The sequence below is a fragment of the Bos javanicus genome, chromosome 14 (genome assembly GCF_032452875.1).
Source record: "Bos javanicus breed banteng chromosome 14, ARS-OSU_banteng_1.0, whole genome shotgun sequence".
NCBI classification, from domain to species: Eukaryota; Metazoa; Chordata; class Mammalia; order Artiodactyla; family Bovidae; genus Bos; species Bos javanicus.
In genome coordinates this window covers 21,594,411-21,738,589 of record NC_083881.1, presented here as the reverse complement: position 1 = coordinate 21,738,589, position 144,179 = coordinate 21,594,411, and the positions used below count along the sequence as shown (strand labels likewise).

Sequence of the window (144,179 nt, the reverse complement as noted above, 5' to 3'; positions counted from 1 at the left end):
TATACTCAGACATTGTTCCCCTAATCTATGTAAATGAAACTATTTGTATGGTCGTCTGCCCTTCTTCTGCCCTTCCCTGGTGGCTCAGACGGTAAAGCCTCTGTCTACAATGTGGGAGACCTGGGTTCGATCCCTGGGTCGGGAAGATCCCCTGGAGAAGGAAATGGCAATCCACTCCAGTACTATTGCTTGGAAAATCCCGTGGACAGAGGAGCCTGGTAGGCTACACTCCATGGGGTCGCAAAGAGTTGGACACGACTGAGCGACTTCCCTCACTTCACTGCCCTTCTTCAAGATTCAAGTTAATCATTTTATGGCCCAGGATAGACCATTTGGTGCCAAGATTATCCCAAAATGCATCTTATGGGTGAGGGGCCTGGTGCCATTCTGAATTTTAAGATATTCCTTTCTTTCATTAACAGACTGCTAGTGACTATATAACATCCAGCTGAAGACTAGCAGGGGGGTACTCTTCTGCCCCCTTCTGATGCCTATGTCAGAAGCTTTCTCTATCCCTTTATACTTTAAGAAAACTTTATTACACAAAAGCTCTGAGCGATCAAGCCTTGTCTCTGGCCCCGGATTGAATTCATCTCCTCCGGGGGCCAAGAATCCTGGTGTCTTTGCGTGATTCAACAACAACCTTTCACTTACAAACTTAGTGTGAACAGACATGGCCTTGAGATGATGTTAGTCAATTTTAAATGTTTCTCACAAAAAGCATTCCATGATCAGTAATCTTACAGACAGCCTTGAAAATTTTCCACTGTGAACCAAATTCCAGTAACTTCTTTCCCTGTAGTTAGGTGGTTTCATACTTTTGTTTCAAAAGTATAATTGTGATTGGCTAGATTTCTAAAATCAAACACACACAAGCACACACACAACTTTTCTTTATCATTTCTACTTTAAGTTTGACGTTTACTATAACATTTAATTTCCTTTGTCCTTTGAATGGTAGCTTGGGAAGCATTAAAGTTGCTGCAAATATGTCTTAATAATCTTGTCTTTTTCTACTGTGTTATTCAAAAATTCTAACTTCATAGGTCAAGTTAATCTGTTTGTTTGTTTGTTTTTGCACTTTTTCCTTATTTAACAATATAGCTAAATTCTCCAAAATTTTGCAATAAAGAACTATGTATGTATGTGTATTAAACCACTAAGGCCTATATGCTGGTGTATTGCATCTTTCCCAAACACATTTCTATAGGATTAGAGTATATGGAGGTGCCTGAGTTACTACACAGAGGGGCCAAGGCCATGACAGAACTTATTACTAACATTTCCCAAGGGAAGGGGGCTCAGGGGAAGGTGTAGCCAGAGTGTGTTGTGGTGCCAGAAAGTAATAAAGTATACACATACACTCACAGTGACTGGGGTGTGTCAGTGTGACACGGAGTACCCTGGAAGAGCTCCGAATGGTCACAGCTGGAACTATCTAAACAACATAGTATTGGATAAAACCTTAAAATATAAAGTAAATACCCATGAGTCTATACTCTATGTGGGCAAATATCCAAGACTCTATATCCATGAATATATTCATAAATCAGCGACTGAATTTTTTAATGAAGAAGAATGCACAAATCTGCACTGGAGCAACTGTGAGGAAATACCCGACGTCCAAGGGCAGAGAAGCCCCAGCAAGAGGGTAGGTGCTGGAGTGGTGGCTACGCAGTGCTGGAGTGGCTGTGAGGAGATACCCCACGTCGAAGGGCCTTTGACCTTCGAGAAAGAGAGGGGCAAAGCAAGAGAAGCCCTAGCAAGATGGTAGGAGGGGCAAAATTGTGCTTAGAATCGAACTCCGTACCTGCCAGAGACACTCAGAGGGCTCAAACAAACCTTGTGCACACCAGGACCCAGAGACCCCAGAGAGACTGAGACAGAACTGTGTTTGAGTGTCTCCTGCAGAGGTACGGGTCAGCAGTGGACTGCTGCAGGGGCAGGGGCTCTGGATGAAGCAGACCTGGGTATGGCATAAGCCCTCTTGGAGTAAGTTGCCATTAACCCCACCATAGAGCCACCAGAACTTACACAGGACTGGAGAAACAGACACTTGAGGGCACAAACAGAACCTTGTGTGTAGGACCCAGGATAAAGGAACAGGTACCCCACAAGAGACTGACCCAGACTTGCCTGTGAGTGTCCAGCAGTCTCCAGCAGAGGCATGGGTTGGCAGTGGCCTGCTGCAGGGTTGGGGACACTGAGTGTAGCAGTGCCTGCATGGGACCTTTTGAAGGAGGTCGCCATTATCTTCATTACCTCCACCATAGTTTGGTCCCAGGTAAATAACAGGTGGGGAATACAGCCCCACCCATCAACACAAAATTGGATTAAAGATTTACTGAGCATGGCCCTGCCCATTAGAACAAGACCCAGTTTCCCCCTCAATCAGTCTCTCCCATCAAGAAGCTTCCATAAGCCTCTTATCCTTCTCCATCAGAGGGCAGACAGACTGAAAACCACAATCACAGAAAACTAACCAATCTGATCACATGAACCACAGCCTTGTCAATCTCAATGAAACTATGAGCCATGTGGTGTAGCGACACCCAAGACAGACGTGTCATGGTGGAGAATTCTGACAAAATGTTGTCCACTGGAGAAGGGAATGGCAAACCACTTGATAATCCCATGAACCGTATGAAAAGGCGAAAAGATAGAACACTGAAAGATGAACTCCCCAATTTGGTAGGTGCCCAATATGCTACTGGAGATCAGTGGAGAAATAACTCCAGAAAGAATGAAAAGATGGAGCCAAAGCAAAAACAACATCCAGTTGTGGATGTGACTGGTGATGGAAGTAAGGTCTGATGCTGTAAAGAGCAATATTGCATAGGAACCTGGAATGTTAGGTCCATGAATCAGGAGAAATTGGAAGTGGTCAGACAGGATATGGCAAGAGTGAACATCGACATTTTAGGAATCAGTAAACTAAAATGGACTGGAATGGGTGAAATTAACTCAGATGACCATTTTATCTACCACTGTGGGCAAGAATTCCTTAGAAGTGGAGTAGCCATCATAGTCAACAAAAGAGTACAAAATGCAGTACTTGGATGCAGTCTCAAAAACGACAAAATGATCTGTTTGTTTCCAAGCCAAACCATTCAATATCACAGCAATCCAAGTTTATACCTGACCAGTAATGCTGAAGGAGCTGAAGTTGAACAGTTCTCTGAAGACCTACAAGACTCTCTAGAACTAACACCCAAAACAGACGTCCTTTTCATTATAGGGGACTGGAATGCAAAAGTAGGAAGTCAAGAAACATCTGGAGTAACAGGCAAATTTGGCCTTGGAGTACAGAATGAAGCAGGGCAAAGTCTAATAGAGTTTTGCCAAGAGAACACATTGGTCATAGCAAACACTCTCTTTCAACAACACAAGAGAAGACTCTACACATGGACATCACCAGATGGTCAATACCAAAGTCAGATTGATTATATTCTTTGCAGCCAAAGATGGGGAAGCTCTATACAGTCAGCAGAAACAAGACCGGGAGCAGACTGTGGCTCAGATCATGAACTCCTCATTGCCAAATTCAGACTTAAATTGAAGAAAATAGGGAAAACCACTAGACCATTCAGGTATGACCTAAATCAAATCCCTTATAATTATACAATGGTAGTGACAAATAGATTGAAGGGATTAAATCTGATAGAGTGCCTGAAGAACTCTGGAGGCTTGTGACATTGTACAGGAGGCAGGGATCAAGACCATCCCCAAGGGATACTCTGATGCCTTCTGATGCCTATGTCAGAAGCTTTCTCCATCTTTTTTATACTTTAATAAAACTTTATTACACAAAGCTCTGAGCGATCAAGCCTCGTCTCTGGCCCTGGATTGAATTCTTCTCCTCTAGAGGCCAAGAATCCCGGCGTCTTTGCGTGGTTCAGCAACAACCTTTCATCCTGCGGGCTTGTCTGGGATTCTTGAGGACAAGATGGGAGCTAACAATTCCAGCCTCACTTCTTTGAACTGTATCCTGAACAACTGGGATAGATTTGATCCCCAGGGTTTAAAGAAGACACACCTGGTCTTCCTATGTGATACTGCATGGCTACGGTATCCATTGGAGGATGGCGAATGGTGGCCGGTTGGAGGGTCTCTTAAGTATAATACTGTTTTACAATTAGACTGGTTCTGTAGAAAACAAGGGAAATGGGTAGAAGTAGCATATGTGTTGCCCTTTTTCTCTCTGTGAAATATGCCAGACTTACATCCTAAAGGTATAGATTTGGGTGTAACTCTTTCAGCTCCCTCCTGTCCTCCTACTTTGCTAGATGAGATGGAGGACAGGAGACAAAGAGATAAAGAAAAGCAGATTTTTCCAATCTATCCCTGGGATCATATGCGCAGAGCAGCCAGAGAGACTGAGGAACAGCCACACAAGCTGTTGCCTCTTCATGAAGCACCCTCCGGGAGAAATAATCAGTCTATGAGAGTTAATAAGCCTTTTTCTTTTCAACAAATACAAAGAATCAAGGAGGATCTGGGAGACTATTTAGAGGACCCAGAAAAATACATTAGAGCTTTAAAGGTGTTTACTCTGCTTTATGACCTTACTTGGAAGGATGTGATGTATATCTTGGGGCAAACGCTGACTCCCAACTTAAAAACTCAAGTTTGGGGAAAAGTGGTTGCTTATGGAGATGAATGGTTTGGTAATAAATCAGCAGGGAAGACGGAGGACGAGATAACCGCCCTCCCCACTGGGAATCGGGAGGTCCCAATTACAGAACCAGACTGGGACTACAACACAGCTAAAGGAAGATAGGATCAGAATCATTTTGTCAGATGTATTCTTTTTTTTTCTTCCCCCCATCCTGAACCCTACTCCCACCTCCCTCCCCATACCATCCCTCTGGGTCATCCCAGTGCACCAGCCCCGAATATCCTGTATCATGCTTTGAACCTGGACTGGTGATTCATTTCACATATGATAATATACATATTTCATTGCCATTCTCCCAAATCATCCCACCCTCGCCCTCTCCCACAGAGTCCAAAAGACATATGTATGTTATATACATCTGTGTCTCTTTTGCTGTCTCGCATACAGGGTTATCGTTACCATCTTTCTGTATTGATGTTTTTCTTTCTGGCTTACTTCACTCTGTATAATAGGCTTCAGTTTCATCCACCTCATTAGAACTGATTCAAATGTATTCTTTTTAATGGCTGAGTAATACTCCACTGTGTCTATGTACCACAGCTTTCTTGTCCATTCGTCTGCTGATGGACATCTAGGTTGCTTCCATATCAGATGTATTCTTGAAGGACTCAGGCAGGCGCGTTCTACGCCTCTAAACTATGGCAAACTGGCAAACACAGAACAGGAGGAGAAGGAAGCTCCAGGTAAATTCCTAGATAGACTGCGAGAAGCCCTTTGCAGATTCACTGAGATTGATCCTGAAAGTGAAGAGGGAAAAGGGATCTTAAAGGATAGATTTCTCACTCAGTCGGCTCCAGATATGCTCCGTAAGCTATTAAAATGGGCATATGGACCAAATCAGTCTTTAGATACTCTGTTACAACTGGCTCAAACAATCTATTATAGTAGGGAATATGAGAAAAAGAAAGAAAGGCAGAAAAAGACAAAGGAACAGGCGGAAGCCCTCGCAGTGGCTATGAGAACCGTTCTTAAACAGCCTGAGAAAAATGCCCACAGGGACCCAGATGAAAAGGGATGGGGTTGCTATTACTGTGGAAAGGAGGGGCATTTCAAGCGGAATTGCCCTCAGGCATCTAAGCCACCCCCGGCTCCATGTCGGGTCTGCAAAGGACCACTCTGGAAGAGAGACTGCCCCCAGGGGCATAGGTTTCAGGGGTCGGACTCAAGACAATCAGGACTGAAGGTGCCTGGGGGTCCCCACACAAGCTCCTGTCCTAATTTCACCTGAGGAACCCTGGGTATCAATAACTGTGGGGGGCCAATCCGTTGATTTCCTTTTAGATACTGGGGCAACTTACTCTGTGCTTACTGAAACCCCTGGCCCACTTTCTTCCTGATCCACAGTGGCCACAGGACTGGAAAAGGTCAGTTTTCATTCCAATCCCAAAGAAAGGCATTTTCAAAGAATGCTCAAACTACTGACTGCACTGTTGCACTCATCTCAGACACTAGTAAAGTAATGCTCAAAATTCTCCAAGCCAGGCTTCAGCAATACGTGAACCGTGAACTTCCAGATGTTCAAGGTGGATTTAGAAAAAGCAGAAGAACCAGAGATCAAATTGCCAACATCCATTAGACCATTGAAAAAGCAAGAGAGTTTCAGAAAAACACCTACTTCCGCTTTATTGACTATGCCAAAGCCTTTGATTGTGTGGACCACACAAATTGGAAAATTCTGAAAGAGATGGGAATACCAGACCACCTGACCTGCCTCTTGAGAAACCTATATGCAGGTCAGGAAGCAACAGTTAGAACTGGACATGGAACAACAGCCTAGTTCCAAATTGGGAAAAGAGTATGTCAAGGCTGCATATTGTCACCCTGCTTATTTAACTTATATGGAGAGTACATCATGAGAAATGCTGGGCTGGAAGAAGCACAAGCTGGAATCAAGATTGCCAGGAGAAATATCAATAACCTCAGATATGCAGATGACACCACTCATGGCAGAAAGTGAAGAACTAAAGAGCCTCTTGATAAAAGTGAAAGAGAAGAGTGGAAAAGTCATCTTAAAACTCAACATTCAGAAAACTAAGATCATGGCATCTGGTCCCATCACTTCATGGCAAACAGATGGGAAAACAATAGAAACAGTGACAGACTTTATTTTTGGGGGCTCCAAAATCACTGCAGATGGTGACTGCAGCCATGAAATTAAAAGATGCTTGCTCCTTAAAAGAAAAATTATGACCAACCTAGACAGCATATTAAAAAGCAGAGACAATACTTTTCCAACAAAGGTCCATCTAGTCAAAGCTATGGTTTTTCTAATAGTCATGTATGTATGTGAGAGTTGGGCTATAAAGAAAGCTGAGAGCCAAAGAATTGATGCTTTTGAACTGTGGTGTTGAAGAAGACCTGAGCGTTGTCCCTTGGACTGCAGGGAGATCCAACCAGAAGAAATCAGTCCTGAATATTCATTGGAAGGATTGATGCTAAATTTCACCTGATGTGAAGAACTGACTCATTTGAAACGACCCTGATGCTGGCAAAGATTGAAGGCGGGAGGAGAAGGAGATGACAGAGGGTGAGACGGCTGGATGGCATCACCGACTCAAAGGACGTGAGTTTGTGTAAACTCTGGGAGTTGGTGATGGACGGGGAGGCCTGGCGTGCTGCAGTCCATGGGGTCACAAAGATTCAGACATGACTGAGCTGTACTTCAGGGGATCTGAGCAATTCCATCTCAGTCAGTCAATCCAGGTGAGCCCTGGCGGTGGTGAGTTGTGTTGGTGGTGTGTATCCTGGTTACAGATGATAAGAACAAACTGTACCTTGTCAGTCCTCGCAAAACATAGAATTCCACTTGAATGAAAAGAAAAACATGGGACACATCTCACCTGAGGGGCATTCTATGAAATACCTGTCCACTGCTCCTTGAAATTGTCAAGACTACCAAAAACAAAGACATGAGAGAAACTCAACAGAGACATGACAGCCAAATGTATGGAGATACGATCTCCTGGGGGCTTCCCAGGTGGCTCAGTGGTAAAGAATTTGCCTGCTAATGCAGGAGATGCAGGTTCAATCCCTGAATCAGGAAGATCCCCTGGAGAAGGAAATGGCAACCCACTGCAGTATTCTTGAATGGACAAGAACACCATGGACCGAGAAGCCTGGTGGGCTATAGTCCATGGGGTCACAAAGAGTTGGACATGAATCAGCGACCAAACAACACACAAAGGTTATTTTGACTGGGTCCATTCACACATCACCGGCAGAGATAAATGATGAACTGAGAGGTTCAGACAGAAGGAAGTGTTTTATCTTTGACAAATTCTTTTCTGATACTCAACACTTTGTCAGGATCTCCCCTTCCAGTTGAGGACGTGTGGGGCTCTGCATTCCCCAGGAGACTGGAGGGTACCAGTCTTCCCCATCCACCAGCAGCAGAACAACACACAGGTCCTTCGGAAGGTGGCATTTCAGCTCTGCAAACACAAGAGAAAATGATATTTTTAGAATGATTGTGTGTATGCTGCAAACAAAGTTAAAAGATCAAGAAAATGATTGCACTTCTCTGCAGGAGTTGTTGTGCATATCTGCACCCTGGTTTCTGTGTCACCACCTAGCCCTGCTGGAGAGACCAGCGCTATGACTAGTCATAATAATTTTGGTGGTTGTTCCATCAATTTAAGAGTACATGGTGAAAATAAAGCATTGACAGATCATGAATCATTTATGTTCCACCTTTTCCTAAACAGATTTGATGGAGCAGCCAGTTAATGTGTGCCCCTAAGCATATGCCTTATTTTGTGCTAATGTTAGTTTTGAGCCACACAGATCATGACACACAGTCGTTATTCAGCTAACTACTGTAGCAAGAATTTGGCTTGGGGTTGCTGCTAAGGTCTGCCTGCTAAGTTTAGACATCACAGGGTCAGAAAGCAGCATCTCTTCCCTAAATTGTTCTTAGATCATTAACTGCTTCCACATTCAAAAAACTTAAAATCTCCAGCCACTCCACAACTCCTAGTTTTATTGCTATTAAAAATCAGAAATTCAACTGAATAAATTTGAAGACCTAATTGGTTATTCTAAATGACTCATGAGTCAGGCACCATCTCACCCAGCTTTAAGGCACTCTGAAAGTGTGTGTTTGTTGTTCAATCCTGCCCAATTCTGTGAGACACCATAGATTGTAACCTGCCAGCCTCCTCTGTTCATGGGATTCTCCAGGCAAGAATACTGGAGTGGGTAGCTATTTCCTTCTCCAGAGGATCTTCCCCATTCAGGAATTGAACCCATTTCTCCTGCAGTGCAGGAAGATTTTTAACTGTCTGAGCTACTGGGGAAGCTGAGGCACACTGAGGGGTTGTACAAAAGGGGAGGATTTTATAAATAGGAGGAGTGTCGGGCAAGAAGGTGTTAGTAAAAGAAAAGAAAGGATAGGGTGGGCCAGTTTATTTTGGGAGGAGGGAACAGCAGAGTCTTTGTCATGTAGACTGTCTTTCTGGTGAACCAGGAAATTTCACATGGACTGTTACAGAGGTCTGGGAGGGATTGAAATTGAAATCAAATGTCTGTTTGCTGTCCTGGGCAAGTGAGTCTAGTGCTTATTACTTCTTCTAAACAGTTAAGTGTAGATTTCCTCATTATGTCCACCATCTATGGAGGGTTCTGGGGATTAGATAGCAATCTTAATAAAGTTCTTAGCACAGTGCCAAGCATACAGCAAAGGCTCCATTCTTATTAACTGTTGTTGTTATGATTACTTGAACACTTTGACTCATAATCTGCCTTTCCTTCCCAACTCCTGCCAGCATTATGGTGGTTCTGAAATAGGAGGGAAAGGGGCAGGGCACAACCTTTGAAAGAATGACATAGCCTGAGGATGAAACATAAACTGATTAGAATCATATGAGTCAAAAATGGCAGACAAATCAAATTCTGAGACTAGACCTTGATCCTCCATCAGCAAGCTAAATGACATACCTAGAGGTGCCATAACATTTCCAAGGCACTGTCCAAAGACCAAAAAGTGGGTGGTGGCCCAATTCCAGGAAATCTCCACGCTTAGTCGCTCAATTGTATCCGATTCTTTGTGACCCCATGGACTGCAGCCCTCCAGGCTCCTCTGTCCATGGAATATTCCAGGCAAGAATACTGGAGTGGGTTGCCATTCCCTCCTCCAGGGGATCTTCTCAACCCAGGGATCAAACCCAAGTCTCCCATGCTGCAGGTAGATTCTTTACCGACTGAGCCACCAGGGGAACCCTTACCCCAAATAGTAAAATAACCCTCCCACTCATTAGCATATGAAATAACCCAGCCCATAAAAACTTCCCAGTGTGTATTTCAGGGCTGCTCTTCAGACAGGTATAGGAGTTCTTGTTGGTGGAGCAGAATAATGGAATCCATAAACATGCAGACACTCATGGTAGTAATTGAATAAAGAGGACGACAGAGAATGAGATGGTTGGATGGCATCACTGACTCAAAGGACATGACTTTGAGTAAACTCCAGGAGTTGCTGATGGACAGGGAGGCCTGGTGTGCTGCAGTCCATGGGGTTGCAAAGAGTCAGACACAACTGAGTGACTGAACTGAACTGAAAGAGGAGGAAAGTACAAAGCTCCCAGCCTAGACACTAAGAGGGGGTAAAGAGTCCCCCCAAGGTGGGACTTACAGCAGTTTTTTTATCCTTCCTGAGACCACCTTAGGGGTTCCCTGGTGGCTCAGATAGTAAAGCCTCTGCCTGCAATGCGGGAGACCCAGGTTCGATCCCTGGGTCGGGAAGATCCCTGGAGAAGGAAATGGCAACCCACTCCAGTATTCTTGCCTGGAGAATCCCATGGACAGAGGAGCCTGGTAGACTACAGTTCATGGGGGTGGCAAAGAGTCAGACACGACTGAGCTACTTCACTTTCACTTTCTTCAGTTCAGTTCAGTTCAGTCACTCAGTCCTGTCCGACTCTTTGCGACCCCATGAATCACAGCATGCCAGGCCTCCCTGTCTATCACCAATTCCCGGAGTTCACTCAAACGCATGTCCATCGAGTCAGTGATGCCATCCAGCCATCTCATCCTCTGTCGTCCCCTTCTCTTCCTGCCCCCAATCCCTCCCAGCATCAGGGTCTTTTCCAATGAGTCAACTCTTTGCATGAGGTGGTCAAAGTATTGGAGTTTCAGCCTCAGCATCAGTCCTTCCAATGAACACCCAGGGCTGATCTCCTTTACAATGGACTGGTTAGACCTCCTTGCAGTCCAAGGGACTCTCAAGAGTCTTCTCCAACACCACAGTTCAAAAGCATCAATTCTTTGGCACTCAGCTTTCTTCACAGTCCAACTCTCACATCTATACATGACCACTGGAAAAACCATAGTCTTGACTAGACAGACCTTTGTTGGCAAAGTAATGTCTCTGCTTTTCAGTATGCTATCTAGGTTGGTCATAAGTTTCCTTCCAAGGAGTAAGCATCTTTTAATTTCATGGCTGCAGTCACCATCTGCAGTGATTTTGGAGCCCCAAAAAATAAAGTCTGACACTGTTTCCACTGTTTCCCCATCTATTTCCCATGAAGTGGTGGGACCAGATGCCATGATCTTTGTTTTCTGAATGTTGAGCTTTAAGCCAACTTTTTCACTTTCCACTTTAACTTTCATCAAGAGGCTTTTGAGTTCCTCTTCACTTTTTGCCATAAGGGTGGTGTCATCTGCATAGCTGAGGTTATTGATATTTCTCCAGGCAATCTTGATTCCAATTTGTGTTTCTTCCAGTCCAGCGTTTCTCATGATGTACTCTGCATATAAGTTAAATAAACAGGGTGACAATATACAGCCTTGACTAACTCCTTTTCCTATTTGGAATCAGTCTGTTGTTCCATGTCCAGTTCTAACTGTTGCTTCCTGACCTGCATACAAATTTCTCAAGAGGCAGATCAGGTGGTCTGGTATTCCCATCTCATATCTGTCTAAATAAACCTGCTTTCACTTTACCAGGGCTGGCTCTTGAATTATTTACTTTAGAAGCCATGGACCCCACTTGGCAGCCCACCCCATCTGAGGGGCTCGCCTGACACCCGGGGCCTGATCCTCCACTCACACTCTACTCTTTCCTGCAACAACATGGAGTTCTTCCATGTTGCGAATTTTCAGTGTTCTCCTTCTAATCCAAGCTCTCTCTGAGGATCAGAACTGAGGTGTGATCTTCCTGAAGTATTAGTCTGATTATGCCATCAGCCAAATTAAAACAATACCTGATCTGGTAGGAACCAGGCTGCGTGGCAGGAGGTGAGCAGTGGGTGTAATTGTTGACTAAAAATGATGTACAACTTGAAAGTTGAGACTGAAGTTTTATTTGCGGCAAAATGAGGACTGTACTCAGGGAGGCAGCACCTAAGATAGCTCTGAGAGATGGCTCCAAAGAGGTAGTGTGGAAAGGTCAATGTATAAGGTTTTGGTGAAGAGGGAGTTCAATGTGTGGGGGTGTGTAATTTCCTAGGTTCTGTCTCGTCACAACAAAAAGTTGAAGTGACAGACCAGCATTACAGCCTTCAGACAGACCAGTGTTAACAGCTCTGACGACCACTGTTACAGCTCTGTGTTACAGCTCAGTTTTATTTAGAAAGTAAAGGAAAATACATCCTCGAGGTGTGAGGGCAAGCCGACCCAAAAGACACAAAGAGAAGAGAGGCCCTGGGCTCAATTTTGGCTCCTCTTTTTATATGTTTTTTCTCCTCCCCCTGGGCCTGCCCTATGTAAATTGGGCTAGTCAGGAGTGCTGTTTGCTTTACCTGAGGTCCTCACTCCAGTCCTTAGACCTTCCTTTGTTCTATTTTCATTGACTTTTCCCTTCCTTGTCTTTTAGCCACCGCCATTCTGGACTCCTTTTTCCTATTCTAACTACCTATCAAATGTAATCAAGCTTCCTTTACAAGAAGCCTTCTCTTAGTCATGAGGATCTGATGTCACCATGAACAGATTTAGTGCTTTTCTAGATATGAGGAGATGCAGGGATTGAGATCATAAAATCTGTTCCTAAAAATATCCAGCCATCTAAAGACCTGTTTTGATGCTTTTGAACTGCGGTGTTGGAGAAGACTCTTCAGAGTCCCATGGACTGCGAGGAGATCCAACCAGTCCATTCTAAAGGAGATCAGTCCTGGGTGTTCTTTGGAAGGACTGATGCTAAAGCTGAAACTCCAGTACTTTGGCCACCTCATGCAAAGAGTTGATTCATTGGGGGCAGAAGGAGAAGGGGACGACAGAGGATGAGATGGCTGGATGGCATCACTGACTCGATGGATGTGAGTCTGAGTGAACTCCGGGAGTTAGTGATGGACAGGGAAGCCTGGCATGCTGTGATTCATGGGGTCGCAAAGAGACACGACTGAGCGACTGAACTGAACTGAAAGACCTGTCCCATCAGATTCCCTGGAGCACAGAGCACCTCACTTTACCCTGAACTCCTTCAGGGGGTGTTAAAGGTCAACAGCTGCAGCAGCACAGGGTTCAGTCTCCACAGAGGCAGATGGCAAATGCCCTTGTTGTCACGGTTGTTTAGTAGTTGGCAAATGCTCTTGGCAAGTGCCAATTCGTAGTTGACAAAATCAAACACTCCCCTCCCCCATCCCTGAGAAAATTGTCTTCCATGAAACTGGTCTCTGGTGCCAAAAAAGGGTTGGGAACCAATAAGTTAAAAAACCTTCAAGGGTTCACCTAATAAAATTCAGCATCTTTAGCTTGTCATGAGTAAATTCACAATCTTGATTTAATGTACTTCTTCTTTAATCTCAACCCACAGATACTATACCCTCGAAACCCAAACTTCAAGGATACCTTACTCTTTCTGTCTTTCCAGCCTGGGCAGTTTCAGATTATGGTTCTTAGTTTGGAGCATGGGAAGGGGAGGGGCCCTTCTTCCTTCTAGGCCAGAAGCTCCTGCTCACCTTTCATTTGCATAGAGGATACTTTTGCTTTCCAGACCCTTCTCTGACTCTCATTTCCCTTCCCTTTGTGTCACCTGAAGGTCAGTGTCCCTCTGTGAAGTCCCGCTGTCCAGCTCAGTTTCTGGATCAAGGCACTGATCACAAAACTGAGGTGAAATTGCACCCGAGGGCTTTCTTCTCACTCCTTTTCAGAAATCTTAAGTCCTTTAAGGACAAGACTTAGTCTGATAGGAATTTTTTTTTTTTAACTTTCTTGTACTTAGTGCTGCCTGGAACACAGGAGGGGTCCAACAACTGCTAACTGAACCAGTGACTCAATCTCATCATCTCTTCCAGCCTGAAAGTTGAAACTCTGCCACAAAGATTCACAGCCTCCTCACCTCCAGGGATAATTCTACTTTTCAGCTCTTCAAGGACAGAGGTAATTCCTACCTGAAGACTAAAAGTCTCCTCAGTCTTTTTTTAAATTTAAATTAGATGGTTAGGGGAGGGGCATAAGTATAAATACCCCAGGAGATTTCAGAGATTATCTGTGAATTGACATTAACCTTTCCACAATATCTGCTTTCTTCTGCCTGTACTGGTCAACCAGGAGAAGGTGAGTGAGACCAAGTTTTTAAATTGTAAATAACATGGTTTTTCTAATTGCTTTTTAAAAATATATACTTCAAGTACTAAACAAAAAGCACTGATTTTTTTTTGCCAGCTTAAATAGTGAAAATACTTGTTTTATGAACATTTAGTTTGCCAGTAAGACAGATGAATTTGAAAAAAAAAAAAAGCAAATACTTTACAAACATTCTACCTTGTAGATTCTATTGAACTGTGAATTAGATAATTTTTAAACAAAACTATTCTTTGAGTGAAACTTCTTGATCAAAGCCTACTCAAACCAAAAACATTTTCAAAATAAAATTCTTCAGTCTTTGAACAAACCTGGAAGTAAAGCAAAGTGAAAATTTGCTAATTAGAGAGGAACAGCTTTTAGCGGAAATGTGCTAAGGTATGTATGCATGCAGTTGAGAAATGTAAGATTTTTGACAATTGAAAGACATTATCTGTGATAAGAACACATACTTTAAAAATTTCCTGTTTGTCTTGGTTATGCAATTTCTTAGCCTTGGCAATTTGTCTGTCTGGGTAAACGTAACATAAACAGGCATGTCTGATTTGGAAACTTCTGTGAAAGTCAATACTTAAGAGAGTTCTACAAGAAACGATTATTCCAGAAGAATAACTGTTGTGAGTTAGATCTCTAATTTGTCAAAAACAGTAATCTTAGAATTATTCTTAGCTTATTAACTGTTCCCCAAAGGGCTTCTGGCCTTCCCAGGTGGCTCAGAGGTAAAGAATCTGCCTGCAATGCAGGAGACATGGGTTTGATGCCTGGGTCAGAAAGATCCCCTGGAGGAGGAAATGGCAACTCACTCCACTATTTTTGCCTGGAGAATCCCATGGGTAGAGGAGCCTGGTGGGCTACAGTCCATGGGGTCCCAAAGAGTCTGAGTAAGCGACTGAGCATACATGCACATTGTGATGTCTTACCGCTGTTAATCTCATATATTATATATATATATTTTTTTCATCTCAGATGTAGTATTTCTCACATCTAGCAATTTAACTTGGTTCTTTCTACAATTTACATTTCTTTTCTGCAGTCTTCTTGAGCATATTAAGTATATTTTTAACAGTTGTTTTAATGTCTTATCTACTGACTATGTCATTTCTGCATCTGCATCTTTGTTTTCTTCCTATTGGTACTGAGACAACATGTTTTATTGCTTAATTGTTTGTCTGGTAATTCATGATCAGACACCAGTGCTGTCAATTATGTGCTATTGGATGTTCGAATTTTTAAAAATTTCTTTAAATATGTTTGGGTTTCAGTTCTAAAATGCAGTTAAATTGTTTGAAATCCATTTGATCTTTTTGAGGCTTATAGCTCTATCAGTGTAAGTAGCTAAATAGTCTGTTTAATCTGACTTCAATTATAACCAAATACCTTTAAAAAAAAAAGTGGGTTTGAGAGCAAATCCAATTCCCTTTATTCAGTCATGGCCAGATGTAGAAATTCATGCAATATCTTTTTTGATAGCAGTTCCATGAGAACACTTAAGTTCACTTGTCAACTTTCAAGTACGTAATACTGTTAACTGTAGTCACCATGCTCTCCGTTAGATGCTCTACATGCATCTACATTAGTTAGAGATGCAACTTATCCATCTTATAACTAAGACTTTGTACCCTCTGACCAACCTCTCCCTATTTCCTCCACCCAGGAGCCACTGGCTACCACCACTGTTTCTATGAGTTCAGTTATTTTCTTTTGGTTTTGCCATGCCACGTGGCTTCTGGGATCTTAGTTCCCCCACCTGGGATGGAATTCAAGCCCTAGGCAGTGAAAGCATTGAGTCCTAAACATTGGATGAGGAAATTTCCTACAGTGTCTTTTAAAATTCTTTCCACATGCATGTGTGCTAAGTCGCTTCAGTTGTGTCCAACTCTATATGACCCAATGGACCGTAGCCCTCCAGGCTCCTCTGTCCATGGGATTCTCCAGGCAAGAATACCGGAGTGGGTTGCCATTCCCTCCTCCAGGGGATCTTCCCAACCCAGGGATCAAACCCCCGTCTCCTGTGTCTCCTGCATCTGCAGGCAGGTTCTTTAGCACTGGAGCCTCCGCACGCACAACCACGTAGCAAGTCAAATGAAATAAAGTCACATTCTTAGAATGAACTTCATGGTAAAGATTATTTGTGACTGAAAACTGCACACATTTTTGTTTATAATTTTGTTGCCCCCTAACTTACAAACTCTAGAGGGGCAATTCACAAATAATTCAAAGGATGAGGTCAAGCCTTCAACCCCAGCAAGAAGGGCTCTTGGGTGAAAGTACTGGTGCAGGTAGTGGTTGCTTGCCTGCTCAGTTGCGTCCGACTCTCTGTGACCCCATGAACTGTATGCAGCCTGCAGGCACCTCTGTCCTTGGGATTTCCCAGGCGAGAATACCAGAGTGGGTTGCCATTAGGCTGCTGATAAGCGGAACTGCACTTAACAGGAATGGCTAATGGCTTCTGCAGGGCAGGTTTGCTGCATGCTGAACTAGCTCAGCACAGACCTAACTGTAGCTGAAAGCAAGCCTGAAACACAGCTTAGCCTCACTTATCCTGTAAAATAAGAGAAATCAGACTGAAATGTCTTTGGTAGGGTTTCTCAACTTGAGATCCTTGCTTCTTTATTGGTAAACACTGAATTTTGTGCATTTTTCTGGGTCAGAGTGTCTGTAGCTATAAACAAATTCTGGAAGGAGGGAATGATTTCTTAAAATGGTAAAATCTAGAGTTTTTAACAGGAACTCTATCTCTGTAGATACAGGGTGTCCCACCCGACCAGAAAATTGAAAGTTTTTTACCTAAACTTCAACCTGCATTTAGGTCTTTATCCTTCATCTGCCTATTTTGAATAATAAATACTGAATTAATTTTGTTGTTGCTTAGTATTCAAATAAAACCATGTGATTGATATTAACTCAACATTTAAAAACATTTAAAGGTTTCTAGCTTATAGTGTGGAGAAGGCAATGGCACCCCACTCCAGTACTTTTGCCTGGAAAATCCCATGGATGGAGGAGCCTGGTAGGCTGCGGTCCATGGGGTTGCTAAGAGTCGGACACGACTGAGCGACTTCACTTTCACTTTTCACTTTCATGCATTGGAGAAGGAAATGGCAACCCACTCCAGTGTTCTTGCCTGGAGAATCCCAGGGACGGGGGAGCCTGGTGGGCTGACGTCTATGGGGTTGCACAGAGTCAGACACGACTGACTAAAGTGATTTAGCAGCAGCAGCAGCAGCAGCAGCAGCAGCAGCAGCTTATAGTGACCCCTGGTGTTGTTTTGAAAAACATGCAGCTTGCTATTCTTATCTCATCTTTAAGACCATCCACTGATGTTAGCTGGGGCTTCCCAGGTGGCTCAGTGCTAAAGAATCTGCCTGCCTGAAGAGACATAGATTAGATTCCTGGGTCAGGAAGATCCAGAGTATGGCAAGAGGAGGGTATGGCAACCCACTCCGGTATTCTTGTCTGGAGAATTCCTTGGACAGAGGAGCCTGGTGGACTACGGTACATGGGGTCGCACAGAGTTGGACATGAATGAAGCAACTTAGTATGCACATGCACACACATTTTGGAGACATACATAGCTCTAGTTCATGCACTTTAAACTATTGGGTAGTCTTCAGTTGTATAACTTGAGTATACTGCTACTTACTTATCTGCATCCCCACTAGTGGGCAATTATGCTTTTTCCGTATCACTTTATCCTTGTCAGAGTGTCTGTTGTTGTTTAGTCGCTTAGTCATGTCAGAGTGCCCAGTCCCTGATAAATGTTTGCTGAGTGAATGAATAAACTAAATGAATCATCCATGAGTAACAAGGAAGCTTATTGTGAAGCATGTTAGACTTCTGGTATGGACTGTAGTTGAGAATCGCTACTAGAAATTGCAGTGTCAAAAGGATGCCCAGGAAGCGCCAAGCCCAGCCCCTTGCGTTGTTTTCATGATCTTAGAGGCAGATAGACAGGGTTGGGAAAGAATAGCCTTTTACTGCTTTCAAGCTCTGTATAATATAGTTTTTCAGTTTTCATAATTGGCATTAATATCCTCAATTATCTCTCAGCTGAAGAAACAGTACATCTCAAGGATGATCTTTCTACTTTTGAATTCAAAAAGCACTCTGTTAGCCACCTTTCGAATTGTAGGGACACACCCAGCTGGCTGGCTACAGGCCATCACAACCTGAGTGTGGCCTATATTTACTGAGTCAAGAATAAATCTGCCTAGGCTGCTTTGTTGTTACAAGGAGACCAGTTATTTAATGCTCAAGTTTGAGTTCAGATACTCTGATTCCTCAGTTGGTTTTCATATTGTGACAGAGGGCAGCTTCCATGTAAGAACTTGACAACACTGACTATGCAGTGATGGCAAAGTTTTGGCATAGGACATTCATTATTTAATATTTGGGGATGATGCATTTTGTGGCTGGGACAAAGCAATGCTGAAATGTGGTTGACTGAAACCATGATTAGAAATTTCTGATTTTTGGCAAAATGCCACAATACTTTCTCCTGGTATCCAGCTTCTACATCCTCACCCTAAAGGTTTTCAATTGCAGACAAGAGAGAACATTTTATGAATGTGTTTAAAGACAATAGGTTTGTTTCTCTCCTGTCCTATATTTTAGACATGGACCTTATCTTAATGACTCTATCTCCTTTTATTATTTACCTTTCAAAATAAAATTGTACACCAAGGCTTTGCTGATAGAAGCATTTCTGGACAATTTTTCTTTGAGCTGAGCTCATGTTGACTAGGCAAGCTACAAAGCTACAAATTTAATACATTATCATTTCTTCTTTTGGCCACACTGCAAGGCATGCAAGATCTTAGTTCCCTGACCAGACATCAAACCTGTGCCCCTGCATTGGAAACGCAGAGTTTTGACAGCTGGACCAGGGACGTCCCTAAAAAGTTTCCTTTTAAAGAATATGCATCTACTAATAATTCCCTTTATCTTGAGACCGTTGTCTTGCCATGGCTTGTACTAGTGTCCTGGAAAGGTATTCTTATCAAGAACTAACAAAAGTTTAAAAGTTAACTAATTATATAAATAGTATGCTATTACATTGGTTTTGAGAGAGCAATAATCAGCCCAAGACTGAGATAGCAAAAATGTGCCAATACAAATTTTTCATGCTATTTAGAATTTTAAACAGAATTTGAGGAAAAACAGCCACTTAAGCCTACACCTATATATAAAGCACTCAGTGTGATACCTCATACATGCTTATTCCATTTTATCAGCTCCCTTTTTCTGAAATCAGGGGTGTATCTATTAAAAACATTTTTTTTACGAATTATTTTTTATTTTGAATTATAATGGATGTACAATTTTACATTGTTACATGTGTACAGCATGGTGACTCACAACATACTTCATTTATAGTTATTATGAAATATTGGCTATATTCCTTCTATTGTACAATATATCCTTGTAGTTTATTTTATATGTAGTAATTTGTGCCTTTTATTTCCCTACCCCTATCCTGTCCCTCCTCCCTTCCAGCTCCTCCTGGTAACAACTAGTCACTACATCTGTGTCTGCTGCTTCTTTATTATATTCACTAGTTTGTTGTATTTTTGATTCCGCATATAAGTGATATCATACAGTATTTGTCTTTCCCTGTCTGAATTATTTCACTTAGCCTGATACCTGAGTCTTGTTGCTACAAATGGCAAAATTTCATTCTTTTTAATGGCTGGGTAGTCTTCTGTATACCATATAGTCTTCTCTATACCATATATCTATATACCACGTCTTTGTCCCTTCATCTATTGGTGTATGTTTAGGTTGCTTCTGTACCTTGGCAATTATAAATAATGCTGTTATGGACATGCGGGTGCATATATCTTTTTGAATTCGGGTCTTTTTTTTGCAGGGGTTATGTACCCCGGAGTGGAATTGCTGGGTCATATAATGCTTCTGTTTTTAGTTTTTTGAGACACCTCCATACGGTTTTCCAAAGTGGCTGCATCATTTTAAGATCCCCACCAGCAACATATTAAGAGTTCCAAATTTCTCCATACCCTTGTTATTATTTTTGATTTTAGCCATTCTAACTGATGTGAACTGGTATCTTGTTGCAATTTTGATTTGCATTTCCCTAATAACTAATGAAATTGAACATATATTCACATGCTTATTGGATAAGTGAGTATTTTTGTTCAAATGTACATTCAAATCTCAGCCTACTTACAACACTGGGTTCTTTTTTATTGAGTTATAGGAGTTCACTATACAGTCTGGGTATTTGTTCTTATGTTCTCACCTTCTGTGTAATCTTTTCCATTTATGATAGTGTCCTTTGAAGCAGTTTTTAATTTTGATGAGGTCCAATTTATCTAATTTGTATGAATTGCCTGGTATTACACCTAAGAAAGAGCTTCCTTGGTGGCTCAGTGACAAAGAATTCAAGTGCAATGCAGGAGACACAGAAGATGTGGGTTTGATCCCTGGGTTGGGAAGATCCCCTGGAGAAGGAAATGACAACCCACTCCAGTATTTTTGCCTGGGAAGTCCCATGGACAGAAGAGTCTGGTGGCATATGGTCCATGGGGTCTCAAAGAGTTGGACACGACTGAAACGGCATACGTAAGAAACCGCTGCCTAATGCAAGGTCACAAAGATTTTCTCCTATGCATTCTCCTAAGAGTTTTACCTTCTAGCTCTTCCAGAAGCTGGAAGTCCAAAGACTTAGCTGTAAGTCTTTGATCCAGTTTGAGCTATTTAAGTGGTATGAGGTGGTAGCCCAGCTTCATCTTTTCAATGTAGATACCCAGTTGTTTCAACACCATTGGTTAAGAAGGCTATTCTTTCTCCATTGAAGCATCTTGATGCCCTTCTTGAAAATCAATTAACTTTAACACTTCATTTCTGGACTCTCAATTCCTTTCCTTTAATCAGTATAATATAGTCAGTACCACACTGTCTTTTCTTTTTTTAAATAAATATTTGGTCATTGTCCCAAAGTTGGTGGTTGTTCAGTCACTCAGTCATGTCTGACTCTGTGTCCCCATGGACTGCAGCATGCCAGGCTTCCCTGTCCTCCCAGTTTGCTGAAATGCATGTCCACTGAGTCAGCAATGCCATCCAAGCACTTCATTCTCTGTTGTCCCCTTCCCCTTCCTTCAATCCTTCCCAGCATCGGGATCTTTTCCAATGAGTCGGCTCTTCACATCAGGTGGCCAAAGTATTGGAGCTTCAGCTTCAGCATCAGTCCTTCCAGTGAATATTCAGGGTTGATTTCCTTTAGGATTGACTGGTTTGATCTCCTTGCTATCCAAGAGACTCAAGAGTCTTCTCCAATACCACAATTCAAAAGCATCAATTCATCAGGGCTCAGCCTTTTTTTAATTGTCCAACTCTCACATCCATACATGACTACTGGAAAAACCACAGCTTTGACTAGATGGGCCTTTGCAGGCAAAGTAGTGTCTCTGCTTTTTAATATGCTGTCTACATTTGTCATTGCTTTTCTTTCAAGGATTAAGCACCTTTTAATTTCATGGCTGCAGTCACCATCCACAGTGATTTTGGAGCCCAAGAAGATAAAGTCTGTCACTGTTTCCATTGTTTCCCCATCATTTGCCATGATGTGATGGGACTGGATGCCATGATCTTAGTTTCTTGAATGTTAAGTTTTAAGCCAGTTTTTCCCCTCTCCTCTTTCAACTTCATCAAAACCTCTTTGCTTCTGCCAAACTTGGTATTGTTGCTGTTGTTGTTTAATTGCTAAGTTGTGGCTGGCTCTTTTGCAACCCCACGGACTGTAGCCTGTGAGGCTCCTCTGTCCATGGGATTTTCCTGGCAAGAATACTGGAGTGGGTTGCTTTTTCCTTCCCCATACACTGTCTGGATTACTGTAGCCTTGTGCTAAGTTTTGAATTTGGGAAGTGCAAATGCTCCACATTTGTTCTTTTTCAAGATTGTTTTGGCTATTCTGGTCCCTTGGATTTCCATATGAATTTTATGATGAACTTGCCAGTTTCTGCAAAAAAAACCAAAAAACGAAAAAACCTACCTAGGATCTTTGGAGGGCTTATGTTGAATCTGTAGATCAGTTTGGAAAGCATTGCTATCTTAGTAAGTCTTCCAGTTCATGCACAGGGAATGTCTTTAATTTCTTTCAACATTTGTAATTTTCAGTGTACAAGTCCTACAATTCTTTGGCTACGCTTACTCCTAGTATGGGCTTTTAAGATGGATGCTGTTAAAGGAGTTGTTTTCATTTCTTAAATTTTCACATTTTAAATTTATCGCTACATTACAGATCTCTAATAAACATGCTTTAAGTAAACACCACTGAAGCAGACTCATGAAGTAGGAAATCACTTGGTGTGGACTTTTGCTGTTAATTATTTATTTTTTGAATCTGTACTATCTGCTCTGTTGAAGGCATCCATTCCATAACTTTTTTAAAAGGTTGCATGAACTTCCTTTCAGGAAACCTGTGATTCTCAGTTTATTCCTTGATGATGTTGGACATTTTTCAAAAAGATAATCTCCTTGAAATAGGAGTGTTTTGGGGAGACTTGTATAGAAAGAAGAAAAGCATTTCACAAAAAGATCTCTGTTGGGTAGGTTTCTAGAAATTTAGGGGCAAAAAGGAATGAAGGGGGAAAGAGGAAAAGATAAAAAGCCTGTAATATGAATGTGATAAAAAAGATGTAAAACTACAAAAATTTTGAAATTCTTTTATGTTTTAAATGTAGCTAAATGTGTGTACTGACATACATACTAACACTTCATTAATTTCAAGAACTGATGGAGTTTCATTTTTCAAAAAAAGTATTTTGAGTGGCCAATAATTGTTCTGGGACCACACAAATTGTCTGAGTCGTAGTGTATTTTACCTGCTTTTTTTTTCTTTTCTGGCCATGCCTCCTGGCTTGTGGGATCTTAGTTCCTCTGACCTAAGATTGAAACCAGGTGCTCAGCAGCGAAAATGCAGAGCCTCAATCACTGGACCGCTAGGGTAGTCCCTCCATGGTACTTTTTATCCTAACCTAGAGAATGATGTGAGGTAGCTACAACAGTTACCATTTCAACAGGAGGAATTTGAAATCATAGATTTTCCAAATCCAAATGAGACCTCTGGTTTTCCTAAATGCTAACAACTTATGGTCTAGTTACATATAAGTATACATATTTTTAAAAATTAGGGCACATTTGAGAATAACAAATGATTTCAAATAAATTCCTTTAAAAGTACAAAGATATATAAAGTTGTGAATGGATTAGGACTTATCTGATAAATTCACCTTGAGAGAGAGGATAGCAGTACAGATGAAAAGGAGAAGGAAGATTTAGGAGGACGGTAAGATCTGCAAAGATTTAGTCCTTTGTTTCACAAGGCCATCATCTGTATTAGAATTCCCTTGCTGCTGTTTAGTTGCTAAGTCATGTCCGACTCTCTGCCACCCCCACAGACTATAGCCCGCCAGGCTCCTCTATCCATGGGATTCTTCAGGCAAGAATACTGGAGTGGGTTGCCATTTCTTTCTCCAGGGTATCTTCCCAACCCAGGGATTGAATTCACGTCTCCTTCTCGGCAGGAGATTCTTTACCACTGAGCAGAATTCCCTTTACAACGTGTTAAGAGTCCTGGGCCGTCAATGGTATATATCCAGTGTACTTGACACACTAAAAAGTGGATAAATTTCCAATAGTCCATTCTTCTATACAATGAAATTGATTTAAGTAACAATCATGCACTAATGGCCAAAAAATAAAGACTGAAAATTTTTATTGAAAAGTCACATAATCAAAGCAGTCAAAACTAAGTTAAAAGTAGCATAAACATTACAGAAACAAAATGGGAAACAATCTCTCTATAGTTTTTGTATCTACCTAAGAGTTTTAATTCTAATCTTTTGTTAAGAGATCAACATGAGATTTCATGTAAATAATTGTCTAGCAATTAATAAATCAATTTTAATAAACCTGAAAGAGCCAAATTTACCTTCATACTAAATCATACTGCTGATGTAATGCTTTATTACTTTAATCGTAAGTGGAACAATAAGCAATTAAGGATAAATTCGTTTTAAAAGATGCTTTAAATTCTGTAAAATGTTCTGCATATGCACTGAATTTGGCATGTGTCAAGTGGTCTCACAGAAGGACTGACAGATGACCGAGTCAAGAGCCATGAGCCCCTCACTGGAAGGGGCCGAGTGCCTGGAGGGGGAACCAACAGGAGGCGTGGATAGCTCTGCAGATGAAGGAAGGCAAGGAAGGGTGGAGGAATTCTTTCCCACAACTTCCTTGTGATGTAGGAGGTGAGATTATTGACCAAGAAAGAGGGATTGGAAAGAGGTGGGGCTTAGGGATTTAAGAGCAATACAATCTGATAGAGGGTTGAGAGCTGACTAGGGAAACAGCACAGTAGACTGAGGCAGGACTAGACACCAGTAAGACACCCAGTTCAGTGCATCTCTTAATAAACCACATTAAAAAGGATGCCTGGTGGTTCAGTGATAAATAACCTGCTTGCCAACACAGGAGACACAGGTTCGATCCCTGAGTGAGGAAGATGCCCAAAAGACAGAAAAGGCAATCCACCCCAGTATACTTGCCTGGAGAACCCCATGGACAGAGGAGCCTGGTGGCTACAGTCCATGGGGTTGCAAAAGAGTCAGGCATGGCTTAGCAACTACACATCTGGGAGGTATTCTGCCTGCATGGCGGCAGGGAGGGCTTACTGAAAGAAATGGAGGAGTGGAAGAAGTAGTTTCTGCTTCCAGACATCCCAGTTCTACTTTTTGACATTTTAAGCACATTTTCAAAATAATGAGACAGGAACTTGACATGAAAGATGACTGTTTTGTCTCGATCTACTGGTGTAAATCTGTTGGAAAATGAAGCGTGCTGCATTTTGTGTTGCAGCACTAGAAACAGTGTTGCTCACCAGCTCGTCAAGCTCATTAGCTTTGAAGACACTCATAACTATCACCATTATCATTAATAATATGTGTGAATAACAACAGGCCAGCTGAGTAGGGCAGCTGTAAGGTCTGTAAATAGTACCGGACTAATTAACTTGATAATCACGTGCCAGCAGCCTCTAAGTAGCACATGACCACACGTTACACACTAAACTAGCTATGATCTTCAAGACAAAGTCTAAGGCTTTTAAAAGGAGTTGACTTTTAAAAATGGGAAATTATGATTCATACTGGGAGTAAAGTCATGTCAGTCGTGGTTGCTGGCTGTTTGAACATAATCTTAAGAAGTTTGAGAAATATCTAATGCAGATGGGGAATGAAATCCCCAACCAGGTAGAGTTAACAAAATCAAGCCGTGTACTGTGATCTTCCCGATAATGTGATGCATTTTTGGTTAAAAGATGTCATAAACTTGTCACTAGAGTGATTTTTGAACGGTCCCCCATCCAAATTTTTTACATATTTAAGGGCAGAGGGCAGAAGTTTTCCACAGTACCTTACCTAGTCAACTTTCAACTTGAATAATTCATTACTTTCAACATTTTACTAAGTGCCAAGCTCTCTACAAAGTTCTAGGAGTTTAGAAACGAGTCATTCATAGTTCCTTAACGGTTTTAGATTTAGATGGGGAGATGACAGTTTACTTGTGTAACATGAAGCAGAGGTGGTGGAAGGGAGAGCAGTCACTATCTAGAAGCTGGAGGCTGGCTGAGGTGCCAGTTCTGCTTCGAAGGATGACTTTGAAAGATGAACAAGATCGAAGAACGTTTCTGGATGATGAAACTCATACCAGGCATGTGTAGAGGTGAGAAGTGCCAGAAGATAACCTAGAGGTGTGCTGGTACCTAGGAGATTCTTAGGCTGAGAAGTTGTATCTAACACACAAAACAAAATCAGCGAAGGTCATTTATAGGCAGGTAAGAGATAGGATCAGAATGGTCTGAGATAAAGTATTTAACAAAAGATGAGTTGGGAGGTAAGCTGAGCAATAAACTGAAAAACGTTTTGGGTGCTGTTAACAAATGTGAATGTCCAGCAGGCACTGGGCAAATAGCTTTATTAGAGAAGGATTTCCATTTTGGCAGGTCAGACAGATACTAAAAGGTACTGGGTTGGCCAAAAAGTTTGTTTGGGTTTTTCTGTAAGATGTCATGGAAAAACCTGAATGAACATTTGGCCAACCCAACAGAAGGATCTAGGTGAACTCTGGGCATGTCAGGGAAGGACTCCTGAGAAGGTGACACTCAAGTTGAGACCTGGTGGGGGAAAAAAGCTTTAACAACGGGACTGACCTGAAGTACTTAGGGTGTTTTAATAGTAGCCTCTTAAGGATTCCTAAAAAGAAACACTATCTTTTGCCCGCATGGGAAATTTACAGAAGGACCTAAAATGTTTATTAATGAAATAATGTTATGAGGACAAGATTCAGTTTCTTCTCTGCTCCTCCAGTGTCTCATGTTTTTACCATTTGTATCTGTATTATAATTACTTTTAAGAATTTGGAAGAGGCCTAAATAACAGATTTAAGAGCAAAGAGGGAGACACTACAGAGGGCAGCAGGGAGAGAAAAAGATTTAAAAACATAAAGGAGCATTGGTTTAGAAAGTTCAAATTAAGTCTCAGCATTGTCCATTTAATACAGTAACTTGGGGGCTGGTCCTTGGATTTTTTGTTTGTTCTTGTTTTCATTTATTAAAGAAGGGAGAGTGCACAGGGTTGTCAATATCCTTGGCTTTAAGGGAAATATAACTTGCTGAGACTTATTATAGACACATGAAGTATCAGGAAACTGCAGTAGTGTTTTCTCTGTTGTTATTGTTCAGTTGCTAAGTCATGTCCAACTTTTTGTGACCCCAGGGACTGTAGCATGCCAGGCTTCCCTGTCCTTCACCATATACCAGAGTTTGCTCAAACTCATGTCCATCAAGTCAGTGATGCCCTCCAACCATCTCATCCTCTGTCATGCCCTTCTCCTCTTGCCCTCTATCTTTCCCAGGATCAGGGTCTTTCTCTAGATATGTGCATATGTCAAAAAACTAATCTTGATACATTTTCACTTATCACTAGGAAAGAATACTGGACATATAAGTTCCTACTATTTACACTCTGGAAAAGGCGAAGATGAGGACTGAATTAGTTTTATTCTCCTTCCCACCCCAAAGAAAGAAGTCAGACAACAAACATTTAAAACATTTTATTCACTAGATTTGTCACCGGCATATTCCAGTCATGCTTTTACACACTAAGGTGTATTTAATTTGTAATGAATGATGAGTGTCACTGATGTCTAAGAGGAAGGTCAAGTACCAATATATTCTTTAAAGGCCTAAGACTGTGCTTTGCTTACCAATTTTCTGGCTGAATTCTTTCTTACCGCTTACTCTCTTTGTGCCTATTACTATGCTGTGCCTGATAGAATTAGCTCCTTTCTTCAGTCTTTCCACCTTCCCCCAAGGCATAACAACAATTTAGCCTCTTAGTTTTCAGTTCCCTGCTGTACAGCGTTGGCGTGGTGTAATAAGACTCCACTTAAAAAAAAAAGTAAAATGACTTGCTTCTGTGGGATCTGTAGGAGTGTTAAAACAAACAAACAAAAAATAAATAAAGTCGTACCCTGTAGGTCCTTCTCCACCTTTCGGATACCGGGTCAGTGAGACGGAAATTGAAAATTCGTAACGCTAACCAGCCGTTTAGTGCTTATCAGTTCCCAACATGACAAGTAAAGGTTCGAAGACTGCTTCCCAGTAGCGTGTGTTCGGCTTGGCAGCCGTTGAAAAGGGTGTTAATACCCATTTTTACGCAAACACAACTTAATACTTAAAAGTTGCGGCTTCATGCCATTGCCTATGATTGGTCACCTTCACAGAATCAAGAGCTCTCGCGGGGATTGCTACAGAATTCAGGGTAGAGCTGAAAGAGGTGGGTGCGGCGCTTTCGACCTCTTCCACCCGACCCACCCTTAGCTCCCTTCTTCCCCGTTCCTCGTCTGAGAGCGCCGCCCGCACTGTGGGACCCGGCATGGGACAGCCCTCCCGGCGCCCAGTCCCCTCACAGGCCCTGGTCCGGTCTCAAACGAGGTCGCGGTCCCTCGGCTGCCCTCCACCTCGACAGGTCGAGCTCTTTCGCCCAGGCTAACTCAGGATTCGGCGGGTAGGCGGGCGCAGGGCCACTCGCTGTAGTGGAGAAGGTCAGGCTCACCTTGAGGCACTCGAGCCGGACGGCAGCCAGCACCGTCCCAGACTGCCCGGCGGAGTCTCCGAGGTCACCAGAGGACTCCCAGGTCACCAGCCCCGGCAGCCGCAGCCGCAGGTGGCGGGGCAGTTGGAACCGGCCCTACCCGGAAGCACGCCGACTTCCGGCAGCCCTCTGACTTCCGGGCCTGCGCGGAGGTGCGCTGAGCGCGCCCGCCCCTCCCCCGCCCGCTTCCCGGCGTGCCCCGCGGAGGAAGGGCCGGAGTCGACAATAACAAACCCGTGGCGGCCGTGTCCGCGGCCCTACCGATCCCGGCGCTGCCTCTGGTTCCGTCGCCCGGCCCCTCGGCTCTGACCGGCCGCGGCTCGCCCTTCCCCGGCCCCTGACGCAGAGCCGAGGGGCCTGCCCGTCCCCGTGCCTGGAGGTGGCTGCCTCGGCGGCGCCGGCGGTTGTGTCGGTTGGCGGCGCGGATGGGCGGTTGGTAGCCGCCGCCGAGGACAAGGCGGCGGCGGAAGATGGTGCCGGGGGCCGCGGGCCCTGCTGCTGCCGCCGGCGGAGGAGGAGGCGCTGCCCGGTAAGCGCGGCGTCGGGCCCCTCGGGCGCGGGTCCCCGGGCGGGAGGCGGAGGCGGGCGGCTGCGCTGGGCCTGTGCGGCCCGGACTCTAAGGTGCCCCCCGACTTCCCAGTGCACCCCCGACCTCCCGGTGCTCCCACCCGGCGTCGGGAGCGCCGGGGTCCGAGACGCACCTTCGCCGCCGGCCTCTCCTGCCGCCGCCCGGTCGGGCCCCGAGGTGTCAGACGGCGAGCCGGCCGGGGCGAGGGTCGCAGACGCGGCTCTGTCCGGACCCCGGAGCTCGAGGCTCCCCGAGGGCAGCGTCCGGATAAAGTTACTCCTGGGAATGACTCAGCCTCCGCCGGCTCGCGGGTGGGTGCGGGCCGGGGCGTGTGTGCGGATTTCACAACTTCCCCGGCCGGAGCCGGGCGGCGCATCTCCGCGGGCTCCCGGCTGGACGCGCCGCGGCGCCGGGGGTTGTTTGGTAACCTGGTCCCCGCACCGTGCTCCTGCCGTGTGGTCACAGCGCGGGGCCTGCGGGCCGGGGCGGGCCGAGGTGCTCGCGGTGGATACGGAGGCTGAGAAACCTCAAGCCGGAGAGGGGAGGCCCGATGGGGGCCGCAGGAGGACCGGCCTGCTTTGCTAGCCGCCGTATTGTACGGTTTCTCGGTTGTCTTGTGTGGGTGGTGCTTGTGTGTGTGTGGTTTCTTCGCAGGGTGGGGAGGTTAGCAGCTTAGGAGGGGTACTCAATTTGAGGTAGACAGCCTGTGTGATGAGTGTCGTTGGTGCGTTTCCATGTTTGATAGACACAGGGTTCTTCCAGGTCCGGTGTTTCTGTGGAAAGACGCAAGGGGCCGTCGAGGAAGGCGGCTGATTGGATCTGTCAGCAGGCCCTGCTGGGGATCTGAAGATGGTTTTCTCCTTTCTGTTTTTAATGTTTTAACAACAGAATATGGTCTGAATGAGCATATTTTCTCAACATTTGTGTTTAACATTGTGTCTAAAATCTAGAGTTTTATAAAACAGGGTGCTTTATGTTGATAAACGGTTGTGTTGGTAAATGCCTGGTGATGGAAATCAGATATGGACTCAGACACGGTTTTCAAAAGAGTAATTTAATTTCGTCTGTTTGGAATGCTTTATGTTTGTCACAGTTAGGATTGTTTCTGGCCTGATTCTTGTGTGGAGATGTTGGATGATAGGAGAGGAGGACCGCGTTTTTCTGGCCCATGCTGAACACACACACGGTCAGAATAGAGGGCAGGTTTACTTCCAACAAATGAAACTCATTGAAGGGGCAGAGGGCACAAGACCTTTGTATTTTGGGGAGGAAAAACAAACAAAAAACCCCACACTTTTGAACCTAAATTTTTATTATGTAAGCTTGTTCATTTCAGTCAGAAGCTTGAGAGGAGCTCTTATTGGGCCTCTGATTTTGAGACTGTCTTTAAACTCTCCTGCATTCAGCAAATGTTTGAACACCTGCTTTATGCTTTACTTTGCAGATGTGTGTAACTTTTCAAAAAAAAAGCAGTGGGTAGTAAAATGTTCTCATCCAGATAGTACTGTTTGGTAACCCCAGTAAGCTTTTTGTATTCAGAAAACACTGGCTCAGGCACCTCCAGTGAAAGTCTAGCAGCCCCCTTCCACACTCACTCCCTCAGATGGTTGTTACTTCCTTACGGAGGTAGACCATGGAGCCAGGCTCTGCAGGGAGTACAGGAATGTGTACCATGTTGTTTTTGCCCAGTAAGAGAAGGGAGATTGAAGTCCTGTATACAGTCAACTACTATTTAAGCATTGTCTGAAATCTGAAGGAAAGACCCAAGAGAAGTGAGGAAGCTGACTATTTCTGACCATCTCGGAATAGAAGGAAACTGCAGCAGCTTTGAGGTCCTTGGCATATATAGGGGAAAAGATCACTAAAAGGTGGGTGGACAGGAGTGAGGGGAGAGCAGTAGGAAGAGGTGGTGTCCTGGAGGCTCAACAGATACTTAGAGGAGAGTAGCGTCCTGTAAACTGCCATGTTCAAAGGCACAGTGATTTGTTCAGTAAACCTGGTGAATCTGGGAAGCAGTTTGGATTGAGAGTCATTCATTTTTTCATGAAATGTTAAACCCTAGCAAGACCCAGTTTTAACTCTAGCAATGAGCAGTGAACAAGGGTAACTTTATATGTAAGCTTTGTATGATGTTGTAGAAAGTGGCGGTGACACACTGGTAATTTTAAGGAAGATCAGTTGCAAGTTCACACTACGTTGAGATGTGCTGAAATAGACACAGTGCTGGAGGAGCAGATTGTGGAGTGCTGGGTTGAAGATCCATACTTGCTATACATGTCATGATTACACTGCTGTGGTTCTTCCATTATTGTGGTCCTGAGCAACCTGTAACCTGGGCTTCTTGTGCAGGGCCCTGGGAGGTTGGCCTTTCTCTATCCCTCAGTGAAGCTGCTGTTCTCTTAAGTGACTCTTTGCAGGCACAGTGCTTGAGTACCTCTATACACTCCTTCTTCCAGCTATTTATTGGCTGCCCTGAGGGTTATGGGATTTTCCTCCAATTTTGCTCTCTGTTGAATTCTCCTTTAAAATTTTTTTATTTTAATGTTTTTTTGGTCCTCCCATGCAGCCTGTGGGGTCTTAGTTCCCTGGAAGACCAGGGATGGAACCCTTGCTCCCTGCAGTGGAAGTGTGGATTCTTAACTACTGGATCACCAGGGAAGTCCCTAAATTCTCACTTTATTGGCTTTTAATTGTGCTTAGAGATGGACATAAACGTGACTGGTTTAGGACTACCTAGGTTATATTTTTCTTTTGTATGCTTCACATAATTGGCTAGTAATCATCAGAATACTGAAATATTAGTCAATCAGTGCAGTTAATATTTCCATGACTGTGTTCTTAACCATTATACTGCAAATTCCAGCAGTGCACATCCTTTTTTGATATTGCTGTGTATTTACATGCTATGAAAGATTAGAAAATCTTGTTGTAGATACTATTGTGTGAGATGTTAGACTTTAAACAAGCAGAATTCACATTTACATTTAAGGACAGTGTCATACCTTGTTTTGTCACTAAGTCGTGACCGACGCCTGCAACCCTGTGGGCTGTAGCCCACCAGGATCTTCTGTCCATATAATTCTCCAGGCAAGAATACTGGAGTGGGTAGCCATGCCTCCTCCGGGAGATCTTGCCGACACAGGGATCAAACCTGGGTCTCCTCCATTGGCAGGCAGATTCTTTACCACTGAGACACCTGGGAAGCTCATATTTGCGATTGTTTTAAAAACTATCTTGCGCAGCCCTGATGTAGCATCTTTTAACAGTTATTCTGAGAATCTATCAGATGACATGCAAATTTTTTAAAAACTTTATTTTTTAAATTGAAAGACAGTTGCTTTACAGAATTTTGTTTTCTGTCAAACATCAACATGAATCAGCCATAGGACATGCAAATTTTCAAATTGCATTAAGGATAAAGTAATAATAATCTTTATTGGGACACATATTTTAGACTGTGTATGTAAAGTCATGTGTTTTACACAGCTTTTATGAATGTCAGGACACCACAGTGTGGAATACGTTTATATGTACTGATATGGAGAGACTCCCATGTTATTATGCTATTCATCTCAAAACAGATTGCATGTATGCATGCTGTTATCTCATTTTTGAGAAACTACTTTGTCCAGGTGTACTTCCTGTATCTGGAGGAAGACCCCAAAGGCCCAGCTCTATCCACACTGTCAGGGGTCTCCCTCTCGCTCCATTCCTGTCCTGCTGTCCTCCCATCAGGTCTGTTTACAGACACCCTGGATCTTTCTGGAAAGGCTCTCTGGGGAGTGTCAGGAAGATGCCTGACCTACTCTTCTTTCCTTCTTTTTTCTTTTCTTGGCAGAGAAAGAGGAGGATCAGATGGGAATAAATCTGATCTGGAGAGGCTGAAGCCCAGTTTCAGTCCTGGATGACCTGGACACTCCCATTTGTGGTGAACACCACTAGTTTCATTGATGCAGCACCCGTGGCCCTCAGGTTCAGTTGCTGAGTTACAGTTTGCAAAATTGCAAATCAGACAGAAGTTTTCCTACTCCTTGTTCTTTCTCTGAAGCTCTTCGTCCGCCTTGTCCAGCATCATCCACATTTCATGTGGCCTGCTAGACCTGAGAGCAACTCGAGGGTCTTTGGACTCCCAACACCTGGCATAGAAGTATTAGTTGCTTAGTTATGTCCAACTCTTTGCGACCTCATGGACTTTAACCCGCCAGGCTCCTCTGTCCATGGGATTCTCCAAGTAAGAATACTGGAGTGGGTAGCCGTTCCCTTCTCCAGGGGATCTTCCCAACCAGGGATCAAACCTGAGTCTTCTGCCTTGCACGCAGATTCTTTTTTACCATCTGAGCCAAAAGGTGTTCAGTAAACGTAGGGTGAATAATGACCAGCAGTGTGCCATTTGGGAGGTCAGTTGTTGTCTGGGGCTTTCCCTTTGTCTCCCCGTGTAAGGAAGCTGCTTCTGAGTTTTGAATGGATCAGACAGGATGACAGTAAGCTAGAGTGACAAACCTGACTGTTGTGGTGGTAAGGCCTCAAAGAACAAATTGCAGATATCCAGTAATAAATGATAGACACTTGTGAATATGGGAGATGCTTTCTTGTTTTTACAAGCATTAAAGTACAATTGTAACACCTGTATCTCTGGGAGTAAATGCATTGGAATCAGTGTTTTTAAAAATACCCCCTCATTTATAGCTTACTGTATCCCAGGACCCAGGAGGAACAGATGTCCTTTCACGATGTGAGATTGTTCTCCCCAAATGAGATCCTTCATATGACTTGACAGCTCCAGAGAGCTCTGTAAGTTCAGAGTCAGAGAGAGAAGGCCGAGGGCCATCTGTGACCAGGGGCGACTTCTAAAAGGGCTGATGGACCCAGAAGGGCTTTCTGACCACGCTTGAATGAGTAACTGTCAAATGAGCAGAAATGGCAAGTATGGGAAGACTGTATAAAGTGAGAGGATGGGTTTCATGTAGGGAAATAGCTGGAGATACTTTTGGAAAGGCAAACGGGTTGATTATTAAGTTCTGAAATGTTGGTAAAGTTATGGTTGTCACCATTTTTAGAGTTGTTATTATATTCCTTGCACCGTGTGGTAATGTGAGATGCATTATTGCTGTCCTTCTCTGCAGAGGTATTATTTCAGTTCTTGATGTGCAGAGGTCATCTGAGTCTCCGTGGGAGAGTCGCATTCAAATACAGGTGACTCGCCATTTCAGTGCTCATCTAGCCTTAAGCCAGAGTTGGTGGTTTCTCTTTAAAGGGGCTGGCAGACGATGGAGTTCAAGGCGACTGTGTACCGAGTGGGTCCTGTCCTGAGGTCAGCGGGGCAGTGGCTGTGAAGAAACAGATGACAGGTTTGTGGCCTGCGGTGGCCACAGTGAGGCTCCAGGGGGGCGGAGCGTCTGGTGCTTGTAAGTGGTGGGCGTGTTCAGGAAGGGCTGGAGCAGGATAGAGGAGAGTTTCCAGTCTCTAAAATAAGGATTATGTCATTGGAAAATCAGGGGTTGGATTATATAGGAAAAAAGGGATAGGATGCAGACAGAAATAACTGACGTCTTGGGTAGCAACAGAGCGATAGTTTTGTTCACAGAGGAAGTTAGGGAACAGTTTTAAAGGGAAAGTACCAAATTGAAGTGTAGACCTGCTGAGTTTGAGAGACAGTGTGATTTCTGGTTGGAGATAAGTGCAGTGGCTGAGCACCAGTCCTGAGCTGAGGGCAGAGATCTGGGAGGGTTCATGTGGCGGTCATCTTGCCTTTGGTTGGCATAGCCCTTCTCTGCATGTGTACATTCTCTGTGTTCTCACAGCCCTGTGACTTGGGAAGTCTCCTGCTTTGTTGTATCAGAATAATTTAGGTTAGTTGAGGTCCATCAGTCACACAGTCAGTAGTAGGGACAGGACTTGAATATAGGTCTTCTGACGCAGGATCCACCTTCTTTTCACAGTGCTCTCCTCCCTCTTATGTGTGTATCTAGGGAAGTGTGTGGAGTGAGGGGGTAGTTCTTACTGGGAGCCTGATGGGGGCCAGCCTAGGACCAGCAGGTGAGGAGCCTTGTCCATCCCTTAGCTGCACCAGCTGAGATGGTGGGTTTTCAGGTCCTTTATTTCTTTGTAACTGTGTGATGTTCTTTTTTTCTTTTTCACAAATGGAAACAAGTATTTTTAACCCCCAATTGTAATTTTTAAAGAGACCGAAGTCCAGCATCCAGAGAGAGCCTTTTTAAAAAAATTGACGTTACATTGTTCCAGACTTTTTAATGCTTGTGTCTTCGTATACATCCCTCAGTATTAGTTAATAAACTAAAACCCACAAATAGAATCACATGGTACATTCTGTAGCTGAATGACGATAAATACGTCACTTATCTATATGTATGGATTTAATGAACATTTTAAACACATTTAAAACACAATAAAACGTGGGTGGGCCACACATCCCCACCAGGAGGAGGTAAGACTGTCCCTCCTGACCCCAGAGAGGACCCCCAGAGCCCTGCACCTGGAGCACTCCAGACTCCCTGCCATGCAAATCTTCCTTTGTCTGCTTTTACCTTTAACGTGTATCCTTTCACTATAATAAAACGGTAATCCAAAGTACAGCACTTTCCTGAACTCTGTGAGCTTAGGTGACGCCTCAATTTGTAGTCCGCTGGTCTGAAGTCAGGGTGATCCTGGGCACCACCAGACTTGTGGCTGGGATCCCAGGTGGAGAGTGGTCTTGTGGAGCTTGGTGCCTCTAAATCTGGGTTTGACTGAAACCACTGCACACTCGTATGTGGAGTGCATTTTGGGCGTCAGTAATGCTGTTTATGAAGTATCTGTAATAATGTGGAGAGACAGTTATTAGTGGACAAGTAATTGATGAGTCAGGATGTACTGGATGATGCTCTAGTACGAAATCCTCACGTAGAGTTTTTGTGATTGTTCAGTTTTTCTCTCACACCACAAGCCCTCCAGGGTGGGCAGGAGTCTGCACTGACATTACTCACCCAGGACCGGCTCTGCCACTTGGGAGCTCCTGACGGTCAGCTATCACTTCAGTCTGCTGGCTTCTTGCCCTTCATTCATTAAAAGATTTGGTTCTGATCTGCAGTGGGACAGGAACACGTCTCAGTGTTAGTGTAGAGCCATTGGGGTGCATTTGGAAAGTAACTGCGTGCCCCATAATCAGTAGTGGGGTGATTGTAGGTGAAGTGGAGCCTTACTTATCCTTGGTGGAGATGACAACGTTGAAAACCTTAGAGATTTTCCTTTGGGAACAAGCCGAGAAATCCTGTGGTCAGTGTTACTCATGTGACTTCTCCGCAGTCTTCACAGGCATATGGGATAATTCTTCGCTAGTGTGGGATTATTCATTCATTTTATTGAGAAAGTATTTTAGAGCTGGTTTCCAGGAATGCAGTATGCTTGCTTTAAAGAAGCTTGTTATTCAGGAGAGGTGAGAACTGTGTGCAGAAACATCCCAGTAGCTGCAGCAGAGAAGCACACGTGGATATAAAGTCAGCACAGCGAATGGCAGGATTGTGTGATTAACTCCATGAAAGAGAATGTGTGTGTGTGTGTGTGTGTGTTGGAGCGGCGGGGGCGGGGGGGGTTGCAGTAGATCATGGTGGGTGATGATCACAGTGGGCAGAGGAAGGAGGGTCCAGGCTGGGGAAGAGCCTCAGAGACTTGAAGTAGCTCATTTTGTTCAGAGAGCTAAGCCGTATGGTGTTAGGGAGTGAAACCTGGGGAGGGCAGGAGAGGAAGAAGCCGTACAGTGTCTGCCGTTTTACTGCACTGTCTGGGCTTGGATCCTGTGATATTACTGAAGCCCTGATTTCTTAGTTTCCTTATCTGTGAGGTGAGAATGATGATAGTATCCCTCTTAAAGGGTTCTGTGTGTGTGTGAGTATTAGTTGCTCAATCATGTCTGACTCTTTGCAACCCCATGGACTGTAGCCCATCAGGCTCCTCTCTCCATGGGATTCTCCAGGCAAGAATACTGGAGCAGGCTACCATACCCTGTCTCCAGGGGAATCTTCCTGACCCAGGGATCGAACCCAGGTCTCCTGCATTAACGGGCAGATTCTTTACCATCTGAGCCGCCGGGGAAGCTCAGCTTAAAGGATTCATGTGAGGATCAAATGAAACATTTCATTTAGTGAAGCGTTTATTAGAACAGTGACCTAGAGCATAGTAAATACTTATGAATGGTGGCTGCTGCTATGAAGGTCATCCTGATGGTGGTTGGTGTTCAGGAGCGGAACCATCTTACACACACACCACCACCCCCATCCTCCCTGAGGACAGTGGGAGAATGCTGAGGGAGGTGAGGGGTCGAGGATGCAGGGAGCAGGTTGAGAGACTGTGGAGATCAGAGACAAGTGAGGGTTTGATGAACACAGGAGCCTCAGGAGTCAAAGTCGGTGGTCAGTAGGCAATAAGAATACTATTAACTGGATTGTTACTGCTGTTAACCTACCTGTGAGGAAGACAGAGGGGTCTGTAAGACAGCAAGTGAGAGAGGGGGTTTGTTGGTTCCATCAGTAAAGAGAGGTTTTAGGTTTTAGGTGGCGGAGCAGATGGGGGTTGGGTTATATAGAGAACGCCTAGGGAGGCATGCCGGCAGGTTTGGTCATCAGCAGTGGTGCCACGGGAGGTGGTGGGGTCCCAGCCAGACACTGGGGAGGAGGCCCAGGAGGAGGAGGAGCAGCCGCCCAGCAAGGGTGCTTCCTATCTGTCCAGCGATTTGATGGTCTCTACTCACTGTGTTCCCGCGGTGCCCCTGCGATGCTGGTACTGTATGTGAGAAGTACACAGTCCTAGCTGTTGGAAACACACAGACATATTATTTCACATTTGCTGGGTGCTCTGTCTCAGTAGACTCGGTGATGGTCTCTGGCAGGAGTGGAGTCTTGTCTGAGGTTCAGCAGGAATTGCCATGCTTGTCAAGAACCAGCTCCTTGCAGGTTCTTGAACGGAGGCTTCTTGCTGGCTCTGGCTTCCATTTCTTGCCACGTGGGCCTCTCCATATGACAGCATGTCCTGTGAAGCTGGTGGGCGGGAACAGTCACCCGGCAAGGTAGAGGTTAAGTTGAGGAAGTGCTATCGTGTAAATGACCTCCTGTTACCCTGGCTGAGTTTCAGTGGTTCTGACAGATCCCAGGCCCTGCCCATGTCCAAGGGGCTGGCTTTGAGGCTTGGGGCTATGATACCCTTTTATTCCTGTTTTACAGAAGAAACTGTAAGTATTAAATATACAAGTAATGGGGACCATTGTGTATTAAAGACAAAAGGGACTGTAGGCTTCGACAGTGTTGGGGAGCTCTCTGGGGACTTTGATATCTTTTTAATGGGATGGTCTAGGTTAAGGTCATGTGCTTGTGGTTCAGTGAAGAAGAGTAGAGACCAGTCTTTTGGAAGAGCATGCTGTTGTTATTGTTGAATTATTTCTCTCTATAATCAGAAATTTTTCTTTTCTAGTTTAACCAGTAATGCCATTCAGTTGCCAATATCAAGCAAAGCAAACATAAGCCACTTGTAATCTGCTTCTTAAGAACAGTGGTAGTCCTTTTTAACAGTGCCTGCCGGTGAGTCACAGTTCCTGCCTTTATAACGGAGTTTTGATGTAATGCATTTAAAATAGTGATTTTGGAAACGTTAATTTTAAAGCCCTGCTTCCTTTCTTTTCCCTTCTTCCCTCATAATTCTACTCTAAGCTCATGTGGAAAGAGCATAAAGAAAGATAGCTACTAGTTTCTGAAAATTTAGTTTTTGTCATCTTTCATCACTTACATTGATCTTGGGGGTTTTTACCTCTGGTTGTTAAAAAATAAAATACTAGCTCTTGACATCTGCCCCTTTATTCATAGATGAGGAAGCTTTATTTATATGTAGGATTTTGACTTGGATAATTGGGTAATGGCAGAGTTGTTTTAAATATTCAGATATCCTATGCACTTTCTGCTGTTCCACAAAGTGATGAGCTCTTACGGCCAGAGTTTCTTGTGTGGAGTGTTTCTAGCTCAGCGTGGAGGTGGAACTTGGATTAACCAAGTCTGTCCCTCCTGTTGCAAGTGGTGGCTCTTAATTGCTGTTAGTAAGTTTAAAACTATTTTTTTGTTGTTGCTGTTGTTCCAAGGAAAAAGTGGGGGGAAGTTTTGGAGTTAGAAAAATGTTTGACGACATTTTTAATTTTTATTCTTAATGTTGTGTGGTACATGAGAACAGTGTGAAATATACACCTAACTGTTCTAACTCCTGGCCTCTTTCTTCCTGAAATCAATTATTTTTTTTTCATGATAGAAGTTATACTTCTCATTAGCCTCATTACTGTTCATTATTATTTTTTAAGCACCAGGTTTACTGAATTGTCCAGTTAGCCATGTTAGACATCAAATCCTGTTATTTTTTTGTTGCTTGTGTATTATAACTGTGCTCTGTCTTATGGGAACATAACCACATTTATACATGTGTTTGTAAATTGATGACTTCTCTTGTCTGTTTCTTTCAGTAACCGTATCAGAGTGTGAGGTGTAAGCTTACAGAATCCAGGAAACCATCATGAAGTTGTATGTATTTCTGGTGAACACTGGAACCACCCTGACATTTGACACTGAACTTACAGTGCAAACGTGAGCTGTGTTTTCCTTGATTCTCATCAGTTTTGCATTTTGTACATGTAGAAAGGTGAAGATTTTATTTTGAGAATACTGTTCCTTTGTTAAATAAGAGTGGCAATATGGAAAGTCTTAAATCATTGTTCACATGTACAATTGTCATCTTCCTCTAAAATGTTAACATTAAAATTTGTTAAGTTGTGCTTTGTTGTTTGTGTGACTATTTTCACAGTAAACAAACTGATTTCAAACCAAAGCAGTCTAATAGTTTTCATAGCTGATTGTCCTCCTGAATTTCACAGTGCACTGCTGAGGGTATTGTTGCTAGCTGTATAAACCAGCATATTCCAGTCCTATGGTTTTTCATCATTGTTTTTATTATTTTAATGAATAAAGCCAGTAGTGTTTGTTTTGTTAATGATAGAGTAAAATTGGGGATAAACCTTATCTTTTTTAATGGATGAAATTACTTTTTGAGAGTTCTGTTTTTTATAAAATATGATTTGACTTGTAATTGAATGGTTTTTTGACAGATGAGAAAATGGGAGTTTTCACATGGTATCCACTTAATGTGTTTTATGTAACTGGATATATATTAAAATCTCTATCACATGAGGATTTTAACAAATGCTAGTATAAGCAGCTTTGCTACTTATGTAAAGATCACAGAAATAAATATTTCTGCTGGCTGCACTTCATAGGTTCAGTGTTAGATGTGACACGGGTGGTTTACTAACCTTGTAGTTATGTATGATTGGCTTGTTGATTGTGGAATCCAGTTGCAGAAACAATAAGCTTATATATTTTACTACCGTTTGGGGGGAAACTTTTTAATTGAAGTTCATTTGTCAGATATTTTTACACAGAGTGACTTTGATAATGAGAAAGGCCATCCTCAGGCAAATGTAAATAACGGATTTTGCCCCCCTCCCTCTCTGAAGTGTGGCTGACCTGAAGCATGCGATCCACAGCAAGTACAAGATCGCCATTCAGCACCAGGTGCTGGTGGTCAACGGGGGCGAGTGCATGGCTGCCGACCGCAGGGTGTGCACCTACAGCGCTGGGACGGTAGGTGCCCGACCTCCTCCATGCGGGCGGGCTCCAGCTCTCTGGCAGCTGGGAACTGGGGTCTGACTCCTACAGAGGGCAGTGTGCATATTCTGTGTCTGTAACAGTTTACTTCGGTTCTTCTTTTTGTTTTTTACTTCTCTAGGACACAAATCCAATTTTTCTTTTTAACAAGGAAATGATCTTGTCTGAGCGTCTACCTGCTATTCCTAAAACTACCTTTTCAACAGAAAATGACATGGAAATAAAAGTTGAAGAGTCCCTTATGATGCCTGCCGTTTTTCACACTGTTGCTTCAAGGACACAACTTGCAGTGGTAATTGTAATATTATTTATACTTAGTACAGTTTAAAATTTAAAACTGGTGTATTTAACAAAACAATGATTGGTAATGTTTTTGTGGACAATTAGGCAACAGCAAGTGATCTAAAAAACTGATTACTTGTAAAAGCATTCAAATCTAAATAGCATAGCAGTCTAAATTATAGAAGAAGCATGCCCAAAACATGAAAAATAGCAAACTTTTTAAAAAGATACTTTTGTGATGACTCTGTCTGATTTATAATTTCAGGTGCACACTTTGTTAGTCATTCTACAGTTCCAGGACCTTAGCGCAGAACAACTATCTGAAACATGTTTTTACCATCTTTCTTAGAGGATGATATGCAGATGATAATTTTAGAACATTGCTTGGATCAGTGAAGTTCCTGTGTTCAGGTAGACAGACACAGGCAGGGAGCTTAAGGAGCTCTTAGAGTGTGGTTCTTTCTTGTATCCATGGTCAGGTCCTGGAGGAGAACCCAGTTTCTTCCTGATACATACTCGTATTGCTGCTTGCAAACCCTATGGGTTGTTTCCCAGTCATTTGGTTTTGTTTTTGTTTATTTGTGTTTGTTTTTGACTTGCTAGTACTTTGCTGTAATACTAGCTGTAAGCTATCAGCAGGGGGACACATTTTGCTTTCAGACATAAAAAAGGTCTTAGAATCAACCCAAAGTATTTACCTTTTATGAAGATAAACTAGTAAAATATTAAACTACTAATAAGTATGAATACTTGCTTTCTAAAATATATTTCTTAGCAGTCTGTTTTAATGCAGTACATGCATTTGTGAAACTGGCTCATTCACATGAGATGCAACATAAAAAAGAGAACCTCATCTCTCATCTTTATGAAATATGTTTAATAAACATAAAAGGGTCTGGAAATGATTTTTAGAAGGCACCATTATTTTTAAAAAGGCAAATCTGTCAACTGAATTTATTTACTAAAGTTCTTTAGATATGTTTTCTGATTATTGGTCTACAAATAAATAAAGATAGGTTATACAGTTGCATGCCATTTAAAAACATCCATTTTAGGTGATTGCATATTTGGTAAATTTGAGAGAATTTAATAAAAATCCATCAGCAGGAATTGTAAGGTTGATTGGAGTATGTGATAAAAATGTGTAGACATTATTCATATTTCCCTTATTGGTTCTCCTTTAGAATAGAAATGGGAAATATATTGCATTTTCAATAACAGTATCAACAAAAGCCTATACAATTCTAGAACATAAAACATTATAAACAAATGGAAAGATGTTCTTGATCATATTCTAATCACAGTGTTCACTAGCTTAATTAGTTAATTGCTGTGATGAAGCATTTTTGCTTCTGGGGAATGAGAGTTTGGGGGGTTTTATTTGTTTTGCTTGGAAAGATCACTGTCCAGGTATAGGTAAGAAAATAAGGAGAAATAAGAATGGGAAGTGGAGGGAAGAAAGTACCTCAGGTTGTAGCATTCCCCCAAAAGCTGCTATACGAAACCAAGACTGTGACCTGCGGCTCAGACTGTCCACTGCATCAGCAATTAGAGACTTGTGTTTTGGGCCATTCTGTGGGATCTTAGTTGGTTACCCAGGGATGGAACCTGGGCTCCCAACAGTGAGAGCCTATACTCCTCATCCCCGGACCGCCAGGCTCTGTCTTCTAACCATCCAGAGCGCCATCTCCAGAGTCACATTTCCCAGTTACTTGTGTGACCTTAGACTTTTGTCTTTACTGTTAGTAAAATTAATAATAGAGTTTTGTTTATTAACATACATATTTGAAAATGCATGTATCACAATTAGATATTCATTGTCATCGTATTTTCACAAAGTGAACAGATTTTAAAATATGGCATCAGCCACAGCCGTCCCTTGTGTTCCCTTGCTTTCAGTCCCCATTTTTCTCTTCCGTGAAGTTGATCAGTGTCCTGACTCCTTTTGTGACTGACCTGAGTCAGTGCAATGTTCCTGAGACTCGGTTGTGTAGTTGCAGGTTTGTATTAACTGCCATGTAGTATTCCCTTGTGTGAATTCACAGTTTTATTTTTGATGGTTATTGTTGCCTGACTCTGCACGGATCTCCAGCCCCTTATCCTCCCCCAGGTGTGAGTTCCTCCTTATTACCATGGCAGCAGGCAGGAGCCATAACCTGGAACAGTCCAGAACAGTGCTCCCTTTGACATGAGTTCAGAGCACATTCATGCATGCACTTAAGTACACATGTGCAGACGTGTGCATAGGCATTACCTTCTCTTACCATTTATTTCTTCTTTTCCAACATAGGAAATGTATGAAGTTGCCAAGAAACTCTGCTCTTTCTGTGAAGGTCTGGTCCATGATGAACATCTTCAGCACCAAGGCTGGGCTGCAATTATGGCCAATCTGGAAGATTGCTCAAATTCCTACCAAAAGCTGCTTTTCAAATTTGAAAGTATTTATTCAAATTATCTGCAATCCGTAGAAGACATCAAATTAAAACTTACTCAGTATGTTTGCCATTAAAATGGATAATAACATGTTTGTTTAAAATACCTTTGCCGTTCATCAGTACTTTTAGTAATGGTCACTTCATTTCTAGTAGGCCACATATTTATTATAATTGAGGTTTATTTTTTTGAGACTTTTATAATGACTTTCATGGAGTGTAAAATTTGTAAAACTATGGTTAGTTTTATCTTCCACATATTATATAGATTTACCACATTTTGTTTTCTTGTATTTTCTTTATGTAAAAGACTCTATACTTTGAAATTATTTATAAACCCAAGAATCTTTGTTTCTTGCCTTGCTACCAATAAAGTGAGGCAAAATGCAAATGAAAAGTTTTCAAATGGTAGTCAAAGAAAATTTTTTTTTTAATATTGCCATATGATATAGGCTTGCTAAGATGGAAAAGAGCCATTGTGTTCTAGTTTTCATTTAGATTCTTTTTTTTTTTTAGTTCTTTGCATGTAAGCATCTGATACCCATTGGTTCTTTTTTAAAAGGGCTACAATGAATGTAAAAAATATGGCAATAATTCTGCACAAATGTGGCCCTTTGTTGTGTGTGTACATGTATGCTTTCAGTGTCTTGTATTCATTTTTTGTTTGTTTTTTCTTAAATTTTTTATTAGAGTTGGAGGGAAGTAGCACGTTCTTTTTTGAAATCAAGTGGGCCTTATTAATTCAGGTTTCTGTATTCTGAATATTTAGGAACATTTTGGTTTTGAGATGACAGTGGGACACATCCTGGGAAGGAAGAGAGTGATTAAGACTGGGAAGAGCTTTTAAAAGTTTTTGTAATAACCTTTCCCAGTAAAACTGTTCAGGGGTACAAGGCAGGAGCTAGTCATCTCGCATGTTAATGTAGGAGCATGAATGATTTTATATATATTTTTATAGACGTTAAATTGTCAAGATTTCATCTTTCCTTCATGTTTTTTGACAACATATATCTATCTGCCTGTCTGTGTATTTTCAGGGTGTGATAAACCCAAGAGTTAACCTTAATCTCTAATAAAACTGTTAATTTTATCCTCTGCTTTCATTATATCTAAAATCTTTGATTAGCTTAGAGACAAAACATTAAACTTTAAGAGACTGCTATGGTAAATCTTTTTTATAAGTTTGAATTTTTTATACCTTTAGTTAAAAACTGAGTGTCCATATGTATAGTGTGGACTTGGTACCTTTACTTTAGAGGGTCTCAGTGTGTAAAGGTACTCTCCTCTCTGCTTTCTTTAACGGACACCTCGTGGACTGCTCAGATGCATGTAGCCTAAGAGAGAGGGGGTGAGATTTTGTGATAACCTCTTCCTTTCAAAATGCTAACCTCTAACTTGAGCAGTCCGTGATTTACTGACAGGTCTTTTGTACTTTAAGTTTAGGAACTGCGGTTTCAGTCATGGCCAAGATTCCACTGTTGGAGTGCCTCACCAGACACAGTTACAGGGAATGTCTGGGGAGAGTGGATTCCTTGCCTGAACGCGAAGGCTCAGAAAAGTCTGAGACAAAGACCTCCACTGAACTGGTGCTCTCTCCTGATACGCCTGCAGCAACGAGCAAACCCTCGTTCACCTCATTTCACATGTCCGTGGAGCACGTAGCCTCAGACGCCGCAGATGCTGAAAGTGGAAAAGATGTGAGGGAGCCTTGTCCAAGCCCTGCCCAGCAGGACGCAGCTGCAATAGAGGCTAAAGAGGGGGACCTGCCTTTCTTTAATGTTTCTCTGTTGGACTGGATCAACGTGCAGGACAGGCCTAATGATGTCGAGTCCTTGGTCAGGAAGTGCTTTGATTCCATGAGCAGGGTGAGGAGTCTTAGTCTGATCTTTCTTGTGTCACTGTGTTGTTTTCGCCAATTGAAGTTACATTGCCTACACTAAGTATTTCCTGTACAGTAATGGGAGAAAGGGTGCCTTGAGCCTTGGAGTGAAACTTTATAACCACGTGTAGGAAGGACCTTGGACAAACCAAATCATTTAACGGGTAATGTAACCATACTTAGGAAACTGACAGCAAATTTGGGAAGATTACTAGAGGTAATACAGGTAAAATCTCTATGCAGGGCTGAGCCTTGAAGTGTCCATTCCAATGGGGATGGTTTGGGTGGTGGTGGTGGTACTTAGAATTTTTTTCTTCATGGTCCTGTAGTATCACTTGGACTTTTTAATAGCTCCTGTAATTTGTCTCTGCAGCTATGCTGTAGATATAATTTTGCTTATATCTTTAACAGTTAAATTGTTTTACTCTGAAAATGATTTACATTCAGTGAAGTACACAAGTCTTGAGTGGTTAGGAACCAGCTTCCAGAGGAGGACAACATTGAACCTTTCTGCCTCCCAGAAAACCCTGTGGGCCTCTTTCTAATCGGGTCCCCACCCTGCCTTCGCAACTGGCCTCTGATGTTTGAAAGAAGTGATTTTAGATTCACCTGAGATAAAAGTCAGAACTTAGACATTGTTTTTTAGTCGTATTTTGTAATCATAGTGACTTGTGCTTAGGGTTATGCTCTCCCCAAGTACACTTATAAAAGCTTTTAAACTTGGGGCATAAATCTGGAATAAAGCTCTTCAGACCTGATCAGTAAGTGGTAGAAAATCTTGGCTGCCTGAGAGGAAGTTGGTGGGGCACGTGTGTCAATGAGACAGACCAGATGAAACAGTGTGAAGGTGAACTTCTCAGTTGGTTGGACAGAGGCTTGGTCTGTGGTTGGCTGTTGGGAGAAAGGCCACACGGGTCTGGGTGCCTGGAAACAGCAGCGTTCTGTTCTTGCTGAAGGCGGAGTGCAGTCTGAGTCGCCATTCTCTCAGTACCCGCATCCTTGATGACATCCTGTGGGCGTGGCTTTCATTTTGGCCGTTCATTATTTGTTGTCAAAGAAATCTTCAGTTAAGACATTTGCCTGGGTAGAGAAGTGTGGAATATATTATGCAAAGATTACTGCCAGAAATGAATGAAAGCTAGTGTTCTCTTCAAACTATTGACGTTTTAATAGCCTGAAAATTATGTTTATGGAAAATCAGTCATGTGCTTGTGATAGAGTGAGTGAAGTGTCATTTTTTGTAGTTTTACATCATTCAGAGAACAGGCCTCTAGGCCATGGGGAACCTCTTTTTAAAGGGCTTACAGATGGCTGTGTGTTTGCATGTTTGAATGAAATCTAGCAAAGCCTCAAGTTTTATTCACTTTATATGACAAGGGAGAAGAAACAGTAGTCCTTGTCTGGCTTGATGAAAATTCATATTCATTTACACCTACAGAATTGAGTGAGTCTCAAGACACTTTTCCATGTTCGTCTGTATAGTTGTGTTGTTCTCTCAGTGAGTTAGGAAATACAGGAACATCATAACAGCATATGGTCCGGAGTTTTTTTCTTCCTTAAGTCACTGCTGTTTTGTGTGTCGTAATTTTGCCCAAGATGAAATCTGTTTTAGTCATCTTCTATAGCCTTTTGTCACCCTAATAATTTATAGCTAGTCAGTACTTTGGAAATTGTGCACTGGACTCACCATGAAAATAGAAAATGTTCACATATGCACACATTTTAGTTAGCTGTCATACAAGGCAGGTGCCTCCCGTGTTTGGCTTTTGACGTCTGCATGATCTTAGAAGTGCAGCTGAATTCTCGGTAACTGTGGAATAGTTCATTTTTAATTGCTTACATGTGTTGTCAGCGTGCTGAACACTGTACCAAAAATAAATAATTTATGGTCCCTCAGCTGGTAGTGTTCTGGGAAGATGTGTTTGACGGGACTGCTCACAGTAAGCAGAGGTGTGCTTCAGTAGCTGGTAGGTCAGTCAGCATGAACAGAGACCTAGCTGGAGAAACTCAGGATTCATTCATCTGCAGTTCTGTGTCTCTGGGCAGAAGGAAGTTGTTTAGGAACTTGAGCAGAGGACAGCTCTAATGAGCCAGTGATCGTGGCTGATGTCCACGTGGAGATGGTAGCAGACAGGCAGAAACATGAACTGGACACTGGTGGGAAGATAAAGGGTTGAAAAGGTTGGGAGTTAACTTATTCTGGTTACAGCCACTGCTGAAACCCTGTGAGAAGCAGTAGAAATGTGCCACAGCACAGAACCCCCTGGGATCGCCTGTTTATGGAGGAGGCAGAAGAGGAGCAGGGTCCCGGAGAAGGTGGTCTCCAGTGGGCCACGTGTGAGCCCTGAGAGCAGCCAGTGCAGGGCCGTCTACATGGAAGACACCAGTGTGCAGTGTTATTCCAAGGCGAGAGGAGCAGATGGAGAGAAGTGTTTGGGTTCCTTCAATTACATAAATTCCAGGAAACTTGCAGAATTAAAGTCCAGCAACAGGGGAGATTACACAGCAAGAAAGTATAGGTGATGAAACAGATTGCTGGAGGAGTACAACCTGAAAATAAAGATATTGCCAAGGGGAGGGAGGTTTGAAGATGTTGATATGTTTTAGGGGGGAGGTTGGATTGATTAGACAGGAAATGACCAAAGAATATGTTTTTGTTACTAATTTTGCCCTACTGCATAAGATCTTGAAAATAGCATTTTCGGTGGGCTGTTGAGAATTGAATGAATTGTGGCTTGAGTTGAAAGGTGTATGCCTGGAACTAGATTGCTTAAGTATCCCAACATAATCAGTAATAATTGTGGTTTTATAACATTGTAATTACCCTGTTCTTAACCTTATGAAAATATAATCTTGATTTCTCATGTTTCTACTTTTCTATAATTTTTACTATCACTGTTTTTTTTTTTTTTTTTGAAGTTGTAGATCAAAATAGTGTGAAATGTATTTTAAGCTCTTGGCTGAAAATTTCATTCATACATATTTCCATGTCACTCAGCTTGATCCCCGGATCATTCGACCCTTTATGGCCGAATGCCGTCAGACTATTGCCAATCTCGATAATCAGAACATGAAAGCCATCAAGGGCCTGGAGGACCGGCTGTACGCCCTGGACCAGATGATTGCCAGCTGCGGCCGACTGGTCAATGAGCAGAAAGAACTCGCTCAGGTGCTTACTGCAGACCTCTCTCGGGAAAGGGGATTTGTGGTTTCTAGACTAGTCTTTTATATGCACTGTTCGTTTGCTGTGCCCTGTGTTTCCACGTCACCCGTGAGTAGTGTTAACTGTGGTATTACTGGTTCTGGTAGGACAGGAGGAGGCCGGTTCCTCATGTTCAGAGGTTTGAGCTAAGGCTGCACTGGGCGGTAGGGAGCCCTGCACATGCCCACAGCCCCTGTCCGTGATCCCTGAGCACCTCCTGCTCCCGCCTCAGGAAAATGGGGAGCCTTAGGAGGTCTAGTTCAATGCCGTGTTCCAAGAAATCAGGTAAAGAATCCTCCTGCAATGTGGGAGATCGATCCCTGCGTTGGAAAGATCCCCTGGAGAAGGGAAAGGCTACTCACTCCAGTATTCTGGCCTGGAGAATTCCATGGACTGTATAGTCCATGGGGGTCGCAAAGAGTTGGACACGATGGAGCTACTTTCATTTCCAAGAACTCTGGTACCAGATTAGATTTATAACCATGAGAAGGTGGTGGGATTGTGGAGAGTGACTGACCTGGAAGTTTTCTCCATGTGGTGATGTTCTGTAAGTTTTCAACATGTTTGAAATATTTATAATGTTTTTATAGTTTACAGACTGAATTCATCTTGTAACTACCAGATTCTCTTTTCCTTTCCTTTAATTTTGGATCCAGCCTCCTTAACTGATTTCTCCATCTTGTGTTTGCACTGAGTGGGTCCCCACCCGACGGCACCCCCACCCTGTGCGGTGCTGAGTATTGATAGATGTTATACTGGCCATCCTTGGTTAATTCCTGATCTGTGGGAAATGGTTGACATTTCACCATTACAATGTTTGTAGTAGGTTGGTTTTTTTTTTTTTCCCCTTGTTTTATTAGAAAGTCTTATAAGGTTAAGGAAGGTACAATCTATTTCTAATCTTGACCATCCTTGGATTCTTGGAATACATCATAATATAGTCTTTTTAATGTATTAGCAGTCTTCCCTTTAAATGACACATTTATCTTTGATATATTAAAGTCTATCATACATTAAAAATGGGCTTCCCTGGTGGCTCAGCTAGTACAGAATCTGTCTGTAATGTGGAAGACCTGGGTTAGATCCCTGGGTTGGGAGTATCCCCTGGAGAAGGGAAAGGCTACCCACTGCAGTATTCTGGCCTGGAGAATCCCCATGGAGCTTGACAGGCTACAGTCCATGGGGTCTCAGAGTCAGATATGACTGAGCAACTTACACTACTTTTCTACAGTAAAGTATTCTTTAGTGTTTTCTAGCTTGTGGTAAATTCAGGTTTTGTCACTGGAAAATCCTTTGTTTCTCAAGGATATTTTCTCTTGATAGGGAATTCTAGGCTGTTAGTAATTCACTTGTAGCCGTTTGCCTTTGGTTTGGGTTTTAGCAGTTTGTGACGTGGCGAGTTGTGGCTTTCTTTGTATTTCTCCTGCGTTGAGCTTGCACTCCATGGATTGTGGATTGATGCAGTATTTTCCTTGGATTCAGTAAAAAGCATTGAAAACCTCTTAAGATTTTATCAAAGGAGATTAAAGCAGTAAGTTTGTTTTTTTTTTTAACTAAATTACAGAAAAAGCATCATGCAACATATTGGAAGAAAAATAACATATAACATTATTATTATTAAAATTGTCTTATTTTCAGATATTGAACCGTCTTGACTTTAACAAATCATTTAAACCTAAATTTACCTTCATGATGTTTAGAAAAACATCAAATAGTAAAGAGAGAGAACTACAGAAAGAAGCTACGTGTGCTATCCTAGCCTGAGCCGTACAAATGCGATTGTGTACGGCGGCAGGTGTGATAGTAACATGGATGTGCATACCCCAAAACTTCCTTAGCATGTTAACTTTTCAGTAAATAGAGCAAGAAGAAAGCTGTCACTATACTGACTCATCAAGATGTCTTTAGACTTATTTTTTTTAATTGTTTGCTGTTGGATTTGACACGTGTGTCTGAATTAATCTACAGCCTAAGCACAATCCTTACCTAACAAAAAGATGCAAGGCTCCCTTGTGGAAATAAATAAGGATAGCTGAGAAAAGAGTCTAATCATTATTTTTCCTACAAAATAATACTGTGGAAATCATTGTTCTGAAGACATGCACACAGGTCAGTGGAATAAGGTACAACAGCCCAGGATTACTGGAGTGGGGAATGGCTTTTCAGTGAGTGATGTAGTCAACATCAAAGATTGTTACTTTATTGGGAGAAGTGTATACTGTTGAGTATCACTGATTAGATTAAATCTATTGTAAAGTCAGTGGCCCTGTGTGACTTCCTTGCACTCTGACTGCACAGCGGCCTAGCAGGGGTTTACAGTCACACAGGTTCTGGTTCTCATCTGCCTGCTGTGTCCTTGGACAGGTTACTTTATCTTCCTGGATCTCTCTCTTTTTTTTTTTAAAGCATGAAAATTGAACAGAATTAGATAAGCATAAATTTCTTAAAAACTGAATCTTTTGCTATGGACCCATCTACTACATTCGGAAAAGTAGGAGATTTTAAAATCTTATTTGAGAGGAGAACAGTTTGTGTCTAATATGAAGCTGTTCCTCTTAAACGAATGTTCATGTTTTTAATGAAAGTTTATATCCTTTAAAATGTTTTCTCTCAAAGGGATTTTTAGCTAATCAGATGAGAGCTGAAAACTTGAAGGATGCATCTGTGCTACCTGATTTGTGTCTGAGTCATGCAAATCAGTTGATGATTATGTTGCAAAACCATAGAAAGCTGTTGGACATTAAACAGAAGTGCACCACTGCCAAACAGGAGCTCGCAAATAACCTTCATGTCAGACTCAAGTAAGTCGTTCTCAGGCAGCTGGTTTGGGGTGTTGAGAGTTGATGCTTTGTATTTCTCCCAAGTGATGGTGTGATTTTATTACCATACTGACTCTTTGTCAGTTGACGACCATGGGCATGGATGGTTTTTCAGAGTCTCTGCATCTCGATTTCATTCTGCAGGTGGTGTTGCTTTGTGATGCTCCACGCAGATCAGGATGGAGAGAAGTTGCAGGCTTTGCTCCGCCTGGTTATCGAGCTCTTAGAAAGAGTCAAGATCGTAGAAGCTCTGAGCACAGTTCCTCAGATGTACTGCTTAGCTGTTGTTGAGGTTGTCAGGAGAAAAATGTTCATAAAACACTACAGGGAGGTACGCAGGCTGAGCTGTGTTTACTGTGTCTGGGCCTCAGTGAGTTGGTGCTGATGCTAATACGTGCTCTCCTTTCCTCAGTGGGCCGGTGCTTTAGTCAAGGACGGAAAGCAATTGTATGAGGCTGAGAAGTCAAAAAGGGAATCCTTTGGGAAATTATTTAGTAAGTGTTCTTTATTAATAACTTAACATTTTTTAAGAAAAAGTGCTGGTTTTATTTTGTAGTTATGAGTACATCATGCAGCTGAAGTTGTAGAGTAACTGCATGTTAATCTCTTTACACAGGGAAGTCTTTTCTAAGAAATCGTCTGTTCAGGGGATTGGACTCCTGGCCCCCATCCTTTTGTGTACGTATTTATTTTCTAACTTGACTAAGTCCTGTGTGTTCAGACCTTTATTTCAGAAGTGGAGATACTTATCAGAAACAGATTTTTAATCAAAATTACGGTGTTTTTGACTCTAAGATTAATTCATAGTTTTTGGTCCGGAGTTTTTTCTGCTCAGAACGGTGACGTCGTAGGACACTGTTGAGATGGGTGGGAACGGAGTCTCTTCCCCTCACTGGATCTGTCTCCCTCCTCCTCTCCTTCCCGCCCTCCCCTCCCCCTCCTCCTTCTCTTTCTTTCATTCATGTTGGACAATCCCCAATCAGGTCATCTTCATCGAAGCCATGAAATACAAGGTCCCTGTATTTCTAAACCAGAATGGGACCACTAGTTTTATTATATGAAAAAAAACCAAAAAATGATTCCGTGGTCAAATAAGTTTTAGAAGTGCTGTCTGTTTGTTTTCTCCTCACACACGTTTTCTCTTCACACACGCTGTTTCACGGTCACACGTGTTTCGTGCTACAGGATTCCTTAGGGCTATAGACGTTGTGTTTTTGTGTGTCTGCAAACAGGCAGGGTTTCCTACACACACGCCTTTACTGGGGAACCCTGCATAAGTCATGACTAAGGCCATGGCCTTGTCTTAAAAGCTGCATTTCTCAGCAATAATAAAAAGAATGGTAGGTGATGTTTGTTTTTTTTTTAAGAAGCTGCAATTGACTAAGATTTCATACTTTGGAAAATGTAATGAAAAGTTGGAGTCAAGGGTATGGAAGGAAGTTTTATGTTAGAAAGAAAGTCTTTGCTGCCTTAAAACAGCACCACACACCAGTGGTGACAAAAGTAGATGGAGGGCCAGGGTGGGCCTCGGACTGTGCTGACCGAGCAGTCGGGCACGTGGAAATTTGGGACCAGCCTGTGTGGTAGCGAGACAGATGGGTTCCTTTAATGTAGGTTGGGAACAGCAGTGTTCCTGTGAAAAGATGCTGAGAGCAGAGAAGAGAGGGAGCAAGCCCGGCATCCCTGTTGTTTCAGACTCGGGAGATGGTCTTCTCATTGAGCAGTCCTTCATTTGTAGTTGATTATCTTACTCTGTTTCTATGGGATGAGTAGATCACTTGAAGCATTTTTAATTACTTATTGTATTGAATTATATAGTAAGAAATACAGTATTTATAACAAGAAATATAGTAAGTATAGTCAATATATAGTAAGAAATCATATACAAAATTATCCTGTATATTTTTTGGTAATTTTTTTTTTTATATATAGACACAGAAGCCTCGAAAGTTTGACTGTGAACTTCCAGATATTTCATTAAAAGATTTACAGTTTCTGCAATCATTTTGTCCTTCTGAAGTTCAGCCATTCCTCAGGTAAATGCCTGTAGTTCCCACTTTGGGATGTTCTTGCTGCCCTGGGTGGTGGGAAGAGCACCAGTGCTTGCAGGGTACTCCAGAACAGGAGGATTTCATGATAGTCTGGTTCTTCCATGGCTGCTTTGGGAAGCTTGCGGGGAATATAAAAATGATTAGAAAATAAAGATCAGAAAATGAAGATGATAAAGTAGAAGAAAAGTAATGCCTTACATGAAATTAGTTTTTTCTGATAGTAATCTGTGTTGTTGCATGGTATGTGTTAGTCTTCTTCAGCTTGTTTGGTATTGATTGATAGAGAATCATTTTGGGCACAGATTACAATGTTTGGTTGTAGTTATCCCTTTCTCATTAAGAAATTAGAAGTCTAATTTGGTTGCGCTCTGTTTCAGGGTTCCCTTACTTTGTGACTTTGAACCTCTCCACCAGCATGTACTTGCTCTGCATAATTTGGTAAAAGCAGCACAAAGTTTGGATGAAATGTCACAGACCATTACAGACCTGCTGAGTGAACAAAAGGCAAATCCAGTTCTTTGCAGTGGTTCGCCCCGTTAGCATGCATGCCTGTGGTGTTGCAGCTCGGTCAGCCTGTCCCTCTCTCTTCCAGGCCTCTGCGAGTCAGACGTCCCCGCAGTCGGCTTCCTCGCCCCGGCTGGAAAGCGCGACAGGAATCACAACCACTACCTCACCCAGGACACCGCCTCCACTCGCCGTGCAGGATCCCCTGTGTCCTGCAGTCTGCCCCTTAGAGGAGCTGTCACCAGACAGCATTGATGCCCACACGTTCGACTTTGAGACTATCCCCCATCCAAATATAGAGCATACTCTCCACCAGGCCTCCTTAGACTTGGATTCACTAGCAGAAAGTCCTGAGTCGGACTTTATGTCTGCGGTGAACGAGTTTGTCATAGAGGAGCAGCTATCGTCTCCAAACCCCATCAGTGACCCGCAGAGCCCAGAGATGATGGTGGAGTCCCTCTACTCCTCTGTCATCAACGCCATTGACAGCAGGCGGATGCAGGACACCAGTGCCCCTGGTCAGGAGGACCCGGGCGACCGCGCGTCCCTCAGTGTCCAGCTGGGGAGGTGCCGCGCGTCCGCCCACGACTCGCACCTCAGCATTCAGACCCTGAAGGAGGACTTCTGCCACTTCCGGACGTTCGTGCAGAAGGAACAGTGCGACTTTGCCAATTCCTTGCAGTGTACAGCAGTAGAAATAAGAAGCATTATCGACAAAGTAAAGCACTCTTTGGAAATAACACTATATGAAAAACATCAAAAAGAACTAGAGTCTTTAAAAAGCGAGTACGAGGGCAGGCTCGCTACCCTGGTGAAGGAGAGTGAAGAGAACAAGAGCAAGATCACCAAGCTGCGGGGGGACCTGGTATGCCTGGAGGAGGTGCTGCAGAATAAGGATAATGAGTTTGCTCTGGTCAAGCATGAGAAGGAAGCTGTCATCTGCCTGCAGAAAGAGAAGGACCAGAAGCTGCTCGAGATGGAGTGCACAGTGCACGCCCAGCACTGTGAGATGGAAGCACTTCGGCAGTCGCGTGAGGTTGCCCTGGAGGACTTGAGGAAGCTCCACATGGAGAATGACGAGAAGCTCCAGCTACTGCGGGCAGAGCTCCAGCGCCTGGAGCAGAGTCATCTGAAGGAGCTGGAGGACACACTGCAGGTCCGTCACACACAGGAGTTGGAGAAGGCCATGAACGAGCACAGGCTCTGCTTGGAGAAACTAGAGATGGAAAACCAGCAGAGGATCGAGCAGATCCAAGATTCTCATGCTGCAGTCATCCAGGAGAAGGAGCAGCAGCTCCAGGAGTTAAAGCTCAAGGTTTCAGATTTGTCGGACATGAGATGTAAGTTAGAGGTGGAGCTGGCTCTGAAGGAAGCAGAAACTGATGAGATAAAAATGTTGCTGGAAGAAAGCAGAACCCAGGAGAAGAAGACCTTGCAGTCTCTCTTCGAAAAAGAGACTGAACAGTTGAGAGCAGAGATCAGTAAACTAAACCAAAAGATTCACGACAATAATGAAAATTATCAGGTGGGCTTGGCAGAGCTGAGAACTTTAATGACAGTTGAAAAAGATCAGTGCATTTCCGAGTTAATTAGTAGACACGAAGAAGAATCTGATAGGCTTACAACTGATTTAAACAAAATGACATCATTGTATCAGCAAGCATTTGAAATAGAAAAAGGCCTGAAAGAAGAATTAGCTGAACTGCAGAGTAAATTGGACTCAGAATTGAGTGCTCTTGAAAAACAAAAAGATGAGAAAATCTCCCAGCAAGAGGATATGTACAAAGCTATTATCCAGAAGCTAGAGAAAGACAAAGAGGAATTTGTCATGAGACAGGAACAGGACCGAGAACAGCTAGTTCAGAGGCTTAATTGTGAAAAAGAAGCTGCTATTGAGACTGCCAGAAAAGAAATGCACTTGGAAAGAGAAGCTGTTGAGAAAGAGTTGTTAGAGAAAGTTAAACATCTTGAGAGTCAATTAGCAAAAAGGTAAGAAAGAACTTCAGTCTGTAATCATAAAATTAAAGTCTGGTGATTCAAATTTTAATTGTGTTTGTAATCACAGTACCTTAATTTCCTCATTTACCTCAGGTAAAAGTAACCATTGAGATATTTGTGAAGTAAAAATGTCCTTTTTAAAATAGTCCATGTTACTTAAAAACATTTGAAAGAAATAACAGACTGTAAATCCACTGGGATGGCCTCTAAAAATGGATTCGTATTTTGGATTTCAAGACAAATAAGTTTTGAAAATTTCAAATGTTTTCAGGATCGTTTTCCCCCTTTTTTAACATATAAATTTCCTTTCGGTTTATTTGTAGTTTGTTCCCTGAATTCTTCATTTGAAAGTTACTGATTTTCATTCTTTTAAAATCATGTACAATGTATAAAAGAGCAGCAGTTAGTAACGTTTAGGACTCCAGCTTCCTGGTTGTTATTTTCTGATATTACAATCTCAGTTATTTCCTCTGTGATTCAAAAGATAATGTTAAATTCTGGGTTTTATACAGTGGTGGGTTTTTTTGCTTTTTTATTATTGTTGTTGTCTGATGTTACTGCCTTTGATCGGAGAAAATGGACTTTGGTATTCCTACTTATTAAAATTTATTGAGGGGGTTTGTGGCCTAATAAACAATTTCTAGAGCATCATTAGTTGGTTCTATCATTAATTCTTCCAAGAGAGTATCTGTATAGGTGTATGTGCTTTATGTAATTTAACCTCCAGCTGCTGCTTATCACTTTTACCCAGCCTCTTGTGATTGACTATCTGCTGTATACTGTTCATAACCTGGCGCACAATTGAACCTCCAAGTCTGTTTTGAAAACAGAATGTTTTCTGGAGGGATTGGAGGCTCTTAGAGGAACTGGACCTCTGAGTGTCCTTAGAGCCTGGGGGATGCAGAGGTCGAGGCAGTCACTGCAGAAGGCCAGGTAGGCCGGCGGCACCAGGGTCCTCCAGGGGCCAGTGATGGGTATGGTGCACAGTGTTCGGTCAGAGATTGTGGTCCTTGCGGGGTCCTGCCCAGACATTGCACCCCCTCTCATCCTACCCCTTCTCATCGTGCTTTGGAGCCCTCTGAGAATCCTCTGGACACCGGGCCCTCCTGCAGCATCCTTCCTGCAGGCTCGCCGTGGCTGCCGTGGGGGAATGGAAGCCCCTCCGTACCTGCCCAGTGCTGTCAGGACTCGTGTGGACCACACCTTGTGTCCACTGTGTCACCTGAGTGTCCTAGCTCCAGGAGTGAGGCTGTGTCCACTCTATGGTAACTGAGGAGACCATGGCAGGGGTCAAGTCTCCACAGACCAGGTACAAAAGCCTAAAGCGAGGTTCCCTGCTTCAGAATCCGAAGGGCCTTAACCATGGTTCTCCCGTAGGACTTGCCAAAGCTCCATTCAGTGTCCATTTTGGTAGAGCAGCTGCATGGGTTCACGGTGGGGGGTGGGGGTGGGGTAGGGTAGGCGGGGAGTGCTCCCACAGCAGGGGCTGCACAGGTATTCGGTGGAGTAGCTGGAGCAGCAACTCAGATATGCTCTGTCCTGCCTCTGGGTCTCAGAAATCCTGACCCTCACCTTGGACAGGCTGTCCCGTGTGCCTGAACTGCTGTACACTTAGAAATCTTGTTGTACTGACAGACAAGCTGTGGGTTATCATGGCTCATGCCCCTGATAGCTCACCCACTGTGTCTTGCCCTGATAGCTCAAGTAGTTGCTAATTCCTTTTTTTTTTTTTTAATTTTAAAAATAAATTTATTTTTGGTCATGCCAGCACATGTGAGATCTTAGTTCTCTAATCAAGGATCAAACCTATGCTCCCTACTTTGGAAGCATGGCGTTTTAACCACTGGATTGCCAGGGACTTACTTTGTTTTTAACTTTAAAAAATGTATTTCATTGACACAAGTATAATCTGAAGCCCCATGGCTCAGACCGTAAAGGATCTGCCTACAGTAACGGGAAGATCCCCTGGAGAAGGGATTGGCTACCCACTCTAGTATTCTTGCCTGGAGAATTCCATGGATAGAGGAGCCTGGCAGGCTGCAGTCCATGGAGTCACAAAGAGTCGGACACAGTTAGCATTTTAATAGTTGATGTACATTGTTATCCTAATTTCTGCTGTGTGGCAAAGTGATGCAGTTAAACATATGTATATTCTTCTCCATTAAGGCATTTCCCAGGATATTGAATAGAGTTCCCTGTACAACAGGACCTTATTGCTTCTTCATCTTGTATATTACAGTAGTCCAGTTAGACTTTTGTGACCTGCTGCCCCCTCGCCTGTAACCTCATTCTCTTCCCTCTGCCCTGCCTACTTGCCTGGAACTTGGCTTTTTGTTTTCCCCACAGTAGTTGGCTTACCCTGTAACTGTAGGGGGTACTTCTTCAAGGCGTGTCACTTAAACCTGCACAAAGTAGACTTTAGGCAGACAGTATGAAGAGTTGCTCACATGTAAGCCCTGCGTTCGGCTTATTTTATCCTAAGTCCGTTTTCTTAGTGAGCAAAGTCCCTGGCTTCATCCTGGTTCCTCAGTGACCTTGAAATGACACTGCCTGTGATTTTTAATCCCCCCCTCCCCAGCCCCAAAGGAGAAACATTGAAAAACATTGAAGTGTCCTTTTAAATTGAATAAATGTACATTTAAAACCCTTCACTGACTTGGTTGCTCAGATAGTGTGGGAATGTTTACAGTCTTTCTCCTGAGCTGGGGATATTTTAACACCTTGGATGAGATTATCTACTTCTTGACAAGCATTCGGATGTAGAGGATTGTGAGGTTGAAAGCAGATAAAATAAGCAGCAGCCTGGGCTTGTGCTTTCTCGTTGACCTCGCCTCTCAGCCCCTCAGCACCCCTTGGAGGTGAGCAGGTTCTGAGAGAAGTGAACCTGAATTTAGGCGTATGTCAGTTTGCTGTGTACACATTTACGTTTCACTTTAGTTTAAGGTTACCTATTCATTAGCTAACAAAATGAACCAAAGCCTGTTTAAAAAATGAAAGCTCTTCAACAGATGTGTTCTGCAGGTGTATTTTTAATTCAACTCTCAGTCCTGTGTCTGGCAGTTACAGGAAAGGTAAAACTAGAATTTGAAGCTGAGCTCTTGAAGTATATTGATTTTTATATTGACAGTGTTGCCTTTTGCTGTAGAAACTGATTATCCTGAATATCGGATTATAACCACTCAACCCCACTGCTGGGAGGATGTGGTCTGTATTAGGCTTTTCCCTGGCACTTGTTTCTCTTTTGCTGGTGGATAAAAAGCGAGAGTTGACATAGAAAGATCTTTTAACACCAGTTAACTACTGTTAGGTTAAAGGAAGATGTTTAGCATTTCTGGTGTCATCTAATTATGATATTTGGTATACTTGTGATTATATCTGTAATACTGGGGGGAAAATGTAATACTGTATTTAATTTTTAAAGTCATGCCATGGAATCTGCCAGAGAAGATTCTTCAAGCCTAGTTGCTGAACTTCAAGAAAAGCTCCAGGAAGAAAAAGCTAAGTTTCTAGAACAACTTGAAGAGCAGGAGAAAAGGAAGAATGAGGAGATGCAGAATGTTCGAACATCTTTGATCGCTGAGCAGCAGGTGTGTGGGTTCCCGGACTGAGAAGGTTAACAAGTGTGTCTGTGTAGCTGAGGTTTTTGCTGTTTTAAGTGTGACTTTTCCTACATTGATCCTGGTAGTATTTGCTATGTATCTTCATATTTAAAAGCATGTTCTTTTAAACAGTCATTATTTCACATGAGTACTTCAAAAAGAAAACAGTCCTAGTTTAGAAATGAAGAAATGTAAATTCTGTTCCTGACTTCCTAGCTTCCTCCCTGATCTTGTCAAAATCATTTAATGTCTTCACATCACATTAATTTTTGCAAATGAAAGTGTTGATACTACTACATGGGTAACATTTGAGTTTCTTTTCTCTAAGCTGTGAAATTTTCTTCTAATTTATGTGCTGTTAATTCTTATCCATGTGATGAGCTGGCATTTTTATTTAAAAGTAAATGTCACCTTGTGTATGATACTTTTCTTCTCCATGTTGAGACGTACCACCAGAAATAGATGCAGTGTGTTTTTTGTGTCTGCCACTGCGCTGTGTGTACAGATCATGTGAGTGGTTCTTGTTCTGTTGTTCCAGACCAATTTTAACACTGTTTTAACGAGAGAGAAAATGAGGAAAGAAAACATAATCAATGATCTCAGTGATAAGCTCAAGAGCACAATGCAGCAGCAGGAGCGGGACAAAGGTGAGCGGGCCTCAGGAGTGCGGCACCTTTGGCTCTGACCGATGCGCGCCATGGCTAACTCTGTCCCAACCCCGGCTGCAGATTTGATCGAGTCTCTGTCTGAGGACCGCGCGCGTCTGCTGGAGGAGAAGAAGCGACTGGAGGAGGAAGTCAGCCGGCTGCGGGGCGGCGCCTTCGTGCCCTCCCCGGGCGTGGCTGCAGCCCCGGAGTTGTATGGGGCCTGTGCACCCGAGCCCCCGGTGGAGGCCCTGGACACCTTTGCCGAGGGGAGGCCAGACTCAGCCATGGAGACCAGCACGATGTCTGTCCAGTGAGTGCTCCATCCTCCTGTTCAGAATGGCCAGCCAGCACTGAGGGTGGGAGGGCTGGGCAGCCCCGGTGGTGACCGCAGCCCACGGACCTGAGAGCTGGACCCGGTGGATTGTTTATAGCACAGTGAGTGTTAACATCACTGGTTATCTGTGGGAGCCCATATGGGCGTGTTTCATGAGGTGCCTTGGTGTCCCTGCAGCGTCCACGGGTAGCCAGGAAGGGCTGCTGGACTGGTGTCTGCAGGGGTTCCAGGGTTGAGCCCATGGCCTCGGGGAGCAGGGGTTACCAGAGGCTCAGGTGTGTTCATGGGGCTGAGGCCGTGGTAGATGGAGTGGTCACTTACACATAAAATCTGAAATGAAAGTCATACAGGTAGAAGTGGAGAGGAAGAGCGTGGTTTCCCCAGGACTGTGGGCGCAGGGAGGAGGTAGTCATGTGAGGTGAGGGGGGTGTGGATTAGCGGTGCACAGTACACGTGTCTCAGACCACCTCATTGTGCATTCTAAGTATGTTACAGTTTTATTTGTCAATATGGCTAAAGTAAGTCATTTTCTCTTAGAGAAAACGTCCACGTGCTCTCTGAAGAAAGACAGCGGATAATGCTGTTGGAACGAGTAAGTGCATTTTGTCTGTGTTGAAGCATAGTGGGTAAAGGCCTTCACTCTGGATCGCAGTGAAGCAACCTTACATGATAACAGGATTTGTTGTGTTTATATATTAGATCTTTTTAATGGTTATTTTGTGGTTATTTTTGAGAAGCTCTGTCATCTCTGATCCTAGTGGCTGGTAACAGTTCAGGATTCAGCAACAAAGTTTAAGTGTGAATTCTGCATACTAATTTTCAAAAATTAAGTATTTTCCAAAATGGGGCAAAAATAGAATATGTGAATAATGAAGAAAAATTAGGTTTTTTATAGGGATTGATTGAGGTGAAGAGAAAAAAAAATGGCAATAGGGGTTCCTTCTTAATTGCAGACTTGCCTTTCTTTGTTCATAGAGCACTTTTCATTGCTTAGGCTTTGAAGATTTTTACAGTCTCTTTTGCTCTCCACAAGATAACTGCTGAGGATTCGGAGTCTGAACTGTACAGACATGTACTCTCGCTGCTCGGGTCTCCCCTGTGCTATTGTTAGTGAAGGGTCATCACGTCTGCTTGCCTGTGTGTAGTAACGGTGGGTCCCACCTCCTGGGCCACACCTCCTAACACAGCCTCTGGGGACAGATCTCGATAGTTAGTGTGTATTTGCAAGTCCTCAAGGGCTTCTAATGCAGATTAAGCTTTGAGAACACCTGACTTAAGGAAGTATACCTAAAAATTATTCCAATTGTCTTTTATGCCAGTAAATAAAACAGTTGGAGAGATTCCCTAGAAAAGAATGTCCCCAAGATCTTTTTATACTAGAGATCAGCGTTAGTCCATTATGTTTGGATTTGAGTATTTATGAGCATAAACCATCATCTCTTTTTCTCTTCTCTGCAGACACTACAGTTGAAAGAAGAAGAGAACAAGCGGTTAAATCAGAGACTGGTAAGGTTTCTCGCCCAGTTGATCTTGACATTTAAACTGTTTGGGTCACATTTCATTAAGAAGATCAGAAAGTTGTGTGGTTTATTAATTCATGCCTGGTAGGTTTTGTTGACTAATCAGTTTTACAAGTCAGCCTTACGTGCTTTCATAAACCAGTTGCTTCATTTTTCATACTCTAATGATTACGATTTATGAGGAAGTGGGAGCAGTTTTGAGGCCTGTGTTGAAAACCTTAAGGCACTGATTAGAGTGGAGTTATTTTAAAGTAAAGTGTCTTGTAAGGAGGCATCCAGTTTCTTGCATGTGCCTATCTTAACTCGAGCAGCAAAACTTCCACGTTATTTCCACAACTTGCAAACTGTCAGTCCTGAACTTATGACCACAGCAGCTCTAAGGCTATTTGCTGTTTGTAAGTGAAGCACATCCTTTCAGGAAGACATGGAGAAGTTGCTGCCACAGCGGCTCCCCATGTGCTCTGGGCTGCCTCCCTGGGGGAGGACGCTCTGCTTGGAGGGCATTGTCACCGTGCACTGTGCTCCCAGAGCAGTCGGCAGTGCATAGGACACTGTAGGTGCTGTTAAGTGTTTAAGACGGAAAGCCATTTATCTGTCCTTGGTTTGTGTGACTAGAGTTGGGCCACTCTGCTTGGGAGAGTTAGGTATCCCTGCCATCCTTTCTGGCCCCCAGACCTTGGGACCCACATCCCCTGTATCAAGTAACAGTGTGAGAAGTGGGCTGAAGCCTGACTGAGACTGGTTAGCCCCGCCCTCTCCCACCTGGATGCTTGCAGGGGAGGATGGTCGGCAGCCCTTCCTGGGCTGCTGGTCGCTCAGAATCGTGGGCTGTAAACTCTTACTGAAATCATCAGCTCCTTCCTTCTGATATTTGTTAGGGTTAAGTGTCTGTTTATTGATAAAATAATTCTATATCCAGTTTTTAATCCAGCCAAATTTGATTAAGAATAGCATAAGTAGAAGTGTAGATAAATTTGTACACTGAGAGTAACTGTTAAAGGAAAGGCATTACGTTAATGAAGCGTGGGAGTTTGGGCCCTGAAAGCTGGGATGCAGACGTGACCACACATCATAGTGGAAGAAGTGTCTGCAGTCAGGCCTAGAAAGTGCCCGGAGAGAGCACTTGACTCATATAACCTTTGAACTGTTCTCTTCCAGATGTCTCAGAGCATGTCTTCCGTATCCTCGAGGCATTCTGAGAAAATAGCCATTAGAGAGTAAGTATTGTTTTTGTTTTTTATGATTTTTTTCTGTGAAAAAAAATTGCCAAATTGAATAGTACTGAATTGTTCATGAAAATGTGTTTCAGTGACTGTAGCCCTTCAACCTCAGTTTTAGTCAGCAGAGTGTTATACATTCATTCATAATTAATATTTTTTTAATTGAAAAGCAAGGTTTTTCTGTGTTATTTTGGGGATGTTGTTGTGCCCAGTCATGTCCAACACTTCTTGATCCTTTGGACTGTAGTCCACCAGGCTCCTCTGTCCATGGGCTTTCCCAAGACAAGAATATTGGATTCCATCTCCAGGGGATCATCCCCACCCAGGGATCAAACCTGGGTCTCCTGTGTCTCCTACATTGGGATTTGAGGACATTGGGATCGTATTGGAAGTCCTTCCTGTCCTAGCTTTAATTGTCACTTACATTGCATTCCTGAAGCCTCTTCAGTTGCTGCCACCTCTTTTAAATCCCTTTTACCACCTTCATCTTTTTCATTTTAGATGGGAAACTCTTGATTTTTTAAGTTGCGGTGTTTCTTCTTCTGCTTATTTCTCAGACTTTGTTTTATTGATATGCTACACATCAATAATGCACTGCTTATCAGCATTGACTTAAAAAATAAACAAGACTTTCTCTGTAATGGATCTATCAACCAAGTGTCTGGGTTACTGACATTAAACCGAGTAATTTGAAAGGGCTGGGTGTATCTGTCTTTCCCTACCAGCTGTATGTCAAGTCAAATCAACTTACAGTCTTTCAAAAATGAGAGAGATGAGCTTAACACAAAAACCATCTCCGAGAAGCCCACCTTCCCTTTTGAGGCGTTGTCTTCTGATGTTTGTCCAGAACGTATCTGGTCCTATTCTTTTAGGCAGGCAGTTAATTGTGAGATAAACAGTTAATGAAGGAGAGACTGTTATCTTTGTAGAGTTTCCCTAGTGATGTTAATGATTTATCAGGTTCAGGACCACTATTGTCTGAGATCCAGATTAACTTTGAACTGGTATTGCGAAGACAATTCTGAAGGACCCTGAGGAGACAGACAGAAGCCATCTGAAACCTCAGGCCGTCACACCTGGTTTCCTTGCCTCTCCTTCCAGACTGAGGGGACTCTCCTCAGAGCCTGGAGCAGCACTGCTGGACAAGTTGCGCTTCCCTCCTTACGTGACTGTGCATTTGCTCCCTCTATTTGTGTGCGTTGTTGTAAAATGGTGGGTTTGGATGAGTACCTTCTTCCTATAACTAGGTGAACTTGGGTATTTTTTTTCCTCCTCACCCAAGCTGTGTGTGTGTGTGTGTGAGAGTGTGTGTGTGTGGGTGGGTGTGTGGCTGTTTTCTTAACCAGTAGATTATGTTGGTCTCTGACAGTTGCTCGTGTTACCCTTTGAACATATGTGTATGTCCAGCACTCCTGTGAGCAGCTGTGTGAGCAGTCATGTAGCTGAGACATCTGCTGTTGCATTGATAGCTGAACTGGTTGGGCCCTGCAGAGTCCTCGAGCAGAGCGTTGAGGGGGAGATGGTGGCTTCTCAGGTGACTGAAGCTTTCCTCTGCTCAGTTTCCAGGTGGGTGACCTGGTGCTCATCATCCTGGACGAGCGCCACGACAACTATGTGCTCTTCACGGTGAGCCCCACCCTGTACTTCCTGCACGCGGAGTCCCTGCCCGCCCTGGACCTCAGGCCGGGAGAGGGCGGTAAGTGTCACACTGAGACATAAACCCGGTGTGTGCTTGTCTAACTGTGTCCGAGTTACACAGGCAAGAGAGAGCTCTGCTTCCATCTGCTTTTTTGTTTGTTTGTTTGTATTCGGTCTGCATTATCCAGATTATTTTTCTGGGTTCTGTTGACAGTTCAGCCTGAGTGCAGCTAACGCAGTCGGGTCAGTTATCTCATGCCCTGGCGACAGCAGGATTGTACTGTTAAAATGCTCATACCTATGTAAGCTTGAATATAACGTGCTCATTGGTTTATAAGGGCACTTTGCTTGTTTTGGCGACAATAAATTCTTTTAAATTATAAAATGTCTCTTCTGTGCAATATATCATTCTGTGTTTCTACCTTTTTCGTTATTGTCAGTACTTTCATTTTCTTTTCAAAGCAATGAGCTTTGTTAAAATATACCAAGTTGCGGTTAGTATCTGGTACATCGTCTGGTATAATGTACAATTATCTGGTACATTGGCCTTTAAAAGAACTCAAAAAGAACATAATAGACACCCTGAAATACTTTGCCTGAATAGAAAGACTGTATCTATTTGGTTTGATGTTCCTGTTTGGCCTGGAGAATTCCATGGACTGTATAGTTCGTGGGGTCACAAAGAGTCAGACAGGACTGAGCAACTTTCACTTCACTTCCCTTCCCTTCCTGTTTGGAGCGGTCAGATGTCAGTTCTCTAACTTGGCCACTGCCTCTGTGCCTGTTGTTGGTGGGTTATATAGAGTGTAACCACAGAAAGTGAGACAAGGCAGTTGCAGTTTAGTTTACTAGTTTTATACGTGGAAAACCGTGAACTTAAGTTTTTTATTTCTTTCTTTTTTTTTTTTTTTTTGTGGTTTTTTGACCAGGGTATTATGGCCTTGACCAGGGGTACTTGTCACTCCTTGGACTTTAGTGTCAGACCAGGGGTCCCCAGCCTCTGGGATCTAATGCCTGTTGATCTGAGGTGGAGCTGGTACAGTAATAATAGAAATAAAGTGCACAGTAAATGTAACGTGCTTGAATCATCCGAAACCATCTGCACCGCTGTCTGTGGAAAAATTGTCTTCCAGTAAACCAGTCCCTGTGTCTGTGTTTGTTTCTGATGGTTTATTCAGGAGATCTGTTAATTTACGTCTTGCCAAGTAATGTTTATAGAATAAAATCAGTTTTATCTTCTCTTGGGAATTTCAGAGGTTTTACTCTAAACAGATAAATTATTGGTCAAATATTTTTGGAATCAACTTTTTTAATGACAACTTCTGATGAATTTTAAGAGAATGAGCTTGCATCTCTCAGCTTGTGACATGAGTTTTTTCATCCTGTTTCCTTCCACATTTTTTTCCTTCCCTTCACAAAAGTAGTCCCTTCAGATGTTCTTTCATTCTTAGGTATTTATTTTGCACTGACTGTTTGTGTTGTGGTGCCAGAAATAAAAATGCAGTGCTTTGCTTTGAAGCTAGAAAATCAGTTTTCTTTTCAGCAGCAGAACAGGTCATGTGTCTGCACTTACAGTAGGTGGCACTGCTGAGCTGCTTAGAATACCTGGATTTATTTGTTCCTGGTTTGTACTCAGATTGTTTGCTTCTGATTTACTTACCATCTGCACTTAAAGGAAAATGAATCCAGTTTTGTTTTATAAGTCATTTTGCATTTCTGTGATTTCACTTGGGAGAAGGTCCTTAGTCTGTTTTAATTCTGGCAGTTTGGTTTTCATGAGTAATTATAATAGTACTTTCAAAAAGAAATTAATGATTTGATTCCATAGCTTCAGGTGCGTCTCGAAGACCGTGGGTCCTTGGGAAAGTGATGGAAAAGGAGTACTGCCAGGCCAAAAAGGTAAGCTTCATGGTGGGATGCAGACCCTGGAGTTGAAAGAAGGTTCTCTGGCTGTGTCATGTAGAAGTCAGGAGCAGTGCTAGTCCTGGCCTTTTAGTTCACTTGAGTCAGGCCTTGAATTTCGTGAATGTGAGTTTGCACCAGCAGTTTTATGAATATTTGTGTTACTTGCCTTCTGAAAATAGAGCTAGATTACCAACAAACGGTCAACCTGTACAGGAAAACTACAGCAAGTTACTGTTCTGTGTTGAGTTGCTGGTGCTTCTTGTGCAGTAAAGGAACTGGTGATGAATCTGTCTGCCGGCAGAGCTGATGCGTCTTGACTCTCAGTGCCCCTCACTGAGGAGAGACAAGTGAAGTGTTGCTGGCTCAGCATGCGCCTGACTGTGATGTGGGCAGTGTCGGTGCTGTGGGCTCAGTGACCTCCAGTGAGCAGCTTCCCGACCCTCCTCTGTGCCCCGTGTACCAGCAGGGCTCGAGCCGGGTGGTGCTGGAGTTCTCTTTGATGCTCATAGTAATAACATACGGCTCACTTGGCACCGTATCTTTATCAGTGATCACTGACTCTTGCCTCAGTATTAGTGGCTGAGTCTCCACTCATATGGGGAGGAGGCAGGTGTCCTCTAATAAAGACCTCCCCAGTAATTGAGCTTTGAGTAGTGTGATGGGATGGAACTTAGGCACTTTGGTTTAATCACCCTTTTCTTTCTGTCTTAGGCACAAAACAGATTTAAAGTTCCTTTGGGAACAAAGTTTTACAGAGTGAAAGCTGTGTCATGGAATAAGAAAGTATAATTTGCGGAAGAAATTGAGAACTTCTGTGACGTTTTCCTGGTTTGTCCAACAGTGCTCTTTCATCACTCCAAAAACAGCAGGCCATCTTTTTATATAAAAGTCAACAGGACAATGTACTTCATTGGTGTATATCATTTACTTTTTACCTGGCTACACTTTAGGAACAATAAATTCATCAAAACTCTGAGCTGAATTAAAATGGTTTTGTTTTTTTCTACCCAAGTAACTCTAGAAATGGGGACCAAACTAGTTCATTATCTCAAAGGGCATACCCTGTGCATTGTGGCCTACGATTAGCCATGCTAATTGCCTGTTACATATACATTAGCTTGAACTTAGATAGTCCGTGTTAGTTACTGTACCAGCATTTGTCTTTTTGTGAAGCCAATATCAGAAGACTTGCACTCTTTAACACATTCTTTATAAAATGTATACATTCTTCAGAACTATTTAAAGAGGAGTGTTCCTGCATGCAGATAATCATGGTTTTGTTTGCCTCTGTAGATTACTAAAGCAAATTGTTTCATTTATTTTTTTAAATGCCCTTTGATGTTTCAAAACAAAAAGGAACTCTAATTCAATTGACTGACTTTAAGATCAGGCATATCTACAGTCTTGAGAAGCACTTTGAGCAGATGGTCGCCTGGGTTTTCCAAGGAGGTGTGTGCTGGGGGTGGTCTCCAAGTGGCACACAGCCCCTCCCAACACTTTTGTACTCTGTTTAGAAGAATCATATCGACGAGGTCGTAATTCATGGTTCAGTTTCAGAAAAAGCATAGTCATTGTACATTAACCATTTAGAGGTCATTTAAATAACAAAATGTTGTATTGTAAAAGACATGTAGAATTTTAAAACAATAAAGATTTGAACCTGTAAATGTGTGTGCCTTTTAAAGATGGAAACATTTTTAATATATTTGAGTGACTGCTGGGAAGTGTGAAAAACTTGTTCTGTATCATATCGAAGAGAAACATGTTTATTACAAAAATGTTCTTTAACTGTATGCTATGTAACAGGGTCAAACAGCCTTCTGTAGAGTAGAATTGTGTAAACCCGGTCTTCAGATAAATGCCGCGAACAGAGGCATCTAAGTGAGCTGCCTGAGTGGATTGGGACTTGTTTCAGGTTTGTTGCTAGAGAACAATAATAAAATGGCTTTTTTTTTTTTTTTCCAGAAAGTATTTAATTTCTTCATAAAAATAAGTTAAATATTTTTTTAAATATGTATATCTAATAGTACAGAAAATGGAATAAACACCATAGTGTATAGAAAACTGAATTTGACAACATATTAATGAATAAATGGACAAATGATTTCACGTTTCTCTTCAGTCTTTCCATTGCATCCTCACGCAGACAGCATCACCAGCAAAGAGCTCTCTGTAAGGGTGGGTCTGCCGAGCAAGGTGTTCTTGGGTCTGAGTGAATCTGCCCGGTGGGCTTTTTTGACTTCAAATTTCAGAGTCATGCTGTGGAATGCGGGCTGAACCTGATCTCTCCTGAGTGGCACTCTTTAATGTCAACTTTTGTTGCTTATCATTTTTCTTACATCCTATTCTTTATCCATGCTATCAGCGGTTACCTATGCCTTCATAAAGCAAACAAAAAGAAAGTATGGTTTTCTTAGTTACAAAGAAGAGAAATGAAGCCTGGTTGGGTTTCCACCCTCTTTGGGTGGGTGAGGCCAGCCATGACATCAGAGTGCCCAAGCTTCTGTCCCAGGTCTGACTTTATCTGGGCAAGCTGCATAAACTCTGAACCTGCCTCAGAGGGTTATTTTAGAAAATTAAGTGGTGAAAATGATAAATGTAAAGGGCTTTGAACAATTTCACATAAACAGACTAAGTACTTATATATGTTAGCTATTATAAAGATTTCTTCTTTGTCTAATCAGAACCTGCAAATTCACTATTCAAACTTGAATAGAAATGTAGCTTTATTGTAAGAATGAAAGTTTAAGTCACATAGATGCCAGTATATTTCAAGCACATAAGAATTATGTGGATGGTTTTATTTTTGCAAAGGTACCTGGATATACTAAGACCAGAATGAGCAAAAATTACACAAATCTTATTTTTATTAAAAATCATCATGGTGTAAAACATGCACATGCTTTCAAAAAAAAATTAATATGCCCTTAAAGTGAAAAAAGTGAAAGTCGCTTACTCATGTCTGACTGACTGTGACACCATGGACTGTGTAGCCTGCTAGGCAAGTCCTCTGTCCATGGGATTTCTTAGCCACGAATACTGGAGTGGGTTGCTGTTCCCTTCTCCAGGAGATCCTCCTGACCTAGGGATCGAACCTGGATCTCCCACATTCCAGATTGATTCTTTACTGTCTGAGACACTAGGGAAGCCCTTAAACCCCTGTCCTGTTTCCCAGCTTTGCCAGGTAGAGGTAATTTTGCTTGTTTGGCCACTTTGATGTGCTAAGCTATATGACTAAATTGGTATTTCTGGATAAAGCATTTTTATAATGTCAGTTTACTTTCTCATATGAAAGGAAGATGTAGTTACTTTACAAGAACCTTTTCTGCTGTCATTCCTGTGTAGTACATTACTTTTTAGTTGGTTAGCATTTACGTTATCATGACTTCTTTTTAAGTAGCCATTCTAAGTGGGTGTTTTATGTGCTTGTGGGGAATTTCTGTGTTTTTGTTGAAGAAATACCAGTTCAAGCACTCTTGTCCATTTTTTTTTGTTTGTTTTCTTTTTATTATTGTAAGAGTTCTTCATATATACTGGATTCTACATTTAGATGATTTATAAATATTTTCTCCCATTTGGTAGGTCATCTTGTCAGTTTCTTGAAAATCTCCTTTGATGCACAGCTAGAATGGCTCTGAAACCTGTTCTCACTTTGAGACTTTTGAGCTCTGGAGAAAGTGGAACCCACCACCACCACCACCCCTTACAGAGCCTGAGTTGCCTGTATCTCTGTTGAACTGTTCCTGCAAAGGAACTGCTTCTCTATTTCATCTCTCTTTCAGGGCACAACTGAAGGAAATCAGTGGACACTTGCAAACTTTTCTTGGAAAGCTTTCCTAGCCAAAAACGTGCTTGTTAGTTTTGCCAGTTACCTTGCTGCTAAAAGACGTCAGTCAGCATCTTTCCATCTTCTGTTCCAGTAGCAGTTTTTCTTTTCCAGCCTTCTCAGGCACTTCCCTGTTCTCCCAGCCTCGTCAGGCAGCAGTGCCAAGTGCTCTGCCCCTCACTCTGGCTGCTGGTTGCTGTGTCAAGTATTTGGTGACCGCTCACCCAGAACAGTGGCTTATGATAACATTGATTTGCTTCACGTGGGTGTGCTCATCTGTCAGCTCACCTTGGGTTGGGAGCTCCATGACATTGCTCAGGCCCTCCAGGTGCTTTACTTCCTTATATGTCCTGTCAGAGTACCCTTGTTTCTGAGCAGTGGCCACAGAATTCCTAAAAGTGGCAGGGGGCGGGCAGCAGAGTCAGAGGCTTAGAAGACTTCACATCACTTCTACCAGTCTTTTGGTCACCCTGAGTCACTGAGCCAATCAACACAGAAGTAGCTGCATAGATATAATATCCATGTATGTTTATAGATATTTGATATATATATATGTGTGTGTGTGTGTGTGCGTGCACAGCTACTCCTGTGCTTCAAGTTGGGCCAATGACATATATAAATGACCCAGAGGGATGGTACGGGGAGGAAGGTGGGAGGGGGGTTCAGGATGGGGAGAACGTGTACACCCGTGGTGGATTCATGTTGATGTATGGCAAAATCAATACAATATTGTAATTAACCTCCAATTAAATAAATTTAATAAAAGTATTTTTATATACACTCTTTAAAGCGCCACATGTATGCTTTAAAAACAAGTATGAATATATATGTAAGTAAGTGTATGTATACTTAAGTATAAAATAAGTACATATGTAACTAAGTATAAATTCAAAGTATATACTTATATATTTATATACTTCAAAATTAGTATAGCATATAACTATTTTGTAATATGCAAAATATATATACTACAAAAATAAGTTTGTATGTAAATATATGTCCACATACATTAATAATAGTCACTCAGTCATGTCCAACTCTTTGTGAATCATTGGCCTAACAGTTGCTCTGTCCTTGAGATTTTCCAGGCAAGAATACTGGACTGGATTGCCATTTCCTTCTCCAGGAGGTTTTTCTGACCCAGGGATTGAACACAAATCTGTGGTTCCTGCATTGTAAGCAGATTCGTTACCTGCTGAAACATCGGGAAGCCCAAAATGTGTGTGTGTATGTGTGTAGCTACTCCTGTGCTTCAAGTTGTGTGTGTGTGTGTGTGCGCTTCAAGTTGCAAGCAGATTCGTTACATGCTGAGCCATCGGGAAGTGTGTGTGTGTGTGTGTGTGTGTGTGTGTGTGTGTGTGTAGCTACTCCTGTGCTTCAAGTTTGTGTGTGTGTGTGTGTAGCTACTCCTGTGCTTCAAGTTTGTGTGTGTGTATGTGTGTGTAGCTACTCCTGTGCTTCAAGGTGTGTGTGTGTGTGTGTGTGTAGCTACTCCTGTGCTTCAAGTTGCAAGCAGATTCGTTGCCTGCTGAGCCATCAGGAAGTTATGTGTGTGTGTGTGTAGCTACTCCTGTGCTTCAAGTTGGCTCAGTGACTTGGAGATATATATATATTTTTTCTCTATGCATGTATTTTACATACATACAATCTTTAAAGCATCACATGTATTTTTGAAGTTAGGACTGAAGTAGCTATTGGCCATTAATGTTTAGGTGTAAATATCCTTGATTTTTTTTAAAGCACATGATTTTAAAATCTAATTTTCATAAATGTACCCTTTTACTTACTATTAATAACTGGGAAGCAGTTTAAACTGTTACTAATGTCCATTAATTGACAGCTTTTATGTTAGCCATCCTCTTAGAATATAAACCAGCCATCTTTGGCCAATTTGTGAGAACACTTTACACAGTTTACAGTGTTCATGGGTAAAATGGAAATTCAAATGGTTCCTGGCGTATCACTGGTGAGACACGCTATCAGCTAGAAGCTATGTGGTTTATAGACTTCTTAGGTGCTTCTGACGCCAGGGAGGTTGAGCCCCACCTGTTTGTGTCTCACTTTAAAATAGGTGAGGCTTCATAGCAGCATCACTTCCAGTGTTGGCGGAAACAAACCTCCATATGACATGTACATATACACATATACACAACCAGTCCTCTCTAATGTACCCAGATCTCCCACATTGTAGGCAGATGCTTTACCGTCTGAGCCACCAGGGAAGTCCTAGGGTTTTCACCATCACTAGGGTTTAAGGCAGTTTAGGAAGTGTCAGTACTTTGGGGAACTCCAGTAAAGCGTCTGCCTGCAATGCAGGAGACCCGGGTTCGATCCCTGGATTGGGAAGATCCCCTAGAGAAGGAAATGGCAACCCACTCCAGTACTCTTGCCTAGAAAATTCCATGGATGGAGGAGCGTGGTGGGCTACAGTCCATGGAGTCACAAAGAGTCAGACTGAGCGACTTCACTTCACTTTGACAAATGTCAAGTGTTGCTTCAGAGGGGTCTCTGCAGTGTTGTGGACCCTAATGGTACAGATGCTTCTCTGATGGTCTGATTCCAAACCCATATTGTAATGCTTTTTTCTCAGGCTAGTTTAGAAATGCCCCCAACTAACTCCTGTACTGGCCATAGTGGATAATTAATTTGGCTGTCATTTGTAATCTCTTTGGAATTCTGTTTGGCCAGTAGGTGTCTCCTTAACCAGCCCAGGCATCTTCCATGAGTTTGGTTTCCTAAAGAATGAGTTCTTAAAGTGAACTCTTATGGAACTGGAAAGCCTAATCTCACAAGCTTATGTGATGCCTGAGTTTTCCGCAATTTCAGTCAAAATTTTAAGCTCCAGGCTTCTCTCTTCTTCCTCACTGTTTGGGAAGTATGGAGATGTCACCGCCTATGTATTAATAGGTATCACTTTTAAAACAAGTTGTACATCGTCTATCTAAACCAGTCAATCCTAAAGGAAATCAAACCTGAATATTCATTGGAAGGACTCATCTGAAGCTGAAGCTCTGATACTTTGGCCACTTGATGCGACGAGCCGACTCATTGGAAAAGACGCTGACGCTGGGAAAGATTGAAGGCAGGAGGAGAAGAGGGTGACAGAGGATGAGACGATTGGATGGTATTACTGACTCAATGGACATGAGTTTGAGCAAACTCTGGGAGATGGTGAAGGACAGGGAAGCCTGTCATGCTGCAGCCCATGTGGTTGCAAAGAGTAAGATACAACTTAGCGATGACAACTCATGGTCAGCAAAAGTGCATACTTTCCCCTTTATTTTCATGCCACCGTACACTTAATTAGATCCTTTTTTAAATAATAACATTTTCATGAATATCCCTCAGATTTAGCTTGTAACCTTGAGGAGTACATGGGAACATGGAAGAGCAATGAGCCATTGTCTTCTGTGACACTCAAAATCTTACCAGACAGATGGTTCTTTTTGTTACCAATTAGAACAAAAAGCAATTGTGCATAATTTAAAAATACTTTGAGATGCCTTATAAATAAGTATCATCATGTAATAAGTAAGAACATTAGAGGTCACCTTCTAACTGTAGTACCTGATATTCCACAAAGCATTTCTGCATTGACGCATTATAACACAAGACACCACGCACTCCTTGTAACAGCAGAAGGCTTTCAAACTTACAAAGTTTTGATTTCTTGAAAAACTAACAGGCCGTTTACTGTCATCAGTGATCAGAGTATTAGCTGAGATAGCTGAGACTTCACAACATGAATGAAATGATAATTCCTAGTGAGTAGAGTGGGAATTCCCATGTGGTGCCAAGCAGGAAATGTGAGACGCATGTTCAATCCCTGGGTCAGGAAGGTCCCCTGGAGGAGGAAATGGCAGCTCAGTCCAGTATTCTTGCCTGGGCAATCCCACGATCAGAGGAGCCTGGTGGGCTACAGTCCATGGGGTTGCAGAGTCGCACACTACTGAGCACACCCACAAGGAGCAGACTTGTGGATATAACAAAGGTCGAAAAAGCTTCTCAACTTTCAAGCATAAATGCCGCCGCCTTATTGAACTATCACTTTCCTTCTGTTTAATACAGGTGTGTCAGTGCTGCTCTGTTTTCTAAATAACTTCTCACAAAGCTTTTTCCTAAGGGAAGTCCCTGGTGGTCCAGTGGTTAGGACTCCACGCTTTCACTGCCAAGAATGTGGGTTCAATCCTTGGCTGGGGAACTAAAATCTTGAAAGCCTCGAGGTATGGCAAAAAAAAAAAAAAAAATCCATAGTCACGGTTCTTCCATGTTCATAAATAAAGGCACAGAGCAGATGTGGTTCTGGTATAAAGCAAAACCCATGCTGATTTGTAGTGGCAGAGTATACAGATGGGCCTTGATTTACAATGGTTCAACTTTTGGACTCCCCTGTGATTCAGTAAAAGCCACATTTTGAATCCTGGATTTTGATCTGTGTAAGAGACAGTGCAGGCAGACCATGTGTGAACGTAGGGATTGTCAGGCAAGGAGTGTGTTCACTGTTGCCTGCTTAGTGAGCCTCTTCTAACAGGAAGAACTGTCCTGCTACAGGGAGTCTCAATTAAACACAGGGAGAGGAGGGAAAAAGAAATCCGTCATTTCTCCATTAAAGCTGCACATACTGCTGAACCTACTCTGGAACTTGGCACATTCTGAGATGGACTTGGACATTTTCACGAGATATGAAGTGTGAGTGACCCAGAACTTGTAGAAAATTGAACTTGATAAACTAGTTCCACTGGGTGCACCAGAGAAACTGAGCATCATGCAATTTTTTTTTTTAATTTTCATCTTACAAAGTGCATGGAATTTTATTTCTTACAAATATTTCACAAAATATATATGTCACAATCAAAATACATACAAATATTTCTTGTAGCTACTGTTGCCATTCACAAGCAAGAGCTTAAAGTGTGCTTTTCTCATTAAAAGATAATTTGCAAACAGAGATAGCGTGACTGTCTATAACACTGTATTAAATGCCAGGATTAAAGATAAACTGATGTAGTGATATTTTTACTCATAAAAAAACAGGAAAAGTTTAAATCCCAGGTTATAGCACTAGCTGTTTTCTCTCTGAGGTTTCAAGACATTTTTACAGCATTTCTAGTGAAACGGTTAGTCTGGCATGTCTGACTCTGCAACCCCATGGACTGTAGCCCACCAGGCCCTTCTGTCCATGGGATTCTCCAGGCTAGAATACTGGAGTGGGTTGCCATTTCCTTCTCCAGGGGATCTTCCCAACCCAGGGATGGAACCCAGGTCTCCTGCATTGCAGGCAGATTTCTTTAACGTCTGATCCACCACTATCAGGAATATAGAAAATGAATTATGAATAATGCAAAATACAAGTTCCACAGGCATTTGTGTAATTTCATTTTGCTTTCTGGATATTGGGTTAAGGGACATATTAAACTTTATATTGTTAATTTTTTTTTTCTGTTAGAAAAAGTAGACGTAATAAAATTCATAATAAAAAATGCCTGCCAGTGCCTGGCCTGGAGCTCACTGCCACCTTTGTCCTTATAAAGAGATGGAAAGTAAGTTGGGGAAAAGAATCCAAAGAATTCTACCAAAGCAAAAGCATTCACGTCTTCTCCTAAAAATAGCATCTTGGGAAATGCCTGTCTCTGGCCTCACAAATTCAGTCCTGGTTTCTGCTCACAGGATAAAGTGGAAAAGAAACAGAGCCCAGAAATAGACGCACATGTATACAGTCACCTGATTTACAACAAAGGCGCCGTTGCTGCTCAGTGCGGAAAGGACGGTCTTCTTTTTTAGGCTGTTGGTTTCGTATTGGATTGCAGCTGATTAACAGTGTTGCGATGTTTCAGGTGCACAGCAAAGGGACTCAGCCACACACACACACACACGCATCCATTCTCTCCCAAACGCCCCTCCCATCCGGGTGGCCACACAACACTGAGCAGAGTTCCCCGTGCTGTACAGTAGGTCTTTATTGGTTATTCAGTTTAAATACAGCAGTGTGTACATATCCACCCCAAACTCCCTAACTATCCCAGGTCACTGTAAGTTCCTTCTTACAGTTGTGCGTGGTCTTCTTAACAAAAGATCCTGCATGGAAAATAGATGCATCATGGCCTTGACTGCAGATGATGCACAAAATCTATTTGAAGCATAAAAAACATATTTGAAATGGATCATAAATGTAAAAGGCAAAACAATAAAACTTTTAGGAAAAACACTATAGAAAAATATCTTATCTCCTCTGGGGAAGGACTGAAAAAAACCAATTAAAAGACTGAGACATTGGATTTCATTGAAACTAAGAACTACTGTTCATGAAAAAACAAACAAACAAAACTCTTAATTAGAGTAAAAAGGCAAGTCATAGACTGGGAGAAGGTATTTACAATACCTACATCCAACAAAAGACTCATATCTAGATTATATAAAGAACTACAGAGCAATTAAAAAAAAAAACTGATGTAAAAGTTAACAAAAGACTAGATGGGATCATCACAAGAGGATAACCAGTGGCCAATAAGTGACTAAAAAAGTGCTTAAATTATTAACTATCAGGAAAATGCAAGCCAAAACCACAATGAAGTGCCACTGCACACCCAGTCCACTGGCTTAAATTCAAAAGACTAAGAAGTGTTTACAAAGAAGTGAGACAATTGGAACTCATACCCTGGCTCAGATCATGAACTCCTTATTGCAAAATTCACACTTAAATTGAAGAAAGTAGGGAAAACTACTGGACCATTCAGGTATGACCTAAATCAAATCCCTTATGATTACACAGTGGAAGTGACAAATAGATTCAAGGGATTAGATCTGATAGAGTGTCTGAAGAACTATGGACGGAGATTCCTAACATTGTACAGGAGGCGGTGATCAGAACCATCCCCAAGAAAAAGGAATGCAAAAAGGCAAAATGGTTGTCTGAGGAGGCCTAACAAATAGCTGAGAAAAGAGAAGTGAAAGGCAAAGGAGAAAAGGAAAGATATACCCATCTGAATGCAGAGTTCCAGGGAATAGCAAGGAGATGATAAGAAAACCTTCCTCAGTAATCAATGCAAAGAAATCAGTTCAGTCACTCAGTCATGTCCTACTCTTTGCAACACCATGGACTGCAACACGCCAGGCTTCCCTGTCCATCACCAACTTCCGGAGCTTGCTCAAACTCATGTCCATAGAGTTGGTGATGCCATCCAACTGTCTCATCCTCTGTCGCCCCCTTCTCCTCCTGCCTTTAGTCTTTCCCAGCATCAGGGTATTTTCTAGTGAGTCAGTTCTTTGGGTCAGGTGGCCAAAGTATTGGGGCTTCAGCTTCAGCATCAGTCCTTCTGATGAATATTCAGGACTGATTTCCTTTAGGACTGACTGATTTGATCTCCCTGCAGTCCAAGGGACTCTCAAGAGTCTTCTTCAACACCACAGTTCAAAAGCATCGATTCTTTAGCACTCAGCTTTCTTTATGGTCCAACTCTCACATCCATACCTGACCACTGGAAAAGCCATAGCCTTGACTAGATGGACCTTTGTCAACAAAGTAATGTCTCTGCTTTTTAATATGCTGTCTAGGTTTGTCAGCTTTCCTTCCAAGGAGCAAGCATTCTTTTAATTTCATGACTGGAGTTACCACTTCTCCATCTTTGGCTGCAAAGAATATAATCAATCTGATTTCAGTATTGACCATCTGGTAATGTCCATGTGTAGAGTCTTCTTTTATGTTGTTGGAAGAGGGTATTTGCTATGACCAGTGCGTTTCTCTAGGCAAAACTCTGTTAGTCTTTGCCCTGCTTCATTTTGTACTCCAGGGCCAAATTTGCCTGTTACTGTATCTCTTGACTTCCTACTTTTGCATTCCAGCCCCCTATAATGAAAAGGACATCTTTTTGGGGGTGTTAGTTCTAGAAGGTCTTGTAGATCTTCATAGAACTGTTCAGCTTCTTCAGCATTACTGGTTGGGTTATAGACTGGGATTACTGTGATATTGAATGGTTTGCCTTGGAAACGAACAGAGATCATTCTGTCATTTTTGAGATTGCACCAAGATTGCATTTCAGACTCTTTTTTGACTATGAGGGCTACTCCGTTTCTTTTAAGGGATGCCTGGCCACAGTAGTAGATATCATAGTCATCTGAATTAAATTCACCCATTCCAGTCCATTTTAGTTCAGTAATTACTAAAATGGCGATGTTCATTCTTGCCGTCTCTTGTTTGACTACTTCTAGTTTACCTTGATTCATGGACCTAACATTCTGGGTTCCTATGCAATATTGCTATTTACAGCATCAGACTTTACTTCCATCACCCATCACATCCACAACTGGGCATTGTTTTCACTTTGGCTCCACCTCTTCATTCTTTCTGGAGTTATTTCTCCACTTTTCTCCAGTAGCATATTGGGCACCTACCGGCTGGGGGAGTTCATCTTTCAGTGTCATATCTTTTTGCCTTTTCATACTGTTCATGGAGTTCTCAAGGCAAGAATACTGAAGTGGTTTGCCATTCCCTTCTCCATGTTTTTTCAGAACTCTCCACCATGACCTGTCTGTCTTGGGTGGCCTTACACAGCATGGCTCATAGTTTCACTGAGTTAGACAAGGCTGTGGTCCATGTAATCAGATTGGTTAGTTTTCTGTGATTGTGGTTTTCAGTCTGTCTGCCCTCTGATGGAGAAGGATAAGAGGCTTATGGAAGCTTCCTGATGGGAGAGACTGACTGTGGGGGAACCCGGGTCTTGTTTTGATGGGCAAGGTTATGCTCGGTAAATCTTTAGTCCAAGTTTCTGTTGATGGGTGGAGTCTGTTCCCTCCCTGTTGTTTGACCTGAGACCAAACTATGGTTGAGTTAATGAAGATAATGATGACCTCCTTCAAAAGGCCCCCTGCGTGCACTGCCATACTCAGTGCTCCTGACCCAGCAGTAGGCCACCACTGACCCACGCCTCCACCAGAGACTCCTGGACATTCACAGGCAAGTTTGGGTTAGTCTCTTGTGGGGTCACTGCTCCTTTCTCCTGGGTCCTGGTGCTCACAAGGTTTTGTTTGTGCCCTCCAAGAGTCTGTTTCCCCAGTCCTGTATAAGTTCTGTAATCAAATCCCATTGGCCTCCAAAGTCAAATTCTCTGGGAGTTCACAGTCCTTTTGCCAGATTCCCAGGTTGGGAAATTTGTTATGGGTCCTAGAACTTTCTTCACAGTGCAAGAATTTCTTTAGTATAATTGTTCTGCAGTTTCTGGATCATCTGCTCGGCAGCTCTATGGTGGGGTTAATGGCGACCTCCAAGAGGGCTTATGCCACAGGCTGTGTGGCCAGATACCTTCACCCAGAGCCCCTGCCCCTGCGGCAGGCCACTGCTTAAACTTCTTCACAGGAGACTCAAACACAGGTCTGACTCAGTCTCTGTGTGGTCTCTGTGTCCTGGTGTGCACAAGGTTTTGTTTGAGCCTTCCAAGCATCTCTGGCAGGTATGAGTTTGATTCTAAATATGATTTTGCCCCTTCTACTGTCTTGCTGGGGCTTCTCCTTTGGGCTTGGATGTCAGGTATCTTTTTTTGGTGGGATCCAACATTATCCTGTTGATGGTTGTTTATCAGCGAGTTGTAATTTTGGAGTTTTCACAGAAGATGAGCACACATCCTTCTACTTTACCATCTTGCCAATAATGCAAGAAATAGATGGAAAACAATAGAAAGGGGAAGACTAGAGATCTCTTCAAGAAAATTAGAGATACCAAGGGAACGTTTCATGCAAAGATGGGCACAATAAAGGACAGAAATGGTATGGGCCTAACAGAAGCAGAAGAAATTAAGAAGAGGTGGCAAGAATACACAGAAGAGCTATACAAAAAAATCTTAATGACCCAGATAACCACAATGGTGTGATCACTCACTAACGCCAGACATCCTGGAATCCAAAGTCAAGTGGGCCTTAGGAAGCATCACTATGAACAAAGCTAGTGGAGGTGATGGAATTCCAGCTGAGCTGTTAAAGTGCTGCACTCAGTATGCCAGCAAATCTGGGAAACTCAGCAGTAGCCATAGGACTTTAAAAGGTCAGTTTTCATTCCAGTCCCAAGAAAAACAATGACAAAAAATGTTCAAACTACCGCACAATTGCACTCATCTCACACTCTAGCAAGGTAACGCTTAAAATTCTCCAAGCCAGGCTTCAACAATACAAGAACCGTGAACTTCCAGATGTTCAAGCTGGATTTTAGAAAAGGCAGAGGAACCAGAGATCAAATTGTGAGCATCCATTGGATCATAGAAAAAGCAAGAGAGCTCCAGAAAAACATTTACTTCTGCTTTATTGATTATGCCAAGCCTTTGACTGTGGATCACAACAAACTGTGGAAAATTCTTCAAGAGATGGGAATACCAGACCACTTTACCCGCCTCCTGAGAAACTTGTATGCAAGTCAAGAAGCAACAGTTAGAACTGGACATGGAACAACGAACTGGTTCCAAATTGGGAAAGGAGTACATCAAGGCTGTATATTGTTGCCCTGCTTATTTAACTTCTATGCAGAGTGCATCATGAGAAATGCTGGGCTGGATGAAGCACAAGCTGGAATCAAGATTGCCAAGAGAAATATCAATAACCTCAGATATGCAGATGATACCACTCTTATGGCAGAAAGCAAAGAGGAACTAAAGAGTCTCTTGATGAAAGAGGAGAGTGGAAGAGCCATCTTAAAACTCAACATTCAAACAACGAAGATCATGGCAGCCAGTCCCATCACTTCATGGCAAACAGATGGGGAAATAATGGAAACAGTAAGATAATTTATTTTCTTGGGCTCCAAAATCACTGCAGATGGTGACTGCAGGCTCCTTGAAAGAAAAGTTATGACCCACCTAGACAGCATATTAAAAAACAGAGACATTACTTTGTGGACAAATGTTCATCTAGTCAAATCTATGGTTTTTCCAGTAGTCATGTATGAATGTGAGAATTGGACCATAAAGAAAGCTGAGCACTGAAGAATTGGTGCTTTTTGAACTGTGGTGTTGAAGAAAACTCTTGAGAGTCCCTTGGACTTCAAGGAGATCAAACCAGTCAGTCCTAAAGGAAATCAGTCCTGAATATTCATTGGAGGGACTGATGCTGAAGCTGAAGCTCCAATACTTTGGCCACCTGATTTGAAAAGAAGAGCCAACTCATTGGAGAAGACCCTGATGTTGGGAAAGATTAAAGGCAGGAGGAGAAGGGGACAACAGAGGACAAAATGGTTGGAGGACATCACCAACTCAATGGATATGAGTCTCAGAAAGCTCTGGGAGATGGTGAAGGACAGGGAATCTTGGTATGCTTCAGTCCATGGGGTCACAACTGAACAACAGCAACAACCCTGTTGGGGGGAGAAGTGGGGAAGGGGTTTGAAAACATGGCAGGATCCTTTGAAAGTACACTCTTCCTTACTGGCATAGCAATCTCACCCTTGTGTGTGTTAGTCGCTCAGTCGTGTCTGACTCTGAAACCCCATGGACTGTAGCCCACCCGGCTCCTCTGTCCATGGGATTTCCGAGGCAAGAATACTGAAGTGGGTTGCCATTTCCTACTCCTGGGATCTTTGCGACTGAGGGATTGAACCTGGGTCTCCTGCATTGGCAGGCTGATATTACTGTCTGAGCCACCAGGGAAGCCCAATCTCACCCTTAGGATTTATCCAAGAATAATGAGTGTGTACGTTTATTCAAAGATGCACAAGATAATGTAAATAGATAAAACCTGGAAACAATCAAAATGTTTTTCCATAAACATTTTTCAACATTTACCTATTTTTCAATAAAAAATGGATAAATCAATCAAGGTATATTCACACAGTGGTATGTGCCCAGCAGGGTCCTCTGTCCCAGGGGATTCTCCAGGCAACAGTACTGGAGTGGGTTGCCATGCCCTCCTCCAGGGGGTTTTCCCAACCTGGAGATTGAACCCAGGTCTCTCTCATTGCAAGTGGATTCTTTACTGTCTGAGCCCCAGAGAAGCTCAAGAATACTGCATTGGGTAGCCTATCCCTTCTCCAGGGGAACTTCCTGACCCAGAAATTGAACCAGGGTCTCCTGCATTGCAGACAGATTCTTTATCAGCTGAGTTACCCAAGAAGCCCACAGTGGTATATTACATAGCATCTTAAAAGAATGAGCTGTTGGTACACATAACATAAAGAAATATCATAGAAATAACAAAAAAAATAACAAAAAATAACAAAAAATCTCAAAAATATACAAGCAACTCCTCCAGCTCAACTCCAGAAAAATAAATGACCCAATCAAAAAATGGGCCAAAGATCTAAATAGACATTTCTCCAAAGAAGACATACAGATGGCTAACAAACACATGAAAAGATGCTCAACATCACTCATTATCAGAGAAATGCAAATCAAAACCACTATGAGATACCATTTCACACCAGTCAGAATGGCTGCGATCCAAAAGTCTACAAATAATAAATGCTGGAGAGGGTGTGGAGAAAAGGGAACCCTCTTACACTGTTGGTGGGAATGCAAACTAGTACAGCCACTATGGAGAACAGTGTGGAGATTCCTTAAAAAACTGGAAATAGAACTGCCTTATGATCCAGCAATCCCACTGCTGGGCATACACACTGAGGAAACCAGAAGGGAAAGAGACACGTGTACCCCAATGTTCATCGCAGCACTGTTTATAATAGCCAGGACATGGAAGCAACCTATATGTCCATCAGCAGATGAATGGATAAGAAAGCTGTGGTACATATACACAATGGGGTATTACTCAGCCATTAAAAAGAATACATTTGAATCAGTTCTAATGAGGTGGATGAAACTGGAGCCTATTATACAGAGTGAAGTAAGCCAGAAGGACAAACACCAATACAGTATACTAACGCATATATATGGAATTTAGAAAGATGGTAACGATAACCCTGTATACGAGACAGCAAAAGAGACACTGATGTATAGAACAGGCTTATGGACTCTGTGGGAGAGGGAGAGGGTGGGAAGATTTGGGAGAATGGCATTGAAACATGTGAAATGTCATGTATGAAATGAGATGCCAGTCCAGGTTCAATGCACAATGCTGGATGCTTGGGACTGGTGCACTGGGACGACCCAGAGGGATGGTATGGGGAGGGAGGAGGGAGGAGGGTTCAGGATGGATTTTCTTTTTAAATTAATAGTAGAAAATAAAAATCTAAAAAAAAAAAAAAGAATGAGCTGTTGGTACACATAACATAAAGAAATATCATAGAAATAACAATGAATTAAAACAACAGATATAAAAGATTACATATGAATGATTCCATTTAAATGAAGTTCAAGTATGACCAAATTAAAATATACACACTTGCCGGGGACCAGCCCCGGCTGATCCAGGGTATTCGAAGGAGAGACAGCATCGGCGAGGATCAGGAAACAACTGCTTAATTAAACATTAATTAAGGATATAAAGAGTAATAGAATGAGGATAGCTCAGTGAGGAATTTCAGTGGAGAAAAGAGGCTGAGTAGCTTGGTTTACTCGGGAGACCAATAAAACTTCAAGACAAGAAGTTTGCACCACTTACATAGGCCGCAGGTATCCTTCTGTTCTCCGGAAGGAGAGGAGACACTGAGGCCTCCCCAGTCGGATCTTAGAAGCCCAGGCATAATTAGTAAGCATGGTGGGTTCCGCGCTCCAGATGGAGACTCAGCCAGAGTGAGAGAGAGAGCGCGACATGGGGAGACCAAGTTTCGGTGAACAAGGCCCACACTCCAAAGTAGTTTTTATACCTTAAGTTATGCATAGAGGATAATGGGGGAAGGGGTGGAGTCATGCAAGGACGGCAGTTCCTGGTTCTAATCGAAGCCAGACTTTCAAACTTATCGTATGCAAAAGTTCAGGTGATTTACATCATCTTCTGGCCAGGAGGCCTGTTAACATTTTAAGAAACTTATTTTTCTCTAAAGGTGATTATTCCAAAGTCAGGCACCAGCCTCCAAAAAAGCATTGGACAAAGGTGCATTCTTATAGGGCAAAGGTGTGGTGGGCTCAATCAAGAAAAGAATTAACTCAAGGGTCCAAGGTTACAAACATTGAGGCTACTATTTACATTTCTATACACCCATTATATCAATCAATACACTGCCAAGGACACAGTAGGTAAGGAGTATGGAGACTTAGCAGCAAACATAGGCCCAATAAGTGAAAAACCCTTCACCAATACAATTTCTAATCAGTCTTTTAACTACTCAAAGGAATCTGTGTTTAGACAGTTTAGAACATCTCCTGCCTCTCACAGTTGGGAGGCTCTGAACAATCACATGTGGCCGGAAAAACCTATTCAGGCAGGCTAGAGGATTTCCAAAGGAGTTTGTAGGTTGAAACACTGTCACACCCAGGAATTATTAACTGGAGCTGTAAGCTAACTCTTTTTCAGAGAGAGGTAGTGGGGGACAGCCCCCCGTAAAGTCAGAGGTGTAGGTGAGAGCACAAAGCAGAAAGTAGGTAGACTCTGGTTTGGGGGGGGTAGATACTCGAGAATTTCCAGGGGGACTCCTGAGGCTCGATGCCGCCTTTGCGTATGACGAGCCTCCTTCCTCATGACCTTTGCCACGCGGGCGGAGTTCCTCACGCTGGCAGTGATAGAATTCCAGTTGAGCTATTCCAGATCCTGAAAGATGATGCTGTGCAAAGTGCTGCACTCAATATGCAATATGCACTCAATATGCAATATGCCGGCTCCCGGCATACACTGTTTTATTTAAAAGGGATGGGATGACCATGTATCTCTGGATATATGCCCTGGAGTGGGATTGCTGGGTCCTGTGGTAACTGTATTTTTAGTTTTTAAGGAACCTCCATACCATTCTCCACTGTGGTTGTACCACCTACATTGGTTTACATTCCCACCTACAGTGTAGAAGTGTTCCTGGCCATTCTGACTGGTGCAAACTGATACTTCATTGTAGTTTTGATTCACACTTTGCTATTTATTAGCGATGTAGAACATCTTTTCATGTGCCTGTTGGCCTTTGGTATGAAGTCTGATGCAGTTTTAGACAACAGAACTCTTGGTCCCTGTCTTCTTACAAGATAAACATGCTTGAAGAGGGGAACTCAAAGCAAGAAAATGGGAAGGCTCTGCTTTCTTATTGCTGGCACTTTAAAGTGTGCAGCCCGTGGTTAACAACATGCCAGAAAAACTTGGGGTTCAGGACAGATGATCTGTCCAATTTTGAAACTTAAATAATGTAGTGTGTAGCCTAGGAGGTGTGTGCATGAAAGAGAATGGCAGATCCATGTCTTTGATGATGGAGAAAGGACAAGAAGTTGGGGTGGTTTAATCTGCATTTTTAAAGCAGCCCCCTCCCCACATTGAGGGGCCTCCTTGGTCACTGTCCGGGTGCCTGGTAGCACTGTTGGAAGCCCACAAAGTGCCCCTCGCTGGCATGTCCTGTCTCAACCCTGGACAAGACTTCTAGCATCTCTCCCTGCCCTCAGCTAAACCCATCACCCAAGCCCGCAACACACCCCAGGGACAAGCGGAATCCCAGATCTTTCTAAAGCAGCAGAGGAAACAGGCCCGTTTAGCCAAACCAACACACTTCATACATGTAGTCAGAGGAGACAGCTAGCTTGCTTGAAAAAAAAAAAAAAAAATCAACCTTGTTTCTCACCCAAAATAACATCTAGATGAACTGGATAGAAAATGTGCTGCTGTTAAGTCGCTTCAGTCGTGTCCGACTCTGTGCGACCCCATAGACGGCAGCCCACCAGGCTCCTCTGTCCCTGGGATTCTCCAGGCAAGAATACTGGAGTGGGTTGCCATTTCCTTCTCCAATAGAAAATGCAAATGCCATTTAAAAACAAGCCCAGTGAAGCAGTTAAATGTTTGTCACCACCCAGAAGGGGGAGACTTTCTAATCTTACAAAAAAGAAATTATAAAAGGAAGAGAAAAAGATAAACTTGTCTGTGCTAATGAAAAAGTCTCTTCAGTAAATGGAATAACCAAAATAAAATGGCCAACAACTCACAAAGAAATATTTCTACAACTATGATGAAGGCTTACTATTTTATACAATTAAAAATAATTACAAATAAATAAGAAAGTTTCTAAGATCATCACATGACTGAGCTCAATTACTACAACAGATGCCAAGAAATTTTTTAAACAAATTGGAACCTGTTTTATTTTTTAAGTTTTGCAAAGAGGGTATTAAATGAGAAAGGTGAAACTAAAACTGTTCGTGTGTATGCTAAGTTGCTTCATTCGTGTCCAACTCTTTACAACCCTATGCACAATAGCCCACCAGGCTTCTCTCTCCATGGGATTTTTGAGGCAAGAATACTGGAGTGGGTAGCCATTCCCTTCTCCAGGGGATCTTCCCAAGTCAGGGATTGAACCCACATCTCATTATGTGCCTGCATTGGCAGGCAGGCTGTTTATTCTCTGGCCTAAATTACAGATTATTTCCTTTGCTGCTGCTGCTTGCTAAGTCACTTCAATGATGTCTGACTCTGTGTGACCCCATAGACGGCCTCTACCAGTTGCCTTAATAGTTTAATTCCACCTACTTAATAGTTTAATTCCATCCACTTCTTGGTGGATTTTAATTTGTCTTCCAGGAGAATTCAGCTTTTCAGAAGCATTGAAATTGTTCTATCACAAAGTTTAGTTTTATTTCTGCTTGTGACTTTGAAACCTTTGATAATCATTCTTTGTTATAGCTGGATCCAAGCCTGCCCTTCACCTACCATTTTCTTTCTCATTTCTTCCTTCTGCTCTGTGTGTTTCCATTTAGTGTTTAGTGTTTTAGAGCTACCTACTGCATGAACATGCTAGTCACATCACATGTGGATGCTTGTGGGAACTCTCAGGGCTCCGACCCTGAATTTGAAGAGCAAAAAGTGTAACTGCTGTTATTCAGTCACTCAGTCATGTCTGACCCTTTGTGACCTCATGGACTGCAGCATACCAGGCTTCCCTGTCCTTCACTATCTTCCAGAGTTTGCTCAAACTCATGTCCATTGAGTCGGTGATGCCATCCAATCATCTCATCATTTGTCACCCTTTTCTCCTCCTGCCCTCAATCTTTCCCAGCATCAGGGTCTTTTACAATGAGTCGGCTCTTTGCATCAGGTAGCCAAAGTATTGGAACTTCAGCATCAGTCCTTCGAATGAATATTCAGGGTAGATTTTTCTTTAGGATTGACTGGTTTGATCTCCTTGCTATCCAAGGGACTCTCAAGAGTCTTCTCCAACACCACAGTTCGAAAGCATCAGTTCTTTGATGCTCAGCCTTCTTTATATTAAAAAAAGTATAATTAAGTATCTTAATAAATTCAATAGTTTTGGGTCAATCTTGTCAAACTTGGGTTTCTTTCTTTTCTTTTTTTTTGGCCACATCATATGGCACAAGGAATCTTAGTTTCCCAACCAGGAATGGAACCCACTTCCCATGAGTGGAAGCATGGCATCCTAACCACAGGATCGTCAGGGAATTTCCTCCTCAAATTTGGATTAATCTGTCCAGGACCAGTTGTTTGGGCAGAGCCCTTGAGGAGTTTCGGGAAACTATGCTTTTTCAAGCATCCAATGTTCTGAACTTACAGGAACAGCCATTGCAGGCCTGTGTGCTGAGCTCCTGTGACTGACTCTCCCGGGTGTCAGGCACTGTAGTAGATGTCCTGGGTGACTCCACCCAGGCTGCCCTGTTTGCTCTGTCCTTGGAAATTTAGTCCTCGGTGTCTTCTTCCAAATTCATCTTGTCTCCGTGAGCTCACTGGCTGCCACCTCCCTGAGGAAGGAAGCCTGGAAGGCAGAGATGGTTTGCAGCCTGCCCCTATGGTCTAGGACTTCCCTGGTGGCTCAGATGATAAAGCGTCTGCCTGCAATGCAGGAGACCCAGATTCAATCCCTGGATTGGGAAGATCCCCTGGAGAAGAAATGGCAACCCACTCCAGTATTCTTGCCTGGAGAATCCCATGGATGGAGGAGCCTGGTGGGTTACAGTCCATGGGTCTCAAAAGAGTCAGACACAACTGAGCGACTTCACTTTCTTTCACTTTTCCTATGGTCCAGCTCACTGTGGCCATGGGCCGCACCTCCAGAAAGGGGTCCCTGAGTTTAAACATCACAGACTCCTGCGCTTATCTTCTGTGGCCAAAGCAGGCCGTGTGTGTGCAAGGCTAACACTGAACGCATCCAAGGAACGTCTGTTTTCTACATGTCCTGTGTTGTTCATGAGCAATTTTTAAATTACCTTATGTTTAAGACTAAAGTTCTTTATAAAGTAATTTTATTTATTATTTTTCTTATTTCTGGCTGTGCTGGGTCTCTGTTGCTGCGAGGGCTTTTCCGTAGTTTCAGTGAGTGGGGCGCTTTCTTGTTTTGGAGCGCAAGCTCTAGGGTGCGCGGGCTTCTGGAGCTGTAGCGCATGGGCTTAGTTGTAATGGTAGTAGTAATAATGGCTAAACATCTAGTGTACAAGGATAACATCACAGTTGAATGATATTTTCATACAAGAAGATTATATTTAGTTCCAAGACTGGTGTTTTTTTTTAAAAATTCTAATTTCTCCTAAATGCCTGGAGATCAATTTATTAAAAAGGCCTTATTAACATTATTAACATTCTGAGGTGTGTTAATCTGGAGGTACAAAAAGGCCTCAACACAAATTGCTGACGATGTCAGAAAAAATAAAAAGCTCAGGTATTAGCAGGGGAAACAATATCCCATGACTGAGAGGTGCTTTCAGTGATGGATTTCACACCCAAACCCTAACCCTAGCCCTAACCGAGCAGTCTAAACTCCTCTAATGGTACAGTAAGGGCACAGATAAGTGAAAGGACATTTCGATTTTGAGTGACACACTTAGGAAACGAATATTACTACTGACCATCTGCTCCTGTAAAATATGCCTGGACGTGTTTCCTAGTGGCAGAAGGTGAGACTAGGCACAGTCTCAGAATTGTCAGGGATGGTCCCACTGAAAACAACAATCACCATCTTGCCAAAGTGAGTGTGGTGTTTCCATGACGGGTAACCAAGTTGAAGATGCTGTTTCCTCTCATCTGCTTGATATCGATGAGTACCGGTTACAAAGGTAGCAATTGCTTTAATAATTAGGTCACCAAAAGAGCATATGAAATTAACCTTGTTTCTTTGAATTTGGCTACTATTTACATGCAGAGTGCAGCAAGTCTCTATCCTACATCTAAATTCAAATCTCTTTGACCTGAGGAATAATGTATGAAAAATCTAATACAAACACGTAATTTTTTCAACTCTGCAGATTTTATTCATGCAATAGATATTTGACAGAGTTCTTCCTGCAACGAATGACTTAAAATCTATTCTCTTCATTAGCAGGCCACTTCCTCGGAAAGTCAAAATTTAATAGATGATTTCTTTGAATAGCATATAAGTTTTTCCATTGTGATTTGGATACAAAGCATGAATTCAAACATTTGCTTGGCTCCAGTGTTCTAAAATTCAAGCCTATTATTAATCATCAATGTTGTTGTTCAGTGGCTCAGTCATGTCCAACTCTTTGTGACCTCATGGACTGCAGCAGACCAGTCTCCTCTGTCCTTCACTATCTCCCGCAATTTGCTTAAATTCATGTCCATTGAGTCGGTGATGCCATCCAACCATCTCATCCTCCATCACCCCCTTCTCCTCCTGTCCTCAATCTTTCCCAGCATCAGGGTCTTTTCCAATTAGTCCACTTTTCACATCAGGTGGCCAAAGTATTGGAGCTTCAGCTTCAGCAACAGTCCCTCCAATGAATATTCAGGGTTGATTTCCTTTAGGATTGACTGGTCTGATCTCCTTGTAGTCCAAGGCACTCTCAAGAGTCTTCTCAAACACCACAGTTCAAAAGCATCCATAGAGTTGTATAAAATCATAAGCTATCAGAGGCTGCCATAGCCATCATCATGAAAACCTGAAACAATGCTTCTTGTCTGTAGTGTATACGAATTTCCTGGGGCTATCAACCTGATGTTTGGATTGCTCCAGAGAGGGAAAAAGTTACTACCACTCAGGACAGAGTTGAAAATGTGTAAATCTTTACTCTGAAAGTGATGTCTGAACAGATCAGAGGAATGAATGTCTCAACCCTCAGTGCTGAGGCTTCCAGGCAGGGTGAGAGATGCAGGAACACCTGTCCAGGGTGATGAAAGGAATAAGGCTATTCAGCAGTAACACAGCTCAAGGGACAGAAACACTATCCTCACTCCATACATGTTTTATCTGCCCAGAGAATTGCAGATGAGAAGCAGAGCAGAGAAGGAAATTCTTCTCAGGTGAGATGTCCATGGCATGACCTTGGGATTTACCTGTGAAGGGGACGAGGCTGGGGTGAAGGTGTCCTCTGTGGGGGACTTGCAGCTCAGGTTCTGGCCCCGGGCTGGGAGGGAAGGACCAGCCCGCAGACACCCCAGAAAGACACTGAGCAGCTGGGAGGACAAGACTGGCTGTAAAATAGAGAGTAACTAATTCCCTCGTAAAACTGTCAAAAACCCCTTTTTGGGACAGTTGGGTTTAAGTAATCATATTAATCACCCTTGTGAGATTTACATGGAGATTAGCAGATACATAAGGTCCCTTTTTTCCTTAAAGGGTTTGGATTGGTTTTATAGTTAAGACTGCTTAAGAAGATAGAAGATGGAACTTTAAACAAACTTTTACAGTAGGTTTAACGAGCACAGCATCCCCGGAGGGCTGGAGATTTTCCCCCTAAGCGTTTTCTCAGCCCAACCATCGACCTCACTCAGAAAACATTCATTAATTTAACTGGTGGCACTGAGTCCATTCATAAGAAATAAACCATCCCGTGAATGGTTTATTTAAAGCCATAAATAATATTTCTATCTATATACCACAAATAATATTTTTCAGTTTTTTTAAGGTAAATGAGTATTCTTTCTGCTGCGAAATAGAATAAAACTAGAAACAGCAAGTAAATTGATAGTCCTTTGAGGCAGTAAAAGTCATTTCCCCCATTGTTCCTGTCATTTTTAAGCATTTTAATTTAAATAGAAGGTAGTATTTTCTTCAGGAGACTCAAGTAACAAGAATGAATCTCCTTCATTGCTAAGGATGACAATCAATGAGTTTGTTTATGACTTGTAATAACAAAGAGAATTTACATGAATTCTTTTGGTTGAAATAAAATTGCTCCCCTGTATCTTGATTTCAGAGACCTCTTCCAGTTTATAGCCTCTATGAATGTGAAAGTGTGACGTGTTAGTCGCTCAGCTGTGTTTGACTCTTTGCGACTCTATGGACTGTAGCCCACCAGGCTCCTCTGTCCACGGGATTTCCCAGGCAAGAATACTGGAGTGGGTTGCCATTCCCTTCTCCAGGGGTTCTTCCTGACCCAGGGATCAAACCCAGTCTCCCTCATTGCAGGCAGTTTCTTTAACGTCTCAGCCACCACTGAAGTCCTGATGGACATGATTTCGGAGAAACCCCAGAGTTGGAAGAGTCAGAGAATTCTAGCTGAGGGAGCTCCTTCAACTACAACAGTTGTGAAAGCGGCATAGAGAGCTCAGAGAGCTGGGGAGGGCCTTGGAGGCTGAAGGAAAACACAATAAAGGGATGAAAAGTGAAATCAGGCATTTTTGGCAATTTATTGCCTTTCTGGTCTAATCATCTGTCCAGAAATTAAGTCACCACTGCCACCTAATGGTGAATAAGCTGCCCATTCTAACCTCGTCCTGCACAGAAACAGACTGGGAGGAATCCTGTTGATCTTTCTCACTTGCTCCAATCAGCCCACCCCCAAATATGTATTGAGCTCCATTCAGAGTAACCAGGGGAGTAAAAAGTAAATGCCCTGTCTTCAGGCTGGAAAAATTGAAGATATGGTTTAAAAGATACTATACGCAAGACAGCTGACTGCTCACCTGTTTCAATGCAACGTGAGGTCCTAGGAGGAGAATTGGAAGGGACTAATTTAGCTTGTCTGCTTATTTAACTTATATGCAGAGTACATCATGAGAAATGCTGGGCTGGAAGAAGCACAAGCTGGAATCAATATTGCCGGGAGAAATATCAGTAACCTCAGATATGCAGATGAGACCACCCTTATGGCAGAAAGTGAAGAGGAACTATAAAGCCTGTTGCTGCTGCTGCTGCTGCTAAGTCGCTTCAGTCATGTCCGACTCTGTGCGACCCCATAGACGGCAGCCCACCAGGCTCCCTCGTCCCTGGGATTCTCCAGGCAAGAACACTGGAGTGGGTTGCCATTTCCTTCTCCAATGCATGAAAGCCAAAAGTGAAAGTGAAGTCGCTCAGTCGTGTCCGACTCTTAGCGACCCCATGACTGCAGCCTACCAGGCTCCTCCATCCATGGGATTTTCCAGGCAAGAGTACTGGAGTGGGATGCCATTGCCTTCTCCGAAAAAGCCTGTTAATGAAAGTGAAAGAGGAAAGTGAAAAAGTTGGCTTAAAGCTCAACATTCAGAAAACGAAGATCATGGCATCTGGTCCCATCACTTCATGGGAAATAGAGGGGGAAACAGTGGAAACAGTGTCAGACTTTATTTTTTTGGGCTCCAAAATCACTGCAGGTGGTGACTGCAGCCATGAAATTAAAAGATGCTTATTCCTTGGAAGGAAAGTTATGACCAACCTAGATAGCATATTCAAAAGCAGAGACATTACTTTGCCAACAAAGGTCTGTCTAGTCAAGGCTATGGTTTTTCCAGTGGTCATGTATGGATGTGAGAGTTCGACTGTGAAGAAAGTTGAGTGCCGAAGAATTGATGTTTTTGAACTGTGGTGTTGGAGAAGACTCTTGAGAGTCCCTTGGACTGCAAGGAGATCCAACCAGTCCATTCTAAATGACATCGGTCCTGGGTGTTCTTTGGAAGGACTGATGCTAAAGCTGAAACTCCAGTACTTTGTCCACCTTATGTGAAGAGTTGACTCATTGGAAAAGACTGTGATGCTGGGAGGGATTGGGGGCAGGAGGAGAAGGGGACGACAGAGGATGAGATGGCTGGGTGGCACCACTGTGTCAATGGACATGAGTTTGGGTGAACTCTGGGAGTTGGTGATGGACAGGGAGGCCTGGCGTGCTGCGATTCATGGGGTCGAAAAGAGTCGGACAGGACTGAGCGACTGAACTGAACTGAACTGAATTTAGCTTGTCACTGGCTGAGATGGTGGTGGTAGGTGGTCCACACAAAAATGACACACACACAGAGGAAGCTTTACACGGGGTCTGAAGAGGGGCTTCCAGGTCCAGTGTGCTCAAGACAGCCATCAGCCTCACATGTCAGTGGCATTTCTAACACACAGGTTTGAGAGTTAATTGAGGAATCTTAAGGAGAGGAACCAACCTCTCCCTTCCGTAAAGTGTCAGTCGCTCAGTTATTTCCGACCCTTTGTGACCCCCTTGACTGTAGCCCACCATGGTTCCTGTCCATGGGATTTTCCAGGCAAGAATACTGAAGTGCGTTGCCATTTCCTTCTCCAGGGGATCTTCCAGGCCCAGGGATTGAACCTGGGTCTCCCACATTGCAGGCAGATTCTTTACTGTCTGAGCCACCTGGGAAGCCCAGCGGACATTATTTGCCATCAAGAGCCTGCTATGGCCACTTCCTCAAAAGGAGATCAGTCTCATCCAAAGAAATGAAAACATCGTTCACATCGCCAGCAGAGGACTGAAAATTGTTCTTGCTGAACTACAGGATCGCGTGGCAGCTGGCCTCTGGCCATCCTGGGATTTCTACATTTGTATTTATTTTAAAGGAGACTAAAATTAAATTGAGTTAATTGTGGGTGGGTGAGTGTGTGAGTGGGTTGTTCCTGTTATGCAGGGAGGAACCAGAGGCTTGGAGAGAGTGAGGTACCCTAAAGGTCACCCGGCTATGAAGTGTAGAGCTGGGATATACATCCAGGTAGATTCCCTGGAGAGCCCATTTCCTAGAAATGCCACGTTAGACTCTATCTTATAGTCTACTTCTTTTTTTTTTTTTAAGCTCTAACAGTTTTTAAAATTTTTTCTATTTATTTTTGGTCGCACTAGGTCTTTGTTGCTGCACGGGGTTTCTCTAGTTGTGGCACGTGGGGGCTGCTCTTTGCTGCAGTGTGCAGGCTTCTCTAGTTGCAGATTACGGGCCCTAGGGCGTGTGGGCTGAGCTTACTGTGTGTGGGCTGAGCCTACAGTGTGTAGGCTCGGTAGTTGTCACTCCTGGGCCCTAGAACACAGGCTCAGTAGTTGTGGCCTTCGGGGCTTAGCTGCTCTGAGGTATGTGGGATCTTCCCAGATCAGGGATCAGACCTGTCATCCCACATTGGCTGGTGGAGTCTTATCCACCGTTCCACCAACTAAGTTTTACTTCAGTTAACTGCAGCTACTCCCTGCTGGTACCATGCATGACCCGTGACTAATGTTTATTGCTTCAAGTCCAGTCTAACAGATACTATGTTGCTTCTCCTTCAGGATCAGAGCACTGTCTTGTAATTCATTTTGCTCTGTGTGACATTGCACATTATAAAAGTTTATTAAATGCTTTCAAATTCCAATCTTTTACTTGGTTTGAATTATCCCCAATCACTTGGATGGTTTATGTGCACGCAGCACAGGACATAAACAGTTTCAGAGTTTGTAATGCTTCAAATGTTCGCCTAAGAGCATCGCAGTTTGTTTCTGTGTCTTTGTATCTGTGTATCTCAGCTCAAAAGTATGAACAGAGCTCATGATGATGCCCTTGCTAGAGAATTATAAGTACTATCTTTGTCCTCCCACTTTATTTAAGTATGCCACTTAGCTGATTCAGAATCATTAAAGTGACATAAAGGTGGCTCAGACTAAACACTTGTGAGAGGAGTCACACAAATTAAGCTTTTCATAATTCTGACATCATTTAGTAACATCTTTAAAGAGCCCCATGTGTCCAGAGTGGTGGCCACTTAGGACAGCACAGTCATATGTGTTTGTATGTCCTCAAAGCAACATCTTGTGAGGTCCACTCTTCAGTGGAGACCATTTGCGGGCAGTCAGGAAGCCTATATCACCCAGGAGAATCACGTGGTACCAATATACTGGATAATTCTCTTCTGGCCTTGCCTTGATTTTAAAGGTATGTATGGGGACTTCCCGGAGAAGGCAATGGCACCCCACTCCAGTACTCTTGCCTGGAAAATCCCATGGACAGAGGAGCTTGGTGGGCTGCAGTCCATGGGGTCGCTAAGGGTTGAACACGACTGAGCAACTTCGCTTTCACTTTTCACTTTCATGCATTGGAGAAGGAAATGGCAACCCACTCCAGTATTCTTGCCTGGAGAATCCCAGGGACGAGGGAGCCTGATGAGCTGCCGTCTATGGGGTTGCACAGAGTCGGACACGACTGAAGTGACTTAGCAGCAGCAGCAGCAGCAGCATGGGGACTTCCATGGGGGTCCAGTGGTTAAGAATCCACCTTGCAATGCAGGGGACATGGTTCGATTTCTGGTCCGGGAAGATCCCACATGCCGTGCAGCAACAAAGCCCATGTACCACAGCTACTGAGCCTGTGCTCTAGAGCCTGAGAGCCACAACTACTGAAGCTCGCACACATAGAACCTGTGTTCTGCAACTAGGAAGCCACAGCATTGAGAAGCCCGCACACTGCAAGGAAGAGTAGCCCTTAGAGAATGCTGTGTGGAGCAACAGAGAGTGAGCGCAACAAAAAAATTAGTAATAATAAAAATAAAGGTATGTATGGGCAAGGTATGTAGAGAGACCTGAGAGAAATCACAGAGAGAAAGCAATTTTCCAATATCCCTAGACCTATATGTCTTTTCTTTATTTTGTTGCTGTGCTATGTGCTAGGCTGTAAGTTGTTTTTGTTCCAAAGATGATAAGAAATATGGAATACTTGCCACTCAGCAGATGGACAAAAAGCCTGCTGTTACCTGTCTGCTCATCTGACTCTGTGATGGTAAATGAGATTGGCTGTCACAGTTATCACAGGCTATGGATTCTTTGTCTTACTTTCCTGATATTTTGTGTAGAGATAAGGAGGGAGGAGAAGGGGACGACAGAGGATGAGATGGCTGGATGGCATCACCGACTCAATGCACATGAGTTTGGGTGAACTCCGGGAGTTGGTGATGGACAGGGAAGCCTGGCATGCTGCAGTCCATGGGATCGCAGAGTCGGACACGACTGAGCAACTGAACTGAACTGAAGGGAGAGTCTTTGTCCATAATTTAACTCATTAATGCCAAAGCTTGTTAATTATAAACATTGCTTAAATGGTTGATAGAAACTGCATGTTGTCACAAGACTAGTTTGTTACAGGAAATTTAGTCATAAATATGCCTCTTACTTATTCATTTGGTATAAATCACCTTACTGATATTCTCCTTTTTGTCTTCCTTGTCCTGTTATATAATTGCATGAACCACAGCAAAAACTCTGAAGGGTTGGTAGATGAAAAGTCAAAATTAAGCACACATTTGAAGAATAAGTTTAAGGAACTTATTAAAGTTACTATAGCTAGAGTGGAAACAACAACCTGAACTTCTCACCTCTGAAACTTAGGTTTTTGATACTCAGCTTGTGTCATCCCACCCGCCATGCTTGCTCATGTGGAGCAAGATGGCTCATCTCCATCAAAGCCTCCTGGGAAACAGCTGGTTCCAGGTCTCTCCCTGACACAGAAGGATCAGAGAACTTAAGATGTGTCAGGGCACCTTCGCTGGTGCTGGTAAACAAGGATGCTCAGTGCTGTCACAGGTGTTCGTGGAGAGTGGAGGGGAAAGGAGACTGCTGACATACTTGCAGCTGACCAAGTTGTGTTGTTCGAGCATCAGATAAATAAATCAATCATTTTGTGAAGATTATCGTGAATTCTTAATGTTGCTCACACAGATAGGCAAAAGTGCACGCGTGCGTGTGTGTATGTGTTATTCTCTCAGTCATGTCTGATTCTTTGCAACTCCATGGACTGTAGCCCACCAGGCTCCACTGTCCAAGGAATCTTCCAGGCAAGAATACTAGAGTGGATTGCTATTCCCTTCTCCAGGGGATTTTCCCAAGCCAGGGATCAAACCTGGGTCTCCTGCATTGCAGGAGCATACTTCCATCATATTTACAGAATATGCTATTACTCAATTCAAACTATATTTATACTGAATGAAGTTTAGGTCAAGTCAGACAGTAAAATATTATGTAACAGTCTTAAAGTCTAGAGTATGTGTGTGTACAGAATTCCATTAATATAGGCAGGAAAAGAAGCTATGAAAGAAATTGAGTTGTATAAGGGATTATAGTTAAAAAGAGAAAGGTGAGTATGAAATGTAATATACCTCGTTCTAGAGAGAAATGAGCTTGAAAGCTTTTATTTCTATAGGAAGGGGCTTGGGTCCATAAGGCTTCCCTAGTAGCCTTTTCTTTTCAGCTGGTAAAGAATCTGCCTGCAATACAAGAGACCCTGGTTCGATTCCTGGGTTGGGAAGATTTCCTGGGGAAGGATAGGCTACCCACTCCAGTATTCTGGCCTAGAGAATTCCATGGATTGTATAGTCCATGGGATTGCAAAGAGTTGGATATGACTTAGCGACTTTCACTTCACTGGGTCCACAAACTCCATGACATGCTTTGTCTTGGAAGTTCTGCCAGATTTTTGTGTTCCCTGAATTCAAAACTGAATTGAGGTCCTGAATTTCTAACAGACAACCCTGAATCGGTAATGTCAGCTGACCAGAAGTAGGACTTCTATTCACTTTGGTCAAAAAAACAACCTTGTTATAAAAGAAGGTACAAAATACATATAGAGATGATGATTTTAAGTTTACATTATTGATCATTTTGGGAAAGTGTAGCAATGAGTTTTTCAATTGTGTCTTTTACTTAATCTTTTTTCTTTTATTTTGGTCATAGTGTATGGCTTGCAGGTGGGATCTTACTTCCCTAACTAGAGATTGAACCTGGACCCTTGGCAGTGAAAGCTCTGAGTCCTAACCACTGGACAACTAGTGCCTTTAGAAATCTATCTTTTAAAAATGTTTGAGAGCATGAATAGCCAAAACAAGATAAAGAAAGGAAAACAAAATGAAAGCATCGCATTTCCTGATGTGATGTAAAACTTTATTATGAGCTATAGTCATCAGAACAGTGTGTGGTGACATAAAAACAGACACAAGTCAATGAAACAGAATAGAGAACCTATAAATAAAGGGTCGTTAGTAATATGTGGTCAGTTAATTTATGGTAAAGAGGCAAAAAATATACACTAGGGAAAGGATGTTCTCTCCAATAAATAGTGTTGGGAAAACTGGACAGCCATGTTCAAAAAGAATGAAATTAGATTACCGTCTTACACCATATACAAAAATCAATTCAGAATGGATTGAAGACCTGAATGTAAGATCTGGAAGCATAAAACTCCTAAAAGAAAGCATAGCAAAAAAATCTCTTGACATTGGTCTTTGCAATGATTTTTTAGATTTGACACCAAAAGGAAGTGCAACAAAATAGGAAATTAAGCAAATGGGACTATATAAATATAAAAGCTCTGCACAGCAAAGGAAACCACCCCCCAAATGAAAAGGCAATCTATGGAATGGGAGAAAACACTTGCAAACTATATGTCTGGTAAGGGGTTAATATCCATAATACATTAAAAATTCACATGATTCAATACCAACGCCCCCTGCTCCCCAAACAACCTGATTTAAAAATGGGCAGAGGAACTGAATAGACATTTTTCAAAGAAGATATACAAATGGTCAGCACATGCATGAAAAGATGCTCATTGTTGATCATCAGGGAAAATTTTAACATCACAACCACAGTGAAAGATCATCTCACAGCTGTGAGTATGGCTGTGATAGGGTGAGTGAAAGTTGCTCAGTTGTGTCCTACTCTTTGTGACCCCATGTACTATACAGTTCATGGAATTATCCAGGCCAGAATACTGGAGTGGGTAGCCTTTCCCTTCTCCAGGGGATCTTCCCAACCCAGGAATCGAACCGGGGTCTCTTGCATTGCAGGCGGATTCTTTACCAACTGAGCTATCAGGGAAGAAAGGCAATAAACAGTGTCGGTGAGGATATGAAGAAAAGGGAATCCTTGTGCACCGTTGGTTCACAGTTGGTTCAAAATAAGTGCAGCCAGCATGGAAAATGGAACTACCATGTGACGCAGCAGTCTTGCTTCTGGGTATATGCTCAAAGGAAATGAAGCTGTATCTCAAAGACAGGTCTGCACTGCCATATTCACTGCAGCATTAATCACAATAGCCAAGATCTCGAGCCTCCTAAGTGTCCATCAACAACAGATGAACGGATAAGGAAGATGAAAAAGCAGGAAACCCTGTCATTTATGACAACATAGATGGATCTGCAGGGCATTACACTAGGTCAGATAAGCCAGGCAGAGAAAGATAAAATTGCATGATATCACTTACATGTGGAATTTTTTAAAAAGTCAAACACATAAAACAGGGAGTAGAAAAGTTGTTGCCAGGGGTTGGGGGCTGGGGGAAATAGAGACAGGTTGGGGAAAAGGGTACAAACTTTCAGCTACAAGATGAACAAGGTTGGAGAGTGATTTTACACTGACAAATAGGTGATGGGTTCCCTGTCTCACTGTTGGTTCTGTGTCCCTTCTTCCACCAGCGTCATTTCACACTGTAGTTTTCCCACTATTTTCACAGTCATTCTCAACTTGTATTTCTGATTAAAATTAATTTTTGCAATATTAACACCTGTCAATATCTCTGCACTGCTAATGTTGTCTTATTTCCCTTGAGTAGAGCTGTGAGTTTATTCCCCTTCACCAGGGCCTGACCACACCCTGTTTTTTCTTTTTTTTTTTTTTTCACTGAGATCCTTTGGCCATGTGTCCCACGGTGGATTCTCTCGCTGCTGTGTTTGCTGTGAAAATACCAGATTCTTGTGCCTCTTTACTAGTAAAGTGACAGGAAGCATCAGTCGTCACCTGGAACACGTGTGTGCATGCCTGCTCAGTCACTCAGTCGTGTTCAAATCTTTGCCACCCCGTGGACTGTAGCCCACCAGACTCCTCTGTCCAAGGGATTTTCCAGGCAAGAATACTGGAGTGGGTTGCCCTTTCCTCCTCCAGGGGATCTTCCCCATCCAGAGATGGAGCCCAGTGGAAAACACACTGTGCTCTCAAGAGTTTCACTCAAAGCCACGATTTTATAGAGAGTCTGGGTGAACTCCGGGAGTTGGTGATGGACAGGGGGGCCTGGTGTGCTGCGATTCATGGGGTCGCAAAGAGTCGGACACGACTGAGCAACTGAACTGGACTAAACTGAACTGAACTGTAAGGCTTGCTTTGTTTTCGTGATTTTCCGGACATTTTGGCAACACCAAGTCTAGAAAAACCACTTGAAAAAGTTGGGATTACTTTTGGAGATTTGTGAGTGACAAGATGTCTTTGTAGGAATGTTTAATGTTACTCTTCCCCTCTTCCACCAGTTGTGTGCACTTTGCGTCTGAGGAGACAATAAGCAACCAACTAATTAGCCAGCGATTTCAAAACTTTTTAACATACATAATATAAAGCAATAAAGAGGGCTAATGAAATGTCTAGAACCTCTATAATTCACGGGACACGCCTTGATGAGAGATGCCCATTTTATTTTAATAAAAACAGCTGGACTTAATCTCATTCTCTCTCGTGGGCATCCACCAGAGGCTGGAAAGGAGGTCTTTGTCTTAAGGAGACCACCCCGGCGGACTGCGCTCCCGAGCGCACGGTTAGGTGGCGGCAAGGGGTACCATGCTGGGCCGAGGGCCCGGGTCTGCGGTGGGCGGGAAGGAGCCGCTGTCCTCCACCCTCTCCCAACCCAGGCCCAGGTCGGGGGAGCGGGCGGGGCTCCGGGCTGGGGGCGGGGCTGGGGGCGGGGCTCAAGCTCCGGGGACCCACACCTTTCAGACTGGGAGCCGCGTCTCTGCTGCCGCGCGCCGCTCCCGCGCTACTCTCCGCGGTCCAGACCGGGAAGTTGCCGGTTGTCCCGAGCCGGGTGGGCTGGACGCGGCGGTAGACAGAGTGGGCCTTGCGCAGGGAGCCCGGACACCCGCAGAGCCAAGGCTGGGTCGTCGGAGAGGCTGCGCGTACCCGTGAGCATCCGCGCTCTGGGACTTGCCCTGTTCCCCTCGGCAGCCCCGAGTCCTCGTCCTGCGTCCGCGCCCTGCGTTCCTACCCGAGGCGCGCAGGTGTTGCCCGCCGTCTGTCCTCTGGGAGCGGACCCTCCGCCCGGCACCCGCCTGCTCTCCGGCCGCTCCCGCGCGCCCATGCGACCGGCGAGGCCAGGCGCCCCGGTGCCGGCGCTGCTCCTGCTGGCGCTCATCCTGGCCCTGCGAGGGACGCAGGGGAGGCCCGGGGGCAGCAGGGGCGCGCACGTCGCGGGCGAGGAGCCGAAGCCGTCCCTCCCCGCGGCCTCTCGAAGCGCAGGTGAGTAGCCCCGCGCGCCGAGCCTGGGGCGGGGGGGCTCCGACGGCCCCGAGCGGCGCTGGGTTGGGGCAGCCTGATAGTGCACCTCGGAGAATAGGCGTCGCTGCCGGTACCTGGCGCTCAGGGAAGGATGTCATGAGATTATTAGATGTACCGCAGCGGAGACTTTAGTGACCAGAAACCCATCTGGCAGAAGAACCAGCCCGAAGCTGCCCTTCCCGGTGTGGGAGGCCTTGGGGGTGCGGGCTCGCAGCCCGAGGACCTGCCTTTGCGTCCCAGAGGCAGAGGCCGGAGGACAGGTCAGCACCTCGCAGGGCCTCGTGCCGGTCTCTCCGAGTTTGGGAATAAAGTCAGATCACCGGCGTCTGGCCCCGACGCTCTTCTGAGCCCCTTGGAGCTGGCGAGGGGGCTGGTTGGGGATGCTTAGCTGAGTCCCCCTCCCCGCTCCCACGCTGCCCACGGCTCCCGAATCAGCTCTGGGCGCTCAGGATCCTGACCACTTAGTTGCCCAACGAGTGATGGAGTAGAAGGGGTGGATGGGGAAGGAGAAGTAGCAGCCAACGTCGGGGGACACCGAGGTGGAGAGGATGGCGGGTGAAAGAGCAGGAGACGTGAGAAGCCTGAGACTAGGAGGACTGACCGGGCGCTGGGGTGCAGGGCGCGCGCAGGGCAGGAAGGCGGGGGTGTGTGGGAGTGAGGGGGTAGGTGGGGGGTTGGGGAGGAAGAGGAAGCCCCTCAGAGGTGTCTCTGGAGCCTGTGCGCACGTGGAGATGCCCGCCTAGGCTGGGAGCAGAGGCGCCCCTGGGGGTTGTACCCCCTGAGAGGTCGGAGCACAGGGCGGCAGTCTTGCAGTCATTTAGCCGCTCAGCACACACCGGACGTACTTTGATGGGTGTGGGAACACAACGAACCAACATGATTGGTTCTCGTGCTGAAGGAACTCGTGTTAGACTTGTCCACCCTGAATGTCTCAGCAGTCTGGTCCTGCCTTTGTCTTGTCCTGCCCATCAGTCACCCTGGTTCAAGACAGGCTGTCTGCTTAGCGCCAGGAGTGCCCCCTGCTGGGGCCTCAGAATAGACGGTGGGCTTTCATTACTGGCATCCTGGCTTCTCCACTGTTCCACCATCACACCAGCAGAATGGAGCAAAGCATCATGCCCAGAATTCTGCAGAAGAAGGGGAGCACTGGGGTATCCTCTACTGAAATAAAGACAGGGTTGGCTGACTGAGAAAGTGGGCAGTTGTGGGACTAGAGGGAGTTTGGAGGAACTTGGGAGAAGGAATTGGTGTGCAATGTGTAACAGGTGGCGCTAGTGGTAAAGAGCCCACCTGCCAAGGCAGGAGACATAAGAGACAAAGGTTCGATCCCTGGGTCAGGAAGATCCCCTGGAGGACGGCATGGCAACCCACTCCAGTGTTCTTGCCTGGAGAATCCCATGGAGAGAGGAGCCTGGTGGGCTACAGGCCATAGGGTCGTATAAGAGTCGGACACGACTGAAGCGACTTAGTATGCATGCATACATGCACACACACGGGAAACAGAAGTATGAGGGGCTTTTTGAGAGTTTTGATAGAAAGGCTTTGCCTTTTCAAGAGGTGACAGTACATTCTTCTGCAGACTGATGGAACCAGATTTGTGTTACTACTTTTTTTTTTAGTATAAAACCTTGCTGGCATGAGGCTTACAGCAGGGATGTAAAGGCCATTTATGAACAATTACAAATGAATATTCTTTGTAGCACCAGACTATTTCCTCCTGTCACAGATAAGCAGCGGTTTCTCTGGGTTTTCCAGGGAAGTCCTAACTTCTCTTGATGGCAGGACATTAAGTCCCCTGTGACCTGCCCTCTCTTCTTTTCTGGGGTTCTCACAGGATTCAGGTTGCATGGGTTGGTCCTGCTCCTCACAGACTGGCAGCTGCTGCCTCTGCCTTGCCACCAGCCCCAGGAACACACTTCTCTTGCCTCTGACTGTCAGAATTCACCTCCTCTCACAGGCCCTTTTCCTCTGTGATGTCTTTGCATCTATTTCTTTGTTAAGACAAAACAAATCTGAATCCTAAATTCTTTGCAGTATCATCAGTGAAATATTACAGATGCTGTACATTCCAAAAACATATTCTATCAAGTTCAGTTCAGTTCAGTCGCTCAGTCATGTCTGACTCTTTTCGATCCCATGGATTGCAGCATGCCAGGCTTCCCTGTCCATCACCAACTCCCAGAGCTTACTCAAACTCATGTCCATCGAGTCGGTGATGCCATCCAACCATCTCATCCTCTGTCATCCCCTTCTCCTCCTGCCTTCAATCTTTCCCAGGATCAGGGTCTTTTCCAATGAGTCAGTTCTTTGCATCAGGTGGCCAGAATCCTGGAGCTTCAGCTTCAGCATCAGTCCTTCCAATGAACACCCAGGACTGATTTCCTTTAGGATGGACTGGTTTGATCTCCTTGCAGTCCAAGGGACTCTTAAGAGTCTTCTCCAACACCACAGTTAAAAAGCATCAATTCTTTGGCACTCAGCTTTCTTTATGCTCTAACTTGCATATCCATACATGACTACTGGAAAAACCATAGCTTTGACTATATGGACCTTTATCAGCAAAGTAATGTCTCTGCTTTTTAATATGCTGTCTAGGTTTATCATAGCTTTTCTTCCAAAGAGCAAGCATCTTTTAATTTCATGGCTGCAGCCACCATCTGCAGTGATTTTGGAGCCCACAGAAATAAAGTCTGTCACTGTTTCCATTGTTTCCCCATCTGTTTGCCATGAAGTGATGGGACCCGATACCATGATCTTCGTTTTTTGAATGCTGAGTTTTAAGCCAGCTTATTCATTCTCCCCTTTCACTTTCATCAAGAGGCTCTTTAGTTCCTCTTCACTTTCTGCCATAAGGGTGGTGTCATCTGCATATCTGAGGTTATTGATATTTCTCCTGGCAATCTTGATTCTGACTTGGGCTTCGCCCATTCCGGCTTTTTGCATGATGTACTCAGCATATAAGGTAAACAAGCAAGGTGACAATATACAGCCTTGACATACTCCTTTTCCAATTTGGAACCAGTGTGTTGTTCCATGTCCAGTTCTAACTGCTGCTTCTTGACCTGCATGCAGGTTTCTCAGGAAGCAGGTAAGGTGGTCTGGTATTCCCATCTCTTGAAGAATTTTCTACAGTTTGTTGTGATCCACACAGTCAAAGGCTGTAGTCAATGAAGCAGAATTAGATGTTTTTCTGAAATTCTCTTGCTTTTTCTATGATCCAACAGATGTTGGCAATTTGATACCTGGTTCCTCTGCCTTTTCTAAATCCAGCTTGAACATCTGGAAGTTCTCGGTTCACGTACTGTTGAAGCATAGCTTAGAGAATCTTGAGCATTACTTTGCTAGGGTGTGAGATGAGTGCAATTGTGCATGAGTTTGAATATCTTTGGCATTGCCTTTCTTTGGGATTGGAATGAAAACTGACCTTTTCCAGTCCTGTGTCCACTGCTGAATTTTTCAAATTTGCTGGCATATTGAGCCTTTTCACAGCATCATCTTTTAGGATTTGAAATAGCTCAGCTGGGATTCCATCCATTAAGTATTGTGGTACAATTTTAAATAATTTGAACACTAGGTATATTAAAAACCACTGTATAAAAAGACACTAGGATGAGATGGTTGGATGGCATCAACCACTCAATGGATATGAGTGTGAGCAAACTTCTGGAGATAGTGAAGGACAGGGAAGCCTGGTGGGCTGCAGTCCATGGGATCACAAAGATTAGGACACTACTGAGCAACTGAAGAAACAAAGTATTAAAAATCAGGGCATCCACACATATGACACACATGTGTCCTTGGACTGTCAGCTGTGAGGGCCTGGGAGCAGCCACGTCCCAGTAGCAGCAAGTACATCACCCGGTGTCCAGACTTTGGTTCTGATACCATGCTCTGTAAGAGGAACTGGGGTTCCTCGGAGAAATGACTGATGCTAACACAGGACAGGAGATGACTCGGGATGAGCTTGGAGCATCTGTTTGTACCTGAATGTAAGGAAGTGATAAAAATTCAAAACACCATCAACAACCCCTCCCTCCAATGATGGCAGATTTTTACTGGAAAGAATTCTGTCTCTTGTCTTCTACTAAGCACAAACAACAAATGCATTAGTTAGTAATATTATATCGTATTGATTATGAAGGAACTCAGTGCTGAGGATTCAAGACATTTTATGTCTTTTTTGGAAGATCTAGAGTACAGCTCTCAAACATGCAAATGACTCTCCTAAGAGTTCTTGTTAAAGTGACTCTTAGATCTGGGCCTGAAATCCTGTATTTCTTACCAACTCCCAGAGATCCATGGAACTGAGCTACTACTACATATGAATTGTTTTAAATACTTATATTTTCCCTCAGTGATTCTTTCAGCCCTGATGTAATGAATCTAGTTCTTATTTTTGAAAGTATAATTGTTTTAATATTGAATTGGCCAAAAAGTTCATTCGGGGTTTTCCATTGGCTAGTATGGGAAACCCCAAATGAACTTTTTGGCCAACCCAATATATTGGGAAAGAGAAGAAACTTGGGGTTTCCCAGGTGGCACTAGTGGTAAAGAAACTGTTCACCGACGCTGGAGACATAAGAGACGGGGGTTCTATCCCTGGTCCAGGAAGATCCCCTGGAGGAGGGCATGGCAACCCACTCCAGTATTCTTGCCTGGAGAATCCCATGGACAGAGGAACCTGGTGGGTACAGTCCATAGCGTCTCAAAGAATAGGACAGGACTGAAGTGACTTAGCAGAATAAGCATGTCATCTCTTTAAAGGAAATGGTAACTCAAGGAACTATATAACAAATATTTCAGTTCAAGTTCATAAAAATGGATTGAAGCACACAGTAACACCCTTCAGCACCTCAGAAGGTACCAAGGATCCACCAACATGGCTTTGTATGGAATTGGTCATGGCAGAGCAAATTATCTTTTTGGTAAGATATTAAGTTATATGCAGGTAAAAGCAATCACTAAAACACATTTTTTGTTATTTTCTAGTTGTTCTGTGTTATGATTTTTTATTATTTCACATGATCTCTGCTCATCTTTAAATAAGAAGCAGGAACAAGAGATAAGCTTGCCAACATTATATACATAATATGCAAATCTGTTCCTTTAAAAATATATTATTGTAAACTTAAAATTGATGAGGGTGGCAGATGGTAACTGTTTTGGTTAAATAAAAACTAGAAATTTTCATAAATTGGATGAATGAGATGAGAGGTTATTCAAGTTGCTCCAGGATAATTTTCATGCATTACCTAGGGATCTTTTTATTGTTAATCCATCTGTACATGGAATCTCTTATACCATTGTCATTAGCTACCAGAGGAATGAAGGATACATTCTATCTTTGCACTGTCCAGCATGGTAGCCACTGGGTACTTATGACCGCTGAACACTTGCAGGGTGGTTGGTCCAAACTGACATGTGCTGTGAGTGGTAAATACACCTCAGATTTTGAAAATTTAGTATAAAAAACATAGACCACCTTCTTTCGTGCATGCATGCTGAGTCACTTCAGTCATGTATGACTCTTTTTGACCCCATGGACTGTAGCCCTCCAGGTTCCTCTGTCCATGCGATTCTCCAGTCAAGAATACTGGGGTGGGATGCCATTCCTTTCTCCAGAGGATCCTCCTGACCCAGGGATTGAACCGGCATCTCTTACATCTCCTGCATTGGCATGGGTTCTTTACCACTAGTGCCCCCTGGGAAACATTGATTACACATTGAAAGGATTATATTATGGACTTACTAGGTTAAACGATGGAGAAGGCAATGGCACCCCACTCCAGTACTCTTGCCTGGAAAATCCCATGGACGATGGAGCCTGGTAGGCTGCAGTCCATGGGGTCGCTAAGAGTCAGACACGACAGAACGAGACTTCCTTTCACTTTTCACTTTCCTGCATTGGAGAAGGAAATGGCAACCCACTCCAGTGTTCTTGCCTGGAGAATCCCAGGGACGGGGGAGCCTGGTGGGCTTCCGTCTAGGAGGTCGCACAGAGTCAGACACGACTGAAGTGATTTAGCAGTAACAGCAGCAGCAGCAGGTTAAACAATGTATTAAAATTTCACCTAATTTTTTTTTACTTTAAAAAATATAATCAATATTTTGCATTGTTAAATATTACAAAATATTTAAAATTTTAAATCACTATTTTCAAATATTTAAAATTACTAAATTATTCTTTTGAATTAGTGGTTCTAATGTTATTTTTAATGAAGAAGACACATTCGAGAAATTTTAAAGTTTTTCTTTTTTTATTTTCAGAAATATTCCCAAGAGATTTGAACTTAAAAGACAAATTCATCAAGCATTTCACAGGTAAGCATGAACTTTATCAGTGGTTCAATTAAATAAAAAGACTGTATGCCGATTACTTCATGAAGCAGTGAGGATTTGAAGATAAATGTCTGTGAGAGGCTCACAGTTGGTTCAGGAAGGTGGACAAATCCCATTACCTAGTATTAATGCGATATAAACCAGATCTGGGTGAGTGATAGAAGTGTAAGCAGAGTTTAGGGAGACACAGGAAGTGGATGGTTTTGCCAAAGACTATGAGGAACAGCTGTCGGGGACACAACGTGTAAGGTGGGCTTTAAGGATGAGTAGAATTTTCCCTTACCAGAGAGGCATTCTGGTCAGAAGGAATCCTTTGAATACGTGGTGTGATCTGGGACAGGACCCGGGCCATTTAGGCAAGAGTGTGTGTGGCCAGGGGCAGAGTATGGCTGGATCGGTGGGTGGAGTCACGTGACGAGCTCTCCGTGATACACTGGGGGTCTAGTCATGTTGCCCGGCCAGCAGCACAGTGGAGGTGTTTCGCTCAGGGCAGAGCAGACTTCCTGATGGCCCATTGTCACCTGGTCAGTACATGTGGCTTCCCTCCCACGGCACTCCTGGGCTCTTCATGCAACTTGGCGAATCATTACAGTTATCCTGTGCCCCACATTCTAGCAAGTCACCTAATCATTGTGAACTGTGCACCCCACCTTCACTCCATTCCTAGTCTTCTCCTAGTGGTGAAGAACCTGCCTGCCAATGCAGGAGATACGAGTTCCATCCCTGGGTCAGGAAGATCCACTAGAGAAGGAAATGGCAACCCACTCCAGTGTTCTTGCCTGGAGAATCCTATGGACAGAGGAGCCTGGTGGGCTACAATCCATGGGGTCACAAAGAGTTGGACACAACTGAGCAACTTTCTCTATCGGCACTCTGGGCTCTCCTTCTACCACTTCCATAAAAGCAGACTTCAGACATAGGGATGAATTTTGGTGTGGACTATCTTGGTTTGTGGGGAAAGATAAGGGAAGTCTCATTACCCTGTCCACTTTACAGTAGTCCTTGTCGCTTATAAGACACAAATCAATCTAAGTAGAAAGTGGAATAAATGTCCCTGCATAGAAACTTCATTCCTGTTAAATACAAAACTGAAGAGCATAAAGTAGAAACCAGAGATATTTGTTTTTTCATTCTTCACGTCCTCTTAATTTGCTCTCTGCAGATTTTTTCCCTCTCCTATCTAGAGCTTTTGTCTCTTAATTATTCTGAAGAGTTTTTCTGAAATTGAAGGTTCTCTTATGTGAGTTGTTGAGACTGTGAAGTGAATTTTGATTGTTTTTTACAGACACACCTCATTGCCTCCTCCAGAGTCTGGGTCGGGGGAAGATGTGCTCTTAGGCAAGGTCTTTTAAGGGCATGGGAAGATGTAAACCAGGGATATCATCACTATGCAGAAAGTGCTAGGGAGTTGTTTGGAAAACACACCGACGTGTACCATAACCGTTCTTTTCCTGTCCGATAGGGCCAGTCACGTTTTCAGCTGAGTGCAGCAAACACTTCCACAGGCTGTATCACAACACCAGGGACTGCTCGACGCCAGCTTGTAAGTAGCTCGGGTCGTTTTCGTTCTTTTAAAAAATTCTTTGGGACTTCCTTAGTCCTAGTGGCTAAGACCCCGTGCTCCCAGTGCAAGGGGTCTGGGGCTCAATCCCTTGTCGGGAAACTAGATCCTGCCCCAACTAAGACCTGGCACAGCCCCCCAAAAAACTTTATCCAACTGTAGATGCATGTAATCTTAAACTTCAACTGTCTGTGAGTGGGAAATAATAGACTAAATATTGTAAGACGTGCTGTTTATAATATTGATGGTACTCACACTTAATGTGTGCATGTGTATGTGCTGTTGACACTGTAAAGGAATGAAACCACATTCTAATTGGGACTATTTCAGACAGATCTGAAAAGAGCAAGATTTCCTTAAGGACCACGGTATTTGTCAGGATTTAAACATTTTATCATTTAAAAAATTCCTTGGCACAAATAAGGCAGTCTCATATAAATGAAAAAAAAATGACCATAAAGTATAAGTAAAAATTTCCTCATAAGTTTTTAAAAAAATAGTTTCATATCACATCATTTATATAACAAGTAATAGATTTTTTCCTGAATAATGGTAGCATGTATTTTAAAGGTTGTCTAATGAATTTTTTTTGATACTTAAGTTACTGAACTGAGTAGCAATTCTAAACATAATATTTAAATGCTCTCCTTTATCTAAATCGTGATTAAGTATGGTAACTCGTTGCCTGTTTTTAAATTCCTTTCTCAGTCTAAACTTACTTTTCAAAGACAATGAACTTTAAACATTTTGTAGTTTTTTCTTAAACTAAATTGTTCATCTTGAGGGATATTTAATTTTACCCAGGATGTTGAGTCAGAGTTGTTGTAAGTTTTTCAAAAATGCTTGTGTTTGATGACTAGGGAGGATGAGTCCTGTTGACATCTAGGCAGAATGATTAAGTGGTAGCTCAGCCTGGTGGAGAAACTTTGGGCTTTGGAATGAAGCTGAATCCTAGCTATGAGATTCTTAACATTTTCAGGCTGTTTTCTCATCTCTACAGTGAAGACAGCAATAGCATCCAGCTGCTTACATCAGTAGGAGAATTAGTGAGAAAATCCAGTTAAGTCCTTGCTCTATTAGATGCTTATGAAATTATAGTTATCATTACTAAGCACTAGTGACAATAATTTAACACAGCTTTTCCCACGTTTGTAGTAACTGTACACATAATTGTCTCTTAAATGTTTTTCCTAGATTACAAAAGATGTGCTAGATTGTTAAAAAGACTAGCAGTGAGTCCTCTGTGCTCGCAGACGGAGAAGACCTACGTGTGAGTATGTATTTATCAATTTTCCCTTTTCTGTTTAACAGCTTGATTTCTTAAGAAATTTTGAACAATTAAAAAACCCCAGGAAGCTGATTTTAGCACCACCTAGTGAACTTAATCTGTGGATTTTCCACTTTCTAAATGGTGTATTAAATTAATAAAAAAAGTATGTCCTCAACAATGATTGAATTAATAGAAACAGATTTTTTGGCAACCTTACTGTTCCTGAGTGATTTTTAAAAATATTTCAAATTTGATGTTATTTCATATCACATGCAAATATACATGAGATGAACAAAACTATTTAACGGTCTGCCTTTAAAAAAAACTGGTCAAAATAGATACAGTCATAATTTAAAAGTAGACACAGTATAATAAAAGTAGGACCCTAGAATTTTGATTTATACAATACAGGTTAAGATAAGAGACACAGTATTAGAAGAATAGAAGGAAAAGCAAATAATCAAACACATGATGAACATGTAGGCATTGTTTGCTCTGGTATATATTTTGCCAGAGTGAAATGGTAAGTCAGAATTTTCATTCTGGCTAAATTACCCTTAGAGCTCTAGAGCAATAAAGTATTGGTATGACCTAAATAAATCAAATGTAAATTCTAACATTTGTTTACAATTATAGAAGCCCCACCAGGGCTTCCCTTGTGGCTTAGCTGGTAAATAATCTGCCTGCAATGAGGGAGACCTGGGTTTGAGCCCTGGGTTGGGAAGATTCCTTAGAGAAGGAAATGGCTACGCACTGCAGTATTCTGGCCTGGAGCATTCCATGGACTATGTCGTCCATGGGGTCGAAAAGAGTCAGACACAACTAAGCGACTTTCACTTTCATAGAATCTATGGGAAAGACTGAAAGGTATTCATTTCCGGGCAAAGATCTTTCTAATCTTTGTTGTTCTTTCCAGTGTAATACAAAGTCAACATTTTGGGGGTGTGTCGGGGGGTGGTGTCAGTGTATCAGGACCATGGACAAGTCCTTTTAAAGCCACTGACTCCTCAGCTTTTGCGTCTTGGAGAACCTGTAATCTAGAAGTATCTGTGAATATCTTCGGAGAAGGCAATGGCACCCCACTCCAGTACTCTTGCCTGGAAAATACCATGGACGGAGGAGCCTGGTAGGCTGCAGTCCATGGGGTCGCTAAGAGTCAGACACGACTGAGCGACTTCACTTTCACTTTTCACTTTCCTGCATTGGAGAAGGAAATGGCACCCCACTCCAGTGTTCTTGCCTGGAGAATCCCAGGGACGGGGGAGCCTGGTGGGCTCGCACAGAGTTGGACACAACTGAAGCGACTTAGCAGCAGCAGCAGTGAATATCTTAATCTGGCCAGTATAACTTGTTCAGTCACTCAGTCATGTCTGACTCTGTGACCCCATGGACTGCAGCACGCCAGGCCTCCCTGTCCATCACCAACTCCTGAAACTCATGTCCATTGAGTTGGTGATGCCATCCAACCATCTCATCCTCTGTTGTCCCCTTCTCCTACCTTCAATCTTTCCCAGCACCAAGGGCTTTTCAAATGAGTCAGCTCTTCACATCAGGTGGCCAAAGTATTGGAGTTTCAGCTTCAACATCAGTCCTTCAAATGAACAATCAGGACTAATCTCCTTTAGGATGGACTGGTTTGATCTCCTTGCAGTCCAAGGAACTCTCAAGGGTCTTCTCCAACACCACAGTTCAAAAGCATCAATTCTTTGCCACTCAGCTTTTTTCATAGTCCAACTCTCACAGCCATACATGACTATTGGAAAAACCATAGTCTTGACTAGACAGACCTTTGTTGGCAAAGTAATGTCTCTTCTTTTTAATATGCTGTCTAGGTTGATCATAACTTATTCTATCTCAAATAACTATATGGGAATTTACTTCTCCATCTGATAGTTTTGTGGTGACCTTTACTGAGACAATTCTGACCTACTGTTGTTGCTTTTCTTATTTTAAAAGCAGTGATAAATTAATAATAATAATTGGCACTCAATTCTGCATATTGAAAATTGCTGAACTAAAAAGCTGCCCTTTTTTAGGTTAAGAAATCGAGCTTATGAATAATTCTTATGAGTAAGTTTATATAAAGTCCAAAAGGCAACATAATAACTGGAAAAGTTCTCAAAGAAACAAGTATTATAATTTAAAATATTAAATGCAAACTTACATTCTCCTTGGACAAGGTTCATAGAGGACAGAGCTGATAAACAGGCCCTTTTGAAATTGCAGAGTTTGGAGATTTAGTGAGGTCTTCTGCAGGAGTCATCTCTGATGGTTTGTCTCCAAGGAGTTAACAAAGTGTTAGATTATTACAGATGAATACATTTTAGGAATATTTTTGCGTCATTTAGGTGATGCCAAGTTCATTTTTTGGCTGATGCAGGTGTCTCATTAACACTTCAGTGTTGGAAGTCATCATTTAAACTTTCTAGGGAATTCCCTGGTGGTTCAGTGGTTAGGACTCAGTGCTTTCAGTGCCGAGGGCTCTGGTTCAATCCCTGGTTGGGAAACCAAGATCCTACAAGCCGTGCAGTATGGACAAGAAACAAATTTGAAAAATAAATAAAAAAACAAACTTTCTAAAAGTACGGATAAACCCTTCGCCTGCTCCACACACACTTTAATGTACACCCTCAGGGTTACACTATAAATTAAGAGTCCACAGATTCTTTAAGCAAAAAAAAATATAGCTATATTAAAACTGTGCATATGTGTAAGTAGGATAAAAACCTGGTCATAAATAACATTTTTTCTTCTTCCCTCTCACAGGCATTTCTTAAGAATGTAAATCTAATTTGAAAGAAAAAAAAAGTATCTGGGATCATACTAAACATAAAAAGAGATGAAACTTCTAATTTTATGGTGTATTAAGATGAGTGAAATAAGAAACTTCTCAGAAATAGCTGGTGATCTGTGTCCAAGCGTGAGACAAGATCTTCCCTGGTTTATCTTTGTGTATACAGAAATTTGAAAATGTTGAATGCAAAGTTCAATTCATATATTGCAAATAGAATATTAAAATTTACGCTATTATACTTTATTTTTGCTATATATGTGTTATTTTATTATATGGCTAACATTCTATATATGTATGAATTATATATTTAATTATGTAAATTATGTCTGATCATGCCAAAGAGAAATGATATTTTGGGTATGAGTTTTCATAACATGCTTGTTGAATAATCATGTATGAAGTCCCCTTTTATAATTATAATTTAATAATATTTAATACATCTATTCAGAATTTGTTTTTATTTGCATTAATTTGAGCTGTAAATTTTATTAAAACTGAAATATGAAAAAAATCTGTGTTGTTTTTCTTTGAATTAAAGGCATTTGTAGGAGAGGTCATATTATTGAAATATGATACTCTCTCTATATATATTGTTCATATTCATTTTCTGAACTGATAACTAGGATCCTGAGACCTTTTTTGAATTTGGAGCATATAGTGAAGTGAAAGTCGCTCAGTTGTATCTGACTCTTTGTGACCCCATGGACTATACAGTCCATGGAATTCTCCAGGCCAGAATACTGAGTGGGTAGCCTTCCCCTTCTCCAGGGGATCTTCCCAACCCAGAGATCGAATCCAGGTCTCCCGCATTGCAGGCAGATTCTTTACCAGCTGAGCCACCAGGGAAGCCCATGGTATTGCCACCTTAAATAAAAAGTCCCCATGAACCTCGTGGGGGAGAAGAACGTGTCTGTGCTTGGGGCTTTGTTTGGAAAACAACATACCCTGACACAATTCATCCATTTCACTTAAAAACAATAATGGAAAAATGAGAAACCTAAATAAGACGATAGGAAACCCCATCCTTTCAGAGAAGGCAAAACATGATTTGCTTAACAATGCATCGCAGTATGGTCACAGCTTTTTTAAGGCTTCTACCCTGTTTGTGCTGGTGTCATGGAGACGGGGCTCCGGACTGGCCGTTGCTTCCATTTTTAGCTCCTTTGTCCCTCCCGTAACTGTCCGTACGTTTGTTTGTGTCTGAAACACACACACGTCTTTGTCCATCAGAAACACAAGTGCAGAGGGCCCCTTTGGTTGCAAGGATATTTTGAAGCTACATTTTCAGTTTTATTGGTTTTGGCCTCTGGGCAAAGATGGACAAATAAAGACACAAAACAAACTTTGGTGTGTGTGAAATTCTGCTGTAATGCCATGTAGGGAAGAATGAGAAGAATACCAGAGTTTTAGTCCCTTGCATTTACATAGTGATTATAATATTGGAAACATTTGGAAATCTTGTTTTTTAAAAGGATGAGTTTATTGATTTATTTTTGGTCTTCACTGTGGCGCACAGGCTTTGGTGCCCTGGAGCATGTGGGATCTTAGTTTCCTGAAGGAAAAACTAGGAGGGATCATACCGGTGTCCTCTCCATTGGGAGGCAGATTCTTAACCACTGGACCACCAGGGAAGTCCTGGAAAGCTTTACTCATGAATCTCTATAGAGTTGGTGTCCTCTATATTTTACAAGCGAAGAGGCGATTGGATGGTGGCAAATGAGAAGTTATTAGTGAGACATAGTTGGCTGAAACAGAAAACAGCCTAAACAAGCTGTATGATTGGTATGGTTTCAATCAGGTAGGTAATTTCAGATGGAATACTAAGAAATTAGATTTTAAACATCCTCATGGATGACTAATATGCCTCACTCAGAAACATAGTCTGTGCTATATGTGTGTGTGTCTGTGTGTGTTCATTGCACAGTTATGTCCGACTCTTTGCAACCCCGTGGACTATAGTCCTCCAGGCTCTTCTGTCCATGGGATTCTCCAGGCAAGAATACTGGAGTGGATTGTCATTTCCTACTCTAGGGGATCTTCTCAACCCAGGGATCAAACCTGGGTCTCCTGCATTGCAGGTGGATTTTTTACCATCTGAGCCCCTGGGAGGCCCATGCTATGCTACATGTCTACTCAAAACCTACAAAGATTGACTGAAGGTATCTCTAGTGGACATTTATATTACTACAATTGATCTTTGAACAACATGTTTCTGAACTGTGTGGATCCACTTACAGTGGATTCTTTCCAGCAGAGAACGCTGCCGGTCTTCACGGCCCATCCCAGGTGGTTGAACCCAAGGATGTGGGGAACCGTGGCCTTGAAGGTTATAGTCAGAGTTTTGACTGGGCAAGGCGGGTGGTCAACACTCCTAACCCCACGTTGTTTGAGGATCAACTGTACTTGATATGATTTTCTCACTGTGCTGACTTTGACAGAGGGGAATTAGAGATAAAGGGTCTTTTAAATTTGTTTCCACAGAGGGAAATTTCTCACATGGGGAGATGAGTGATTGAATGAGGTAAAATATGTTTATTTAGTAAAGTCACATCTCAGATGACATCTCAGAAGTCATCTCACTGTCTAAACAGCAAGACAAGAGGGTGACCATGGTTACTCCAGAACATGGGGACCGCATCAGTTCAGGTGGCTGTTCTAAGCTGGTCACCTGAGGGACTTGCAGACCGCTCAGTGTGGCCTCTTCATCCTGTGCTTATGATGGGCAGGGGTGGGGGGAGGTGAGGAGGGAAGGAGAGAGGAGGAGAGAGGATAGTTTGCATAGGAGGAACTCCTCTGTGGCCTGTCCGCACCAGGTCGTTGCATCTCTAGAGCCTGGTATAAGAGTGCATCTGAGTGACTGCTCAGCTCATGGGCACGAGTGATGCCACTGGGAACCTTCTCTCTCAGCTTGGCTGGCTGTGTGTTGAGGAGCAGCAGCTGTGACGATCAATGACAGCTCCAGGGACTCACTGTAGTTTGGAGACAGCCCCGTGGTGGCGGGGGTATTGAGAGGTTGACCTTCCCCTGGATCCAATCCCCTCTTGGAACATGGTGCTATCCATACAGTTTTCTTCAGTTCTGCTGCAAAACAAAAAGGGAAATGAAGAACTAAAAATGTTTTATTTTTATTATTCATGTATTTTGGCTGTGCTGTACAGCTTATGGGATCTTAGTTCCCCAACCAAGGATTGAACCCAGGACCCCAGCAGTGAGCATGCCAAATCCTAACCAGTGGACCTCCAGGGAATTCCCAGGAACAACACTTAAAAAAAAATGACAAAACCAACTTCTTGGTTGTACAGAACATTGCCAATCAAACCATGCCTGCATGCTGAGTTGTTTCAGTCGTATCCAACTCTCTACAACCCTATGGACTGTAGCCCACCAGGTTCCTCTGTCCATAGGATTCTCTAGGCAAGAATACTGGAGTGGGTTGCCATGCCCTCCTCTGGAAATTAGTATACATAGTATCTTATATTAGCCAGAAAGGAGCCAGGGCTTTCCTTAAACTGGGGAATGCAGCCATGACCCGCAGAAGTTTAAGAACCTTTAACTGACTTGATCAAGCCAATTTAACTGACTTGAGCCCTGAGTCTGTGGGTGGTATGAGATGTGGAGAAGGCCTCAGGAAAAAAATTTTCTATTTTTTGCAGCAAACTATTAATTTTCAAACAAATAAGTGTTTAGTTTGTTTTATTTTATCAAATATGTTAGTGTGTGTGTTCAAAATTACCCAGTTCCCTAATAACAGAAACAACCAATTTTATTTTTTATTTAAAAATTAAAAAATTTTGTGTTGGTGTATAGTTGACTTACAATGTTGTGTTAGTTTTAGATGCACAGTTAAGTGATTCAGTCATACGTGTATTTTTTTCTTTCCAGATTCTTTTCCCATACAAGTTATCACAGAGTACTGAGTAGAGTTCTCTGTGCTTGCTATACAGTAGATGCTTGTAGAAACAGTCAATTTTAGATTAAGCACACACACACACAAAGACCATTTATGGCAGGATTCTAACTCATGGGTTCATACTTTGACCTCGAGAAGGACAGGCATCCGGGATCCACTCTTTCCTTAACAGTAAGAATTCATGTAATTGACCTCAAGAAGACCGGCATTGGTGAGGTTCAGCTTTTAAAATGCTCGATTTCCATGCCCCTTCAAAAGGGACAGGAAGCAACAGTTAGAACTGGACATGGAACAACAGACTGGTTCCAAATAGGAAAAAGAGTACGTCAAGGCTGTATATTGTCACCCTGTTTATTGTCACTCTGTTTATATGCAGAGTACATCATGAGAAACGCTGGACTGGAAGAAACACAAGCTGGAATCAAGATTGCCGGGAGAAATATCAATAACCTTAGATATGCAGATGACACCACCCTTATGGCAGAAAGTGAAGAGGAACTCAAAAGCCTCTTGATGAAAGTGAAAGTGGAGAGTGAAAAAGTTGGCTTAAAGCTCAATATTCAGAAAACGAAGATCATGGCATCCGGTCCCACCACTTCATGGGAAATAGATGGGGAAACAGTGGAAACAGTGTCAGGCTTTATTTTTATGGGCTCCAAAATCACTGCAGATGGTGACTGCAGCCATGAAATTAAAAGACGCTTACTCCTTGGAAAGAAAGTTATGACCAACCTAGATAGCATATTCAAAAGCAGAGACATTACTTTGCCAACAAAGGTTCGTCTAGTCAAGGCTATGGTTTTTCCTGTGGTCATGTATGGATTCGAGAGTTGGACTGTGAAGAAGGCTGAGTGCCGAAGAATTGATGCTTTTGAACTGTGGTGTTGGAGAAGACTCTTGAGAGTCCCTTGGACTGCAAGGAGATCCAACCAGTCCATTCTGAAGGAGATCAGCCCTGGGATTTCTTTGGAAGGAATGATGCTAAAGCTGAAACTCCAGTACTTTGGCTACCTCACGTGAAGAGTTGACTCATCGGAAAAGACTCTGATGCTGGGAGGGATTGAGGGCAGGAGGAGAAGGGGACGACAGAGGATGAGATGGCTGGATGGCATCACTGACTCGATGGACGTGAGTCTGGGTGAACTCTGGGAGTTGGTGATGGACAGGGAGGCCTGGCGTGCTGTGATTCATGGGGTCGCAAAGAGTCGGACATGACTGAGCGACTGATCTGATCTGATCAAAAGTTTAAGTTTTTAATAGGGAGGAACTGAGTAGCCTAGATAGAATCTTGTGTTGACATCAAAGAGTGAACTTTGGGAGGAACTGAGTAGCCTAGATAGAATCTTGTGTTGACATCAAAGAGTGAACTTTGTTTGGCAACTTAAAAAAAATTATTTATTTGGCTACTTGGGGTCTTAGTTCCCTTGCCAGGGATTGAACCTGGGCCCCCTGTGTTGCACTGGGAAAGCAGAGTCCCAGCCACTGGACTGCCAGGGCAGTCCCTTGTTTGGGAAAGAAAGCTGCTCTTCACTCGCTATGTTGCTTCCTGGGGGTTCCATATTTCCAACTGCCTGTCAAAGCTTCTCACTTCTGTGAAATATTGAACGTCTCTTTAATCCATTTGCTTGACTTAAAAGCCAAGAAGAGAAGCTATAATAGGGACACAGAGGAAGAAGTTGAGTTCTGTTTATTCTGCTAATCCCGCTGCTCCGCTGATTCATCACCAGTGTGCACAAGGGCCCTCAGTGATTCATGGAAAGGACTCGCCTTTGCTGTAAAGAATTAGGATCTACCCCCATCACTGTTTGCAGTTATGTCATTATTATTAAAATAGCAGCCTCCAAAATTAGAATTTTAGTTCATCAGCTTCAAAGCACTTGTGGAATGACTTTAAATATGAAAATATCCATAAATTAAAGATGTTCTAAACCAAGTTCTAATGGAAACTATTTCATGTGTACCAGGGTGAAACACAGACAGTAACTATTTTTGAATGCATGCTGTGTGCAAAAGCTTAGACTGAGCTGTTTCTCACCCTTATTTAATTCTTATGAAGTTAAATTATGAGGTTCAGCCTTATTTTACAGTCAGGGGACTGAACTTCCTCAAGTATGTGTAGAGTCTTCACCCTAGTGGAGTGAAGCCTGGGTCCCAGATTCTCTGACTCTATGTCCGATAGACTTCGGACGCTACCGAGTGGCTCAAATCGTCTGAGAGCTTCCCGCTGGGTTAGCACATGAGCCCACTGGGTGTGTCGCCATCCAGAGGAAGGAGCTTGGGTCCTGGTGTCTGCAGGGCAGACGCGTCAGGAAGGGGAACTCACAAATCAGCTTGGACAGACAGCATGAGTTACTTCAAAAGCCAAAGTCATCACCAGAAAAGGCAAAAGCACGCAGCAAACCTGAGATTCGAGTCTAGCACACAGCAGAGAGAGAAGTTTGGTGTTTGGATAGTGCAGAGAGCAGAGACTTATGGGGGCTTTAGAGTAGTCATTTAAGGGGCAAACTGTGAACAGAACTAGGGTAGCTATCCCAGGGTGCACAGGAGAGGCACTATGTGGAATCTATCACCCAGAGGAGCTCCATGGAATCGCCTGCCTCCTTTCCTCCTGTGACCCGTGACTTGCCCAACTACACAGAACCAGGCTTCTCTGGGGCTTTCGGTGGGAATCCATATTGTGTCTGAAGCCTCTCTGAAGTTGAACCAGGTGTGGACACTGTTACCTGTGGTGCTTGGGGACTAGGTCTCTTATTCCAAGGATTTTGGTTGTATTTCCCAATAATGGGGTGAGTCCTAAGACCAAAGACCCACGTGGTTCTAAGCATGTTGGCTAAAGTGAGAGGTGGTGAAATGGATGCGACGTGGATGGAGTGGGAAGTTACAAGCTGCTGGCTGATAGGTGTGCAGAGGCACATACACAGGGCGTTCCCCGAGATGCGTGCTCCAGATGCTTCAAAACTTCTTCCCTAGACTGAACCAGACCCTCTGGCTCAAGCCTATGCGACATGCAAACTCACACCCGCAGACCAGGTGACCCCTCCCAGCTTTTCTCTGATGGTAAGTTCTACACCTGGCCCCTGTGGTTCCAGAACCCCATCATTCCCACTAGATCAGGTACCTTAATTCCACTCTAGCGTCCCCCAGCACCATCTCTGCCTCCAGAGCTGCAAAGCTCTTCCTGTTTTCTTGGTGAACGGCGTTTCTTCAAAGTCTTCATAAGGAACGTTGGCAGATTGTCCTCAGTGGAATCATAAAAATACCCATTTATGAGAATCTTCAGGGTTCTCCTCAGAGTTCTAGTGATGTCCTGGCATTCTGACCTCATGTACAGCAGGCTGTGGCTACATTTAAGCTTCATTTAGCCAATGGAACAGACCATTCCCTGGAGCTTGAACCAACCCAGGGAATCCACATCCCAGACGAGGTCAACTGCTGTCAATGAATTCAGACAGGTTGAGTCTCTCATTCTACCCTTCTTGGTCCACATCTTTAGAGTCCACATCCACTGATGCCCACAGATTCTGTCAGCCAGTGCGGCAAAGTCTTTGAACCTTTGGTGCACACATGATTACCTTCCAGAGCAGATCTTATTCTTTACCATCTGGGATATTTGGGGCTCTAACTCATTAGGACCTGGAGGCAATGGGAGGTAGGCGTGTGTGCTGAGAAGAACTGGCATTCGTTTGGAAAACAACTTTTACGGGTGTGTCACCGAAACACTTGTATGCTTTGTTGTTGTTCAGTCACACAGTCGTGCCTGACTCTTGGCGACCCCATGGACTGCAGCACTCCAGTTTCCCTGTCCTTCACTGTCTCCTAGAGTTTGCTCAAACTCATGTCCATCGAGGCGATGATGCCATCCAACCATCTCATCCTCTGTCATCCCTTCTCCTCCTGCCTTCAATCTTTCCCAGCATCAGAGTCTTTTCTAATGAGTCAGCTCTTCCCATCAGGTGGCCAAAGTATTAGGGCTTTTAAGTTTGTATGTTTAGGAGGACTGGTTTTCTAAGAATGGGGTGAAGAGAGAAGGGAATTGCAGTAGATTTGGAAGGTCAGTTTTTAACTTGATCCCTTTCTGCCTTTCCAGTAGTCATGTATGGATGTGAGAGTTGGACTATAAAGAAAGCTGAGCACTGAAGAATTGATGCTTTTGAACTGTGGTGTTGGAGAAGACTCTTGAGAGTCCCTTGGACTGCAAGGAGGTCCAACCAGTCCATTCTAAAGGAGATCAGTCCTGGCTGTTCATTGGAAGGACTGATGTTGAAGCTGAAACTCCAATACTTTGGCCACCTAATGCAAAGAGCTGACTCATTTGAAAAGACTCTGATGCTGGGAAAGATTGAAGGCAGGAGGAGAAGGGGATGACAGAGGATGAGATGGTTGGATGGCATCACTGACTCAATGGACATGAGTTTGGGCCTGGGCTGCTGTGGTTCATGGGGTTGCAAAGAGTCAGACATGACTGAGCGACTGAACTGAACTGAACTTTCTGGCTTGATGTCCCCATTCTACCAGAGTCCAGCTTCACTTATCTTAGGATAATATACCTGAAGGGGTCCAGCTTGGTCCTGTAACTCCGCTCACACTGCGGTCAGACCCTGGCTTAGTTTTATCTGCCCTGTGACCAGGGATTGAGGGACCCATTCAGAACTGCTTGGGGAGGGAGGGAATTCTGTTCCTGCATCAGTATTCTCAAGTGTGTCCTTGTATCTGTGTCTTGTTCACGTCTGAATTCATGTTTTATGTTTTCACTTTATTTTTCCCTGCGGCACTCTGGGAGCGTCAGGGACCCACCAGCTTTGCCATCATGGCTGCGTCCACATCATAACAGACATTTGCTGTCCTAGAAACTTGCCCCCCTCCTCTACACCTCATTACTCTACCGACAGCAACTGTTTAATCCTGGCCTGGGAGCTTGGCTGGGCAGTAAGCCCCAAGTACTCATTCCAATATTAATCTAAGTTTTGCTGTGAAGGTGTTTTATAACCGTGTTGAGGACCCTGAGGTGGGAGATTACCTGGGTTGTATGTAATTGCAAAGTCCTTTTAACAGGGAGCAGGAGGGTCCGAGTAACTAGTAGGAGACGCAACAGTGGAAGTAAGAGACTGGAGTGATGCCAAGAAGGGGCCCCGAGCCAAGGACTGCAGTGGTCTCTAGAGGCTAAAAAGGTTTATCTCTGCTTTCATAAAGTAGCCTCAGTCTTCTCTTGTGGGCCACTTAACTAGCCAGGTAATCAGTCGGATAAAAAAAAGAAAAGGACCCAAACACCTATCTTCATTGTAGTCTTTGTATTGTGTTTTAACTCCTCATTAATTAATTGTCTTTTACAAAAATATTTTTAGTCTGTGACAGATTGGAGGACAAAGCAAACCCCCCCAAAAAACTAAACCTTGTCTCCAAGTGACACTTTCATGCAGTGTCCACATTTCTCCACAAGGTGTCGCCTTAGCGCTAAAATTGCCCCCAACAGCTGGGGGCGTCCAGGACCTGGTGGCCAAGCAGGCTTTCCTCTTGGGGTCCCAGGCAAAGGTTAAAACAGAAGCCCAGGCCTTACAGCACAGCAGACCGCTCCTGGATGGAGTTCTTTATTCTCAGCAGGCACACAGAGGGACAGTTCCCATGAGGCGTGAGTGAAATTTCAGGGTGTTCCCAGGTCACTGCTGTCACACCAGGCGTAGGCTGCTGGCCCCCAGACAGAAGTCTGGGCACACGTGTGGTCCTGCTTCTCTAACCTGCCTGCCTCAGAATCACCTGGAGGGCCTGTGGGCTCCACGGAGGCTCTGAGTGGGCACGTATGACACATTTCTGGGGCCCACACTCCTGGAACCTGTGTCCTATGACAAAGTGTCCTAGCTGTGGAGTGAGACCTCAATTCAGATCCAAGCTCTGCCTCGCAGGTGACCGAGTAACCTGGGGCAGGAGACCTGTTGTTGTTCAGTCGCTCAGTCCTGTCTGATCCTTGTGACCTCATGGATTGCAGCACTCCAGGCCTCCCTGTTCTTCACCATCTCCCAGAGGTCGCTCAGATTCATGTGCATTGAGTCGGTGATGCCCTCCAACCATCTTGTCCTCTGTTGTCCCCTTCTCCTCCTGCCTTCAATCTTTCCCAGAGTCAGGGTCTTTTCTAATGAGTTGGCTCTTTGCATCAGGCGGCCAAAGTATAGGAACTTCAGCTTTAGCATCAGTCCTTCCAATGAATATTCAGGGTTGATTTCCTTTAGGGTTGACTGGTGTGATCTTCTTGCTGTCCAAGGGACTCTCAAGAGTCTTCTCCAGCACCACAATTCAAAAACATCAAATCTTTGCTCAGCCTTCTTTATGGTCCAACTCTCACATCCATACATGGCTACTGGAAAAACCATGACTTTGACGAGATGAACCTTTGTTGGTAAAGTAATGTCTCTGCTTTTTAAAATGTCTCTAGGTTTGTCAGCTCCCCTTCCAAGGAGCAAGCATCTTTTAATTTCATGACTGCAGTTACCGTCCTCAGTGATTTTGGAGCCCAAGAAAATAAAATCTGTCACTGTTTCCACTTTTCCCCCTTCTATTTGCCATGAAGTGATGGGACTAGATGCCATGATTTTAGTTTTTTATATAGTAATCATATATAAAATATTATTATAAATGTTGTACAATAATATACTAATAGTAAACAATTAATAGCTGCTCAGTACATTTTCTAAATACATGAATATGTGTGAATGTCCTCATCTGTAAAGAATAAGCAAGTGTTAGTTGTTCAGGTGTGTCCGATTCTTTGCCACCCTATGGACTGTAGCCTGCCAGGCTCCTCTGTCCATGGGATTCTCCAGGCAAGAATAGTGGAGTGGGTTGCCATTTCCTTCTCCAGGGGATCTTCCTAGAATTTAGATTTAGTGATCTTGGAAGTCTTTCCTGTCCTGATATCCTAACACAAAGAATTTTAAGCCAGTTATTCTAACTCGTTTCTTACATATTCAATAAACCTATTAAAATTTTTTTCTTTTATTTCAGAAACAATAGTAAACATACAGAGAAGGCAGCGCACTGGCTCCAGAGTTGGGCCCGGCCTTGATCCCTGACTCCACCTTTACTGCCGCAAGGCTTTAGCCAAAGGCTGGGATCATGTTGATGTTACAGTATTGTTGTGTGGGGTGAACAACAGCAGTAATAATAGTAAAAACCACGGTCAGTGAGTTTTCAGCCCTTGCTGTAGGCAGGGCACAGCCATGTGCCGTCAGCTACAGATGCACACGGTGCGCCCTCCGTGGTCACAGGTCCTGCATTTGAGAGTCAACCAACTGCAGGATCAAAAATATTCAGGAAAAAATAAATTCCAGAAAGTTCCAAAAAGCAAAACACAAATATGCCACACTGGCAACCACTTCCATAGCCCTTACATTGTATTGGGTTTTATTTTTTTAAGTCTTTATTGAATTTGTTACAACATTATTTTTGTTTTCTGTTTGTTTTTTTGGCCTTGAGGCATGTGGGATCTTAGTTCCAGACCAGGGATTGAACCCACACTCCCTGCATTGGAAGGCAAAGTCTTAATCACTGGACTAGCAGGCAAGTCTGTATATTAGGTACTATAAGTGATTGAGAGATGATGTAAAGAGTTCAGGAGGATGGACACAGGGACTTGGGCATCCATGGATTCTGGTAGTTGATGGGGGTGGGGAGCTCCTGGAACCAGTTCCCCCCGATACTGAAGAATGGCTGTAGTGTATATTGTGTAGTATAGTGTGTATACAGTGTGCATAGTGTATCTAGATTGTATGATGGTGGTTTAGTTGCTAAGTTATGTCCGACTGCTGTGACCCCATGAACTGTAGCCTGCCAGGCTGTTCTCTCCATGGGATTCTCAAGGCAAGAATACTGGAGTGCATTGCCGTTTAATTCTCCAGGGGATCTTTCTGATTCAGGGATTGAACCAGGGATCTCTTAAGGCTCCTGCATTAGCAGGCAGGTTCTTTACCACTAGCGCCACCTGGGAAACCCATATATATTGTGAGTGATAGTGCAGTGTATATACAGTGTGTGTATATATATAGTGGATTATCGGTGTGGTGTATATACAGTGTGTATACTGTGTATATATTGCAGATTATCGGTGTGGTGTATATACAGTGTGTGTACTGTGTATATATTGCAGATTATCGGTGTGGTGTATATACAGTGTGTATACTGTGTATATATTGCAGATTATCGGTGTGGTGTATATACAGTGTGTGTACTGTGTATATATTGCAGATTATCGGTGTTATATGCCACACTTACCCGATGAGCAAGGACCATGATGACACCATTTTACAGATGGAGTCACTGAGGCATTGACAATCTAGAGTTGCACAGGAGGGAGTGGTGACCAGGAGTTTCCAGTCCAGGCAGGTTAAAATGAGGCTCGAGAGGAGCGACCACAGTGAGAGCTCAGGAGGGGAGCCCTGTGGAGGAGCAGCAGGGGCTGGCCCCGCAGACAGACTGAGAGCCGTCCTCTCAGGTCTCCTGACAGGGAACACAGACCTCTACTGCGAAACAGCCACTTAATGATGGAAGGAAGAAATCACCCAGCGCAGCTAGGCCACCCTTGGAGAGTCGTCTGGGCCGGTGCAGGGCCGGAGGAGCTTTCATAGTTCGGGGAGGCCCCTCCGGTGGACAGGAAGGGGGCAAAGAGGGGCAGGGCGGCGGCAGAGCGGGAGTGGAGCGGTGATGGAAGCGGGACGGGGTTTCAGGAGATGCGGGGCCCGGTGGCCCGGCAGCCGCTCAGGGTTGCTTAGGCCCCCGCAAGGCGCGCACCACCTGGACGCGCTCCGCGGGTGATGAAGGCTCAGCGCGGCCTCCACAGCATCTTTCGCTCCCGAGGCTCCTGCCCTCGGCTGGGTTGGACCCGCTGCAGCTTCAGGCCCCAGATCCGAGCGGACAGCGAACGGGTGTGTGTGGAGACGGCGGCCAGGACGCGCAGGCAGCCCCGGAGCCCGGGACCCGAGCATTGGTCCTCTTGCCTGGCTCCCCCCGCACCTCCCGGCCCCGCGGTTCGAATCCCAGCGTCGTTCGGCCGCGTTTGCCACCTGCTAAACAGTCTGAAAGTCAGGAGCTGTTGTCTGCGCTACCTCCCCCCTCTCACTCCGCACAGGCCACTTGGCTTCGTAGAGTCATTTTCCAAAATGTGGATAATGTCCTACGACTGCGCGTTCCATCTGCTGCTCACTCCCGGAGGCCTGGCCCCTTCGCCGGCCCGGCACTCAGGCGCGCCAGGAGAGACCAGGGATGAGGCCGCGCGTTCTCCTTCTCTCGCTTCCCCGGACCATGTCTCCATCCATCCTTCCGTGCCGGACTGAAGGAGCCTCTCCTGGAATAATCTGGACCATCTTCTCAGTATCACCGGGCCAGCACGACATCCCTACTAGACACACAGAGGGACGTGTTACAACACACACACACACACACACACACACACACTGCAGTTCAAAATAAATCTTCAGTAGGTACGTTTTCGTGAAACTTTGTACGTGAGAGCTTATTGGCGTATATTTTTTTTAAATAAACGCCAAGCCAAAAGTCATGATAAAAATCAATCTCACTGAAGAGATGGAGAGTTAATTCATTCACAACATGAAGCATCAAGGTCAAGTGAGTGAAGACTACCCCGGGTGCAGGTTTGCTTTGGAATTCAGTAGAAGCATTGACAGGTGTACACTTGATCTTTTGAATTTGAGAACGATCAGCAAAGAGAAATGGAGTGGTTTTGAAACAGAAATATTTAACTGAAAGTTTAAAAAAATTGCAGCTTTATATGCTCTTAAAAAATATAATTCTTTTGAAGATATTCGTCATGTTTAATTGCCTGCAGATATACATTTTCTTTTTTTTTTTTTTTTGCCTTCAACAGTAATATTAATACCAGTTTTACAAAGATTATCCTAGGTTACCTCGCTTCTTTGACTTAATAAAATTTTTGGAATGTTTTCATGTTGCATCAGATGTCTAAGGAGTGTGTGCTGTTTGCCGATTGAAGTAGAAAAATTTAACACAAATACCAAAGATCTCAGTTAGCAGCTAGAAAAAGCTATCATTTATTTTATAGTCTTAGCAAGAACTCCTCCTAGTGGACAGTCTTAACATGCAAAAAATGCCATGAAATCAATACATAAATCATAACAACTGGTATCTCTCACCAGTGGTGCAGAAAAATCTCTTTATGCCTTTATAGAATACATTTAACAAACTTACAAAGCACATAAAACAAGAATTTGTAATAGAAAAACTAGGTTCAATTTCTGATTATTATCTACCTTAAAGTGTGAAAGTATTAGTCACTTAGTCATGTTCAATTCTTTGCGACCCCATGGACTGTAGCCTACCAGGCTCCTCTGTCCATGGGATTCTTCTGGCAAGAATACTGGAGTGGGTTGCCATTCCCTTCTTCAGGGGATCTTCCCAACTCAGGGATTGAACCCTGCTCACCTGCACTGCAGGCAGATTCTTTACCATCTGAGCCACCATTATCTACCTTATCACGCTATTTATTTGGGAAATAAACATAACTCTAATTAGAAAACTATTCAGATGCATAGATGAATATGTTCGCATTTAATAGGTATTCAGTTCAATTCAGTTGCTCAGTCGCATCCGACTCTTTGCGACCCCACGAACCGCAGCATGCCAGGCCTCCCTGTCCATCACCAACTCCCAGAGTCCACCCAAACCCATGTCCATTGTGTCGGTGATGCCAACCAGCCATCTCATCCTCTGTCATCCCCTTCTCCTCCTGCCCCGAACCCCTCCCAGCATCAACGTCTTTTCAAATGAGTCAGCTCTCCGCATTAGGTGGCCAAAGTATTGGAGTTTCAGATTCAACATCAGTCCGTCCAAAGAACACCCAGGACTGATCTGCATTAGGAAATCAGTTGATTCAACACAGGACTGGTTGGATCTCCTTGCAGTCTAAGGGACTCTCAAGAGTCTTGTCCAACAACACAGTTCAAAAGCATCAATTCTTCAGCGCTCAGCATTTTTTATAGTCCAACTCTCACATCCATACATGACCACTGGAAAAACCATAGTCTTGACTAGATGGACCTTTGTTGGCAAAGTAATGTCTCTGCTTTTTAATATGCTGTCTAGGTTGGTCATAACTTTCTTTCCAAGGAGCAAGTGTCTTAATTTCATGGCTGCAATCACCATCCACAGTGATTTTGGAGCCCAGAAAAATAAAGTCTGACACTGTATCCACTGTTTCCGTATCTATTTGCCATAAAGTGATGGGACCAGATGCCATGATCTTGGTTTTCTGAATCTTGAGCTTTAAGCCAATTTTTTCACTCTCCTCTTTCACTTTCATCAAGAGGCTCTTTAGATCTTCTTTACTTTCTGTCATAAGGGTGGTGTCATCTGCATATCTGAGGTTATTGATATTTCTCCCAGCAATCTTGATTCCAGCTTGTGCTTCCTCCAGCCCAGCATTTCTCATGATGTACTCTGCATATAAGTTAAATATGTAGGATAACAATATACAGCCTTGACTAACTCCTTTTCCTATTTGGAACCAGTCTGTTGTTCCATGTCCAGTTCTAATTGTTGCTTCCTGATCTGCATAGAGGTTTCTCAAGAGGCAGGTCAGGTGGTCTGGTATTCCCATCTCTTTCAGAATTTTCCACAGTTTATTGTGATCCACATAGTCAAAGGCTTTGGCATAGTCAATAAAGCAGAAATAGATGTTTTTCTTTACTAGGGTTACTCTGGCCACTTGTGAAATTGCTTGAAAAGGTGTTTTTTCCAGCTATCAAATAGGCTAAAATTAAATGCCAGATTTTAAAAAAAGAGTACATACCTGGTGACTGCTAATTTTTCCTTACTGCTCACTTTCTTACTGCTAGGCAACAGGAAGCAACAACTTTTCAAAAATAATTTGTATCCAATTTAATACATGAGCAATAAACCAAAACTTATGATTTAAAAAGATCTTTTATAAAAAGATTATTATTTTCATGAATTTGTTGCTTTCTGGTGCCTATCAATGAATAAGTGTGCAGGGTGTACACTTTTGACTAAGTAAAAATTAGTAGTCACCAGGTATCATGTGGGATGGGCTTCCCTGGTGGCTCAGATGGCAAAGAATCTGACTGCAGTGCAGGAGACCAGAGTTCGATCCCTGGGTTGGGAAGATCCCCTGGAGACCGAAATGACAACTCACTTCAGTATTCTTGCCTGGAGAGTCCCATGGACAGAGGAGGCTGGTGGCCTACAGTCATGGAGTCACAAAGAGTTGGACACAACTAAGCCATTAACACTTTACATATGGGATAACTTCCAGTATGTTTACTCTGAAAGCAAGAAAAGAATTTAGCAGAAGATGATGTAATTATAGTTACACAACTGTAGACACAAGACATTGTTAAACTCTACTTGTCAGGTCCTGTTTAGCTTCTTCCTAGAACTCTGATGGATATTTTCTCTAAAATCCTATTTACTAAATATACATGTGACATAACATCTGAAAAAGGATTGTGGGTACTTGACTGTAAGATTTACTTTTACTGCATTTACTACAACATGGCTGCATTAACTTCTTTCTTTCTCTTTTTTCCCCTTTTTTTCTTGAAATATAGTTGCCTTACAACGCTGTGCTAATTTCTGCTATATGGCAAAGGGATTCACATGTGTAAGTATACACATGCATAGGATTTTTATATTCTTTTCCATTATGGTTTATCACAGGATAGTGAATATATAGTTCCCTGCGCTCTACAGTAGGACCTTGCTGTTTATCCTTCTCTATAACAGCTTACATCTACTAATCCCAACCTCCCACTCCATCCCTCTCCCATCCTCCTCCCCCTTGGCTTGCTATTTCTTTCTTTTCGTATCTGCAAAATGATTCTTGAGCAGGGAGACACAACTTTAAACATGATTATGAGCTGAATAACCACAGATCTTATCAAAGAGTTTACTTAATAAATAGCAAAATGAGACATTAAAAAAAAAAGCCACATCCCTCCAGCTCACTAGAATGGAAAAGACCTTTCACTGGAGCACCGTGCTTCCTTGCCAGTCCTTTTCAACACAGATGAGTCACTGTCCCTAAGGTGACCCCAGACGTACAGGTGCCAGAAGCTGGAGGCCATGGCATTCTTATTGGTTGTCCAAAGGGTGCAAATGGCTTTCGGAAATAAAGCCTTTTGTGGTGAATGCACCTCAATTCCACAATCCTCTACATTCCATTCCCATGACTTACTTATCTTGCAACTTGACCTTTGTGCCTTTGACCATTTTCACCCATTTTGCTCATGTTCCATCCTTGCCCCTGACAACCACCAATCTGTTCTCTGTATCTATGAATCCAGTTTTCTTGAAAAGATTCCTCACGTAAGTGAAATCATATGGTATTATCTTTCTCTGACATTTTTCACTTACCATAATTCCCTCTAGGTCCATCCATGTCGCAAATGGTGGGATTACCTTCTTTTTTCACGGCTGAGTAATACTCCATTATATGTATACATCATGGCTCTACTCATTTATCTGAGAGTGGGGAGCAGCCCAGGTGGAATGTTGTCCAGTGTCCCCCCCAACCATGCCCAGGGGCAGCCTGGCAGCATGTCCACTCCCACCACATTCCCAGGCCAGCTCATTTATTAAGAACCTTAGGCTTGCTTGTAAGGGGTGTGGGATGGTTGTCACCGACGGCACCACCAGCTCGGGGCCCGCTGCAGGTGCTGCTCTCCTGCCATATGATCAGACCACTGAAAGCACTTTGCTGAACTTTACTTAAGCCAGTGTTTCCCAGACATGTGGACCGCACGCCACTCAGTCAGGCCCCACAGATCTGAGGACCATGCCTCTACCGGGAGGTCAGGGCCCCTCATCATTTGAACATCCTGCATCCTCAATGGGTACTGACTCGCTGGGATTCCTTGGCTATCGGAACTGTGCGTTCATTTGTCCACAGTTTGTACTGAGGGCCTATCCTTCCCAAGGACTGTTTCAGGCCCTCAGACACCCTTGGAGAGTCCACTGCTTTGAGGAAACAGGAGGTGAAGGTGTAGGTGTCTGTCTGCTGATGGAGGAAGACAGGTCTATCCCTCCCAGGGCTGGCGGGAGGCCAGTGGACAGGTGATGGGTGAGCAGAGGAGGAGAGGCCACCAGGGGGCCTGGGGAGAGCCTTCCAGGTAGAGAGGGCCTGCCAGCAGCACCACCAGGAATGGGGGAAGGCGATGACCCAACTGCAGGAAGGAGGGCAGTGGTCAGAGAGGGGCCTCGGGTGAGATAGACAGGCCCCCAGCCTCTGCAAAGGCCTGGGGCTGGACCACAGGGGCTGTGGGTCCATGGGAGGGTCCTGAGAAGGATGGCAGGTAACATCTTCACATGGATCCCAGGCAGGTGTGCAGGGATGGGGTGCAGGGAGCCAGCAGAGGCAGGGTTGGAAGCAGGGCAGGTTCAAGTCTTCAGGCAAGAGCCTGAGTGCTGGGCCTGGGCTGGCGGCAGCGGCCACAGTGAAGAGGAGCTGAAATCGGAGGTCGCATCTCAGATTGGGGCTTGACTGATGCATTACACGCGGGGTCTAGCTAAGACCTCAGTGTTACTGTCTGCAGGAGGTTCAATGTGCAAACAGATGGCACAGATTAGGTGGTTTCCCAGGAGCGCTCTGGGTCACTCGAGTTCCAGCGTTAACGAGCTGCATGTTTGCAGGTTCTCCTGGAAATCCCGCTGCCCAGGGGGAGACAGGAGAGGACGGCTCCAGGGCCTGTGACCCGGGATCCACGCCCAGCATTGTCATCACCCAGAGAGGCCTATTTAGAAAGGCTGCTCCTTACCTTACTAACCACAATTAAAAATGCATAAGGATTAAATATGGCTTCCTAGGTGGCTTAAATGGTAGAGGATCTACTTGCCAATGCGGGAGACCTTGGTTCAATCCCTGGGTTGAGAAGATCCCCTGGAGAAGGGAATGGCTACCCTCTACAGTTTTCTCGCCTGGAGAATCCCATGGATAGAGGACCCTGGCAAGCTACAGCCCACGATGCTACAAAAAAGGTGGACATGACTGAATGACTGAGCATGCACGCATGTCAATTAAATACATTAAAGAAATGAAGGTTGGGTTGGGGGGAAATTTTAACCTTTCAATAGATATTTATTTTGAAACGTGAACATGGGAATCCAGATGCCTGGGGAACGAGAGGACACTGCCTGGACCTACCTCCTAGGAATCCTGAGCGAACAGGCAGCCCCAGGTGGGCAGAATTCAGCTTCTGTTCAGTTGCCTGAATGCAGTGCAAGAGTCAGGGCTTTAGAAATCCTCTCCCACAGCTGGTGGCCAGGTGCCTTCAGAAGTAATTAAACACCCCTCCCTTCGGCAGCAGAAACCCCCTCCTTGAAAACAATGCCAGGCTCTTGGAAAAGAAACGCTAAGAGAGGAGGAGAGAAGATAAAGGACCCCGATGAGGTAGGTTTCCTTGAACAAAAGTGGGATGCGCTGAGGTTTGGTGACCTCTGTCTCAGTCTGAGATGCCCTGAGGGGTTCTTCCTGTGAGGGGCCTGGGAGTGGTGGATCAGGCGTCTTGTGGGGGGACACACGCCCGTGGTGATCATTCACGCTGCAGACCTGGCGGGCGCTGCACGGCTGTGATCTTAGAGCACAATGAGAGTTTATGAGCCTGGCACGCTCTTCAGTTGTGGACTTTACCTAAGTCAACAAAGCCATCTGTCTGGTCCAAAGTTTCCTTTTGTTTTGTACTGAAGTAGCTTCTTAGGAAAATGGCTAAGTTTTCAGCTATTTTAGGAGAAACAAGAAACACTGGCTTGCTTTTCCCTTTGTTATCTTTAAGGAAATAAGCCCTTCATGCATTGGAGAAGGAAATGTCAACCCACTCCAGTATTCTTGCCTGGAGAATCCCAGGGACGGGGGAGCCTGGTGGGCTGCTGTCTATGGGGTCTCGCAGAGTTGGACACCACTGAAGTGACTTAGCAGCAGCAGCAGCAGCAGCAACCCCTTTAAAATAAAAGAGTAAAGAAGTATCTACAGAATTCAAGTCAGCAGAGTGGACCTTTATTTTAAAGAAAAATTATATGGTGGTTTGAGGATTTTTAAGAAATTTCATTGAGATTTTGAAGTGTGGTACAACCTAATGGGACTAAGAAAAATGATTGAAAATCACATATTTTAGAAAGTCATGTTATATATAATTTCTCTATCTATAAACTTTATAAACTGATATAACCACAATTAAACACTGCACTGCAAATTAAAAATTTCTCTCCCTGGGCTAATGCATTTTAAATTTCCTTAAGTCATTCTGTGAACTGACTGAGAGGTTTTCTCACACTTTTCAGTTTTATAGTTACCTAGTCATCCCCATTGAGGGTATGTGTCATCACAGACTGAGACCATAAATCAAATATGGGAAGCTGTGGTAAGCTGCTCAAATGAAAACCAAGACAGTTTTCATTTTCAGATTGAAATTAGCTATGTGAAAATTTGATTCAAAATCATAAAGAACTATTTTGTTTTTTAGTTTTTTCTTTTAGCTCAGGAAAATTCAAGCTTCAAAGTTGTAAAGAAAACTTAATTTCTTTGGGAGATTAGCTTATCCAGATAACATAAGGCTCTTAAAATGGCAAAAAAAATATTAACAAAAGTGCTTTTGGATACATACAGATTGTTAGACTAAGATTTTTAGATATCCAATTTCTTGATCAAATGAAAGTGACAAATAGACAAGTTGGTAACTTACCTAAACTATTTAAATTTTGTCAGCTTCCTAAGAGACAGAATATTCAACCAAAAAGATGTGGGATGTATAGGAGAACTGGGATGAAGATGGTGTATTACTGTGAAAACTACCCCAAAATTTCCATGTGCTATCCTTCGTCACTGAGGAGCTTTAAATGCTAAGAGCCACGAGGTGTGGGGTTGACTAGCTCAGTCCAAAAACGTCGTCAACACTGAACCACTTCCTCCATCGCATTTCACTTCTTTATCTTGATGAGTAATTTGAAAATCTTGAAAATATATCTACCTCCTGGATAGAGACTTAGGTCCTACAGGAGTCACGAACCCAAACAGCATCTTTCATTGACAAAATGCACAGGAGGGGTGGATTGAGCTAGAATTCTACCTTTAAGTATTTACACTATTTGAGTCATGCTGAGATTGTCTGAGTTTAATAGAGGTTTCAGAAGCCAAAGGGTCTGTGTTGGCTTCCGACAGCATCGCTCATTTCACAAGGTCATCTTAAGCAGCTTCTGTAGGACTTCTGTGTAGTGGGAGCAAGTTTGCAAATGTATTGAGTATCTGTAGCATTTTAACAAATCAGGGAGAGCATAACCTAGGTTATATTTTGTTATCTGTGCAAATCAGCAATTTTACCAAATGTTAAAAAAATTTTTCACAGTGTCTCAAAAGATCAGGTACATTGTTTCATGTTTAAGTTGTTTACATTTATTTAGGTGTCATTATGTTAGTTTCCATACTTCCTTAAAGGGAGGACCTTTCAAAATGTCACTGTCAAAGTAGTCATTGTTTAGAATTCTCTTGAGCCAAATAAAAAAAATGATGAAGGCTCATTTTGCCTATCGGATTTAATATTTATTTTCCTGCTTATGACGTTCCTAGCCATGTAGCTGAAAGGATAACTTTGTGCACATAAACCAATGCAAAGTTACTCATGCAAATGTTTTTGTAATTGCTGGAGTATGTCTCTGGCTGATTTGACTGCTATTTTGGATTTTTTTTTCCTGTTCTGTTTTATTGATGCACTTGCGTTCCAAGTAAATTTCCAGAAGTCAAATACATTTCAAGTTTAACACACCACAAAGTATTTTTCCTTGATTCCAAAATAACATATTATCCACTAAAAATTCTATTCTGAGCGAATCTTCAAAGATATTTCAGATAGCATTCAGAATTTCAAGCCACATTTCAGAATTTATGAAGTCTGTGAACTGATTTGAATCTCTGCCAAGTGCTATAAAAGTTGACCTTTAAAGTTTTACAAATGTTTGGTTATTTTTCTGCTCTTTCTGAACATTGCTTGAAGCAGAAGTAAGGCATTTTCAAGAAAGAGTCTAACCAAAGTGTTTTGAAAGAGATCCTTATCTTTTATTCTTATTTACGTTATTTCTATAGCAACCAGTGTGCCAGGGTATTTGCTTTTCAAATATATTTGGTTACAGGTATTAATACGCCCCAGAGCTGGTACAAACTGTTTAATCCTAGAACTAACCATGAACACCTGTCCTGAACTTTAACGGTAATAACTACATTGTTATTTTTTAGAATTCATAAGCAGGACAATAAGAAATTGCTGTTTGAATAGAGGAAAAAAATGAGTTGCTGTATTTTTGGTAAACAAATCTTGCTTCTGAATGAAAGCCACACCAGCATAAGGCTGAGGCTGGTGGTACATATTTTCCCATTGCCATTTTCCTAGGGATTACGTATTTTGCGTTTGTTCAATACTGATGGTAATCTAATCAGAAGACCCCAGACTGAATTCTTTGGTTTGGCTTTTAAGGACCTTGCAGTTCATTTTTTATTATTACCATTGTATTTATAATCAGAGTCTACACTATTTTTGAAGAGTAAATTTAACATAGTTTTCATTTGTGCATCTTAGAATCTTTATAAAAAATAGCCAATTTCCTTAGAGATGTCAGTATTTGCCACTTACTCCATTGTGCACATGTACAGCTGGGGCTGGGCTTAAAAAAACAATGTGCTTTAAAAACCAAAAAATAAGGGAAGACTCATCTTTAAATTTTTTTCCTCCTAATGAACTCCTTGCATATTTTGCTCGACTTGGATTGTGGTTAATAATCTTTATTTACAAAGTCAAATTAATCCACAGACACAAGCCTGAATCTTTTACACAGCAAAGGAATTTTTTAAGACTTTAATTTTCTCTCTTGATTATTCTCTTAACTATAGTACAACTATATCGATCCTTTTTTCTTTCCCTAATCTCTTTTAAAAATTTTATTTTTATTTTATTGGAGAATAGTTGATTTACAATGTTGTATTAGCTTTGTGTATACAGCAAAGTGATTCAGTTTATATATATATGTATTTTCAGGTTTTTCCCTTATAGGTTTATTACAAAATACTGAGTATAGTTCTCTGTGCTATACAGTATGTCCTTGTTCTTTATCTATTTAATATATATTAGGGTGTGTGTATGTTAATCCCAAGCTCCTAGTTTATTCCTCCCTGCTTTCCATTTTAGTAGCCATAAGTTTGTTTTCTGTCTGTGAGTCTGTTTATGTTTTGTATATAAGTTCATTTGTATCTTTGTTTTAAATTCTGCATGTGTGTGATTTTATGTGATGTTTGTCTTTCTCTGACTTACTTCACTTAGTATGATCACCTCTAGGTCCATCCATGTTGCTGCAAACGGCATCATTTCATTCTCTTTTGAAGATGAGAAGGATTTCTGTACTAATCCAAATAGGACATGGTTAAAACTAGTTTGAAAACTATTGAACCCAGAGACAGCATTATGATAACTGAGCATGGATTTTGTTTGTTTGTTGCTGTTATTTTGTGTTTAGCTTTTCCATGAACATTGATTTCTAAAATAAAACTCATTCTAGTTCATTTGTGTGCTAGATATTTAAAGTCAGTAATATATGTGTGAATTTTGCTTTTTTAATAATAGGTTAAATAACTAAAGGTAATATAAAAACTAATGCTGTGTCAAATACTTCACCAAATAGTGCTTTATAATAAACCCTCCTAGATTCCCCCCTGCTTTTTTTCCCCCTGATGGTCTTTGCTGCCCTCCCCTCCCCCCAGAAGTAAACTTTGAAGCTGGGGAAGGGGTACCACGGGTTCTTACTGACATCCCATTCTCTGGATTTTTATTTGCTGTTTATACTATTGACCAATAACACCTTCTGATGAACTAGGTGATTCTAATGGCACAGATATAAAAAGCAATTAAAAGTCTTCACTGCTCTATAAAATAATATAATAGTCATTTAGAACTTTTACAGTAATTAATGAAAGATGTCCAGCTTTCCACCAAAGCATGTTACTTACTTTCTGACTGTGTCTCATGAAGAACTGAGTGCAAACCACCCGCCCATGATAAATAAATCCGTGTACATTAGCATGGAGGTTTTGAATACGAACAAACAGGGAAAAAGGAGAAGTTGCTGCAGGACTGAAGTTGGAATCACGTGACTTCAAAGTTTGTGGAAAGTTTTTCCCCTTTTCTTGTGTTCTATGTGTGCGTCAAGGATCCAGAGGTGAGTCCTTCAAAGTTGTCAACTTCGTTTCTCTTCAGCTGGTTTGGAGCTGCTTTTCCACCTGCTTTCACAAGTAAGATTTTTAAACAGTTTTAAAAAGACTGATCCTCTGACTTTTTTCTTCAAAATTTAGATGGAAGTGCAGCTGTGGTTTCCTTGTTAAGAATTCTTCTTTTTCTGCCTTTAAATTTCTTTCTGAAATTTATTGGGACATTTAAAATTTTTATTGCATGGGTAAAAAAAAAAAAAAGTCTTTGTAGTGTAAGATGATTGATGCTTGGTGTGCTATGCTGTGTGTGTTTGACTAGTTTGTGCTGAGTTTTAAAGGGAACGTAATAGTCACTGCCTTGTTCTGCCTCACCTTGTCTTGTTTACCCTTGGTAACTGACCCTGGAAGAACATTGCTCTATGTGTCCATAAACGCGTGTACTCAAGCTCATTACCCAGTCCACACTGGGCACTGGGGATGGGAGAGCATGTCCAAAATGTGGCTACTCTTATTAAATTAGGAAATATATTTTTCCAAACGCAGTGAGTCACTCCCCTCTCGGGAACTGCACCATCTTACTCACCAGCACATCAGCCACAAGGCTTCCTCAAGTCCTGAGACACTGTGCCCAAGTCACTGCCCCCAGGAGCCTCCCCAGCTGGTACCCTCCCCACCTCCCCCAGGACTCGTGCTGGAAACGAGAGACCCTCATGACCTCCCGGTCATGGGTCTCTTAACACGTGTCCTTGGGCGTCTCATGGATTTGTATTTTGGTCACTCACCTAAATTTAAGAACCTCATGGGACAAATACTGTCTTGACTTCTTTCAAAGTGTTTTTCTATCGCTAGCTGCCCTGAAGTGGTGTCTGTTGCATGAAAAACAGACATTCAAAGCATTACTGCTGAAGGAGTGAGGTTAAATGTCTCTTTATTTGTAGACAATTCATGTAGTTTTCTGATATCATCAAGGCTCTTATGAGTTCTGTGTATTAATTTTTGACTCTCATGGTAAATAGCTATCCCATAATCCAAGTACAGCTTGTGTAAAAATATCTTCTGTCTCCTACGGAAGGAAAGGTGTGGCGTGACTGCTTTTTCTCTAAAATAGTAACTCACAAAACTAGTTGGTAAAGACCTCTGTGGGGTATGATCACTCACTTTCATTACTATTAAACCTTAATTCATTCTTTTTTTTTTTTTCCATTTGTTATGGAGAATAGTAGATTAATGGTTGCCCAATAAAAAAGCGTGCATGCTCAGTCGTGTCTGACTCTTTGTGACCACCAGGCTCCTCTGTCCATGGAATTCCCCAGGCAAGAATACTGGAGTGGGTTGCCATGCCCTCCTCTAGGGGATCTTCCCAACACAGGAATTGCACCCAGGTCTCCTGCACTGCAGGCAGATTCTTTACCACTGGGCTTCCCCCTAACCATTGGACCGCCACAGAATTCCCTGTGTCTGCTATTAATATTTTGATAAGGATGCTTTTAGGTGTTTGAAAGATTGATTTCATCCCAGGATCCATGTATCTCTCAGTCAATGAACATTTTTTTTCCCCTAGTAGCAGCCGGGAGAAAAGCCTCACTTTTTGTTGAGAGGTGAGAATTCTGTCTGAACAGTGAGGTGCCTAGAGCTGGTGCAGATCTGATTATGTGTCTTTCTTGAACCGGGGGCGGAAGCAAGGTTATCTGAGGAGGGCCCAAAGTCTCTTTAGAAAAATCTGGGTGCATGGCAAGGCTCTGAGACTTTTGTCACATAGAACATGGTCACAGACGTGTTATCTCTCTTCTGCCATTGAGTTATTCAGATTTTCTGTTTCATTTTTGGTCAGTTTTTAGAGAATGTATTTTTCAATGAAATTTTCTATTTAATCTATATTTTCATATTTAGTGGCATAAAGTTGTGCACAATGTTATTACCGTTTAATGTTTATAGTAAGTATATCAACAACCTCTTTTTCCATTGTGATGATTATAATTTGTATTCTTTCTCTTTTTTTTTTCTTTTTCAATCTAGTGTATCAATTTTGCTGGTCTTTCCAAAGAACCATCTTTTAACTTTGCTAATTTTCTCTGTATTTTCTCTCTTTAAAAAAATTTATTGATTTCTGTTCATTTATTTCCTTTTTCCTATTTACACTGGGCTTATTTTTATTTTTTAAATTCATAAAGTGGAAACTTAGTCACTGATTTAGAACTTTCTTCTTTTTAATATAGGCATGTAAAGCTATAAATTTCTCTCAAAACACTTTAGTTACATCTCACCAATTTTTATGTTATATTTTAAATTCTGATTTTCTAGTTTCCCTTGTGATTTCTTCTTTGATCAATGCGCTGTTTAACTGCTAAAAATGTGAAGATTTCCTAATTATTTTATTGATTTCCAATTATATTCCACTGTGGTCACACAACATTCTCTTTGGGACTTTAAACCTTTTAAATCTGTTTAGACTTGTTTTATGGCCCTACATATGGCCTATTTTTTCACGTACTGTGTGCACTGGAAAGGAATGTGTATTCCATAATTGCGCTATAAATATCAGTCAGAACATATGGTTGGTATAATCTTCAGTCACCTGTGTACCTACATTTTGTCTAATTGTTTTTATCAATTTGCAAGAGAAGAGTACTAAACATTTTAAGTATAGTTATATATAGGATGGCTTCCCAGGTGAAGCTAGTAAAGAACCTGCCTGCCAATGCAGGAGCTGTAAGAGACTCAGGTTCAATCCCTGGGCTAGGAAGAGCCCCTGGAGGAAGGCATGGCAACCCACTCCAGTATTCTTGCCTGGAGAATCCTAAGGACAGAGAAGCCTGGTGGGCCATGGTCCATGGGGGTCACAGGGAGTTGTACATGACTGAACATGAGCATCTCTGTTAATACTTTCTGTATTTTGAAGTCAGTTTAATCTGGTGTTAATATGTCGTCATTTCAACTTTCTTATTGTTTGTATGGGATGTCTTTTTTATCCCTTGACATTTAGCCTGACTGGGTCTTTATTTTAATAGATGCTTCTTGAGATATATAATTTGTCTTGCTCTTTTTGTTGTCTGACAATTTCTGCCTTTTTGTTGCAATGCTTAATCCAGTAACTTTAAATGCAATTATAACCACATCACTATTAATAATGTATTATTTAATCTTCTATGTTTTCTATTCCTTTGTTATTCCTTTCTTGCTTTCCTTTGGGCTTTTGCATATTTGTCAGAATTCCATTTTAATGTGTCTTCAATACTGTTTTTCTTAGATCAGTGTTTTTCCTAATTAAGTGTATCTTAACTGGTTGAAATATGTTTCCATTTTTTTTCCTCTCAAGAACACATCAAGAATATACTTTCTAAGCCTTTTCTTTTATCAAAATATTCATTCTGTGCAAATCAGTGATTTTTAGTATATTCACAAAGTTGCATAGTCATCAGCATTATCTAAGACTATTTATTTAAAGTGCCATTTAGATTTACTATAGAATGATAAAGAATAAAACAATAGAATGATATAGAATAAGCAATGTTTATAGCCATTTTTAGCCATAGTAAGAATAAACATTTATTTTATAGTTTTGGCTCTGCTACCACACATCACACAAAGATGTGTGACTTTGTATCAATTACAATATTTTTTTCTGAATATTAAATTTCTTTTTAAATAACCTAAGACTGTTTAACTGCAGAACATTTCTAGCAACCCCTAAAAACACCCTGTGCCTAACTGTAGTCACTCTGTATTCTCCATGCCCTCAGTTTCTGGTGACCTACAACTTCGTTTCTGTCCCTGCAGATTTCCCTGTTCTGAACACTGGGTGAGAACGGAATCATGTAATATATGATCTTTTATATCTGGTTTCTCTCACTCAGCATAATGTTTGCAAGACTTACCCATGTTGTAGCATGTGTGAATGCTTCATTCCTTTTTATGGCTGAGTAATATTTCATTGTAGGAAAGAATGCATCTTGTTTTCCATTCATCTGTTGATAGACATTTAGCTTTATGCTTTTTGGCTATTATAGACAATGCTGTCATGAACATTTATGTACAAGTTTTTTTTGTGTGTGTATATGTGTTTTCATTTCTCTTCGGTGTATATCTAAGAGTGGAGTTGCTGGGTTGTAAGCCTGTCCTTAGAATTTCATCTATTAGCATCACACATGAGAGATAAGACAGATAATAATATTACTTGGGGTTATAACGCTATTTTTTAAAAACAAAGTGCATATTTTTCTGTAATCAGTATCTCCCTACAAGATGTATAGAGAGTTTTTTCGTTATCTCAAATTCAGGGAACCTCCAGTGGTGTGGTCTTGGGGAGAAAAGAGGTTTCGATGTGCCTGCAAATAGCCCTCTATCCAGAAGCCTTTGTGTTGAGTTGTGTGCTCATGTGTGTGCTTTCAATTTGCTTTCATCAACCTTACTTTTAAAGTGGAAAAATAAGTCTTTTTCATGAGAAGTCTTCTAAGATTCTGGCACTTGATTTTGGAAATAGCATAAGTTAGTGTGTGTGTGTTTGTGTGTGTGTGTGCGCGTGTGTGCCTGCTCAGTCACTCAGCCGTGTCTGACTCTTTGCAACCCAATGGACTGTAGACCACCAGGCTTCTCTGTCCATGGGACTTCCCCGGTAAGAATATTGGAGTGGGTTCCCATTCCTTCCTCTGCGAATCTTCCCAACCCGAGTCTCCTGCATTGGCAGGCAGATTCTTTACTGCCAGTGTCACCTGGGAAGCCATACATATATGCGTGTGTGTATATATATATATATATTTTTTTTTTTCTGTAGTTATTTTATGGGAAGTTGAAAGAAACTGTGACGGGGCAGATGCCATTGGAGCTAAGTGTTTGGGTTCCTCTTTTTTTTTTCTGAGGTTAGTCCATGTTCTGAGTCAAATAGTGAACCTATACTTGCATGGCTAAGAAGGGTCTCAACAAATTGACCCTTCAGAGCCTCGTATTCAGAGCCTAGACCTCGGACAACGTTGTAGAAGGCAATTTTCACAGATATTTGTCTGACGCTGTAAGGGGGCATCATACTGGGACCCTTTTAATCATAGTTGACCTGAGAGTCTTTTTTAAGAATTAAAAAAAATATATTTATTTGGCTGTGGTGGCTCTTAGTTGAGGCATACAAGATATTTTAGCTGTGGTGTGTGGGTCTAGTTCCCTGAATGGAGATCAGGGCCCTGAATTGAGAGTGCAGAGTCTTAGCACTGGACTGCCAGGCATGTCCCAACCTTAACTTTTAAAATTCTCCTAAATAAGCCTCCTTGATGGAATGCAAGTCTGCCATTAAACATAGTTGAAAACAATACATTCATTAAAAGGATGTTTGGAGACAAGGAACAGAGTCAGAGTCAGTGTATTATAGCACTCCGCCGGAGACGGAGTGTAAACACTCGGGAGGGACAGAGCTCTGGAGCTCTGGAGGCTGACTTTGGGGAGGACGTCAGCTGTTGGCTCTCGATTCTCAGTTAGTCTGAAATAGTACATTCCTATTTAAATTTACTGGGCTTTATTTATTTTTGCTTTTCCAATAAAAGTATCTTTAAAAATATTTTCCTTTATTACATTGAAAAAGTGAAAGTGTTAGTCACTCAATCGTATCTGATTCTTTGTAACCCCATGGACTGCAGCCTGCCAGACTCCTCTGTCCATGGGATTCTCCAGGCAAGAATACCAGAGTGAGTTGCCATGCCTTCCTCCAGGGGAACTTCCCAACCCAGGGATCCCCTGTATTGCAGGCAGATTCTTTACCATCTGAGCCACCAGGGAAGCCTTATAGGTCAGAGGCAACTGCCATAAAAAGAAAATGCATTTTGGTCTTTGCCACAGTTTTCTGTATCAGATGCAATGTAATCTATATTTAGAATCACTAGAATGCGAACCCCTTGAGGAAAGTTCAATCTATGTGCATCTGTGTCTTCAGGGCTTGGTGTATTACCTGCTCATTCCATCTTACTCAGCGTTTACTAATTACTCACAACTTGCCAGTCTCTCCTGTAGGCCCTGGGGAGAAGGTTGTCAAGACAGTCATAGGACAGTCACACTCAGGCCCCTGTCTACCAGGGAACAGACAAGGAAGACTTCCTGGAGGAAGCGCCACTTGTGAAATCTGAAGCTTGTGTGAACGGGTCTGTCCAGTGAAAGGGGGCAGGGAAGCTGTCTCAGACCAAAGGGAGGGCATGATGAGGGTCAACAGGCTTAGGGAGGG

General features: G+C 42.9%; 2 protein-coding genes across 3 annotated transcripts; both read left to right on the top strand.

Annotated features, from left to right (window-relative positions):
• The first annotated feature begins 28,806 nt into the window (after nucleotides 1–28,806).
• RB1CC1 (RB1 inducible coiled-coil 1) lies at nucleotides 28,807–68,762 on the top strand. Of its 2 annotated transcripts, XM_061438741.1 has the most exons (24): nucleotides 28,807–28,897; nucleotides 38,396–38,502; nucleotides 39,426–39,546; nucleotides 40,473–40,599; nucleotides 40,745–40,915; nucleotides 43,196–43,398; nucleotides 44,776–45,202; nucleotides 48,215–48,385; nucleotides 51,035–51,219; nucleotides 51,382–51,568; nucleotides 51,650–51,731; nucleotides 51,854–51,915; nucleotides 53,170–53,273; nucleotides 53,666–53,792; nucleotides 53,881–55,781; nucleotides 59,212–59,377; nucleotides 59,928–60,036; nucleotides 60,118–60,346; nucleotides 60,908–60,962; nucleotides 61,829–61,876; nucleotides 63,049–63,107; nucleotides 64,670–64,806; nucleotides 66,577–66,647; nucleotides 67,365–68,762. In XM_061438741.1, exons 3-24 carry the CDS (start codon nucleotides 39,476–39,478, stop codon nucleotides 67,440–67,442), a joined length of 4,770 nt encoding a protein of 1,589 aa, XP_061294725.1. In that variant the 5' UTR covers nucleotides 28,807–28,897; nucleotides 38,396–38,502; nucleotides 39,426–39,475; the 3' UTR covers nucleotides 67,443–68,762. The 2 variants fall into 2 exon arrangements, with proteins under 2 accessions (XP_061294725.1, XP_061294726.1); XM_061438742.1 differs by lacking the exons at nucleotides 28,807–28,897; nucleotides 38,396–38,502 and having other exon boundaries at nucleotides 39,539–39,601.
• A 32,521-nt stretch (nucleotides 68,763–101,283) lies between these two features.
• On the top strand, nucleotides 101,284–114,325 carry ALKAL1 (ALK and LTK ligand 1). Its single transcript, XM_061438379.1, has 5 exons — nucleotides 101,284–101,852; nucleotides 108,159–108,212; nucleotides 109,693–109,773; nucleotides 110,986–111,061; nucleotides 113,828–114,325. The coding sequence occupies exons 1-5, from the start codon at nucleotides 101,693–101,695 to the stop codon at nucleotides 113,844–113,846; spliced, it is 390 nt and encodes a 129-aa protein (XP_061294363.1). The 5' UTR covers nucleotides 101,284–101,692; the 3' UTR covers nucleotides 113,847–114,325.
• Nucleotides 114,326–144,179: the final 29,854 nt, after the last annotated feature.

Excerpts from the sequence above, each read along its gene's own strand:
- RB1CC1 (XM_061438741.1), top strand. The coding sequence starts at position 39,476 with ATGAAGTTGTATGTATTTCTGGTGAACACTGGAACCACCCTGACATTT. Across the intron at positions 39,547-40,472 it reads ACTGAACTTACAGTGCAAAC|TGTGGCTGACCTGAAGCATG; the intron begins GTGAGCTGTGTT and ends CCCTCTCTGAAG. Across the intron at positions 66,648-67,364 it reads AGTACTGCCAGGCCAAAAAG|GCACAAAACAGATTTAAAGT; the intron begins GTAAGCTTCATG and ends TTTCTGTCTTAG.
- ALKAL1 (XM_061438379.1), top strand. The coding sequence starts at position 101,693 with ATGCGACCGGCGAGGCCAGGCGCCCCGGTGCCGGCGCTGCTCCTGCTG. Across the intron at positions 108,213-109,692 it reads ATTCATCAAGCATTTCACAG|GGCCAGTCACGTTTTCAGCT; the intron begins GTAAGCATGAAC and ends CCTGTCCGATAG. Across the intron at positions 109,774-110,985 it reads GGACTGCTCGACGCCAGCTT|ATTACAAAAGATGTGCTAGA; the intron begins GTAAGTAGCTCG and ends TGTTTTTCCTAG.